The 144179-nt window shown below is 39.2% G+C and overlaps 1 protein-coding gene across 1 annotated transcript; it reads left to right on the forward strand.

The window, feature by feature from the left end:
• Nucleotides 1-622: 622 nt before the first annotated feature.
• On the forward strand, nucleotides 623-103395 carry VCAN (versican; the record flags this gene model as incomplete). The annotated part of the gene is made up of 12 exons (XM_082013490.1): nucleotides 623-692; nucleotides 9426-9797; nucleotides 20663-20837; nucleotides 20952-21079; nucleotides 31710-32003; nucleotides 73598-73711; nucleotides 75995-76108; nucleotides 83033-83191; nucleotides 83963-84045; nucleotides 100156-100300; nucleotides 101437-101619; nucleotides 102089-103395. The coding sequence occupies 12 exons, from the start codon at nucleotides 623-625 to the stop codon at nucleotides 102217-102219; spliced, it is 1968 nt and encodes a 655-aa protein (XP_081869616.1). The 3' UTR covers nucleotides 102220-103395.
• Between the last annotated feature and the right edge of the window lie 40784 nt (nucleotides 103396-144179).

Below are 144179 nucleotides of genomic sequence, written 5' to 3' on the forward strand. Positions count from 1 at the left end.
AGAAGACGGAGCCTGTAGAGGAAGCGAGAAGCAAACCCAAAGGCAACTGATGTATCTGAGTACCACTCTGGACTTAATAACCTCAAACTCATGAATCTGTGTTTCATAGGCGCACATTGTCATTATAGCAATTTTCCACCATAACATATTATATGGAGAAATCTTGAAAGCAGGAATTCATCTGGCACCCTACTTGCAGATGGGAAGGATCATAGTGTGGACGCTGACTTGCCATCAAAGTTCTTGAGAAGTTTGTCATGGGAGCCCCTTCTGATATGAACTGAGTTGTTAGCTGTTGCTAAATGATAGCGTAGTTTGTGTAACAGACACAAAACTACTCAGAGGTTGGACCTGAACTAGCAACACCACACCAGGTGGTGTTAAAAGTCATCAGATTATACTCATATACTGCTACCACTGTATGGGAATAAATTTAAAACAGTGAATAAAATGGCAGAAGATAAATATATTAAGAATTATTCTCTGTCCTGCTGAACATCTTTTTTAAGTAGATGACTACTTCTAATGTCACTGACATATTGAAGTACTGAGCTACAACACTTGATAAAAGCATAATGCAATACTAACCACTTACTCCTTTGTTCTTTATTTGTAGGTCAAGATGTGGTTAAGTATAAAAAGTATCTTATGGATGTACTCTACGTTAGTTATAACATACATGCTACCTAAAGGTAAGTCTGTTATACACAGAACCATTTATTAAAGTTCATTTTAGTGGTCCAATTGGTACGGTATTTCCCAGGACTGGGGAAACAACCCAGACTCAGAAGATTCAGTTTCTGGTCTTGCCTTTGCTGCCCTTTTTGCTGCACTGTTTAACTAACTTTGTTTCTGTGTTCTCCTCATTGCCTTACTGGTTTATATAGAAAACTCTTAGTGGATGGGCATGTTTTTGACAAGGTTTTTACATGCCTGTCTGATGTCTCCTGAGGTTTGTATGTGCCATTACTATAATTCAAGTAATAATAAAGAAAGTGCCATAAGATTACATTGTGTAAAGCAAAATAGATTGCTTTCTCAAAATATTAAAGGATGTGTTTTAATCTTGTAACCTGTGCTTCTGAAATGTTGGACTTCTTGGCCAGGTGTGTCTTGCACCTTCGTTTTCCATGATCTACTAAGGACCTCCTTGCAGTAGATGAGGTGAGGTCTGACAGGGGCAGCTAATTTTGGTGGAGGGCAGACACGTTCCATGGGAGCTTCAACCTGGTGCCATGGAGGGAGGAGCAAGCAGTGGCATGGGAGCAGGAGCAGGTTCCTGGGACAGACCTGGCCAGGCTGCAGAAGTGGTGAATGAAATGGAGTAGTTTTTGGGCTACAGGAATACTGGTCTGGCATAGCTCCCAGTCAGATCCCAATGCATGTGCTCGTGTATGTCGTGCCACAGCAACCTTTTGCGTCCATAGGTCACAGCTCGCACCCTCTCTGTATTCAGGGTGAAAGATGCCACGAGCAAGTGGGTACAGGGGGAACCAGTAGCCCCAGATTCTGCTTTGCTCTGTGATCTGTCAAGGGGAAGCTGGGGACAGGCCTCTGGAGTGGACAGTCTGGCTGCCAGCCCCCTATTGTGGGAGGCCTGCCAAGAGCTAATCTGGTGGCAGGTAGGTCCCTTGCCTGGAGCAAGGATGTGTTAGGGAAGCTGCAGGTCTTCAGTTTGGGTGGAAAGGAAGAGCCCCTACTACTTCTCTTGGTGATTACATGCTAACACTAAAGTATGTGTTCATGTGTGGTTGCCATGGTTGTTTGGAAGTTTGAGTCACGGTTTTAGTAAGGAAAAGGTCCCTACAGCCGCTGCAGACTCACAAAATTGGGATAATAGCTTTCCCAAGCCTCAAAGCAAGATTTTTCATCCCTCTCTCTCTTTTTTTTTTTTTTTTTTTAATTTTCATTTCTTTCCAGGAATTCTTCAAACTGATTTTAGCCTTTGGGAAAATCAAAAGTGCTATTTTTTTTTCCTCCAGCTTGAACACTGTTGCTAGCAAAGTTTTTAAGTAGTCCTAGAAGATGAAGGAAAATACTGTTGTGCTTAGTGGAGCCAACTAAAAAAAAGTGTTTTTTTTTCCTCAGGCAGGTTGGGACACCTTCTTTTACTGTTTCCTACCATAACTTCCCCCTTAAAGTTAGTTTTGTTTTTCCATTCTTCATTAAGCATATGACAGCCCAGGACAATCAAACTTGTCCTCAGGGAAAAGAGACCCAAAGCTTCAGGCAGAGGGCAAGCCACTAAAACTCAGCTTCCATTTTCTTATTTGTGGAGGGCTTAGACTGATTTCATTATTAAATCTCAAGCTTTGTTTTTGATCCCCCCAGTTTTTTACTTGGTAAGATGTCTGTAAGTGTAGACTGATGTATGAATCTTGGATGCACAGCTGACATTTAATAATTTGTTCACATGAAGCATTTTGAGAGATAAAGTAAGCAATTGTCAGTAGAGGTCATAGACTTGCAGAGTTGGAACTTGGAAGTTTTTATTTGATAAGCTACTTACTTATACTTAAAGGGGTCTTATATGAAAGGTGAAGAGAGACTTTTTACCAGAGCAGAACAAGGGCAACAATTTTAAACTGCAAGACAATAGGTTTAGATTGGACATTAGGAAGAAATTTTTTACAGTAAGGGTGGTGAGACACTGAAACAGGTTGTCCAGAGAAGTTGTGGATGCCCCATCCCTGGAAGTGTTCAAAGTCAGGTTGGATGAGGCTTCCAGCAACTTGAGGTAGCAGAACATGTCCCTGCCCATGGCAGGGGGCTTAAACTAGATGATCTTTGAAGGTCCCTTCCAAACCACTCTGTGATTCTATGTTATAGCTTTCTTTAAGGCAGAAATGTCTGTTTTAAGATACAGGAAAAGGAAGAGCTGCTAGCAATAATTAGCTTCAAAATGGAGTAAATGGTAGTACATCACTCACACGAGTAGAGGTCTAAAGATAAGATTTTACCTGAAAATCAACCTTGGTATGGAGAACATGCAAGGAGATAGAATAAGTAAGGCAAAGGAATCTAACAAGAAATCTAAACTTGATGTTTCTGGTATGACCTATTGAAAGTCTCTTCATGTTTACTTAGGGCATAGTTCCATGGTCAGTCTAATTGCACATACATTTTAGCACTAGATAGGATAGTCCTGCCCCTTTTCCATCGCCTGGTGCTATTTTTTGCGCTTTCCTTTGTGATGACACTGGTATTTATGTGGGTATATGGCCCGCTGAATCAGGTAAATGACTTGTTTGAAAGAGCATATGGCATTTCTTGCAGATTATTTTTCCACTGGATCAGACCTTTGATCTGACTCACTGCCTTGTGCAAATTCTAGTGCTGGCAGAATTCAGGGATTGGGAGTACATCATTGTAAGTGGGGAGGAGTGGGATGGATCCTTAGAGTGGTAGAACATGGAATGGCACCTTTAGATATCCCTGACTTACTCCACCTTTTATCACCTCTTAAATGGCTCATGTTGTCTCGAGAGTAGAATTTTTAGTACTTAAACAAGTTCCCTATGAATGTCTCAGTAAGGGCTTCTCAGGAATGTAGACCAAGTCCTGACTGGTCCTTATTTGCCTGAATCTTTTGGAAGGAATTCAGAAAGACCCTTAAGTTCCTAGAATACACTGTGAACTTTGTGTGTTTTATTTTTGAAGTTGGGGACCATACTTTTTCCATAGAGAGTTGTAAACCTGTTCAAAGAATGACCATGGTGAAGAAGGCAAAGATGAAAAACTTTTTCCTTCTCATGAATTGATCCAACATAGTCTGTGGGATCAACCTATATTCTTCTGTTTTGTAGAAATGTCAGTCAATTTCTGTAATAACATTTTTGAGGATGAGTGTTACAAGATTACAGACAAACTTTACAAGTACAGCTGTTTCTTTTGTTTAAAAAACACTCTAAAAATAAAATGTATCTCTGCCTTTTGAAGAGTTAGATGACTTAAGTTTTGAGGAGTTAGACATCTTAAGTTTCAACTTTCTTCTTTTTAAATCCTGAATTTGAATATAAAATTGAAGCCTTGAAATCTTTCATGACACACAAATTCCCGTGCTTTCAATTCCACAATGGATTGGATCACTCCATATGATTTAATTAAATTTAATTAAATAGTCACTTCAGTATGATGCATTGCAATATTTCCTTTAAAAACTTTCAGGCAAGATGTTCTGAAAGTTTAAAATTTTTCTTTTGAGATTTACATGGGAAGTTTGTCAAACTCAGCAGTTATTTTTAAAGTCTAAATCCTGGAATCCGTGAGACTTACTATTAAGTCATAGTAAAACTGAAGCTTAATTTAGAACACAGCAAGCTATAAGCAAGCAAGGTTTTATGCTTTCACCACTAATCATTAGTCCTGTCTTTGTTTTCTCTTCTACTCTCATCTTTGTGAATAGTCACATTCATAAGTACTTAGCATGTTTGCGTGGTGTGCTCGTTGACTTTTTATGGAGCAACAGAACTATTTTTCCTTTGAGGGAAAATTGAGAATGGTCTTGCATGGTTTCTTTAAGACTTTAAATTCTCAGATGGGTGTCAGGAGGCCAGCAGGAAATATGGTGTAATCTTCTGGGGTCACAGGAGTGCACCTCTGCGAGACCTTTGCTGTTTGCTCTGGTGCATGTGAAGGATTAATGGCAGAAGTTCATGAACAAGTTTTACACCTACTGCTAGTGTGGCATTTACTCTGAGCTAGCTGGTGTTAGGATATTGTAGTTTACAAACTGGACCTTTTGATTATGATCAGTGTTGGAGTTTATCTTACCCATTTTTAAGCAACTATTTCTCATCCCATGAGTGAGTATGCTTTTGTGAAAGCCCTGTAATCCAGAAGACAGTAGAAATCCCCTAGACTGCAGTGTGTGATATGTTCTTTCAAAGGTGTATAAATAATATATCAGTTTAAACAGCAGTTTATCTGATCATGTTTATGTTCTGTATGTTCTATAAAATACCTGTGTGCATGCCTATGGTGTCTGCATATATTATGTTGACTTCTGCCGCTACATTTGCCTGGCTTCCAGTGAATTTCTTGCAGAATATGAAAGTAGTTGTTTCTTTATGGCTCTATGCCTCCTCCTCTTATTCTGGTTGCTTATATCTCAAATCGCTTGGTAAAGGACTCAGTGAGAGTTTTTGTTGGGTCTCAGTCTGTTACCTCTGCTGTCAGTTTCATACAAGTTTGTGTAAGGGGTACATTCATTTTAATTTATCGTTATCTTCATTATAAGATTTATGGTTAACGAAAACACTTTTCCTAGGCTCAGTGGTAGTAGCCAGATAACAGAACACGTAATTTTATTGATCCTTGCTATTGCTGCTGCTAGGCAGGGCAGTATAACATATGTCTAGGCAGGTTGTTGATGAACTACATAATGAGATTCAATTTTCTTTTGTCTCATAAATTTGGCTTAAAAGAAATAGAACCTTTTATTCTTTAAGCATGTGGTTTTTGTCTGCATAGTCAACAGCAATATTCTGTTCAGTTAAGCTTAATTACATAGCAAAATTGCTCCTTTAAGCAGGCATTCTTTTCTTCAGACTTGTCCATTACAGACCTACTGGTCTGTTCATTATAGTTAATGTAATACAACAGGGCAGAATTCTCTCTTTATATCTCTGTTTTAGTTTTGTAAGATTTGCAACAGTAAAAGTGTACAAGTTCTAGGGAAAGAGACTTTGTTCTCAAGGAAAAAGTTCTTCTGTAGTTAGTCTCCCACTTCAAAAGAAATATATCAAGCAATATGTCATTGGTAGGATAAGCTGACTTTGCAGCTGAAATGGTAGACTGGGAGGACCTAAGGCAGTTTTGCTAGGGATGAAAGCATGAAAAGGCAAGCTGGAATTTTTATTTTTTGAAAGAAAGGGTGCACTGCATGCCATCATCCCCATGATAAACTGATACAAATTCATAGCCATAGCTTTAGGTTTGGTGAAAATAAGACAGTAACAAGTTGTGGCAAAATCCTACCCAGTAAGTTAGACCTGACTGGACTGTTGTCTGTCAGGGCGTTGCATGGGAGAAGTTTTCATTCTGCATTCTGTTCTTGCTACTTATTCTGGTTCTGGAGATACTTAATATTTAAACAGGGGAAGACAACAAAAATACCCAACTGCTAAGGCATGCAATCTACTGAATCTGCCCATGATCTGATTGCATTGCGCTGCTTGCAGCCCAGCTATGTAGTCCTGTCATATTGCACAAATCTCCCATTGACTTTGCTGGGAGTTCTGCTGAGATATGTGTTTGTGGCTGGGTAATTTGGACTTAGCTATTTTGTTTCTTTATTATCTTATGTATTTTCCCTAATAAATTAATTATGCATGTGATACATATTAGTTAGCAACAGAAACAAAAATGCTGTATTAATCGCCAACCGTCTTAGTAATTTCAAAACTATCCTCTTGCTTAAGAGTACATGATATTACAGGTGTTCTAGGTCCTAAATGGCGAGGTGGAAGTATGATATGAAACAATGTTGGCAAATACCTTCTTTTCTCAGCTTGTGTTCCAATTTACAAACAGTTACAAAATGTTTTGTTCATATTTTTGTCCACTGTGTCCCTTCTGAGGAATAGTCTATCACATACTGTTGATAGTGGCTGAAGAGGAGACATAACATGGAGTATAAGCATAGGGAAAATGCTAAAGGAACAAAAAGGGCTATATGGATTAATAGAAGATATTGATGCTTTCTGCATTGACTAATTAATTTGGACTCCTGCAAGTAATCAAGCTTTTTGGAACTGTGCAGGAACATCACTTAATCTTACGTTTCAGTACCAAATATTTTTTTTTTTCCCGGTAGGGAAAATCTTTCCCCCTTGTTAAAAAAAAAGAATGCATTACATTGTGTTTTATAATGCTTTCTACAGTTGGATGGGCATGTTTGTAGCTACATGGTCTCCTATTCTGGGATGTAGCCCAATTTAGGATAGATCTAGTTTGCATAGCACAGTCATATGTATTGTTTGCCAAGGGTTTCAGTCTGCTGATGTGAAGACACTAATTTTAAAGAGAGGAAATTTCCTCAGGGTTCAGTGCTGGTATTCCAGATCCCTCATAACCAGAACGAATGTTCTCAAAAGCTTATTAAAATTCTGTCAGTCAGAATAATTATAACTAGTCCATTTTTCATTTAAGAAGTTCCTGTAATGTATATAGATGACAGGAGATCATAATAAATACGAAATATTTTGAGACTGATTTTAATCTCCCACCTGTGCAATTTGGCAGTAATTCCATCACAACTGATGGGACTGAGTATTCATTCTGTTTCTTTATCTCCTACCCCACTGTAATTCAGTGAAGTTTCAAGAAATTAAAGGTGATATAAAAGGCAGTGGTGTTTCCATATTGTACATCTTTCGGATAAAATCCGTCCTTTCTAGTTTTTAGCAATCAATTGACTCTAGGTGAGTTGAGTTTTTATTTCCTTATGGAAATAAACCCCCCCCCTCAATTAAATTTTTTTTCCTAAAGAAATGTGTAAGCAATCAAAGCTTTTGAGCTGGTCTTTAGTCTTCAGTAACTTCTACAAGCTTGTCTTCAATCATTGTGAATCCTTCAGTCTTCAGTTTTACATTGGACCTGTTCTTGTCTTTCACTGTTTTACAAATATAATCTTGTTAGGTCTGGGCCCGAAGTGTATGAAGTGATTAACTTGTTTGACTATTACATGTGAGTTGTACTATCACTGGTCTCTGTTTACAAATTCATGGAAGAATGAAAATTTCACCGCATGCCTGAATCACAGAGCGAGCATCTTGCTGGTAAATGTGCTCAGACAGTGCTATTCTATATGAACATTTCAGCTGAGCTTTGGATGCAGTGCATCTTTTTTGGCACAGCACTGCCCCATTGTTGTATACTATCTCTGGTCTAATCGGTTTGATACAGTCATCTTGAGTGTGTCTGCATTGTGTGACCAATAGTTTCTAGTTAGGTAGGCATGGATGGAAAGGACCTGAGGACTTCCATTCAAACTTCTGGGTCTTGCCTGTTCAGTCTTTTTGTTTGTTTGATTGGTTTTTGTTTTTTCTGGTTAGCACCTTATTATTAAAATGCTTGGCCATCAAGCTGGTGATTCTTGTATTGAACCTTTTTAGATAATACTATTAATACTTTATCCTGTATAAAGTAATCTGTTAAAAATAATCAACTTAATGAGCAATTTTACCATTTTTTTCCCCTTCCCTTTTTTCTCCCAAAAATCTTCTACTCTTTATGGAGAGATGATATTTTTTCATGGTAGATAAATAACTAGATAATTTTCATGTGCTGGTGTCTCCTGTTTCATGTATCGTTCTGTTGGTGGCTAGTATTTGAAGTTATTGTATTTCCAAATTTTATGAATCCTAGCTCACTTCAAATTAATGATCAACCTGTTCCACCTTTCAGAAAATGGTAGAGTGCAGGACAGTGAAAAACGTAAGATAGACACTGTTATGCATCAGCTTTTAATCTTCATTAAGTCATTATGTATGGTGAAATAACATCACATAAAAAAGTAAATCCAATAAAAATCCTCTCTTCAGACAGTTGTTGTGTGCAGGTTGGATGAACAGTAGTCAATTTTCCCCTCAGGATATTGTCAGATGGAAGTATTTCACTGTAAAGTGTTTGCAGCTGGAGATGTCATAAAAACTGGTAAAGGTCCTATCATGTCAAGTCTGAGCCAAGTAGGGGCTTTCTGTGTGCTTTACTTCCTTCTTTGCTTTAACATTCAGAAATACCAGAAATACTTCATTTCTGCAATGTGTTAAAGTGCCTGAGACTACAAAGAAATAATTTTAAAAGAATGACCATTTGGGACAATCTCACTGGAAAGACTTTTGTTTCAGCATGCATGCAATAAAAAGAGTTAACCCTTGAAAGAATAATGGAATAAGGGATGTCATGTATTCAAAGTCATGGGCTATGATTTACTCCTAGGACAGGAGCAAATGAACAAGCTACTGTGAGGTAAGGCAAGGTGTAAATGTCAGTACCTTCCCTGTGTGCATGCTTTTGGTCAGCAATAGATGTCAGATAACTCATCATCTTTCACGCAGAGTGGTCTTCCTCCGATGAAGTAAAAAAACATAGCCCTTACAGTTCATCCATCACCTAAAATTTCAACACAGTTTCTGAAGAAGGTCAGTAGCTTGGTGACTGTAACAAATGGAGAAAATAAGTCAGAAAGCAGTGAGTTAAATTTGCCCAAATAGAGAAGGGTTCTATCAGCAGCCTAGGATATTGGTGCAAACTCTTTTTTTAGCTTATACTAATCATCCTGTTACAGATCTGCTAAGGTTTGGATTTCAGGTCTTGCACGTCTGTGAATCGTTAAATAACAATGAAATGTATCTTTTTCCAATTTTGCTGTTCCACTGATGTGATTTCTCCTTTCTCTCCCCTCTCTCCCCTTTTTCTAGTCAAAGCAGAAAAAAAAACCCTGGTAAAGGGATCCCTCTCTGGAACTTCAGTCCTGCCATGCTTCTTTTCAACCACACCCACCATAGCCTCCAGCTATGCAGCTGAGTATCTTCGAATCAAATGGTCAAAGATTGAACTGGATAAAAGTGGGAAAGATGCAAAAGAAACCACGGTCCTGGTGGCCCAAAATGGCAACATCAAAATAGGTCAAAGCTACAAAGACAGAGTGTCTGTTCCGACCCATTCAGAGGAGACCGGTGATGCTTCGCTGACTTTCTCTAAGCTGCGTGCAAGTGACGCAGGGGTGTATCGCTGTGATGTTATGTACGGAGTTGAAGACACACAAGGCATTGTATCATTGGCTGTTGAGGGTAAGAATTTATCTATTTCATTTGTAGTCAACAGTGATCCCAGTTAAAACAGTAAAAGTTAGTAATTAACGTCTAACTAGAGAGCATTTAAAGGAAGGTCTTTACCAACTAACCCTTCCTTAATGGTTCACTGTTCCCATTCTCTTTCTGTCTTTTATTTATTCTTATTAATCTTTTCCAATCTATATCTCTTTTATTTCTCACTTACACCTTTGGAGAGGAACAAATTTCCTGGAACAAATGCTGTTACATTATTCCCAAACTAGTTTGGTACTTTGGGTTTCTATCATTTGCAAGACAAGCTCCTTCTTTTACTTTTTTTTTTTTTTTTTAGAAGATACTTCTGAAGTTTTCTCAAACCAGGCCTTGTGAAACATGATACATGTTGTACTAATACATCTGTCTGAAAATGTCAGTGTCCTTACAAGAAGACATATGTGGCAGGCAGAAGCAGTTTCTTTTTAATTGTTTGTGTAGGATGAAAACAAGCAACTGGCTTGCTACTGGAGCTGTGGTTGGCCTGTCTTGCCACTTGATGTACAAAACCATAATGCCAACAAAACTGGGAGCCACACTTTCTGTGATAGGAACATCAAGCACAAAGAAAGTTTCTTTTGTCCCAGCGTTAAAGTTTGGATGGAAAGGTAGGAAGAAACCCATCTGGAAGAAGTTGCAGCAAAGCAAGTAGGGAGGTGGCTGCTAATGTTCTTCCATGTGGAGGACCCAGGGCTAAGAGTTTGCTTGCCACCACTATAAGGAAATAGCCTTCAAAACTTTGAGGGGGAGAAGTGTGCATATAAAGAGATAGAAGAGGCAGGCCTTTCAAAAGCATGTACGTTGCAAAAGGAACATCTGATCTATAGGTGTTTTTCTCCTAAGACCATGCCTATACAGCATAAGTACAGTGCAGAGACCGTTTCATAGCCTGGTGCTGTATAGTCCTGTCAGTTTGGCGCTGAGCCTGAGCTAACAAACTGTGCTGAAAGCAGGACGTATTAGCCCAGGCTCTGTGCCATGTAAATGCAAATTCTGGATCCAAATTACTGTGCGTGCTTATAACAACACTGTGCTGTGTGGATGAACCAGCTCACGTGAGCCTTAATTTTGGGCTTTGCCTTGCACTTCTTTGCACTTAGGTGTTTTTTGAAAGTTCAGTATTTACTCAAATGACTGAATCCCAAAACAAACATTAATATCTGCTGCTGGAAATTATGGCTTTGGCTAAAATTATTTTTGTGAGCTTACTACTACATTGTTCTTCCAATATGCTTAACCTAATTTGAACAGCCTTCTGATGTTGATTCAGTGAAAGGTTTTGAAGGTGTGGTCTTAACTTGGAAATGCAATAAAACAATGTAACCATTAATGTCTGTATAACTTCATATACTGTTTAGTCCTAATGCCAAAAGCAAAAGAAATCCTGGTTTGAACATTACTTTTCAGAAATGAGTGTACCTGGCATTCCTTATTCCTTTTCAAGTACTCCCTTGACTACATATCTATATCCAGGAGCAGCAGACGTGTACTACAAAAAAAACCCCTGATGATTTATAGCAATACTTTAGCTTCTGTTGTTAGTGCTCCTGTAAAAGACTGCAATGAGATAAACTGATCAGATTTTTTTTTTAATTGAAAGAAAATTTCACACACTCCATTTTCTTTCTGCAACTGTTATTTTCCTTGATCGCTTTAATGTCAAAATTTCAGGAGAGGATAAAGCCAGATCTTGACCCACATGGAAAATAGCATTTTTAGATTATAATTTGTGTATTCCATTCTTCATTTTCTACTTTAGGTAAACAAATGTCATTTATCAAGCTCAAAAGGATTTTATGTAAATATTGTTGCCCAAATTTTCTGCCCTCATTTCAGTAAGGCTTTGTGAGGGTTTTTTTTGTGATTTCAGCTTTTATTTTAAAAACCCCACAAAACAGAAATATTAGCCCCAAATGTAATTTATTTCCAGTATGCTGTCTTTTCGAATCTGCACCCCAAGTGATAACAATTGGAGAGACATGGTCTTCTGAACACTGTCTTTGTACACTCTTCACTGCCTGTTTGCACTGTCGTTAGCGTGGTGTGGGGAGATTTTTGCACATTAATTGCAGTAACTTTGGAGCTGACGGCTAGCATGGTTCAGCACTGTGCTCTGGTCAGCTCTCCTGGGTGGAGCTGGTGCTGGTGCCTGCAGGGCGACCCATGAAGTAATGGTAAAATTATCACCCGTTCTGCTATTCTGCACATTTTACGCTCATCACAAGTGAAACATAAAACGCATTTGTGTAGCACTCTTTTTCTGAGGACTGAGCAGGCATGTGTTGCTTTAGCTTTTCAATGGATTAGAACTATGCAGTAACCCTCGCTCAGGTAGCACTTTCTTGATCCTATATTTTAACCCTAATGTGAAGCAGAATTATTTTATTAAAGTTATTATGCTTCTGCAAAATTCCCTGTGTGGGGCAACTTAGGTGTGGGAAGATACGTTACTAATGCTTCATCTATTTCTTTAAGTGCCAACCCTATTATGTGTATTAAGTCCAATTTAATAAATTTCTCAGAAATGGCCAAATGAAGTAGAGCAAAGCTTATCTGCATCATTCTGCTGAAGTAGGTGAAATTGCTCTTTTGTTATTTTGATAGCTTTGTGGGGTTTGTATGTTTTTTCTGTTTGGATATTTTTAAACCCATGCAGGACTTGAGTTCTAGATATTTTCCAGTTTTCCATTTGTTTTATGGACATTCCCTCATTCAAAACTTTCAAACAAAAAGCACATTACAGCATCATTGAAACAGGTAGATAAGCTCAGACAACTGTACTGTTTGTTTTTCAAATGGACCTTTGCAAGTAAGATAATATATAACTGGGAGAGCTAACTTTTATTCTGTTCACCAGGAGCTCAGAGAAATCACCAAGACACTGTGCCTTAAGATGGTATCTGGTATCTGCTGAGCAGTGCTTACCTGTATGTGTATCATTAGCTTGTGATAGAGGTGAAATAACTTGATTTGAACCCTGTTTAAACCGCTCAGCTTAAAGTCAAGTCTCAGCTGCTTTATTTTTACTAGGGGTATAAGAGTGGTTGTGTTCCTGTTACTAACTGGGTTGACTTGGCTGTGTGTACAGTCCTGGGGATCTGATCTGGGAAAGACATAGCAATGCAGGACTAGAAGGACATGCTGGGTCACTTAATCTAGTTCTTTTGGTATTGAAAGTAACCATGTTACATGCTGCATGCCTTTGCTAATTCCAAAATCAAATGAGAGCATCCATTCACATTTGTTATCAGGTGCTTTGCATATTTCACCTCTAAGATCAGTGGGGTTAGATTGAACTGTGCCCTATATGTTACTATTTTCATTTTACAGCTGGTGAAAGTGTAAGAGAGAGGAGTGAGACACTTAATTTTAGCCCACGCAGGAAGTTTCGGGGCAGCCAGGTGCCTGCCCTGCTCGTTAATCTCAACCGCAGAGCTGTCCTTGAAGCAGTGCCAATGTGGACAGTGCCGACAGGTCTGCAGGCTCGCGCAGAGGGGCAGTTTCATCACCCTAGATACCTCCTTTCCTGTTACTAATTGTGGGAAGTGCTTTCCTTACACCCTGGTTGCTGCTATAATTACATTGACCTCTCAGACAAGGATATTTCATGTTCAAAATGGATCTAACAGTATTACAGTGTTACATGCTTCAGCTTCTTACAAGAAGAGAAATATGCAGAACAAGTAATTTATATTCATCTTTCCTTCCACATGTTGTCTCTGTCTTCTCTGCATGTGTCTCTGCAATTTTCCTTTTTTCTCAGGAGCAATTCTTCCTTTGTCAGCTCTTGTAATTTCATCTTTTTACAGTGTTTTGAGCTTTTCTTCTGACCATTCTTGATGTTATTGAACCCACAAATCAAACTGTCTCACATTAAGAGTCCTTGCTCTCATAGCTTTTGTTGTTGTTCTTAGTCATTTCCTTGCCACTGTTGTCTGAAAATGTCAGGTCTCAGGAGCCTTCAGATACTTTGGAGACATGGTTTCTCTTCTCAGTAGCTAACACTGAGCTGCCACTTCCTTCCCACTTTAAGCTTCTTTTGGAAACTGGTGGGTTTTCACTGTATCCCACTAGAGACATACTGAAACAAAGTGGAGGTTGATGAGCAGCAGGAAATGCCTTCTGAAGATCATCCTCAAGTGTTCACTTACCTGCTAATAGTTTACCAAACACAATTTCACCACCTTGACTTGGATGCCAAGTCTAAAATTAGGAAACCTGAAGTCAGGGTGGGACTTCTTTCACCTTCAACAATTTAAGGTCGCGTGCCTAGTCTAAGCTAAGCATGCAGGCTCATGCTACTTCCAGCTCCTCTCTGAAGAGAGTCTTGGGTGAGATGAGTTCTGTGGCAGTCCATATCCTTGGTCACCAATTAAAGATATTTAGATGACTAGTCTAGTCTAGACTTCTAACCTTTAGGCAAAGCAAACTTTGGTAAGTTGAATCCTGGAAATGGTTTTATAGAAGTATTGTTGTACCTCTCTGCCAACATTTATTCCCTCTCTCTAGTTATAACTAAGTCCATTTGTATAAAATAGTTTTGAGATACCTTGTAAAAAGCTGACCTAGAAGTGCAATGTAACAGTACTCTTCATTCGGGAACATAATTGAATATTTAAAGAAATTCTTGTTTTGTTTGGTGAGATGATATTGGGCAATAAAAAATAATATGTATAACCAAGTGTAATCAAAAAGAAGAAATCTGAACAACCCACTCATTTGAGATGATTTTTTGTTATCCTCCTTGGAGATGATTGGATTTAAAGAGATCAAATTGGCAAATGGTATCCTTCCAGTTTTATTGCTCTTTTTTCATATTTTGTTGGTGAATATTTTTTACCAATAATGAGAGCACTTTATCCTTTTCTTACTAATGTATTGGGAGACCACTTTTTTCATGGGCTTCATTTTGCTAGTTTCTGTTTGATTCTGCTGCAAGCCTGAGAGACTTCTTTAGTCTTTTTAGTTTTGTGTGGTTTTTTTTTTAAAAAAAAGCAAAGAAAATCCTAGGCTTAAAATACTGACCTTGTTAATGGAAAGAAGCAGCAATTAGGGAAGCAGAGTAGATGGTAATTCACATTTTAATTTTTATGCAAACTCTTCTTTCTTGCAGGCATTATTATGATAATAAATGGGAATTGTTTCCAATGTGGGAATGCTGCCACTCAATTGTGCTGTTAGCCCTCAGAGATTGTGTGTTGACAACCTAATAGATTTATTCTCTCTGCAGCCAGAACTCTCCTTCATTATCTCTTAAGTATGGCATTTGAAGAGACGCTTTTATTTAATCTTTTAGACTTATCTGTCTTGAAACCTTACCACCTCTTGATGTTGAACTTCCATGCTTCCTTGCTAACTAAATTAACATGGGCTGATGCATTTTTAAGCTTGTGTTTTTCTCTCCTGCATCATGGATCCCAAGGAATCTCTGACTTCTGTAGCTGTCAAGGAAAGAGCACAATGGGTAGCAGGCATCAAAGAGTGGGAGAAGGCAATTTATTTCTGGGTGAGAAAGACCCAGGATCTACGTGTAAGGCATGTCAGGAACAGGAAAGCAAGTGTTTTGATCAAGCTGCCGTGTCCCTCAGGTAGGGACTGGGCACACGGCAGCCAATGGGCAGGCTGGTGGGGTTTCTGCTTCAGGTTCAATGGAGGATCTTTGGTGGGAGACCTCTGAGCCCAGGCAGTGCATGGCATGCCTTCACAGGCAGGATGGTAAAGCAGAGGCCAGTACTAATGGCTAAACTGGTTTTATGATGTTGGTCATCCCCCAGTATGAGGGGCTGTATTTTTTTTTTTTTTTTAAGTAATTGTAACTTAAGTAGCAGTGCCTTGGCCTCACTGAACACTTGTGTGACCTAGTACGTTGCTGTGCAGGGATAACGCTTGGGCAGGTGATGCCACTGTGTATTTAGAGATTAATACAGATGTAGAAAAGAAGTCCTCCCCCTGAGAAAAATACAGGTGAAGTTTAACACCAATCACTTTCCTCATCTGGACCAACTTGGTCAGAAGAGCTCACATACACCTGCACACAATTGCATTGCTCTGTGAGGACAGACACAAAGATTTTGCATGGAGGAGCAGCTTGAGAGTTAGTGCAAGAAGTCTCTGTCCCTGGAGAGCAGGAGGTGCTGGGGCTGCAGAGCGGAGGGGTTGGTATGCACTTCCTCTCCCCATGAGGAGAAGTTCCTTCAGGCGTTTGGCAAGGGGATGATGCAAGGCAAGCCTGTTCTTCTCAGATTGCCAAAGCCTAAGGCAGGGGTCAGAAGATGGGTGCCAAGCCTCCAATGATGAACACAAATGAAACAGCTGAAAATGCTGCCCTATTCCTTTCCTTTCATACAGTGCTCAGTCCTGTAACCTCTATTTTGGTGTGTATTTGTAATGTGAATTTTCTTCTGCATTAAAGGTGAGGAGGATAACCAAACTGTGTAGTAGCTTTGGCAGTGGGTTGGGGGTTATTTCAGGGGTCTGCACCACAGTGGCTAAGGTTTGAACATAAAAATTAACAGAATAACAACCACTACCATCATAATCTTTTATCTTTGGATATTCTTTGCTGTGTGAAACAACTTCTGAAATTCAGGCTTTATGTGACTCCAAGAGCGCTTGTTGCAGCGGTGTGAGCTCACTAGTGAAAGTGAACTGTAATTTATTATCCGTACCAGGAGCCCTTCCCCTGCAGATTTTGCCCTTCTGCAGAGGTTTTGCTGCACGATACCCTGGCAAGTAATAAAGCAAAGCTGTAACTCAAAGGTGTGAAACCACAGAGCCAGGCTTTTAACCGTGGAAGCCCCATTTTGTTAAAAGTGAAGTATTTTACGTTTTCTGATCTAAGACAAGGATAAATGATTAAAAGACGTTCTCTCTTGCTCAGGAAGAATTGAATTTTGGATGCTACAAATTGTTTTCCTGTGAGTGCTCTTTCTTGCAGATGTTGCTACTGCTTCCTGTAATTACACTGACTTTGTTTGCCAAATGTTCAGCGACAACATTATACTGCTGTAGTCTGTTTTCCAGTTGCTTTATTTGTTCTTAGGACACATCCTTTCTTGCTTTTTCTTTCAGAGAGGAAAAAAAGGAAAAAAAAATCCTTTACAAATGTTTTAAAGTGCAAAAACTTGGACAATGGATTTTGCCCCTCTCTGTCTAACTGAAACAATGAAAGTCCTGCACTTTAATCTTCTTAGCCCCAGGGGGTCTTCTAATTATTGCAGCTGTTGCACAGGCTTATACATACTGACGTCCTCCTTCCCATTCATCTTGGAGGCTCTTTTATGTCCATTAGCTCCTCACTGGAAATGGAAGAGCCTTCAGCTCTAAGAATAGGTGAAGTTTACCTTTTGGATCAGGGTGAGGAGAACAAAGCATTCTCCAAGTTCCTTTCCAGGATTTACAAATGACTAAAGGCTCTTCTCAGCACTGCAAAAGCTACTTTAAATTAGCAGCAAGATTAACTCTTTAGTCCTGCCTTATTCAGGTATCCCAAATATATGCCAGCTAGGAAGGGCAGTGGTTGCTTCCAACACGGAATAAATGAGAGGCAAGATAGCTGGTTCTGGAGAATGCAGTCATATATGTAAGTAGTAGGATGCTTTGAAAAAATACAAGTTTGGAGGAATATATTGCCATCTCCTGCTAAGTTAATGAACCTTTTCGTGGTTGCACTGAGCAGCAGTGCTCTTGTGCCCTTTTGAAGTCATATGGCATCAGTTAAGCAGTCTTACAAAAAACCAACAAAAGAAGAGGCAATTAATCTAAATTCATGTAAAATACATTTTAACTAAGATTAAAAGAGAACAACAATTTGAATGAACAAATTGTTTCACATGCTTGCGCATTTCTGTTTTGACCCTGAGTTATAGAGTTAGTGTCAAATATTGTATACTGCAGAAACACCAATGCTACCAAAAGAAAGGTTTAAAATGTTTGTATATATTCAAGAATAACATTCAGTAAATACTAGATCCCCAGATTGTGACTATTATTATGGGTTTGTACTTATGATTCAGGGTAAATGTTTTACCTGCTGCTGTTGTGAGCTTTGTAAAGCTTGTCCATTTCTTTTTTCTAGTCCCAGAACAACAAGCAAGTCCCCTGAACTCATATTTTTGTTTACCACCATGCTACTTAACATAGTAATACTCATTTATAGTAGCAGGTAACTTGCTCACAGTGTCAACCAATGTTACTGAATTCTGAATATGTTAAAATAAATATTTTAATGCATACCACAGCATAAAATATTTCTCCAATTCATATTTTTGTTATTTTAAGCTTTTAAATTCCAAACATGATTAGTTGCTGTTGCCTAACTCTTTTTATGTTGTTAGTGCTCTGTTTTGAAACATGTGGTAAAGGACAGTGTTGTTTAGTGTACACAAAGCCAAAATATGCACATACACATATATAAATATATACATATTTGTATAAATAAAGTTTTGCAGATCTTAAGACGATGTAAATGGTATGTAAATTTGCCGCAACTAGGCAATGAAGGATGCCCTATAACAGAGAAAATGCAGGGATACAGGAGCTGGTAAAGCTCTCTCTCTGACATTCCTTTACGATCTCTCCTGGTACAGGTAGTTCACATAAATATGAAAATGTGCTTAAGGCTGTACTCTATCACCAAGGCTGTCTGGAGTGGTGTGGCCCCCATCCATGCTGTTCTGCTCCTTTGGCTTCCAGCACAGGATGAAGATGTGCACTAGAAGTTATCGGTCTTTTCTAGCTCCTGAAGTCTGCCCAGAAATTGTTTGGAAGGGTGTTATGGGTCCTGGGCCAAATAATGCAGTGAACTAATCTAACAATTTAACAGCCTTGATGACTGAATTGCAGACACCTGGAATATCTAATTTAGTAATGTAAACATAGCCAATATCTTTCAGGGTGTATTCTTCATCTGTCACTGTTGCCAAACAATGCTTGGGTCCATTAGAAGCTGAAAATACATCATTGCTTGGAAGAAGCACTGTTCATGATGGGTTCTGTCAGTGGTTTCTGAAAAGGCATTTTATGGGGACGCTAATGGTCTGTAAAATTCCAGTTAGTGGCTGCAGCTGGAATGTGACTCCATATTAAATGATGGAATTTTGGGATTCCCAGTGTTTCCTCTTCTATTTCCTCTTTCTCTGCCAGTAGCTTTGATAAAATTGGTCTCTGATTGAGGTTTAACCTATCTGTGAGTAGTTACAAGATAATGTATTTTATTTTAATTTCAGAAACTGTCTTAGTGAATCACAACAAGCAGAAAAATGTTTATTTTATATTTATTGGCCATATCTAGACCTTTGATGAGTGGCAAAATTTTACTGAATTTTTCTGCATGAGAAAAAGTATTTCTAAATATATTGGAACCTCTTGAATCAACATTTTACTAAGTTACACATATTTCTATTTTTTCGTAAATTAGCAGACTTCTATCTTTCAACAATGGTCTAATAGCAAAGCTTTGTTGTTAAATTCATTATTGCTACAGTGCCACCATTTTCGCAAACTGTATTACAGTATGTTATTTCTTCATCATGAAGTACTCCAATAAAATCATCAGAGAAAAGGAACATTTTATGGTTTATTTTTCTTGCTTTGTAGCCATTCTGTGTAGTGGGTACTTTATGGTGTTGCAATGCTCTGAAGATTTTAGAGTGCAATAAGTGAGATTAAATGTTATTTTTCAGAGATCATTGGGGGACATATTTTTGACGCTAACCTGTAAAAGACACTGGCAATTTGGGGGAAGTGATTTTGCAAGGTGGAATATCTGTTTTCTGCCATTTCAGAGTTGGTGTCCTTTATAGTTTGTTTTAGGTGTGCATATGCAGCTGTTGCCGAATTCAGTGGGAATTTTATATATTTATATATATCTCTCTCTCTCAAACAGAATGTGGCTTCTAGACAGATCCTGTCTTAACCAAAACCATCTTAACTTTAGGCCTCCCTCTCCAAATGTCTGATATGCTCAAGTAACTTTTGAAATTGTTGAGATTCTTTCCAGAACCAGAAAGGCCCCAAATAAAAGCAAGCTTTGTTTTGTCTGTATCATTAGTAGTGTGTGCAGGAAAACATGGATATGAAAAATTGACCAACAGCCATATATTTATAAATGTTATATTTGGACTAAGTTTTGATGCATAGGAACAGACATCAGGGCCATCACCAATTAACAAATCTCCATCAAAAGTACAATTTATTTGATGCCCCCATTGGTCATGACTCACTGCAGCTAGCAGACCTCAAGCACTCAAGGGATCCCCATTCACTATTGGCACTTCTGCATGCAGTTACGGCAGCTGTCTGCTTCAGAAAGTCTATTTTTAAGCACACTCTTTCTGAGGACTAGATGTGCTTAGTCTTTTCTGGTCACGCAGTTTGACTTGCAGTTGGGTGTAGTCCAATAAACCAACACGTCGGGTAATGCTGTTAGCGCAAGCAGCTTTGCCTGCAGTCCGATTAGCTGACCAGCACTTGCAGCTGGAAGAGTTTGGATATATCATTGACATATTTTAGCATCCATTCTCCCTTTTGATCAATATTTTCTGTAAAACATCAGTAAAAATGCATTTATGGTTTAATTACTTTTTTTCCTGTGTGTACAGTGAATATAATTTCACCAACTATTAATAACCTAAGGTGTTATATAATTACTAGCAGCCACTAGAGGGGGGGACATCGTTTATATGATAGGATATCTTTTAGCCTTTTACTGTTTATGTTGGACCCATCTGTTTTCAGCATTGTAAAATTACCTAGGTAAAGTTATAGTATGATGATGATTGCAGAAACAATACAAAATATGTCACTAATGTAAGATTTTGTCTTTTCAGGTGTTGTATTTCACTATCGTGCAGCAACCAGCAGGTATACTCTGAATTTTACACAAGCTCAGAAAACTTGTCTGGACAATGGTGCTGTCATAGCAAGCCCAGAACAACTGAAAGCAGCCTATGAAGATGGATTTGAGCAGTGTGATGCTGGCTGGTTGTCTGACCAGACTGTTAGGTGAGACAATTAAAAGGCCCTTTGACACAGTTTCCCAAAATTAATATGCCTAACCTGTACAGACTAAAAACGCTGATTTATTGTAATAATCAATATGAGCATGCTGCATTTCAGGTATCCAATTAGACATCCAAGAATTGGATGCTTTGGAGATAAAATGGGAAAGAAAGGAGTCAGAACATATGGGCGCCGTTTTCCTAATGAAACATATGATGTGTATTGCTATGTGGAACGCATGGAAGGTAAGATAGATCCATATTTACTCTGCACTGCAAAATTTAAAAATCACTGGAGATTCTAATGTAGAAAGGCAAAGAAATAAGAATTTCTGTGTAAAATAAGTTTTAGCTGTTTGAATCTGAAGAGAATTGCTGAATGAAGTAAACCTATAGTTTGTGGTCTGGCAGGCCTTAATTAAAAGTGAATGTGAAGCCTACAAAGAGACAGTCAGGTTTACAGCTGCTATAGTTAGTGCAGTAGATCTTAGAAAAGTTGCTGTTGAAGCATCTTATTTTTTGAATGTTATAAAAGGATTTTCAAGGAAATGCATTTAATGTTTGAGAAACTATATATACTATGTATATAAAAAGATGGATATAGTACATGTGCTAACTGTATTATAGTTCATAAAGTATGTAATTAAGGTTTTTATGTCCCCATGGCATAAAATTAGATAGATATTTAATTGCAATCCAAGTTTAATAATATCCTTTTGAAAAAGGGGCATCTCAGCATCAAAAAGAAACAAACAAGCAAGAACTTTCCAATGAGGAATATGGATCTTCTTTAGTAAAATTCTTTGCAAGTCCAGAGTGCAACTGTAGTCTTTTCAGAAGTTGCTAATTAAATGGCTCTAATGCAGCAACGTGATTATGACTCTGCCACGTAGTGACCATGGATCCTGTTGTGAACCCCGTGGTATATTGTTGATCCATGGGTAGTCTCTATGATCAGTCTTTATTCAACAAAGAGTTTGATTTTTCTGTGATTTTTCTGTAAATTTTTCTGTGATTGGGTAGTGCCAGCATGCAGAAATCTCCATATTACAGGTGTGATGTTGTAATAATTTCTTATAATCTCTCTTCTGGAAATGAATTTAACTATATTCTTTCAGTGGGCATATAGGTATGTTCCAGACACCAGATATCCTTAGACATGACTGTGACTAGTTAAATATATATACTTAAAATATAAATGCAGAAATAGCCTTTCCTGTCCTGTAGCCTATTTTTTTTGGCTTTATGCTGGTTATGCACATGGGAACTTCATTCTGGTACAGAAATACTCTTCAACACGGACCAAAGTACATTTTCCATTTACCACAGTGGTCTGAGTGTGTCACACTGCTGCTTTTCACAAAAAGAAATTTTGACTAATCTGTATCATTCCTGGATATCTGTAATCATTCCGTGTTCTTCACAATGCCTAGTTCCATTCCCTCTTAGGAACAGAGAAATGTAACTTACTATGGAGAAGCTTATCCTGGATGCATGTGAGCCAGCAGTTTTCCAGGGTCAAATATTCTCACTGAGCTTTTAAAAATAAAAATTAAAAAAAGTCAAAACTGAAGCCTATTTCATTGACACTAATGTTCTCTGCTCAGAACAACCTTGAATCAGGCCCTGAGGTTCAAAGAGGTTGCAGCAACTGTGCAGTCTTCTTTGATGAAAATGCACATGCATAGGTTTTCAGTTTCACATGGACATTAATTGATTCTTCTTTGTTACTAAGTTTCATTTACCAAGATTTATGGGCTGGCATTCCTCTCTGGATAGTTGTACATTTCTGTCTTATTGTTGTCGGTGAGAATCTGTTTAAATATATGCATATCTTTGTGGCCTATCATCTGGACTGCAGTAATGTGATCTGCTTGGATATGAAGGCTTCAGCATCTAAGAAATATAAGCTAGCACAGCATATTGAGGAGATTTGGTCTATCAACCAGGTAACAATAAGGACGTTCTTTTTACCATCCTCCTTGCACAGTAGCTTCCTGTGGAAAACTTATTAAAGCAAATGCACAGTTTCAGCTTTTATCTTAAAGTCTCCATAGCCTGGGATAAGGGTTAAAGACCTACAAGGACAAGACCTGATTGACCACTTCACCTCTGGGATTCATTTAAACTCTCCAAGACTGTTACAAAGCCTGTTGTATGGTAACAGAATGCTCATAGGGATGGGTACAGGTTCAGAATGAAACTTGGCAGGAAGCAAAGATGGTATAAATGTATTATACTGACATGCAGAGTATCTATCTGGATGAAGAGAAACAGGTGTGTGTTAGGAAGACACAATACCACATCATGGTATAGTGCGGGATAAATTATTCCTCAGTGCCTTCACAGAAACCTGAGCCTCTGAGCCAGACTTCCTTTTTAAGATGGAACTAAGGAGACAAGATGGCTTTGTCTATATAACAGAATCAGTTTCTAAAAGAACAAAGGTTAATTTCAAATGCAGAGCTTGTTTGAAATTACATAGCACCAATGAGATTACACTATGGAATCACTCATCCACAAAAAACCAGAAAATTAGATAAAATGTCATCGGAAGTTATTGGAAAGTGAACATGGCAGTAAACTAGACCTGTGTTTTGTTTGCTGTATTGTAACACATTCATACATTGGTAAAAGACTTAGAGTCCGAGATTTAAGGTTAAGCCAAATGTCTGATTTCTCTGTCCACCAAAGGCTGATTCGGCCAGGTATGACCTTTCTCTTGTAATGAGTGCTCTCAACTCCTCATTAATACAAAGGGCATACATGGTACTTAGCATACTGTAGAACTGTGCTTAAATATGATTTTTTCCATGTAAATTTGAAAGTCCAAATCTGCATAGCCTGTCCTGATTCAATGCTAAATCTTTTAGACTTAACTTGCACTAAATAGGTCCTTATTTGGAGAGCCTGTATCAGTGGGATGACTATTCATGGAATAACATGGTGCTTGATTAATGATATCAAAATCTGGGCCATAATGAGAATGTCATCATGGAAGTCATTGAACAGTTATTGGTCTGTTGGCCGCTATTAGTGTGTTGCCCCAGAAGGCCATAAATGGTGGTAGGAATTCTTGCAATACATTTAAAAATAAATGTGTGTTGAATTTACAGTGCTAATTTGGGTACTTGCACTGAGGATTTGTAGGAACCCCATCATTTCAGTTTTCTTCCTTTCTGGCATAAAATCACAAAGTTAGCCAGAGACATGGATTTCTCCTTGAAACACAAAATATTAACTTAAATTAAAACCAGTTGTCTAGGCTAACTCTTACCATTTCCTTGTTCTGAAGAAAGCCAGAGAGAGTAAAGACTGCACAACTATAAACTAAATATTTCGAGTTTTGCTAGAATACACAGAAGAATAATTATGGGAAAGATTTAAAATTTCTGAGCTCTTAGTGATAAAAATAAGAATCTGGAGTCAAAATACATTAAATAGGTACTGGACATGGTCTGTTAAAAATTGATTTACATTTCTCATATTTTGTTACATATTTCAGTGTACCAAACATTGACAAAAACATTTAAGATACCTTTAACTGTAGGAGATTATTTACTAATAAAGTGTTTAATCTAAAGTGATTGAACTGCAAAGGTTTGGATATAGCTCTGAGGTTCTTCAAACACCTCCAGCTGAAGCGGTGTCTGCACCAGTGTCTTCTCTGGAATAATTCCTTGAATGGAAATGGGCAATGCGGAAGGAGGAGTTTCCATTCTGTCTTTAGATAAGCGTGTATGTGATTGATTTGACATTGCTGTGGTGTCAGAAACGAAGAAAAAGTGAGATCTGCTCGCCAAAGCCCACTAGTGATGTGAGGGACTGTGAGTGTGTGGTGTGGAGCCAAAGCACAAACTGCTCCATGAGGCATTGTCTTCTGGCCAAAGCCAGTTAGAAACCATATATGTCTAAGAAGTGTATGTAATATGCAGACGAGGACTCATGCTAAGAAAGTTATTTTGGGGTGGCTGTGGGGAAGATTATGCAGTCTCCCTTCCATGCACCATTCCCCCCGCAGTGAGTGCAGGGAAGAAAAAGAAAAAACAAAACCAGATGTCCTTTGAATACTTTCCACCTAGTCTCATACAGTTTTGCTATTGTCATGGAAATTTCTGTGAGAATAATAAGAATTAAAGAAGTCATAGTCTAAAACATGGCTTCAGGTAAAAAGTTTCTTCTGTGTTTTGGGCAGTTAAAGATCTTCTCTGTAGTCCGTTCTGATTCTGGAGCAACAATTAGTTTAAGTTTTAAAACAGGGACACAGAGAAAAAGGTCTTTTTTTCTTAGTTCAGGGCCTGTGGTAGAGTCACAGCCTTTGCATTGGCTTATACTGGACACTTCTCCAGCCTTGCATTGTGTGACCTGATTGTGTGGCCTATGGATCCAAGCATTCTCAAGAGGGGTACAGAGCCCAAACAGAGTAAACTAAAAAGGAAATAATGTCATGGTGGTTTTATGCATGACATTGTATTTGAGCTCATAATGTGATAAAGCTCATGTCTGGGGAGATCCAAAAATCCTAATGTCTAAATGATTTTTGTAACAATAAGGCACAAAAAAAGAATCATATAGAATGCAAAGTTCATTTTCCCCCTCTGTATAAGTAAAAGCCAGTGACACTCTGCAGCTACAGCAGAGCTCTCTAAGGGTATAGCGGTTGCCATGCTACTCTTCATGCTTGAGGGCAAGTCTGTAGAAAAAGCATACTCTTCCAGTCTTGTGAAATGTAGTGGATTCCTGTTCAGCCTATGGTTTTGCATAGAATAGACCTTAGACATTCAGGAGAGTTTAATTAAATCATTATTGATGTGTATCAAAAGGAATCAACTAACTTGTTTTAACATGTAAGAGAAAAAGACTTCTCCAGCTTTGTCTAGCCTTCTGCTTTAAAGTTGAACCTAGCTACTTAGTAGGTCTTTGTGGTTTTCCAGTCCTAGAGAGTGTTTCACAGTAATTCGTTAAGGATACCTTTTTATTAGTCCGGTGTGTCAGAGAACTAGCCCTTAACAGAAGCAGGATGGAAGAAGGCAAGTGCCACTGAGACAAGGCATTTTTTCTGTGCAGTTTGGGAAAGAGGGAGAAGACTGGAGCATGTGCTGGATTAGTAAACGGTAGTTTACTAATTAGTAAATGGTGAAGACAGATTAAACTTTTCAGGTCTGTCTTGGCCCAAATGTATCCGTGTGTTTTTTCCAAAGTATTCAAGTGGTTTCCATTGTCTTCACACATGTGTGGAGAGGAGGGATAGATGTGGGCAGTATCTCTTCCCTCCTTGGTGTACAAGCACTCTAGCAGTCCTGTTGATGGCTGCTGCTGCCTTTTTGTGTGGGCCTTTTGGCCAAAGAGAGAAAGAGAGGAGGAGGAAATGGAAATCCTTGGGGCACATGGTCCTCAAGGTGCAAGAGTAAATGCTTTAGTCCCTAAAGCGCCCATGGTATTCCTGCTTCTTTGCATGCTTTATTCCGTTCTAGAAATGAAGGTTTGGACAGATTCCATGTTTCTGAGGAAAAGAAAGTCATGATGGCAGTGTCCCATCACTGCCTGAGCTTTGAACTGCCAGCCATGTGGCTGTGACCAAATATTTGAGGAACAGCAACATCAGATTATAGCTGCAGGTGGGGAAATGTCCTTAGAATGTTCCATATAACATCAGAAAAGATGAAACTTTGTGACTTTTAGCCATCTTTCATACCTGACTCAGGGAACCTTGATCTGCAACTGTAGTCACACAACCCTGGAGTTCTAACATCTCCTGGATATCTCTTGGATATTATTATATCTTCCTTTAGTTGACACTGAATGTTGTGGAGATTGTAGAATCTTAGCACCAAACCTCAAGGTAAAGAGTAAAGATTGTGAGCACCAAATTCCAGATAGGACAATAATAATGAACGCTTCCATTGCTCTGGGAGAGCAAAATGGGGGGAAAGACTAAAAATATTAGAGCAAAATAAATACAAATATCTCCTCAGTATTTGTCATTCCCTCACATGGACTGGATAATAGCAAGGACATTTCATATGTGGTTGATCCATAGCAGCTGGTACGTTGCCAGATTTGTCAAAAGATTTCAGCAGGAGACTCATAGGTTACCTCTTAAGTTTCTCTGCAATTTGAGAGAATTCCAATTGCAGAGAATTTCAGACATCTGTAAAACTTTTGTCATGGACTTGCACGTGATGCATTCGTCTGCCAGGTGCAAGTGACTTGTAGCTCATTTTGTTGTGCCTGGCACGGTGGGTGATGGCATGTGAAGTTGAGGAGATGATGCTCTGCTCTGGGAGGAGAATGCCACATAGTCAGGCTCAAAGATCTCCTCTAGGAAGCAGCAGCCCACCAATCCATTAATTGTGGTTTCATCTATGGAAAAAGAAATTACTGTGAGATCTGTGCTGGAGGGCTTACACCTAGATTCATTACTTCTGCCCTAGTCAATACATGTTGTGCATAGACCCCCGGCTATGATTCTAGCCTGTCCTTATTTCTGTGCTTGCTTTTAAGATGTGTGATTCATGAAATTCACATCTACAAACATGCCCAGCTTAGTGAGACGTCTCCTTATGAGGGAGAATAAGTGGATTAATCTTCAAAAGAATGAAGCTTGCTATAAAACCAGCTGATAAGTCTGTAGATCTTAAGCTTTTTCCTTGGGGGTTGTAGTGAATCAGCTTTTGCCTTCAAGAGAAAAACCTGGCGGCTTCATCTTGTTTGATATATTTGAAGGAGAGGGAAAAAGAATGACTTTCATCAGGTGTCTTGTTTTAACCAAGCAAAGCACACACATGTATCGGGAAAATCATGGTGACTCTTCAAGTGCTCTGATCGCTGAGGCTGGACAATCAGCCTGAATCTTGATTTGAAACAGGAGCCAGCAATAATATACATTACATTATTGTTTGCGGTCTAAACATTGTCATCGTCTCCATTTCACCCCCTGATACTGTAGAACTAGTTTCTCATCATCTGCTGGCCTAAGCCCTGGGTTTTGCCTGCATAATAGTGCTAAGTTACCCGGAGTGTACTCCATCTATAAAAACATTGCACATGGTTTTTAACATACACAAAATTGGGTCTGCCCTGTTTTGGTGTTGGTGGCATTGTCATTCGTTTACTGACCAGACAGGTTTTCTCTTTTAATTTCCTTGTTTCCAGTGTTTTGGCTGCTAAATTGGGTTGCTTTCAGGCTTCATAATAAAGACACTGTAAGAGTGTGACAGGATGAATCCTTCTGATAAATATGGAATCTGTTGTGCTTCCTAAAATAGCAGTTAATTTTAGAGACTGCATGGATTAAATTTTATTAGCTTCACCTTTTTTTTTTTTTTTTTTTTGGCTTTTTAGAGGAAATTTCTGTGCAAGGGTCAAATCCTTTTGTCTTTGGTACTTTGAAGGAGTCAGGATATTTCAGCTACACTGAATGACATGCTGGAAGTCAGGATTGGAGCACAAGTCCTTTTTCCATGGCCTCTTGAAAGCATCTGTCAATTTTGAGGTTGAGTCCATGTAAGAGCTTAGCAGAACTGAGCTCCATTGTACAATTTTTCCCCAAGGGGTTTAGTGGTGCCAGAGGAAGTTCCTACACCTTCTTACTGTTTTTCCTTCAATGATCAGCACCTTTCTTCACATGCCTTCTTCTGTCTTTCCTCTTCTGTTGCCCAGCTTTTATGTAGGCTGACTGGGGAACAACATGGTTTCCAACCCAGGTTGTCACTGGGAGAGAAAAAGCCACGTTGACAGTGAAGTAGGACCAGCGCTCTTTTCACATACGATAAACTAAATTTCCACATTGCTGTAAGGATAAAGAAATGGGGGATTGTTAAGTAGCTCTTTCAGAACAAGTACCCAAATTATCAATAGTTTGGTAGATGTAGAAATGCTATGTCTGCTGTGCGTGAGGATTACATACCCACAGTCGGCTCCAGGTGAGAAGTACAGTAAAGATTGTGCGAACTTTCTCATCATATAATTTAGAGCTGCTGTAAATCAAACTTCCATCATTCAGCTGAAGAAGTGTTTTGAACACTACTTTATTCTCAAGCACTCAACAGAAAACATAAACATTTCTCTGTCTTTTTTTTTTTAAAGTTGTTTTGGAAGATTGCAGGACAACTTTTAAGTGTTTCTGGATTTATATAGCAAGCAAGGCCTTTATTAAATTTTTGCTTTGTTTTTCATATTTAATTTCAATAATTATTATGCACATTAAATGCACACTCAATCATACAGAATTTTAATTTCTTTTCAAACTGGACAGACAAATTGAGGAGTCTTATCTCCTAGAGTAAATGTCTGCCATTTGGAATCTGATATTTGTACTTTACTGGATTTTTTAGAAGTAAGAATTATGGAATCATAGAAAAACACTCTTTAACTAGAGCAATTACAAGTTGCTATGTTTTAACATCTCTGTACCCTTTATCTTATCACTAACATTCCTGAAATAAATGAGTATTTACTTGGTATATGATGGAATGACAATAAGGACATTTTGCTGATGGCTCTGGCACCTTTTTGCCTTCTTTGTGAATTTATCATTGTAAATTCTTTAATATACCAAACAGATGGCAAAGAATGTGACTTTGGATTTCACTTATTGAACTCTTCTGGTTAGGCTGTATTTTTCCTTAAATACATGGGGTTTTTTTATCATTTAGTTTTCTGGTAAAACATCCTTTAATAAAGATGGTGTTTGTATGACAGCAGTTGACTTAAGTGATGAACCAAATAAATAGATGTGGGATCAGTGGGATAGAATCAATACAAAGAAAGATATGCCACCCATCTTTTAAATGTGCAATATCAATATTGCATATATGGGCATACTCCAGGGCAAATTTAAGGCAGATTTTCATACAGAAATGCTCTTGTGCAACTCGGATAAGTAAGTTCTCTGCAAAGTGACCTCTCTTACACAAGTACTGATTAAGCCTTGCATTCTGAAGTAAGACATAACCTTTCACTAGGTTTCTTTGCTTTAACAGAGTGCAGATGACAGCTCAGAGAATAAATACCCCTAACTTTAATGATGTTATGCACAAGCTCCATTTGAAGGCAGTGATCCAGATCAGTTGATGGACAAACTGCTTTGCTATTAATCATAGAATTGTTTGGGTTGGAAAAGACCTTTAAGATCACCGAGTCCAACTGAATAATTCTGCATGTTAACCCATTTTTCTGTGTATTCAAGAAGTTTCTCCCAGGAGGAATGTTATGGGATTGTTTGATTATTTATATTTTTATGCATCATATTTGTTTCTAGAAACCTCTAGAATGCATTGCTTTTCTTGTTTGCCTTATTGTCTTGTCTAACTAGACTGATATCTGCTATTTAATTGCAATCATTTTACCTACTAATTTTCATATACATCATGGCTGCTGTGTGAGAGGATAAGTAAATAGTCACCAGAACAGAGCAGGGTGGTCTGGAGACATCTTTCTTTCCTCCATTGTTTCATGATACTGCTGTTGGGACAGTATGGTGGGATAACAGAATCCATCATTTCTGTATTGAATGAAGCAGTCTGGTACTTCTGAGGATGAATGATTCCTTGCTTTCCTTATCTGTCCCTCTCCAGTAGACATGTGCTGTCCCTTTACCTCTAAGTTAGAAACTCCCTACAACATGTATAAAGAAACTTACATTATGAAATTGATATTACAGCTGTAATAACAAATCAGAGTTTCTACCTAGGAGGAAAAAGAAAATTGGCACATTGCCTCCTTTCACACTTGCATTCTTTTCAAGCTTGAAGCAACTGTAATATTGATGCGAATGAAACTGCTTGGGGTGATGTAGTTTCTGTCTGCCTTGAGACAACTGCAGAGGTAAGACAGATTGCACGTCCGATATGAATAAGCAGTGCTTTCCTGCAACAGTGATTGTTGTGCTCTGGTCTACTGTAGTTGAGGAAGAGAATTACTGTCTTGTAGCAAGTATTCTGAAATTGCACTGTGTTCTACAGCTGAACATGTTGATTTTAGGTATTTCAGTTCCATCTGAAGTCTGAGCAAAAACGAGAAAGGAGTCAGTTTCCTGTTTCATTTCAGGACATGAACATTAGAGCCTTGATTTTATTTATAGTGTTTGGGTGAATGAGGCAACCAAGCCAACTGCATAATGGTGATTTAGCTTGGAAGTAAAATATTAAATGTGCTATTTGTTTTATTTCTGTTTCCAACTGGATGGTTATTATTTACAAATTGTTATTCTGTGGAAGCTAAACTATACTACCAGCTTTCTAGACTTAATTCAGCTTTTTCACACAAAAAGGGCTTTGTGCATGCAACATGTCTAGTGCATTCCACCACCTTTGTTTCCCATGGGGCAAGATGAAGTCTGATGGAAATAAGACATTAGAAGCTGCTGTGGAGCAGCCAGTGAAGAACATTTTATTTTTTTGTGTGTCTCATGTGAGATTCTAGTGATGACTGAAAAGATCAAGTAAGATCAACATCAAGCTTGCAGATGTTAAAGATTTGTTTTATTGAGAAAGTAAATTCTGTTGGACTGGATTTAATCAATGCTGTTGAGTTGCAAAATCTACTCTAATAGAGGTAGGTCACAGAGGAGCTTTAAGGCTGCTCTTACCTCTGCCTAGAGACTGAGGGAGGGACTCAGTCTCCAAACACAGTGTACTTCATGGCATAAAGTTTGCATACAAATGCTCATGCTTTGTGGTAGGTTCATTTTCATAGTAAAATCTGGGACCTTTGATTTTCCAATTATATTGTTTTTTTAAAGAAAAAGACTATTAAAACACATTGTGGAAAAAAAGCCCAGTCTTGCAGGACACTGACTGGAAGAAGGGAACTAAGGTGATTTGATGGTGGAATGTGATACTCAGTCTTTGTTATCTTTGTTTTCTTACTCTAGATGAAGTGGTTCATGTCTCAGTCCCCGAGAAGCTCACCTTTGAGGAAGCTAAAGAGCTGTGTCGGAAAAGAGATGGTGTTCTTGCCTCTGTTGGGAACCTGTATGTCGCCTGGAGGAATGGCTTTGACCAGTGTGACTATGGCTGGCTGGCGGATGGCAGCGTTCGTTACCCAGCCTCAGTGGCAAGGCCTCAGTGTGGTGGAGGTTTACTTGGGGTGAGAACCCTGTATCGCTATGAGAACCAAACAGGCTTTCCTTACCCAGATAGCAAGTTTGATGCCTACTGCTATGAACGTAAGCTTTTTTACAGTTATAATTTTCAGTATGATCACCATGCTAACCCTGAAAATTGTTTTCTTTAATACATGTTTTGTTTCAGTTCTTGTGACGCGTGTGAGTTTTTAAAAAATTGTTTTATCACTGTGGCTTTGCAAAAAAGAGACAAAAGCCGAACTAAAACAAATGTCTTAAAGATTGGCAAAGTTTTAAGGTAAGATTTCAGCCTGAGTAGTGTTTTTACAGAGTGACACACTGTACCCACAGTCACCCTGAGTCTGCAGATGCTACATCTTTTGGTGCCTGAGTGCATCCTGGAATCTTTGAGTCATGTCAATGAACATAAAATCAGAAGAAATGTCCTACTTGACCAAGTGAATGACTGTCATCTAACTTGATATTCTGTCTCCATTTATGGCAGGAAGAGAGGCTGTTTACAGACTGCATACAAGCCTGGCAATTTTAAGGTCTCTGAAATGCTGGCAATTTGGAGGCTATCTCTGGATTCCAGGCATTTTGTTCCATCATGTTTTTTAGGCTTCTGAAACAGTTGTAAGTTCTCCTCTCACTTGGTGTTTCATCTGCCAGTCAGCTGGTACTGTGGGTGATATAAATTGCCTTTCTTACTGCTGCTTATTTCCCTCTGGTATTTTCAGAGGTGCATCAAGCATTTGCCACATTCACCTGGTAGATTGCATCAATCTAAACCAGATCTCCCCCACACCTGTCAGCTTTCCTTTGGCTTTGGGGTTAAATATTCCTCTGTAACCTCTTCCACCTTCAGTGCCAGCATCTTGGCTCTGTTATTATTATGGTGCAGCTTATGCTTCCATAAGTTCCTTTTGTTCCAAAAGGTTCACCAGTTTCTAGTGTACCTGAGTTTCTCTTCCCTATATCATCTCATCTGTGCCTCAGTTCCAGATTCCTGCCTGTCTCCTAGGCCTTCCTGGAATTGGCAGACCACCACGATGGAGGTCCTGGTATCATCTGCCTGGCCTCCTCCAGAACATCCCTCCTACATTTGTCTCTGTCATTAGTGATAGGTACTTACTCTTTCCCTACACCTCCAGAAACCCATCCATGCATCTCATGATGTGCAACATGTAAGTTTCTGTCTAGACCTTTCAAATACCACAGACCAGCTATCTGTGTCTCTTAAGAGAGGACCCCATCACCTTACTTCTATCCTTAAGATCCCCTCCATCACAGAGTGTTCTTTGTGCAAGAGAACACTAATACTGTTAAAGGCACATCACATCTAAGAGATCAGAGTGCTCTTCCCATCTGAATAACCTGCTTCCCTGAGGCTTGCAGCCTCTTCAGTGACATAGGGAGGTTGGACTGCTCAACAGGTTCTGTACAGGCCTCTCTGTTCAAGGAAGTTACTGTGGTTAGAAATAGTACAACTGACATTAAAGTGTAAAGGCTACTTGTTGAGTTAAAAGTTCAGAACCTGGTCTTTAACTATGAATACCTAGGTTTTTGGACTCAGTCCTGTGACTGTAAGTCAGAACTTCTTGAAATGTCCCCGTTTCTGTGGATGATGAAACTACTGCAGCTGCAGATCTTTCCAACTCAGGCATTGAAGGCTCATTTATGAACAAACTTTACTGTTTGAGAACAAATCCCAACATCTGGTGTAACGTTACGGTCTGGCAGGTCTCAGACACTCTTCGATGAACTATTTTAAAGTAGGATTGTGTTTTTTTCTCTTTATTGCTTGTGGTTAAGGTGTTCCTAAACTTTGCATGTAGAAGTAGTCCTAGTGGACTTCAAGGGAACTGCATACGGGAATAAATTCAGGAGTGTGTGCTCTAATCTGCAGAGCAGAGTTTTGTCATATCACCCATTATGGTCCTCCTCCAAATTGTTTATGATCAGTTTCAAGTGTCATGGGTCAAATTGACTTTAATGGGGATGAAATTAATCAGTCTGTCTAAAAGACTGAAGTAGGGACTGGTCATTTTGCCTGTAATCTAGGGTTTAGTTAGGACAAATTAAAACTTTCTATTTGTTTGTGTGAATTTCACCCCTTTCAAACAACATGTGCCTTTTTAAGTGCTCTTTCCAGAAGTTTTAGTTAAATTCTACTGACATACCATTTGTTCTAAAAACATCCTTGATAAGTATTGGGTTGTTGCCTTTTGTATAACTGTTTTTTCTGCAAACTCTTGCCCTTGATACACAGAAAATAAATGTTTCATCACTTTGAAACCCAGGAAGTAGACAGTCTATGACTACCAACACTTTTACAAGAAAAAAAAAAAAGACTAAACAGAACCAAGACAACTTGTAGACAGTGGGCTGCTCTCTAGCAATTTTAATTGCAGTCAACATTACATCAGAATTAATTAAATGCTGCTAGCTACATGACTCAGGTTTTGCCAGGTATATCTGGTTTTGTGTAGGGAAATGCAGGAGGTGTAATGCTGAACCGTGTACCCTCCTTCAGGGTGCCTGTCCGCCACATATTTCAGAAGTTCCTGAAAGCTCTCTCCCCCTCTCAGAAGGTGCTTGGGATCTCACAGGAACCAGCTGTAACTCTTCATTGCTTCTGCAAAAAGATTTATGCGAGTGGTGAGTAATGAAACTCACTGCCTAGCTCTTGGTCTTTTACGTCTCAAGCAGCTGCCTGAAGAAGTGGCTGTAGAGTGAGTCACTCTCTCCAGTTGGAACCTTGGAGCCAGTCCCTTTTTGGGGGCAGAAAAAGGAAGAGAAATAAAAAAATGGCTCTACAGTATAGCAGGAGGCTTGAATTTAAGTACTTGTTTCAGATCATCTTTTGTCTGGAAGTTTCTTCCAGAACTTCCCATTATCTCTATTTCAAAGTTTCAGTTCAGTAGTCCATCACATACAATCCGCTATCCCCAAGCTCTGACTGCTTTTATCTCAATATGAAACTTTTATGCAGTGATTCCCACCATGCCAGAGAACAAAACTGTCCTCCCCAAGACCTTGATGCTTTCCACATAACTCTAATCCACTGTTTATAACTCTTACCGTGCTTATTATCTCACATTACATTGTTATGTTTCCCTCCTTGCCTGAATACCCAGTCACACCAGCAAAAAAATTCTGTGGCTCAAAATGAAGAAAAAAGGACATCAGTACGTGCGTTTATGAGATCTTGGTCAGCTAAAGGGAAAAACACAGTGTGGCTCTGTAACAGGGCAGGATCAAGCCAGCGATACAGGTAGCACCAGTGCTGAAGGTCTGCAGCACAGATGTTCGTGTGGTGATCTCAGTTTTTTTACAGCATCCCTGTAAAGTTTCCTCTGCCTCCTGTGTGAAAGCTAGCAAAATTCCCATTGAGTCAGCTCCGAGGGTAATGGCCACTTGTTGCACATTCAGTCTGAAGTTAAATGGCAATGATGAAAGACCCATGTCTGCCACTTTTACTCATGCTGAGTAATACTATACTCCCTGAGTAAGACCACCAAAACCAATGCCTCCCAACTACAGAAAGGATGAGTCCAATGCTTGAATTTATGCATACTCTGAAGTAACAGATTTGTGACAAAGCAGGCATCTGTTTTAGTCATTACAAAGACAAATAGTGTATTTAAGAAAGGGGATATCTCTTTCTTTAGCCTCACTTAGACTCTTCACTCCTATACTGTGATTAAAAGTCTCTTTGGTGGAAAAGTTTCAAAATATTAATTTTAAATTGCAGTTAAAAGAAACCTCAGTCCGTATTTTGAACATTTTTTTTACTTTTAAAAAGGAATTATATTTATTAAAATACATGAAAACCAGTAACCTCAGCAGTAAATTCAACTCAAAAATTATATGCACTAGTTTCAATAAAACAGCCAACCTGGATAACATTTAACAGTACAGTTAAGTTCAGGATTTTAATTTCAACAGTGTTCTGGTTACAAAATTACATTGTACAAAGTGTCTTGACTTTATGAAAATAAAAGTGGTCCAGACTAATAATACATGATTTAAAATCTAAAAATCTTGTTAAAAAAAAATCCTTCTTCACTTTGATCACAAGTGTTTTTCACTCTACAGAAACCACATGGCTCTGAGTTTCTGAAACATTATCCACATGTTTCATCTCATCCCTCCAAAACTTTAGCCAGACATTTTAGTTCTTTTTTTTCTGAGAGGTACCTAATCATGTATCTGATGGGGCTTGAAAAAGTTTCAGGTTAGACACATGATTAAGTGCTTGAAGCTCCTTGGAGGCCATCATCAGAGGAAAAGTTTTTCAAGTGTTAACATTAACTTATAACATGTTAACATTAACTTATAACACATTAACATATTTAGAATTAAAAAATAAAGGTAGAACAACTGTTGCTGAAAACTCAAATTTACTTGTAAGAGAACAGAACATTTTTTCAGCAAAAACAATATCTATTTTTAATGGGTAGCTATTTAACAGTTAGTTCTTGCATAGAGCTAGAAGGTATTTATTTATTTCCATCCCTCAGCCCCCCAGCCTCCCCAGATCAAATTCATTGAAGTTTATGGGGATCTTGCCACAGACTTCAACTGACTTTGGACAGGGCATTTTATTGTACAGCATCTGTAGAATAAATTGCACTCCAGAAATGCACTAATCAAAATGTGTACAATTTTTGTCTTACATACCTGCAACAAAACTGAATTTGATGAACTTCATACAGAGGTGATTGAAGTTTTAAAACATAAATATGCATTTTGCTGAGAAACACTGATTTATTAAAGCTGAATTCTTTCATAGACCTGTATTGATTTTGGCGAATCTTTCAGCAAAACATTTTTTGCTTGACTCAAAACACATGTTGACCATTTTGCTCTGGATTTGACCACTTTGCTTCAGATTTGCTCTTTTATTTGGACTCTGTTTCATGCACCTTTATAGTTTTTCTTTGGTTATGCCACTTTGGTTTGGCATTATGATTTCATTTTAGCTGGAGATCGGAAAATTCCAGTTCTGAGACAGCATTGTTGTATGTGTTCATCATGAATGGAGTCCACATTGTTTTGATTGTTTCAATACAGCCCCGTTAAGAGTGTATCCAAGTTAACTGCTGTTTATGACTGAGGGCCTCTTTCTTTGATGCTTCGTCCATCTAAAGCTCAAAATCGGAGTGCACTTTTATAGAAGAAATATAGGAAGTAGCAACCTTCATAGTATGTAGCAGGACAGACCTTTGTAAGATGAAACTGGAGAATAATTGTCTCTCTGCAAACCTCTCCCCTGCTCACCCCAAAACTTCTCCACCCAAACACTCTGTTTCTTGTCAGTTCAAGTAGGAGTGTTTTGCTGGGCTGGGATGTTTGGTAATGCAAGGCAACTTGCAAACTGTTCTTCTATGGAGGACTTCAGAACAGAGAAAGAGGGAAAAAAACCTCTTCTTTGGGAGCTCCTACAGCATGAGCCACCATGATTGCAGGCTAAGGCTCAGAAAACATCAACTATACTCCACTTGTCCGGCAGCAGAAAGGATAAGATTTTTAGGCATAGCTCAAAAGCTGGCAGAAGAAATGTTATCTTCCCTTTTGCTGCATGTGACTTAGTTTGGAAAACTTTGAATAACTAGGCAGTTCTGTCCTTCCCCACAGCAACCGTCAGCAGATACTTGTCCCAGCTATTTCCTGGATGAGGGAATTATTTCCAGCCTGCTGTCAGGGACTGTATTATGGGAGATCTGTGGATTTTTGATCAGTTTGGGAATGACCACAGAATACTGAAGACATAGAGCATGGTGACAGCTGGGGAACAAAATAGTCAATGTGAAGAAAAAGAACAAAAAAAAATTAATCTTAGATGAAAGACAATAGAGTGCTGGACATAATAAAGCCAGTATCCTCCACCATTTCACAGTCCAGTATCAAGATGAGTAAAATGCCTTTGAGCAGGCAAGCAACTCAAGGTCATGGCACTGACCGCAGTGTATACAAGGCTGTTGGCTCTGCTCGTGCTTTTTTTCTCCTCTGTGAATGTTAATCTATGCAAAAGGCTTAAGCTGCCTTACTGAGGCAGCTATCACCAGATAAAAATTCTCTAGCTTTTATTATTTTGCTAACAAGGTAGATCTCTCTGCTTCTCTCAGATAGGCAGTTTAGCAAGACCTACATAGCTGCAGAGATCTCTAGTAATATCTTGGGCCAGGTGTAGGAAGAATAAATTCCTGAAGCTCTCTGCTGAGTTTATAGCAACAGGGAAACATCACAGAGGTTGTGCACGCTAACAGCTTGCAGTGTGTTTCTTACCCTACTCTTCAGTTGCATGGCAAAGGAATTTTGAGAAGTCAGTCAGATCATGCTGAAAACTGCAAGATCTCAATCCACTTCAAACAGTCCTGTGCCATAGACCTCACTAGTACCTCACCCTGAGAAGGAGGAGGAGGTTGTGGTTGGGTGCAGCTTGACTTTTTAAATGCTGTGTAAAGTATGAACAGAGAGAACCTGATTTATCAATCTAACTGACTTATGTGGAGGAACTGTTTGGAGCCTCAGGAGGTGGAGCTTCAGAGGAGATACTGCTTTTGCCAGAGCAAGTGAACTTGCATTTATCTGAGTGATTCAAAACGGGGTGTCTTAAAAACAGTTCCCAAGTGCAAACATTGTGGACAGAGGGAAAAGGAAATAAAAGAAGACACAGATGAAGGCATTTTCCTTTCATTCCCTCAGATCACTGAATAGGTAGGATAACAAGGATGAGATTGGGAGCATCAAGGTGAAGAAATAAGAGATCTATGCCTTTAGATTTCAAGTACAGGAAAGATAAATTGGTTTTGCTCTTTATTACCTTTGCTCACTGCTGTAGGAACTGGGTACCACTCACGGGACATGTGGGTAATTTATCTCCTTTCACACTAGGTGGGAAGAGCAAGGCAGCAAGAATTTTGCTGTTGGTTCCTGACTTGAGTGACAATCTTGTCTCTCTTCGTTCTTCAATTGTTTTTGGTGGTCAGGAAGAAAAGATTGTTTTTTTGATTTGGTGCTGGGATACAGATTTCATTAGGAAGAGCTGACTTAAGAGGCTTGCTGCTTTTTTGTCCTCTTTGGCAGTTTCATTATAAGTAATGTGGAAAGAGAAATACTTTTTGCTATTGTTCTTTTGTGGATAGGTTGACATGTTATAATTTGTTCACAGAACTACATGGGGAGAACTTCCTATGGGGAAACCAGGAGATAACATATCCTTGCCCCTTCTGACTTCAGAAGTTATGAAATAGCAAGTGGGTTTACTTAAGATTGTTTGCATTCACAGAGCTAATAGAGCTGCTGCCTCTGCTGTTTTATTAGCTGGAAGAAAAGAACCTTGGGCAAGGGTGTGAAGAGGATGCGTGTCCTTTCGTTATGTTTTTAAAGTTTTCTTTACAAAGAAAATAGACTAATAGTTTTTAGATTTTTTTTTTTTTTTTTTAAGAATCACATTCATTTTCTCTGGTATTGCACATATTTTTTTAAGTGGGAATGAATACTGCATTTAGATATTTTTATTATTCTCATTACATGTCTCTTATTTTGGTATCAAAACACAGTATAAGTGGGAGTATACACTTGGAGTTATAGAGAAACTCTTATAGCTGCAGTATCAGATTTTGAATCCTCCTTATGCTACTACATGTGTCATAAGTAATGAAAAAAAGTCCACATCCACTGTCCACCTTTCTGTTTCCTGAAATGAGTAAACAAGCGGGTACTGAGTCAGTGTAATAATGAGAGGTTTCTGGCTCAGTCTGTAACCTGGAGCAACATATTTTTTTTTTTTTTCCCCATCTGTTCTTCCTCTTATACTTGTCCAGTTTGGAAGGTTCTGCCAATACTTTAAACTCCAGCTGGCATAAGTCTTTGACTCAGGGGAACATTCAAGGCTGTACTCTCTGCCAGGGTTGGTAGAAGGGATGGGGCAGACACACAGACAAAACCTACCAAAGCAGCAAACAAATTAGCATACAAAAATATGTAAAAATTAAGCAAAGCAACCTCTCTGTGTAGAGATCATTCTCTAAATGGGCTGGAAGATGTCAAGCCATTAAATTTGACTATCTCAACATTGCCAATATTTTGGAATAGTTTATTTTGGCTGTTATTCACAGAAAGAGTTCACTGTTTCCCTTTTTTTTTTCCGACTTAAAACATTTTTTGTTGTTTTGGCTGTTGGCAATGACTCAAAACAATTTCTTTTTCTATCTGTAGGGTTTATGTTCTTCCAGGTTCTTAAGTAAATACCTAAAATTTCTGAGTGCAGAGAAACTGCTCAAGTGGTTCAAATTAGACACATGGTTAATAATTTTGTGGAACTGGTTATGTTGAAAATGCATATACATATAATCTTTAAAATAAGCATTTTCTCCATGAGAAAGTACACCACGATACCCTGAAATTGTTATTAAACAACACAGAACATACTAAAATCCTTATTTGGTAATCACAAAGTTAAACTATGTCTAAAGTTGTGTAGTGTAATTTCCTTGGAAAAATATTAAGTTTTAATATTGCTCCATTATTTTGAATCCTTATTTAAAAAATGGTGGGAGAGAAGAGACAGAAAATGCTGTACAGTGAAAACATAAAATAAATAAACAGAGAGTGAAAAAATATAGTATCTCTGCAAAGTCATATACTCCATCCAAAACCAACTGCATGCAGGTTGTTCAATATAAAAAGAATCGGTTAAAAACCAACAAGATAGTCTTTGATGTGAACAGCTGTTGGTGAGATAATTTGCTTTCTTGCTGCTAATATGTTCATGAATTTTATTAGGAAAATCTGCCTCATGTCTTGAATCAGAAGAAGGACAAAGGAGATAGCATATGGGCCTGCATGATGCAAGCAGTAGAGTAATGCAAAACATCTGGGTGAAGTGGATGACTCTTCAAACTGATGTTCAGGCTATTAAAAAAGCAACTTTCTCTTTGTTTTTTTCTTTCCTTGCAGAAAAAGAAATAACTTTGATATATTTCTCCTTGAAGAAGCACCTTTGTTTGATCCACTCCAATAAGTTCGCAAGCCTGAATGATCTGTATGAAAAACCTTATACGCAAAATTTATGACAAAGCAGTTTTAGAGGCCCTCTAGTTGATTTTAACCAGAACTGCTCTTTGCACACTGGCAACCCCATGTCAGCTTCACAGGAGAAAACTTATCTGTTTATTGATAAACTCTTTAAAAATATGTGCTTTTCTTATACCAGTATATGAATTTAATATTTATTGATTCACTTATTAACATAAGCAAATCAAATACACTTAGTGGTTTTTCAGGTTTACTTCATAAATGTGTACCTATTTTATCAAGTTATTAGCAGATAATGAGTCATGAAAAACAAATAACTGCATCTCAGGCATAAATATGTGAACTTTTGGGGTTTCTTGGAAACTAGGAAGCTACATAAATGGTTCTAAGTATACACAATTTCCCAGCAGTGATGAAATAAAGTTACCTTTCTTTTCCACAGATTTTAAATTCTATTCTCATGCCCTCATTTTTGTCTAGTTTTGTTAGAGTGCATTATGTTTTCATATTCTTTCAAATAGTGATCTTGATAGTCATTTATAATATGGTCTGAATGATTACTAGATGTTGGCAAAACAAATTCAACCTGCATTAAGGAAACTCACCTATGATCATTCTACGGTTAGAAGGGAGAATATGCTGTCTCTCCTCCACAAAAAAGAGCTGTTAAGGCAAATTCGTGGATTCTTGGGTAGAAATTTAACAATTACCAACTACCATTCAGGAGAGCAGTGCTAACTTACTTGTGTGCACTCTTCACTCCTTAGCTGTGAACTAAAACTAAAACCATCCTCATGCAAGCAGAAAGGGAAAAAAATTGTAAGAATTTGTTGATTCTTTATTGTGTGAACACCACATCGCACTTAAATCTCATAGGTATTGAAAAGAGCAATAAACATCCACTTTGGATTGTAGAACCTCAAAATACAAAAATAATTTGTGTTAAGGCTGTGCTTTGCTTAGTGGGATTTCAAAAACTCTCAACTGAATGTTTTAATCTACAAAAAGGAGTATACAAGTAGCTAAGTCTTCTTTGTAAAACCACAAAAACTTTTAACATACGTTTGGGAAAAGAAGCCATTCCTTTTTCTGCTGGCAAAGAACATCACCACTTCTAAACATAGTGACGCCATTTTTTCTTACCCTTACAATTTCCTTTTCACTTTCACTTCTCATTCAAGAAAGCTGAAATATCAGCTCTTTTTCATCATTTTCCTACTCTGTAAATCTACCCGTTCTTCTAGAAATCCTAAGCAGCCATCATCTGGCAAGCCTGTCTACTTCACAGTAAATCAAATAGGTCTCTTACAAAGGTGACATTTTCAAAGTTTGGTGTGTGAAACTAAACAAATATTTGTGTGACCCTAACTTACACGTGTGGAATTTATGTCTACAAATATCAAAGGGGTAACTAATTAGACATGGGTGTGTGAAAAGAATTGATTTGTGCATACATATTTTGTGTGCTTGAGTATAAACTGTCATTGCACAAGTATGTGACTACATTGAGTTTTTTTAAATTTTTCACTTATTTTCTTCTCCTTTGCTCATAATATTAGCTCTTGCAAGTCCTGACTCAGTCAAAGGCTGCACCATCATCTAGAACTTCTTCATCCCCATATGCCAGGCAGTAAATATCCAATCTCAGGACTCACTTTTTTTCCCTGATAATTGGTATTCAGCTCTTATATTGAGTAAAGTTTCCTGACTTTATTCCTCTTTCATTAACTCAAAGCTATAATGATGAGCCTTTGGATTCAATATTTTCTTGTAAAATACTGTAACTGTTTTGATTTCTGCCTGTTAGGGGAATAGGCTTCTTGCTCTGCTAGAAGTTGAGCAATATTTTCTTTTACAAGAAGCTATATGTGTAGTTGTGTCTGTCTGATAAGCAGTTAGACCTCATATACACAGCGTGTTCAATGCATTCTTCATGTGCTTATTGTGATTAAAAGGACCATATTTTGCTCTTTACTTGCATCCATATAAGGCTTTTGACTCTCAGTCGCTTAGCAATTAACAGCACTGATTTAAGAAATTCACATCTTCCACCTGTCTTGCTCCCATTTGCCTTCTGAAGATTACTGACCTGGAAGAACTGGCAGAAGGAAAGATATTTCCACTCTGGGCTTTTCCTGAGTAAATCCTGTTTTCTGAGCACAAACTCACCTTTTTCAGGAGTTTCAAATCCAATACCAGACTTTGTAGTGTCATGGTTGTCGTCACGTATTTCCTCCTCAGATAAGACGTAAGTGTGGGGCAGAAGGAGTGGACAAGGCATAAGTCAGCAGGATTCTTTAAAACATCACAATTTGGTTCGCTGGAAAGACCTTTCTTTGTGTCTTTTGTGAATCTAGGATAGTTACCCTCTTATCCTTCTCATCATTCAGAGAATTCCACACTCTGCCTTTTCATGTTCAACACTCCCATAGAAACACTTCTGTGTGTGAAGGAGTTTCAGATGTATATCTTTGAAGTGTTTTCCAAAGATCAACATCATTATAGTATTAAGTTTATGATCTTATGGTTTACTGTTCTCACCTTTCCCCACAATAAATTTCTCTCAGTATAATTTAAATGCAGGGCAGCAGATCTTGCGGCATTGTAAAACAGCGCTTTCTGACGGCATGTTTATTCCTGTTGCTTAAGCATGCTCATCCAGTGAGGGTTCCTTTTTGCAATTTGTAATTATGTGCTGAAAATAAACTGAAGTGGTATTTCACTCCCTATATACATTTTAGTTGCATGCTACAGTAAGCTTTGAAGAAAACCCACAGGTTTGCACTATCATTCATTCATGACATCATGAAATAAACTTTTCTATTCCCTGACCAGTACTTAGGTGTCTGATGGGTACTCATATTATATGATGACTTCTAGGGGTAATTACATAAATAATGAATGTGAAGAATACTGCTTTTCTTCTGATTTCAGTGGACTTTGTTAGATGTTCTGCAGCTTTATAATGTGTTATTTTATGTCATTCAAAGCTCTGTTGTGTGCTAAACAACCTATCTAAAACCTTTGACCTTTATACTTGTTTCACAGTGTAGTATTTCGTTATTGTTGAGAACATTCAAACTGAATTAAAGTAACATCTGTTTGTGTTCTGACTGATTCCTTAACATTTTTTTTTTCTTTTTTAAGGTAAAAAAATCATATCAGAGCCTACAACTGTTAAGCTGATTACGTCTCTGAAAACTGACAGTGTGAAATCGTCATCTGCTAAAGTTACTCTTAAACCTTCTGTTTTTGAGACTTCGATTACTGAAGTGGCTGTCACTAAAACCGAGGTCCCTGCTTTGGAGGAAACAACCCAGGAGACTGAAGAAGATACAGAAATGACTACTGACGTGGCTGAGGAAAAAAGGGAAATGGAGGTGCTTATGGAGAACATTAAGTTAACCACCCTTCTACCTCAGACTGTCACAGATGGCGAAATAAGCACTTACGATACACTGGGAAGGACTGAATATGATGTTTCACCTAGGTTAACAGAGAGCACATCTGCAGCTTTGGAGCTGGAGCACACTTACTCTGAAGCAGAATTGCCCGAGGAACAAGGTAGGTCTGAAAGCATTGAGGACGCTTTCTTGACCTCTATAATTTTTCAGGATAGCACAGCTGTAGCTAAGAGTTCCGCTGGTTCATGGGAAGATACTGAAACAGGAGATACACAAAAACATGATGCTGATAATCAGACCGAACAAATAGAAGTGGGTCCTATGATGACAGCTACAGATAGCTTGTTACCAACTTCTCGGAGAGAGTTTCCCAGGACAGGGACTTCAGTTTCACTAACAAAAGAGAATATGTATCTTGGTGCCCACTCAACAAAAGAACCCACAAAAAAGTCAATGGAGGCAAAATCTGACAAGAAATTTACAACTGTTGTAATCCCTAAAGCTTTGTTCACTGATCAGTATGATCTTACTACAGAGGGGGAGGGCAGAGAGAGCATGTACACCGTTATGCCTGATAGAGTTTCTGTCATGGCTACTGGTAGCGTCCCAGGATCAGATGTGCCTGCTGCATCAGAGACACTCATAGACGAGCATGCGGTAACCACTGGACAATTTTCTACAGCAGATGAGTCAACTCCATTTGTTAAATTTAGTTCTGCAACAGTGTTTGATAATGAGGCCTCAGCTGAAGGAAGCAGAGAGGACCTGAGAGAAGTGCAGCCTACTGTGTCATCTGGAATATCTGTATCCTTTTCCATATCAGCTGTTACTCAAACAGGATCTGAGGCCATCACTTTCTCAGGAAGTACTGTTTCCCCAGAAAACTTTGGAGAAGGCACCACATCTATTATCCAGTCTTCTCAGCAAACGGAAGGATCAGCTGTTTTAAAGGAGCAGGAAAAAACAAAGGAGCCAGAAATGAGAACGATGGATGTTAAGATCCCTTATGCTACAACCGTCATTCCTACTTGTATTACAGCAGAGGGATGTTCTGCAAGTGAGAAGTTCACACGAGCTCCTCCAGCTTTTGGCATGTGGCTGCCAACAGATAAAGATCAGGGGTATATGACAGAGGAGTCATCTCATACTAAGAGAATACATGAGTTAGATACAGAAGATGGTATCTCTGGAATGGAGCCTACATCATCTCCAGGGCAAGTTACAGAATATACAAAGCATCCAGGAGCTCCAATTTCAGCATTTACAGATGAAACTGAGACAAGCATGGAGCCAGCAGAAACGAAAAGTGATGAAGAAGATGTATCAGCTGATTTTAATCCAAGTAAAGATACTACAGGTGTCTCTCACACAAGCAGCTCTTTACATTTGGAAATGACCACAGTATCCAAAATGTCAGTGGATGAAAGTAGTGCAACAATAAAGTCTTTTAGCTCCGCAAATGTTCCTGTATTACCGACTGCTATGCTGACAGTCATAGAGGTATCTGAACATGAAGGACATGAAGCATCAGAGTATGTTTTGAAAACAACCATTCCTACCCCAGAAGCTGAACAAAGAGAGACTACTGAGACATTGGTAGCAATACCTGCTGAAGAAGTCTCTACTGAAATGGAAGTCTCAAAATACCCAGTGACAGAGGAAGGCCAAACAAGCATTACAACATCAACTGAGGAGTCAGAGGCAACACTTCAAGAAGAAGGAACACCATCAGCTGGCTTTGGAGCAACAAAGGAATCTATTATATTTACAGATGTAACAAAGGTAGATACTACAGTTCCACAGAGAAAACATGATACTTCCCTAATTCCAGTTACTGTAGAGAGTGAGGTCACTAGAGATAAGCCAGATACTGATCAGACTCCTTTTGATGGTATCTTTCATACAGAAGCAACAGAAATAAGTGCAAAAGATAGTGAGGTGTTCCCAGAGGAACTCTCCATGAAAGATCAAGATAAGGAACCAGATACTGCCACAGAGTCTACCTTATCTGTGACATCTGTCCAAATACCTGAACAAAAGACGACATCAGCATCTGAATCATCTCAAACAGCTATTCAGGAAAAACAGGATGAGACAGGTTCAGCTTATGATGAGACATATCCAGCAACAGAAGTATCAGTGCCTGCAGTGAAGCTCACAGATTATGGAAGAGTTCTGGGACCTGATGAATCTAGCACCAGGACCTTGCACCTTACAGTGAGTCCGAAAGCTGAAACTGCTACTGATCAAGAAGAGAAGGTCACTGAAGTGGTGCCTATAACACTGGGTACCCAAGAAAAAACATACGAAAGCAGAGGAACCCCTGCCAGGGAAGAAGACAGTGATGTAGTTAGCTGGGAATCTGTGTTGCTCCCCCATACGATGCCAACAAGTCACTCTACTGTGGAAAGCATTACTCATCTGACTTTGAGACCTTCTCCAAGCCAGACTCTGGAAGGTTCAGGAATATCAGAAGAACCTGAAGAAATCAAACCAGCTATATTTTCAGCTAATGTGACAGATAAGGCAACAATTCTCAGCCATGTAACAACACCTTCCATTAGTGCTGTAGATAAAATTCAGCCTACATCAGCATCCAAACCTTTTGTCACTCAGAAGTCACCACGTATCATTCCTGAGGAAGAAGAGGAGGTAACAAGCAATGACATAATCATAATTGATGAATCTATTTCTCCCAGTAAAGCCACTGTTGATGACGATCTAACAGGAAAGATACTAGAACCAGAAATCGATAAAGAATATTTCACAGCATCAACTGCTACCGCAGTTGCACGACCTACTGCACCACCCAAAGTGAAAGAGGCCACAGAGGCTTTACAACCTCAAGAAGTGTCTCCTCCTACTTCACACCCTGATAGTGGAAATGACATAAGATTGTATGTTATTCAAATCACAGGCAATGATACAGGTAAGATTTTGCCATTTAGACCTGCAGTCCATCAGAATGGACAGTTTATCATAACAAACTGGTGTACTTTAGAAAATACTGGAGATGTTTCTTGGATCACTGAAGGATACAAAGTACAAGTTTTATCTAGAGAGCAACTTACTAAACATTGGTAGGTCTATTTTTCTATCTGTTAAAAAACCCTCAGAAATGTGTTAATATATGGTTTGGGGTAAGATTAATTTCTATGTAAGCATGATTATGAAACTGTTTTGTATCCTCTTAAATGTCATGAGTAGTCCAGTTTTCTTATATAATGTTGTCAAATCACTGATTTAACTTCAGCTATCTGTGAAACAAGCATTTTAATTTCATAGCTTCCATTCCATGCATTACTAGTCCTAAACGAAGCACTAGATTACTTTAACATTCCATTAGTCTGTAGCCATTAACATTGGCATGTACAGTGTAGTCAGCTAAAAAAGGTTAAGGCACTCTACTGCCTCCACAAGTGGACTTCCTGTGATTTGGGGGAAGGGGTTTTGCATGTTTTCATAGGATATCATAATAATTTTGTAATCTATCTTAAAGATTCTGTGATGCAAATTGATATAACTTTTAGTTTCATTACATTTTTTACCTGATGGCACTGTACATCTGTATGTAGCTTCAATTTCATGGGTATCCAGAACAGAAACTCCTGAAGTAGCAATGAATTGTTGAGTTTTATGACGAATATATCTCAATAATGCAACAGATGAAGGCTATACAATTTTACATTAAACAAGCCTGTCAGCTGATTATTGTTTAAGATGTCTTGGTAAAATCTTGTTTTTTAAAATGAAATGTAAAAGAACAGACAAAAACGATAAAGCTCAAAATATCTATTAGGTTCAACGTTGCATTCTGTTTAATTATCTTGTAGTTATTTTATAATTATTTTATTTTTTGAAGGAACACAGTAAAAATTCATTTTATGTCTTATATACCTTAGCAATGCTTTTGAATGGTTATGTAAGAAACTGTTTTCTCATTGATTCTCAGCCATAACATTCATATATTTGAAGAACTTATCCAAGAGAATTCATAATTTATGGAAACCTTTTGGTTGGTTTTGTCAGGTTTGTGCTTGGTAGAGTTTCATTCAAAAGTCAAAAAGCAGAAGTAGTTTCCTTGAGATGTACTGTATCATTATGGGACTTTTCATACAGTGGATTTTGTGTCTTTATTCACTTTATGCTTATTATCCTACTTTACATTGACAAGATGTAAAACTGCACAAGTCATATCAGTAGTAGCTTAACCTTCTATTTCAGAAAACAATAGTTCTGTTGTTTTAACATTTAAACAGTACATTTGTTTCTGTGGTATATTATCATTATTTTGTCTGAAGCTTTAGATGTTGCCATTGTCTTGGAAGTCTCAATTAAATGAGATAAGTTTGGTAAGTCAGAACAGAAGGGTAATGTCTAAAGATTAGAGTTAAGCCACATATTTTTGTACCTGTGGAAATTTGGTTAATTAATAATTAGTAGTTGAGCTGTGTAGTAGTGAGCTAGTTTTCCCTGTTACGTTGTTGAGTTATACTACAGATTATTGCATATGGGGGAGTGGGTTGTGCTGGGCAGCTGTATGTTCCAGGTGGGTGGAAAGAATTAGGATGGTTTGAGAAGGTATTTTTTTCAGATAATGCACAAAGTATATGATTCAGGATTTCTCTACATATACATCAGGGAGAGTCTTATTTTATACTTTTTTTCAGAATGGTGTGGGTACTGTGATTCAATATATTAGGAATTAGCTCAAACTGGATTATCTAAAGGACAGTGGATCAATGTACAGCAACTCTTCATAGCTACTCATGATTTCTCTTGGGTGATCAGGTCCTTAGGACAGTCTTTCTTCAGGATTTGCCTTCGGCATCTTCACAAACCTTCTCAAGATGTGCATGCATTTTCCAGGTATATATGTGCATATGTGTGTGGGTTTGTATAAGGAGAGTTAAAGCCATACATCTTTAAAATTCTGCCTTTAAGAATGATTTAGTCAGTCAGCATAGAAAATTTTTTTTTCTTGAAATATTATTAAATTTTCTATACAGCAGTATCTGTATTCTCTTTAAACATAAAAGGTTTTATCGTGTATCTAGTGAAGGGTCAAAAAGGAGTTTTCTTTATTTTTCTGTTTTCAGAATCTGACAGTGGAAATTCCTCCATTTAGCTATCCACAGAGAAAAGGCATCCTACACCCACTTACCACAAGTTAAGTTAGAGCTGCCAAAGATTTATTCTGTCTGAGGATTTGGATTAATGTTTTCTTTTCTTTCTCCAGAAATGAAAGACTGAATCTGAAAAATCCCATCAAGCCCAGTTTCATTTCATTGTTCCTCAGTCCATAAACTTTTCTTTGTGTTGAAGAAAATGTACATAGGAGGTGCTGAAGAGTGGAATGAATTTGGCAAATATTACTAACATATGCCTTTTACTAGGACAGAGTTCAACTTCTTATTCTATCATTCTTTGAAAATTGATCAGCAGTCATACAGGAGCTACATAAACTGTACCTTTGTGTTTTTGTTCTCAGCTAAATGGGAACAAGAAATACAGTTTTCATCATTACATCCCTCTGATAAAACAAAGGTTCTTCCTCCTTTGCCTTGTCATGTTTTCAGGGTAATATAGCTTAAGATTCTTAAATAAAATAATCAGTGAGGGTTATAAGCAAAGACCTTCATGATTTTCAAGTTAAGAGTCCAAAAGTACCTCCTAAGAAATGACAACTTGTTTATCAAAGCCCTTCAAATAACAGCTCTTTCAAATAGGAATAGTAATGAGAGGACTGTTGTATAAATGGTATTGTATGTAAGGGAATATAATATTTTCCTTTTTGTGTATGCACAAGTGTTGGAAATACATATGAGATTAATTTCTTTTCCATCTTTCTTCACCTCCTTGTTATTCAGCTTTTGCCAGAAGCAACAGCTTAATAGTGAAGCAGAGCTCAGCGGAAATATAGCACTATGTTTTGTTTCCTATCAGCCCTATCACTTAATTACAGTAAAAACTTTCTATTATACTAACACAGCTGAATATTACTCTCTGCAGCTCCATTTACCATCTGTAGCATAAGCGTAATAATATTTAAGTGCTCCATGGAGGTGCTATTAGTCTTTGTTAGTTATGAGCAATATTTTTTATTCCATGTGGAAGAGAAGGGTCATGCCAAGCAAATAGAGTTTTGAGAGATGCAGATATTTTTAGTAGTTCCCAGCAAGCAGGACAGAGAGTATTCCTTGCAGCACAGGATGCCCTTTGCAATTGATGGGTGTCCTACCTCCCAGCAAAGTGTGGCAAGAGCAGCCCACTGCTGCTCTGGGTCTGGTGAGTTCACCTGTAGCCATGCACTGGTAGAGAGAGAAGCAGGAAGGATTGCTTGTGCCTTTCTTCTCAGTCTCAAACCCTCACTAAACTGGCACCAACTTCACTGAAGCGCTTTGAAGTCTTTGACTGGAATGTGCTGTCGATGTATGGAATGTGTTATGGATGTATGGAATGTGGAGGATATTATTCTTCATTATTATCGTAGACTCAAACTGCACTTGAAAGATGTTGAATGTTGTCTCGGTTAAATTAAATTAAATATAGTCGCAAGGGTCTTAGGCTGCCTTAGACACCTCCCCTGCCCTTAATATGAAGTAGTACGATACATAACTGAAAGTTAATATCAAATATTTTGGATTTTTTAATACAATAAGCCCTTAAATTTATTAGACCTGCAAAAGTTGCTCCTAGGGGACCTATTTTCTTATGCCATCCAAGAGATAAATAGTTATACTCCTAGCTTTTAAAACACATGCATGCAATCAATTAAAACTTTCATAAAGGAAGTTTCAGTTACTTTTAGATAAAAAAATTTACCCATGGAATCAGAAGTAATTTGGGGGCATAGCGGAAGGTCAAGCTCATTAGGTTAGTTCTGGAAAATGTACTCTAGTGCTGATAAGAAAGAACAAACTGCTGAATGGATTAAGCTGCTTATTTGTATAAGAATACAGCAGTTTTAACTGAGAAAATGTATTGTACAAACAATTCATATACTTCCATGTGAGCAAGTGTGAGGCAGGTGCATGAACTAATGAGGGATATAGGCATGTTTTTTCTGACAGCCTATGGCACATGAGTAGATCTAGGGCAGGTGTTCCAATTAATGAGGAAAATATATTTGTGCATGGGGAAACATGCCTTTTTATGTTACAAAAAGGACCATGCACATGTTTCATAATGGAAGGAGCTTGGGACTTCATTTGCTTGAGTGGAACAACAGGCTATTGCCTTGGGATCGTGACCATGTTGTGAAAGTTAGAAAGGAAAATAGCCTTGCACTATGATGTGTTGTCACATTAGCAGCCTTCCATTGCATCACATAGGACAGAGGAGTTTGTCTTTCACTGCAAAGATACAAAACTTGCCACCTTGTGCCCTTTTATGTTCTTATAGCTCCTATGTATTGTAGTGCTGAGGGCTGATGGTGTTGCTGGAAGGTAATGGATTAGCAGCTGAAAAAAAATACCAAACCTGAAGGAACTTTTCAGCTCATAAAGCTTTTATGAGCTGAAAAATGCTTGTGGGGGTGTTGTTTAACAGTGGTTGAGGGGATGCTGGAAACATAACTCCTGTCTGTATCAGGAGTAATTTGCACACCTGCATTTTTTGGAGGCATTTAAAAGTCTTTACTTAGTGAGTATGTTTCAAAGTGCTTATTGGACCCTGGGACTCACACTAGCTCTGTCTGGTTTCTTGTCCCCTCAAGCTTTGAACAGAATGAAATTGTAGGAACTTGTGCTTTGTAGATGTGGAATTTTATGGAAAGAGGTTACAAACCTTTGTGTTTCAACATGTAATTCTCTGACATGCATATTTCTGTCTTAGCAGTGTAAGAGGGCATGTGAAATTAAAATGAAATGCAGAATGATAATGAGTCATAGTCATAAACCTTAACAAAGAAGGCTGAATAGAGTCTTTTCAGGTCCATCTTAGGCCTTGTCTTAAAATTCATGTAATCCTGTTGTCTTCACAGCTCCTTCTGGAGGGCTGTCCCAGATCGCCATGGCTTTCTTTAAGTCTGATTCTAATATCTAGCCTGAATTTTCTTGGACAGTTTATACCCATGTTTATTCTTGCCAGCATTGTCTTTAGCTTGAATAGGTCTTTTTTCTTCCTGACACTTATCCCTTGATACTTTTATTTCTCTGTTCAGTTATAGAGAATAACCATGTCCCATTTCAGCCTTCATTTTGCTAACTTCTGAGGGGAATGAGTGGGAGGGAGAGTGGAAATGTGCTGGGAGCATGCTGGGAGGAAAGACGCAGGCTCTGTTCTGGAGGCTGTGGGTGTCAGGATGGTGCTATGACCAGAGCAGATGATGATGTGGAGGGACAGGAGCAGCATGCCTCACAACACCATTTCCAGGCAGCACCGCACTGGCAACAGAGCCAGCTTAAAAGCATGCGGAATATAGGCTTATATCTGTCTGCACCTGTACCCACATTGTTCTCCCTTAAGTTGTTTTATTTATGCCCACTGGCAAATATCTTTCTGGACACTGTTCTTTGTAGTTTACACACATGTGCTATGTGCAATTTTTGGTGTATCTTTCAAAAACTAAGTGCATTAGTTATTGTGTTAGAGAGTCTTCTGCAGAAGTTGAGGAGACTTTGTCTTTTCTGGGATGAAATCACCATTTGTTCTTCGTCGAATGAAAAGTATATACTACTGAAACCTGTTGTTTATTCATAAGACCTATTTCAAATCAAAGTTTAATGTAAAGGAAAGGTGCTGTCTTGCGTTCACTGCATTCTGCTGCTCTATGCAGTGACTGATAACACGCCCAAGTGGGTGTGTATGAATAGGACTTCCCTGCCTGTGCAAGCTGTTCAGTTTTCTTAACAAATGCTTAATTCCTGATATCACTGTCATGCATTTAAGAGAAGAAGGGTTCCAAATTTACCTAAATGTTGCAGCGAGCAAAGTAACATTTAATTTGCAAGTACGTTTCAACTTGTATGCATTTGGACATGGCCACAGTTTGTTGTTATTGTGCAGCTAGACTGACTTGATTTCATTCCTGGTGGGATGTTGAAGCAATAGTAAAAGTGACCTCACGTCCGCTGAACCAACTTCCCATCTTAATAAATGCAAAATCTCCTATTTATTTAATGGAGGAATGGGCTTGTCTCCTTACTAACTGTAATGTTCCAGCTGACACTAAGCCTAAGGCTGCTGCTCCTTATCAGCCCTGGAGAAAGACCACATTCCCTGCTGCCCTGAGTGCCCTGCAGTCAATGGACATGGTCTCACTTCAGTGCTTGAATTAGTAATGCGGTCCTTCCTGGCAGTGTTTCATTTTGAGCCCTGGGCTTGTGCATTCATTTAAGAAACAGCAACTAGTGGTTTTAAAGCACATTTCCAAATTAAACAGGTTTGTCAATGTTCAATAGCTACTTAGGTCATTTTAATGCCCTGAATGACCAAACTCTGTGTTATTCATAAAACCTGGCATGGAGACAGGCAAGTTCTTGTTTTGTCTAGAGTAACTGAAGTGTTAAATGCTAAGTAACTTGTCCAGATTTTGATATCATCTTCCCCAGTCTAATTATACCGTAGTAATTCCAATGAGATGATCGAGAGCAGAATTGATACAGGGACATGGGCATGGTAGTTATGAGAATGTCTTCAGAACATTTACAGCTTCATTCTATAATTAGGTGATTTTTTTCTTCAGAACAAATTTGTGTTACATATTTAACCCAAACTGATAGACCTGTTGCTTAATTAAATGAGTTGGAATAGGCTGGACACCATCACATATATATCTGATTTAAAATGGAACAGCAATGATACCCTGTATGAAAGCAAAACCTAATAAACAAGTAATTGTAATAAATTCAAGCTTTTTGTACACTGCTCCTTTTTCCAAAACAAAGGAAAAGAAAAAAACAACCCCATATCCAACAGAGCTGAAACTTGATACTTAGAAAGTTTCACAAGAAGCTAAGACTGTGAATTAATAAGTAGTCTTTAGGACACTATTGCTGGCTCTTCCTGAAGACTTATTATAGAACAATAATTTCTTTTTTCACATTCCTTTATAGACTTCCATAGATACAAGGAACAGTGCCCTCACATCAAATACTCTTCAGAGGATGCCTACACATTCCCTGCTGTTTTTGCATTGTTTCCATGGAAACGTCTCAGATCTAGACATAGGGATTACACATTTCTATCTTTCTTATAGCTCTTTGTTTATTCATGAGATAAATGAAGGAATTTTATTCATAGGTACAATGTAGTTTTTCATTATGAAGTAGAGGAATCCTTTTAGAAGTTTTGTTTACACATGGAGAAAGTCTTAAGAAATCCTATTGCAGAAAAGATGAGCTGTCTCTTACATGGAAACACAGTATGAATTAATTTTTTTGAGGAAAGTGGTTTTCTGTACCAAAGTTTTCTAAATGTATCCAGATTGTAACAAATCTTAGTACTTATGATGCAGATATAAACTTTTTTTGCCTCTTTCAGAAAATATTAGCTATACCAATTTTCTTTGCATTAAGTGATTCATTGGATACAGTAAAATTCTGAGTGAATACAGGATGTGATCCTGGAAATGTAAATAAAGATATTTTTATAAGTGGCTCAAAGGCTAAAGATCTTAATAGAAAGTCATTCCCTTAAGATGGGTCACTGATAATTAGTCTGATTATAGCACTTTCAAAACATTTCTTGGCTAGTCTTTCTTTTTGAGTCTGTAGTTTTCTGTGGATTTTTTTTTTTTGCAGTTGTTCTTTACACATTTAATGACTGAATTAATCCTTTCTAAACCAGCTTTTTCTATCTCCTTTCTGGAAGTGTTTAAATGATAAATTTGATGAATAATATACATAATACTGGCTGTTGTCTTTCAAGACACGTGTGAATTATTTCCTGGCACAAGCCAGGTTGTGTTCAGAGTGTCTGCTGCGTATTTTGTGTTGGCTTTTTCTATGGAGTATTTCACATATTTTTAAAAACTGCTCAGTGAATTGTATTAGGACTTGTCTGACCAGTCCCATATTACTATATTTTCTTAAATGAGAACTCAGTATGAAAAATGGTATAGAAATGTCTCTTCATTAATGATTAGAGCTGCAGTCTCTGAGGAGGTGAAATGCAGTGGGAATTTTGTTCCTGATCAGGAGCAATCTTATCTTCCAGTGGTCCGTCCTTGCTTTCGTATTAGCTGTGTGGCACTTCATTACTGTTTTGTTACCCGGCATTAACTTAAAGAGTGCATAAGAAACATTAATTTTTAATTTTTTAACCATAATCTTGGATTTTTCATGTAGTACCTCATCAAGTGAGAGTTCCATACGTTCAGTGGGAGTTTTTTGGCATTAGAAAAAGAATTTCCATATATTTGATGTAATTTTTTTGCCAAAATAGCAGAAAAGAATATGCCTATATGTACAAAGAGTAGCACTGGGATTTTTTATAAAATTTTATTGTGGGATTTTGACTAAACTGTTTTTTTCCTTTCTTAGAAGTGGTGAGTGAAATGATTCTTGCGTTACTCATGTATTTACTACTCAGGCTTGTAGTGAGTTTCCAGTGATATATTTAGGTAAATATTAAAAATTACAGGCAAAATTCTTGAGTTCTCTGGAAATGCCATGTACATGTGGTCCAACTGAGAGGCAGGGATAAAGACCACAGGATACATCCTCTGGTGAAAGCAGATAGTGATAATGGTGTTGTAATGGTGAGCGAACCTGGAAAAAGCTTTTCAGAGGTCACAGTGTCTTTTGACTTAGTGTAGATACTCCTTTTCATGCTTGAAGAAACAAAAATTAGTGTAAGTTCCCACAGAATTTCTTGGACTACTCATCTGAATAACAACTAAATCTGGTTGATTTCGACTCCCTCCCAATCTCCATCAAGGAGAAGGGCACTAATGCCAAACTCATCACAGTTTGGAAACTACTGAATTGCAATAGGTAACAAAGACACTGATGTTTGGTTTTGCTGTTTGAGGGTGTTGGATGTAGGATTCCAGCATTGTCAAGTGAGAAACACTGCTAAGCATTGTGGTGCATGTAGTGGCTAGCAATTTAGCATGGTATTGAGTTACCAGCATTACCAGATAACCTAAGAGAGCATAAGCATAAGTTGGATATTTTACCTTACATGAAGCAGAAACACTATGAAAATCAATGAAACCGAAGTATTTCTGTGTCTCTAAAATATTACTCAAGCATTTATTTGTTCTTACCTTAAAGAATTCAGTTACCTTGAATTATTTGGCTTCTTGGGCTATATGCTTTTTGTCAATTTATCCTGCCCACATTCAGAGACTGCCAGGTATGAACTAATTCTGAGTCAGTAGCCATATAACCATGCTAGTATAGAATGGAGTTTGTGCCAATAGGTTTATAGTCAGAAGCCCGTCCCCCTCTGCTGTTTTTTTACTGCTGCACCAAGCTTACCACAGCTAGGCATCTATCTTTAGCTATAGTTTTTTGAAAGCTTTTGTTCTCAAGTATTGTCCAACAAAAATGTCTTTTTCAAAAAACAGGCATTTCTAAAAACAAAATTTATATTTTTGCAAAACAAATGTTCCATTTTTGCCAAGGAAAAAAAACCAACTAGATGGAAAAGTTCTGGCTTTAAAAGGAAAAGGAAAACATTTCTCATTTTTTACATGCATGCATATGCATTTTATACATATATGGTTAAAAAAGAAGCTTATGCTCTGTATGCATTACATATTCTTTCCCCAGCTCTGAGCAACCCAATGGTTAAATGTTTACAGGTGTACTGTAGCTTGCTCTCAGATAAGTCTTCTCCAGTTATAAGCTTATTCTAGAGTACATGCTGCATCAGGCTTCCTTTTCTGTTCTGCTCTTCTATTTTATCTGCCGTTCACATTTCCCTGGAGAGTTCAGGAAAGTGTGAGGATCAAAGGCACTCCAAAAGTTGATTCATGGAGGAATTACGTGTCAAAACAGTGCTTAGTACTTAATTTTTGAAAGGCTTTCAACCACATGGTGCTGCACTCCTTTTCCTACAATTGTGTCTGAAAGAGAGAGTCACACTTGTGTCATTCTGTCTGCAGCCCTGGGGTTTTTACAGCTTATGTTGGTTTAACTGAGAATCTGGTTTATCCCTTGACTGCTTTGGATGCTTAATACCCAAAGCAATCATGTTTATTAAGACCTATAGCTAAATTTAAATTTTTTCCATCCTTTTTTTCCACAAGTCAAGGGATGATGTTAAGAATACTCCATTAAAATTGCAATTACAGAATCCACTCTGTGTCTTCTGAATAATATTTCCCACGTTAGTAGCACCAGAACTGGTTCCTTCGTGTTCCATCTGTGTAATGGCAGAATCATTTGAGGTTGCTCCGGTCTAACATGGTGTAACCAAGGGATGGCAGTGAAGTGGTCTAGGAAAGGGCAAGACACATTGATATCTTGCTGTTTCTGCCTCAATCATGGGATATCACACATGAGATCAAGGCTGAAGTTGTTTTGGTGGGCAGTTGCTTTCCTTCCCATCCAGCTCTTCTGCTTACCACCTGACTTGGTGAGTTGTCAATGTGGAGCTGGACTTTGATAGATAGATAGATGGATAGATAGACAGATGGATAGATAGATAGATTGATAGATAGATAGATACCAGACAGAGCAGCTAATCCCGGTACCATGTGACTGCATAACCTGCCTTTTTGTTTTGCTTAGAATTTCAGCTGGAGAAAATGATTTATTATTTGCCAGTTGTTTGCTTTTGGGTTGTTTAGTCCTGCAGAGTTTTAGAATTGTCTTCTCTGTAGGCAGTAAGTAAAATGTTGAAATTGGAAAGTTGCTTGTGTCAGGCACCGCTCAGGAGGAGACACCGCTGGCTGGAGTGTCGTTCTGTTAATGACTTATTGAAGTGGAAAGGAAGTGGGAATAGTTGTCCTTAGAACGTTGTATGACAAATATTCAGTCATTATCCAGGGAACTGTATCCTAAGTTTCTGAGGCTTAGACTTGACACTGCAAGGCTGCCGTTTTTAACAACTTGACATTTTACTCAATCTTTTTTTTCTTAACAAGTTTACCGCTGGGTCGGGAGGTAACACAGGAAGCAATGAGGATGAAGGAAACACCAGAGATTGCCAGCAGGCTTCATGATATGCTTTTATAATATAAATGGTTCTTTTATTTCTGCCATGGTTTTTGCATCATCATGTCTATTACTTTAAAATTTGGCAGAGGTATTTAAGCAGAACCACGCGGGCCCGAGCCCTGTGCGAAACAGATGTCCACATAAGCGACATCCACTTTCACAGGTGTTTCTGGTCATAGCCAACAACGCTGTCAAGACGGAGCTTGGGGGAATGGTATAGCTGTAAAAAGGCTGCAGTTTAGGAACATGCCAGCCATTGATACTCAGGTTTTCAACAGGGCTGTATCCTGCATGGAACCAGAGACACTCAATATGGTAAAGCAGACTGGATCAGTGAACTTGAGTAGGCAAAGACTGACCACCCACCTTGAATTACTTCAACTCCTACCCAGCCAGCTGTGCAAGAGTTATTATTTTCAAGTATTTTCTTCCAGAAGTTTACTTGGGTAGTTGAGATTTTTATGCAAGGTCAGTTTATACAGGATTTTTTTTTTTTTTTTTTACTGCTGATGAGATTTAAAAAATGCAAGCTTCTCTTTTGACTGTCAGAGGGAGAACAAAACATAATTTTGATAAAATTTAGAAGGTAAAAAAAATAAACTTATTGAAACGTGCCCTACATCCTTAAGCATGTCTAAAGGGAGCCAAAGTTAACAAAACTTTTAGAAATATATATCCAGCTGGGGAACATTTTTAAGTGAACTTAAATAAAACCTTTTGTTTATTTAGACTAAATGGTAATCAAGAACTGGATTTTACTAGACCTCATCATACATACTAATCATGTTAATGTGGGGTAGAAGGATTAAAATAACCAAAAATTTAATTATTTCTGGACCTTTCCTTGTTGTCTTTTACTTAGGTGTGTATAATAGTAGCCATGTTTCTTTAACACCTTAGACCAGCTCCTTGGCAGTATTCCCACCTTTTCCTGACAGGGGAGATGGGGTATGCCTGAAGCACTCTTGCACTTTGACCGTGCTTAGGTAGGTTAATGATATTACAAGATGGCACAAGTTAGAGGAATTGCATGTACCAAAGGCTGACACTTGGAATTTTCCTTCAGCCGGAAATGTCTGTGTTTCAAAATCTTATTTCTTTTGAAATGAGATGAAAAGAACAATTAAAAAAAATCCCTTTTCTATAAAACAAAATGGCCCAAAAGATGCTATCGGTTTTATTTCTGTAAAATTGAAGTTTTCTTTTTTTTTCCAATTTAAATGTAATATTTTAAGGGGAAGGAACCTAAATACAAAGGTTTTGAAACAAAAAACCTGAATGTCAAATCACTTCTTTACTTCTTCAGTGTGCTTTTAAAACAAAATATATTCAGCAAGAATGAAACATTCCTGAAAAATTGGTTGAGTTTTGTTTTGCTGGAAGAGCTTCAGCAAGCCATAGTCATAAAACTGCTTGAGTCCACCCAGACTGCAAATCTGGTACCTGGAAGAGTTGAGGTTTAGGGGAGTCACTATATGACATAAAGCTGTTTAAGTCTTTCCTCATGCTAGATCGTCTCCCAGGCCCAGATAGAAGGCTTCACTGGACTTTCAGAGGGTTTAAATAAACCATTTTGCATGTCTACTTTGAGGACTCCTAAATGTTTTCCAGATGGAGACACCTGTTTGGCTGAATTTAAGCTTGCTGACTGTAGGCTTGCTCTTGGTAGGTCACCATCACAAACCCGTCAGGAGCATGCCACAAACATGCAGGAATTTTGAGATAACACATTAAAGCCATTTGTTTAGGTTATTCAGAGATTCTTAATCAAACACAGTGTGCATGTTTACTGAATTATTCTGTAGATTAACTGTTTGGATCCGTTTTTCACAGCAGCTTCAATCTGCAGCAAATTCTATGAATGTACAAAAATGATGAAAAGAACAATTCATGTGTCTGCCTTCAGTCCTCATTGCCATCGGTATGCTTGTCTTAGCTTATTTTTACAGTCTGTTCCTGCAATGGCTTTCTCAGAATAACGGGTTTTGAGTGAGTTAAGGTCTGATCGGTATCTGGTATGAATCTTGAGATATCTGACTTGAGCTGTCATTTAACAGCCTACCTAAGCGGATGGTCTGTTCTTCCATGACGAGCTGAACCATTGTGCTAAATGCTAGATACTAGGTATTTTGCTTGTCCCCTGGTCCTAGTCCCAGACGCCTCTGACGCTGATCTCAGAGCATCTGATCAGTTGGAGGTGATGTTTAAGGCTGTTGCGAGGGAAAGCAAGTTCATCACCACATGTGTGTTCTGCAGGAGGTGATGACTGTGGTACTGTGCAGACCAACTGTAGTAAAGAAGAGGAGGCATATAAAAACAAAGGTAGAGTATATATCTGTGGGGAGGAAACAAGGTGACTTAACACGGAACAGAGTTGTTAAAAAGTATGCACATAGGGAGTAAAAACCCAGATTTTCTAATTTTTTTCCTTAAATGAAATTGTCCGTTGCTTTTCTCTCTGAGCCAAACATTTTTTATTTTTGTTGCAAGTTACTGTATTTCCTTTTCCACAGTCACCGAATGTTACATTTGCAGAAATTTAATACAAAAACACATATATACATTATTTTAATGACATTTTAGTCATACTATTGTTTAAATTTAACCTGATATAATTCTGTTGAAGCCCAAGCCAAAATTTTCTGGTTATCAAGTGCAGGAAGAAATTTGACTAATGCAAACTATTTTGTTTTTTCATGCTAACCTGCCTTGTGGTTATGGGTTCTTGGTAATGAACATTATGGAGTCTGTGGTAGTGTCACACTGTGCAATGAAACGCATGCTTTCGAAACAAAAAGTCCAAAATGTTTTTTGTCTTCTTTTTAATTTTTTTTCTTTTTAGCTCTATTCTAATCCAAATATAGGACCTGCTTCAAAGTGCACAGAACATTTTATGAATCTTTCTCTAAATTTCCTGGGATTATCACACCTTTAGGGCTTTTACAAAAGACTGAACTCTATTATTTCTCACAAAAACCTCAGCATGTTCCTCTGAAGCAATAAATGGACAAATTGCAGGAATTTATAGGTGAAATTCTGTTGGCTGCAGGATGCCAGATTAGATGCTAATAGTCCAGTTTTGAAAGAGACTTCACAAAACTGTACTAAAACCATAAGTCTTCTGAATGAAATATTTTGGTTTTTGAAATTTGGAAAACATCAGAATCTGTTTTCTATTTAATTTTCTATTAATTTTTCTTCAACTGCTTATCTGAAGGTTTTTGAAAGAGAAAATGCTTTTTACTGCCTGTCCACTCAAAAATGATCTTGGAAAAGCACTTTAGGGTTCTTTGTAGAATATCAAAAACCTTCTCAAGAAAACATGTTGCTATGTTAAACATTTTTTGGAGGTGCAGAACTTAGCTTGTCCATCAGGAACAGAGGCAACTTCTGTATTTGATGCAGTGAAAAATTAATGTGGGTTTAAAACCAATTGCCATTGGAAGGGTTGTAATGGAGATGAATGCCATCTCAGTCAGTCAACGTGTGGTTATACATAGCAGCAGTCAAGTCCACTTGCAGCTAAAAAGCACCCTGTAGCCAGAGGGATTTCTATTTCTGATGCATAGCTTACAGTTACTGAGATAGATGCCAATTCCACACAGGTAATTTAAAACATCTAGACATAGTAAATGGATTAAGAAACACTCTAGGCTGCATATAGACTCATCTACATATCTCATCTCTATTTCAGTGCATACCTCATCACTTTCCTCAATAAGAGGCTTTACTGATAAATCTCCTTTAGGACTTGTTTGGATTGGCAGTCTGAACTGACAGCCCTTGGTTTTACTACTTTTTAGCTACTTGTTTTTACTTTTTTTTTCTTGGAGTTATAGTAACAAAGCACCTCTTTGAACAAGTGCTCCTTTTCTCTTGTTTGCCATGACAATGTGTGAACTATTGATAAACATATTTAGGAGCCAAACTCCTTTCCTTTAAAGTCCTCATTTCATCTCTTATTAATAGTCTCAGGTCTGTATGTCTTTACCTGCAGCTGGAATGGACATGAACATAAATAAGGGCAATATATGTCAGCTGTATCTAGCCAGTTTAAAACTATTGCAAGTGTTTGTGTGTCTGCCCTAAGGGTCTAACAAACCAGTTCAACAGATAAGACTTTTCCCACCTGTATGCATATTTTATGGTAGCATTTAGGTTTTCATCCTAGTGTCTTGCTTGTTCTTAGAAGACAATGTTATATGTTATGGGATATATATTTTTTTGTAGATTATTGGCCGTCTCTGTGGTTTAAGACAATCTTCCGTGGCTGTTAACCCTGATCATTGGCAACTTGATTGCCAACACATAGTAATCAAAGCTTTAGAAAAGAAAAGAAATTCTAATTAAAAAAAATAATTCAATTGGATTTTTACTATTTTCTTAAAAGCTGGTAATTTTTTTCTTGGGAAAAAACCCCAACCCAAACCACTTAGTATTTAATGAAGGAGCCTCCTGAAAGTTTATTATTGGAGTATCATACCTTCAACTAAGGTTCTTTTATGTGGATCTTTGTGGCATGTGAGATCTTGAAAAAGCTAACAAAGTAAAAGTAAGGTCTGATACAGATCTTTGCATGTGTAAGAATTTCTAGATGTCTTCTAGGTGAATTTGGAACAGATGTTGTTCATTAAATTTATTACCTACCATAAATGATTTACCGTGAGCTAGTAATTTGAGGGACTCCCAGGTGTGCACTGCTACAAAAATAATGCACTGGTCAGAACTTGTTAGTCATGATACCCTCCTACAAATTACAGCTATCCAGGCCCATCCAGGTTTTATTATTTTTTAAAATGTATAGTTCTGTGCAAAAGCATGCTACATGCTTTGTGCACACAATCCTAACAGCTGTGTATGAATTAATAGTTAATCCTTATGCCACATTAGTCTATATGCCAGGTTATTTATACATATTCCTTCTTGAGCTGTGCACACAGTACAAGCCATCTTTCTTCCTCATGCTGATTTCATGTGCAGGTCTTTGCTTCTGTATGTTGGTGCAGTTATTTTACAGGGAATTTACAGAGAATCAGAAACTCTCAAAGCTCCCTAACAGCTTTGACTTGCCCTTTCCCTTTCAGTTATTAAATTCCCATCTATTTTTGCATTCACAGCTTTGAAAAGAAGGTGTACAATTCTGTGTTGACTACAGCTTCTACTTTTATAAAAATATGATTCCTCAGTATGACTAGCATTGATGTTTGCTAAAATTAATGGATTCTGAAAGTGATGTTATTAGACATGCTTCTCCACATCATACTGCAAATCTTGGACAAATAACTGAATTCTGGCTTTTCTGCTTGAGCAAAATTTGAAAGGAGATCTGGGAAGACTCAAATAAATGGCTGCAAAAGCTATATTTTCCTGTGGCATCAGGCAGCCTCTGTAAATATTTCTAACCTACTGGAGGAAAGAACAGGGAGAAATTCTATCTTTATGAACATTGCATAAACCAACTCCCAACAAGCACACATGAAGGAGAGAGGAGTTTCAATTCTGTAGTAACCTAATAGAGCTATCATAGCACAAAGGAAACACCGGGCTTCATTGGGGCAATATAGAATAACCAGGAAGAAATGAGGTTAAAAATAACCTTTTTTTTTTCATTTGTTGCACTGGGAAAGCTGGGCTTAGAGCTGTGCAAACTGAATATTTTAGTGGTGATACACAGTGCTGAAGGTGATTTATTCTCTACAAGGCTGGCATGGATCTTAAATTTTCCCAAACTGTTTAACAGTTAGATCAAAGTCTCAGATTCAGGGCACCTTAATACGTGTTCTTTGTAAAACAGACCTGAAGTTCCTATTTACTCTTCAGCTGGATATTTAGCAAAATGAAGATTCGGTAATACTTCAAGTTTAGCTGCAAACACAGGGTGAGATAAAACATGAATTCTCAACAGAATTGCAATGACCTTTTCAAGACCCATGTTGCAGTCAATTTGCACACAAAACCCACCCCAAGCCAAATAATCACAATCCTTTCGCAGTGCTCTGCATCAGTTTAATGTGATTTAAGACATTCTTTTCCAGCATGATCACCTGATTACTCTATCTCTGAGGGCTCAGTAGTCATAGAGGTTAAATGATGTTCATGCGTAAGGGAATTACTTCAAACTAATGAAATACTTTACCTGTCAGGTTCTCATTTTTTTACATCTTGTAAACAGTTTTAAAAAGAAAGATTTACTTAAAATTTGTGCTCTGTCATATACTGAGTATGCAAATATCTGCAAATATTCTTTGGGGAGCAATCATTGCTGGCAGTGCTGTAAAGCAGGAGTCCTGGATGTTGGTTCAGATTCTCTACTGGCAGATGCAGACAAAGCTCCATTGGCTATACCAGTTTATACCAGCAAACAATAATTTTGCTTTGGACAAGACGGTTATAAACACACTCACAAGAAAGACACATTCATGGAATAAGATTTTAACACAAAATTTCCAGCTTCAAGACAGTTGGACAAGCCTGAAATCTGGCTTTTTTCTCTGTCTGTTGTATCTTCTCCTGTTTGTAGCATCTGTTGTCTAGAACAGAAAGTTTGAAGTAATGTTTGTGTTGAGAGGGCACATTTAAAAATTGTGTGTGGAATTTGGGATCATAAATCTTAGAGGAACTGATGAGGGCTTCTGCAGCTGAAACCATGTCTACTTAGAACTTCCTCATCTTTATCTGCTTGGCCACTTAGAAAAAATGTGAGAGGTTTGTGATCTGTGGGAGTGTGTAAATAATTCAAAGTAAGCGGCAGGCAGAAGGAAATAGCTGGACTTTACTCATGTTACTGTCTGAATGGTGATTATTTTGAATCTGGGATGTTTTTTCTTATTTGCTTCATAATGATTTATAATGCTAAATAGCAACAACTTTGTAAAGTGATACTTCATTTACTGACCTAGGGTCCAAGCGTAAAGAATAGAGCAATTGATGTAGTTTTTATGGTGTTCCTCGTGGTTTGAATTACTCTATACTGAGAATAAATGGAGTTGCAGAAGCATATTCTGTATGTCTTATTTTATTTTCGACTTTACCTAGCTTAGCTTTGTCTAAGTTCAATTTCTGGTAAAGGTTAGCTAGTGTCTCAAATCCATGGAAGCAGTTGCTGCAGGTTGGGACCAGAGTCTTTTGGTCTAAAAACGATTTTCATTTTGTCTATTTCTTATCTCTGCTGAACAGTGTAGGGTAAGTTAACTCAAGTGTGGGTTTGGGACTAAACATGCATGGCAATTGACGGTATCACATAATCAATATGTTCAATATACACAAAGACTTCAGCTAGAAAGTCAAACACTGTGGCAGCATTTAACTTTGTGTCAATAGATTAACACACTGAATTTACTATGTTTAATTTGTTTTTTTTTTTTCCAATGGGTTGCTTGTACTTCATATGTCTGCTATAATGCACAACCGTCATTGTCACTTAGGGATTATGAAAAGCTCTCTTTTTTTTGCAGATCATCCTGTGAATGAATTTTTGGATCTGTTCAGTCGCCACATGCTTCCTCATGCAATAGATGAACCCCACATTGATGCAGAATCAGCTCAGACTGAACCCTGTACTTCAGACTCTGTGCAGGATTCATCTGAATATATAATATTGGATCCTTTCTTTCCAGACTTTATAGAGTTTGAAGAAGAGGAAGACTGTGAAAATACTACTGATGTTACAACTCCTCCAGCTTTGCAGTTCATCAATGGAAAGCAACAAGTTACTAGTGCACCTAAGAGCACAAAAGCTGAAGAAGCAAGAAGTGACCAAATTGAAAGTGTTGCACATTCAAAAAATGTAACCTTTTCTCAAATCAATGAAACAAACACATTTATAATACCTGAAACTGAAGCTTCTGGTACTATGCAACCAAGTAAAGCTGGAGAAGTAACAGGGGCATTTGAAGTTACACAACCGACAGCAGATGTTGCAATGTTAGAACCTGTTTATAGTGGTGAATCAGAAGTTGCCACAACAGATAAATCAATAGCCATTACTTCTTCTTATGAGCAGTCTCTGCAAAAAAATAAAGAGACCATAACATGGCATGGAACTGAGGAGACCTCTACCAAAGATATAAAAAACTTGCTTTTGATTGCTAGTGAATCTTCTGGAGATGGCTCCACTGAATCTGATTTATCCACTTCTGTCTTCTCAGAAATTGTATCAATTTCAAGAAAGGAAGATGATGAAAAAAATTCTGGTATAACTTCTGCTCCTGATGCATTTACTGTGGAAAGTTCTGCTGTAACTGCTTCTGTAGTTTTTAATGCTGCTACAGTAGGCATAGGTGTAAAAGACCTTATTCCAGAAGAGGCAACACTTGCTCCAAGAGATCATTATAAATCAACTGTTAAACTTAATGCAAATTCCCCTGTTGAAAATCTTCTGGAAACAAGTAGTCATACAGCAAAGCCTGAGTTGAGTACTTCTTCGTTTATAGTTCTAGAAGGCTCTGGAGATGTAGAAGAGGACATGACTATAACTTCAGCCATGACAATGGAAACAGCAGTAACACAAAGGCTTCCAATGCAAGATATTTCTTTGGGCTCTGGCACAGTACTGCCAACAGAAATTTCTGTAACCATTTCAGGAATTGCCTCTGCTTTGCCCAGAGGAATAAGCACTTCTTATTCTGCTTTTGATCAAAGTTCTGAAATAAGTGTTGCCACCAGCTCTGTGTCTGAGTTTGTTACAGAAAAAGCAGTTGCCAGTTCTCTTGTAAATGAAAAGAATATTGAAAATGAAAAAGAAATACAGACCACTGTTTATTCAAGTCAGGAAAATTCAACTACTGCTGCAGAGGGAGATTTAGAGCTGAATGAACTTGGGAGCACTACTAGTGAAGTCAGAACTGTAAGTCAAGAGACCACCCTGCTCAGAAAAACAGTACCAGTATCAGGTACCATAAGTTCTGAAATAAAAAAGGTCACCACCGTTCCTCTCTTGAGGGAGAAGAAGCTTTTTATAAATGAAGGATCAGCAGAAGAACCAGCAGACATATTTTCAGGGGGTCCCACAAGAAAAGTGGTAAGTACTGACTCCCTGTTTATTGATCCAGGTTCTGGAGACATAGATGTTATCTTTGAGTCTGCCAGTGTGACTTCAGTTCCATTAAGACCTGTCACTGAAATACAAACAGAAAAACATGAAGGAAAATTTTACAGCATAGATGATGCTTCACTGAAGAATGCAACAACAGAATATGAAGAACACACACGAACAGATGAATCACTAATATCAATTTCAAGTACTGGGTCAGATGGCTTGACAAAGGAGTCTGGATTAGCAAGTCAGACATCCCAGGATTTGTTTAGTACAGGAAACCCAGGACAACAAACCCAGGAAACAGAACTGACTTATACAGTTCCTTCTGAAGTAAAATCAAGTCCTGGTTCTAGAAAACAGAAAATATCTCATGTTGCACCAGGAGTTAAAACTGAAGATTTAGAAACAGGTGAGGTCACATCATCTCCAGAATCAGCAGTTAGTAACAGTCCACATGACATCATGGTGACACATGGTACTGGCAGTATGAAAGCAGTAGCTGAACCTACAGCAAGCAAAAATGCAAAAGTTAATTCTTCAACTGTCTCATTAGGCAAGATTCTCCTGATTGAGCATGGCTCTGGAGAAGTATTCAAAGGTGACAGCAGCACGACAAAACTAATGTCTAATGGACCTATTGAAGAAATACGTGGAAGTAATTTCCCATTTATTGATCAGGGATCTGGAGAAGCAGACATCATTGAATCATTTGCAAAAACATCAGTTTCACCCACTGAGAGACCAGAAACAGAAGAGAAGTATGACAAAAAATTTGTCAGCACACCATCTATGGATCATGCCTTCACTACCAAACCTCATGAGATTGTCACAAGTACTGAACATGAAGTAACCACAATGGGAACTGTAACTGACATAAGAATGGAAGAGAAAACAATTGATGAACTGATAGTGAGAACTTTTACTATGAAGATTCCTTTGGTGGACGATATACATTCTGGGGAAGACAGGCTGAGGGAGACTTCAGCAAAACCTATAGAATCTTCTGAAGAAACAACAACAGACCCATTCTTTAAAAGTACACAGGCTAACCATGAACATTTGGGATTTTTAAATGTTCCGACTGTCGGCCCGTATTCAGAAGAAAAGGCATTAGAAACTGAATCTGTTAAAAAAATACTTTTGCCATTCAATGATGACAGAGTAACTGAGCCTGTAAAGATTGAGAAGAAATATATAAGCTCTCCAGTTACAGATATAGAGCAAGAGGAGGCATTGGTACAAAATATTTTCCCTACAAAAGATATTCCCAGATCACTCGTGATACCTAAAGAAGAAAAGCTGACAAATAATGAGCTTCTTGGTGATCCATTATTTTCAGGACAAGGATCGGGAGATGACCTTGCTGTTATACCTCCTGTAGTGCCATTGGCTGTCAAAGAAATCATAAGTACTTCAAGTCCTCAAACTTCTCACCCTGCAAATATGGAGCCCAAACTTTCAACTGACAATACACAAGACTTTGAAAGAGGAAGCACTGAATCAAATGCTGAACTTAATGAAGAAGTTACAAGTGCTGTAACTGAGCTGCTGTCAGAAACAGACCAGTTCCTGAGCAAAGTGATCACCAGCTCCCCAGCTTTAGCAGAAGAGAGTTCCAAGAGCTTCAGCTCTAAAGAAGTTAAAGAGATGACGCATTATTTTCCTGCGACTGAAGAACCTCACAATCAGGAAACTAACTATAGGAGAGGAGAAAATGAAACTGATAGGACAACAGCTACATCTAAAGCTGTTTCTCAAGAGGAAGCTTCACATTTGCTCATTAAAGATGGTGTAACTCCTGTTTCTGTAATACTGAGCAGAACCCCTAATCTTGAAACAGAAGAATTGCTTGTAACATCAACAACAAAAATGCCAGCCAGACTATCACCTGAAAGCTCTGGAGAAGGATCTGGCTGGGTTGGTGTTTTGGATTCATCTTCTCCTGATATGTTTACTCATTTGTCAATACCCCCAGTGTCAAAAGTAGAACTAAATGCTTCATCTAGTGTTCCTGGGGAAGTTTATTCTGAAGTTATGACAACAGAGGCACCGACAGATGAATCACAGACTATGATCACAGGACTAGCATCCCTTTTTACAGAAGAAAAAGAGATCATGGCAAATCCATCTGATGTTCAACCAAAGACAGCTACATCAGAAGAACTAACAAGTGATACTGGGATAGATGAGAAAATTATTCCCATGATTGATGATAAAAGAAGTGTTATATTGAACGTTTCTGTTTATGGTGATATTACACTAATTGAAGAACGACTTCAAATCCCATCAGAAGAAACAACTATTATAGACATGGATCACTCAAAATCAATGCCTGAAGATATAATAAGTGTGCAGACGATGCCAAATCCCGTCATACAATCAACATATGGTGGTGATGATAGCATGACAGCTGAAGGTGAGAAATATGATTCAACACCTAAATTTTCCATAACCAAAGAGAAAGCACTTGGATCTGGTGATAGTCTGTCTTTGACTACTTCCAGTCAGCCAGGCAGTGAATCAGTAACAGCTGGGCACAGACCAAAATCAGATGACAAGGATTTAGGTTCAGGGAATGCCATGAAGTTTGCAACAGAAACTCTTATTCCTACCAAATTCTCTGAACTGGGCATTTTCCTTCCTACAGTACCATCACTGGCAAGCCCTCATGTGCCTCATGAGTCTAAACATGTTGTAACAAGCACGACAGAAGACACCTATGAGCTGAATACTTCAGCAAACCACCAAGTAATAGCAGATCAAAGTGAAACAATCTCTGTCTCTGGCTTTTCTGGAATGGGCCAAGAAGAAGTGGATGATAAGCAGCTTATGATTCCTTCTGTTACACCAGTTTTAACTACTGAGAGAGAAAAGGCTTTGACGACTGACATGTTTGATGTAAGTATTGTCACCACACAGCGTACATCCCAACTGACAACTGTATCATCTAGCAAGAATGAAGAAAAACATCCTACAGTATACACAAACACAAAATCGGCATCAGCAAAGTATGAAGAAACAGATTCAGTGAACTTTTATTCTGTACCTGAAACTCCTAAATCCTCCGTAACTGTTCAGTTAGTTAATGGAGTATCTGAGTATCCTGAGGTAATCATTCCAAGTACATCATCATCAAAGGATTCAGATCAGCCCAATCATTCATCAGAAGGAACCTTCAAAGAGGTTAGTTCTGATATTGCGGCAACGTATAAACCACCCACTACAGATCTTCTAGACAGAACAGAGTCTTTTCTGCTGGAGTTTTCTCCCAAGCCTGTTTCAGAAAGCACAACTACTGAAAGTACTCCTCACTTTAATAGACTTGTAACAGACAGGACAGAAGAGACAGAAACCTCTGTAACTGATTTGGTTGTTGAGGAAGAAGCTACTGTTTCTGGAGATTCTCCATCAATACACGTCTTACCTACTGCTTTTTTGAATTTTGGAGAAAGAGAGAGCACAGATGTTCCGAAAATTAGCACAATAAAAGTTGATGCTTCCTCAGGGAGAGTGAATAACCCCCATCAAGAAGATGACAGGAGTACTGAGAGGGAGATCCCATGGCTTTTTTCCACGCCTGTTTCAGATTCACTCAATAGTATTGAAAGTGAAGTATTTAAACCTGACCAGGAAGCAGTTACAGTGCTAGCTTCATCTTCACAACCTTTGGATAGAAGCATGGAAACACAATCAGCTTTGTTTGACCGAGAGGAGATCACGACAATTTCTTCTAACATTGCAACAAACAGCACTGCCCCTGGAAATAGTCCATATCAAAATGAGCAGTCAACGATAAGCTCTGAGGAGCCAAATACTATTGAACTTGTAACTTCATCATTTTCCCTTCCGGAAGTCACTAATGGATCAGATTTCCTGATTGGCACCAGTGTGGGTTCAGTCGAAGGCACAGCAGTGCAAATTCCAGGTAACTTACAAATACGATCGCTGTTGTATATGTTTGTTGTGATACTTGTAAATGTGTGTCTTAACTATGGTAAGAGGTATGACAATCAGAGCACTGTGTGAAATAACAACGAAACTCATGAGCCTCAAGCTCTGAAACCAGCATGATTTGTAATCTCTACAAACGGAAGGAGGATGGGGGTACCAAAACTCAAGCTCAGTGACCTTTCCTGAGTGTTTGCATCGTGGAGCTCTGGATCAGACTTGAGGTAACAAGCCAGTTCTACAAGGCAGGAAGGTAACATTGATTGTGGTAGAGAATTTAGCTGTAATATTTAATTTTCCAATTTCCAACAGATAATTTCGTCTGACAGGTTTTCTGTGTTGGCATGATGATGGTACTTATAAAATTGGTTTATAGGTAGGGTTGTTGTATAACGTCCTGCAAGTTGACTTAGAAAGCAGGTCTAGTGTGCATTTTAGGATCAGAATTTTCTATTAAAATTAGCTTCTCTCAACCTACAAGATAACTTTCCAGACAAAAGAAAACCAAGACTTCACTTCTCAGCCTGTCTGTAGCTTTAACTGGTTGATACAGTGTCTGTCTCTTGAAAATTACAGATATTTTTGTTAGCTGTCATTTGCCACAGTATTTTGTTTTATATAACGGTTACTAGGCACCATTTCACCAAATACACAGATGATGCAGGAGGGGTCAGTATGAGAAGCATCACTTCAACTAATATTTTATCTAGATACAGCTGAGGAAAGAGCTGAACTGGCTTAATTTTATAGGTTTTTCTGTTATTTTTCCTCAAATAATCCAGATAGCTGTCAATTTGAAAATATTTACTGGGAAACTATCCAGTCTGTAGGACAACAAACAGACATTAAACACATAGTAAACATTGTTAGGTGCTTAACATAGCCCTACGCTTGGGACTTTTGGTGAAGCAGTCCTGAAACAAGCACTCTGTTTTATGGATATGATCAGACTCCTTTCAAAACCTCCAAAGCAAGATCCTGCCCAGTTAGTTACAATCCCAAATTTCTGTACATGGGATTTTCTTTTGGAGGCTTTCAACTGAACCTTCTGTTTTCCAGTGACTAGATAAGCAACTTGGTGCTTTAAGAAGACTTTGAATGTCTAACCTGCAAGGGTAAAATAGATGTTACTTACCTTTTATTTCATAAACCAAAGTCCGATTGTCTTGGAAAAATGTGACCAAAAATCTAAACATTTTTCATGTCTCTGAATTAACTTAGGTTACAGAACTCTCTTACCCATTTTGCAAGTTTTCAAAGCCAGGGCTTTCTTCTTGTATCCCAGAAGGACTGTCATAATGATTTTCCTCTAACTCTGAGACGATAATACTTAGAAATGGTTATCTAGTGTGTACTTGTTTGTGTGAGTGAATGCTCCCAGTCATTAAATCAAATGCAAATACCTAGGTAACTAAACTCACTTGAAATAAACATCACTAGAAGGCATAAAGGTCTGCAAGGAAAAGCTATTTAAGTGATAACTCCAGTAACAGCTGAGGATTTAACAGCAGGTAAGCTTTTATCTTAATGTTTAGTTCAGTTATGAATGTATTCAGTACCTTTATTGGTATTTTTGAAATGTGTTTTTAAGAAAAACAAGTGGGAAATATGCATGTGTGAAAACTTCCTTTCAAAGACATAGGTATTTGTGGACATTGATTAATTAAATATAACAAAATGAAACAACAGCAGCCAGCCAGTATGTTCTGTGTACCCAATCATTTTACATAAACTAACCCTGTTAAAAAAAAAAAGCACTTTCCATTCATTTTGCCTATGTTTAACTGTTTTCAGCTATAATTAATTGCCATGTCATGCAAACTAAATCCTCAATAGAATATCATGACTGCCAAATATATTACAAATTGCTATGAAAAAATGTAATTCTGAAAATTATTTATACTGGTTCATAGTAAATGCCATGTTGTTGTTAAAGTTGAAAATAGTGATGCCTGAAAATACGCTTTACTATTTTACAAAACGATCTAGTCTCAGTAGTCTACTATGTTAATGGTTTGTGTAACTACAGTAAAGCCTGCAACATCAATGCAGAAATGAAGAAACATTTCTTCTTCCAAAAAATTCAAAAAGACACCAGTTCCTTGAAACTAGAGAGTCAATTTTCTTTTTCTCCTTGTTTAACAGGCCAAGATCCATGCAAAAGCAATCCCTGCCTTAATGGTGGTACCTGCTATCCGCGTGGTTCATTTTACATCTGTACATGTTTGCCAGGTTTCAACGGCGAGCAGTGTGAATTAGGTAAGCTGATGCCATCTAGATTATATTGATTGAGTGTAAAGTTTACGTATATGAGACCTGCATAAGTGGTATATTTTAAAGTTGAAGAATACATAGACATTTGAAAAATTTGACAGTGAGGCCTTACTTGGGAAGAGAACAATAAAATGAAGGAGGTCCACTTACCCCTTTTCTCTCTCCCCATAAAGCGCACAGATGTGTATGCAGAGAAACGTAAGAGAATTGTAAATGAACCGCATGACCTAGAATTCATAACATTAAATTTATAAATACATCAAATAAAACCAAATAAACATTAATATTTGGGATAGTTCTTAAGAGCTTTGTGTAATTATTTGAAAGGGTAGTAAAATAAACTAATCCCAAATGTAACTGGGACGCTGAGCATTGAATGCTAGCTGGATATTTTTTCAAGGAAATTGTAAATATGATCATAATCATAGACATCTTTGGTATAAATTAGTATTTTGGTAACTTTTCTAGCTGAGGACCTCTTCAAGCTGCCTGCGACATCTGTGTTTACCTGCTATGACTGTGGATTTCAAAAGACTCACCAGTACTGTTCAGAATAACCAGCTTTTCCTTCCAACCAGCAAGCCCAAAGTATGATGAAAGTGGTAGTTTGGTTGTTTAGTGTAGATCTGGTTTAAGCTTTTGAAAAGTTGTAAGTTTAATTCCCTGATGAATACCATGGATTTGCCTGTTACACAGTTGCCTGCCAAATTTGAAAGAAAAAAACCTCATGCAATGTTGCTAAAATAAATTCAACCCAGCATATCTAGCTTGGGAGAGAAAAAAAAAAAAACCAACCCCACCCAAAGGTTGATATCAGTGTAGCATAATTGTCAAGATTACTATGGTTTTATCTGTGTCTGCAAGACCGTATGAGATATAAAGAGACAGTAGATACAAAGTCTCAGATGTTGCATCTTAAATCTTCTTTGTCAAGGAATATGGCATTCCCTGCTGGCAAACTGGAGGTCAGAGATTTTTTTTTTTTTTCAGATTATAAAAGAATAATCTCGCTAATTCTTGTTCCCTAGAACTCTTAGTGGCTTATTATCATGGAGTGGGACACTCCATGGCCAGTCACCATATTCAGATACTTTCTGTGGTGCTTAAGAAAGTAAACCTCAACATTTTTAGGCCGGGATTCAGGGATATTCAGGATATAAGGCATGAAACATTGACCTGAGAGCTTTCCAAATGACTAGAACAAATAAGACCTATCATGAAATTTGAACAGAAGTTGTTTTTTTAAATAAAAATACTTTTAAAAAAGTCTTTCACATGATGCAGCAATTATTCCTAGGATTGCACAACTGTGTGTTGGTTTGTAGATGTTTCACTTCTTATATTTTAATAATCAGTCACTACCAGCAGTTCACTTCAAACTAAGATGTTTGCAAAATTTGTATTGAAGTTTAAGCTGTGATTGTTTCAGAGGAACAACACTCATTAGAAAACACCATAAGATCTTTATAAAGAGACATCCTAGCTTATAACCTGTGCAAATATATGTACAAAGTAATTATATTAAATGAACTAGTACTCCAATTTAAAAGGCAAAGACAAGGTATTTTAGCAGCCAGAGGAGTAGGGGAGAGAAATATTATTTGTTTACTCTAGAGTCATAGGCACAGCAGTAAACCTGTGCATGATTATGGATGTTACTATCTGACTGGTCATTTAGTGAGATGGTCTTTATGGTGCTTTGTCTTTATCTTGATAAGATTATACAAGGAAGAAATGAGAAATGCAAACCAATAAGATGCCAGGGCATGCTGCTTTGCAGACTGAAATTAGCAGTCTGTTTGATGGTATATGATAAGATATCCAATATTTGAGATTAATGAATATATACGAGGTCTCTAGTACTTGATGAGAATTTTTTGTGCCATAGTCACACACTCAAGTAAAATTTTCCACCAGTACAGGAAAATACTACACACTGAACAGTATACGTTTCACAGTTATACAATGAGGATTTGAAGGTCTAGATTTTAGAAATTAACTCAGCAGTCAGAATGCAGAATATAAAATTGTGGGTCAGTAATGTCACATTTCCTGAGGAAATGGCTTCTTGTTTTGTGAATGAAGAGAAAGGAAGGTTGTGCATAGTGAAATCAGTTATCAAGCAAATAAACTGGTCACTTGGGTCTTTTACAGTACTTCATTCTTCTGGATTGAACTGGGCCTAGTAATAATCATGAGAAAGGCTGAAGAACATTTCCCTTCTAGTTGTGGGTGGAGTATAAAAACACTTTTATCTCTATGTTGTAGATATTGATGAATGCCAGTCTAACCCATGCCGGAACGGAGCCACGTGTATAGATGGCCTCAATACCTTTACTTGCTTGTGTCTGCCAAGCTATATAGGTGCTCTCTGTGAACAAGGTAAGGTGTAATCTATGATGGTCAAAGTCAACTGTTTCCATTCCAGCTTCCAATTCCAATCACCCTTCTGCAGTAACTCGACAAAGCATCCTAAAAATGAGAGGATGAAAGAAACTGTCAAAATCTGTGGGAAGTCACCAATGATGAGGACAGATTATAATTTTTGAGTATGCTAGACTCCCATGATTTGTGGCTCAGGACTTTTTGTTTAAAGTCCTTTTGCAGATGGATGAGAACGAACTTTACCCACATGTTAACCTGACTGGAAGTCACATTATTGCTCTACTGAATATAAACTGATATATTGGGCAGTTTCTGTGTCACGATAACAACAACCATACAGTTTTCAGGTGCATCCAAAGCAAGCACAGCCTGCTCATATTGCTTGCAAACTACTGAGAAGACACATAATGCGGTTCTCTCATTACTATGGTGATGCTTATGGGATAAGGAGTGGGAGCAGAGTTACTCTTTGACTAAGCTTCTGTCTTAAAAAATTATATACAGTGTGAAAGAGGTATCAGAACCCATCACTTTCAACAAGCATCACTGGAAAGCACAAATAGTCTACTCAATATGCCAGTTTATATATCCATCCACTGGGGATCACAACCTTGATAACTTCATCCCAGAATTTTCAAATTGATTTGTTCTGTGATTATTTCAAAAAAAGTAGGTGCAGGATCACAATTACAAGGAAGTTGTAAAAGGCTTTCTAAACTGGACAACTTAAATCAGATTAAACATCCAAGTCTTTGTAATTGTTAGAACATTGCCTGCAAGAAATCCCACTGTATTTAGAAGAAATATTTACAGTGCAAGATGCTTACTCAATATGTGCATGTAGAACGAGGAATAGGGTAGCAAAATCTGTTCTGTCAGTAGAATTAATGAAGGCATTTCCGTAGGAAAAATAAATGGTGTTTTAAAGTGTACTTTCTAAAGCTTGTGAAAATACTTTTCTCTTTTTCTTGAGCTGAATGATTCTGGTCCCAGGTGAATGAACTAGACTTTGGGATTTGTTTAATTAATATTGTGTATTTTCATGTTTGTTTCTCATCTTCCATGAATGGCAGTTTGCAAACTCTTCCGGCCCAACTTACAGAGACTTATTTGTTAGAGCCGAAAACTCTCAAAGCTGACCAATCCAGCACTTTTCAATGTTTAACCTTTTCAGTCATCTGGCTAACCTTGTAATCTGAAAAGACTTTCTGAATCTATTCTCCAAAATGGTAATTTGACAGTGTTTTCACAACAAAAGAAATAAATGTTCTCACTCCCTTCCTCCCCTCCTTCATTACAGCAAATCCGTAGCAGTGAGTAGCTCTCAGTACTGTGGTAGCTTTAAGCTGCTTTTTATGACCAACCTGAGAGCGCATTTTAGGTGGTTAATGGGAACATTTCCTCATTTGTCAATCAGAACCAGAGCCCTGCTCACTCAGCTTTGGAATTTAAATTTCCTCCACTTAAAGTCCTGCAGTGGTTTGGGAGTTGGGAAAAGCATTTAGTGCCAAATTTCCACTCCACCAGACAAAATAAAACTGTGTTGGCGATTCAGACATGGTTGTCTGGCAAGCAGGCTTTATTTCAAGGCACCAGTCCTGACCTCACTAGATTTAAAGACCAGCCAGAACGACAGAATGCGTACCTCGGTGCCACAGGAAAGGTGGAGTTGAGCACACCGAGATTATATTTCATTACTCTCTTATTTTCTCTTACATATACTATTCATTTTAAAATACTTCAGAAGAAGTCAGGCTGAAGGGCTTTCTCAGGCACAGTGCTGAGTATTCAAAATGCCATGGAAGGGAATGGAAGCAGTGAGCGTGCATTGCCTCTGGAAATGAAGCTCAAAGTAGGAGACAACTTCACTGCATCCTGCTCCCATGACACTGGCATAGAAAAAACATAGAGCTCAGAATTTCACCCAAATGCCTGCTTGAGACTTTTCTAGACTAAGGGGTCTTCTGCTGATATATTACACCTGAGTCGGTGTTAGGAGGGGATTTGACCAGAGGACAGTGCAGCTGCACATCAGGGATCTCCAGCAGGTGGTAGAAGTTAGAGGAGCCTTCAGGGTGATCTAACCTAGGGTGAGGGAAGTCAAACCTGAGACTCAGTGAGCTGTAATTGGCTCCCTGACAGCTGTTTTTCTTGCCAGGTGGAAACAGTTCAGCAGACAATCTGAGCCCAGGAACTTCTTCCTGAAGAGAGCTAAAGTTTTCTGATGTTAGAAATAGAGCAGCTGAAGGTGTTTCCTTTTTAAACTAGATTGGTAGCTCAGTAAGGCAGTATCACTTCTATTTCAGACTAGATTAAGAGTGACTGGAGTCCATCTGTTAGCTAATACCTTCATTTGCTCACCACATGTATCTTTTCAAAGTACAGATGCATATTCTGCCTGACACTTGGTGGCATTTGAACATCACTTCTTAAATGCAGAAATATCCCCAAAATACTTTTTCAAAGGGTGACTGCAGGCTACAGTAGATTTTGATGCAAGTCTTACCCTGCGGGAGTCATAAGTTTTGCATTGTCATCCCTCTGTGAAAAGCCCTTATGAGACCTCTCCATGTTCAGATAAATGAGACCAGACCTCAGATTCTCCCAATTTTGCTGCCTGAAGTGTGGCTTTGCAAGCTCCATGTTTGGGGAAAGAGGAGGGGAGGGTTGTTTGATACGCTGTTTGACATGGGGCTGGTGGAACCAGCTGTAGACGATAGTCCCCAGGGACCAGTGGGGTGTATGGAAGTCCGTGGCTGTTGTTGCATTATCTGGCCATCTTATTTGTGGTGAGGAGTACCTTATGTCATGATTAGTTACATGGGAAACAACAAAATGATAGAGATTTGCAATTTGAACCTCAATTTCAAGAAGTTCAAGTGTTTCAAGTGTTCTTTATGAAAACTGGATGAGCACCTGTTTAGATTTTCCTCTTCCTTCCTTGGCTGGCTAGAGTTTCCTTTTTCTCCTTTTGCTAGTCTACCTGGTGTCTACCTCCTTTCAAGGAATAGTGCTTTTGTTTTAAACTTAAGGTTTGGCTTTGTCAACTACAGGATCTCTGCAGGCACACCTAGACTAGCCTGTTTACCCAATGCAGCTGCATGCATGGACCTGTGTGCCAAAATGGCATATATGTGTTTGTTACAGGACATGCCTCTTTGGGATAATACAACCAGCTGTTCTCTTCCAGGTTCTGAAAACAAACCAGCTTTTTTTTAAAAAAAAATCATCCTATCAAGAACAATGTTTTTTTATAACCCAAGTTCATTGTTCAAATGTCTGTGATTAGTCTGGTCTTAATTGATTCACAGTGTTCCCAGGGCTCGGTAGCTTGGGATGGAAGTATTTGAGAAGGTCTCAGTGCAATGATACTTTCTGAAAACAGATGGTCTCTAACTGATGTCTTTCAGCTGAGGACGGATTATTTTGAATATTTACCAGAGAAATGGTTTCTCCTCAAGATGTGTGGGCTAATGGGCCTCAGGCTTTTGTTCATTAGCTGAAGGCAGACAGTCACAGATAAAATGCACAGCTGAGTAAGACTCTTACTATGTTCCAGTACCTGTGTTTCAGTCTTTATTTTCTTTAAGCCTCTTATAGAATTTCTTTAAAGACAAGAGACCTATTGTCAGCAGCTTATTGCAGCTGTTGAAAAAGCGGTACCTATCTGTGTATTAAACCTACAGAGAACTTTTTTTTAATGCAGTGTTTAAAGATGTTGTTATACATATACAACTGCAGTTACAGAGAACAGAAGCTGTGTAAGTAACTCCTTGCACACACCACTGAAAAAGCCTGTAAATTGTCATAAATCTTAAGACTAGTCAGACAACTTTTAAAACACCATAAATATGGCAAGCAGTGTTTCAGTCTTTCCATCATGTTCTGGAAAAAGGTTACGGAAAGCTGTGATTACTTCCCTGGGTAAGTATACAATGAACATGGAGTATTGTGTTTAGTAAGTGCTTGCACCTACTCTGCTCCCAGGTGATCGGGTCAGAAAATTTACAGCCACCTCCAATTAGACTTTACTGGTTCAGTAACTTAAACTTAAACCCATATGGAGCCCATACCTTCGTGTCACACTTTCAGCTTTGTTAATGTAGTAAGATACACACACTCAGGACAAAGCATCGCAGAGATGAAACAGTCCCCACATTTTTACTTGCCTGGTTTGCATTTTTCATCCTTTAGCTTCCTGACTCTTCCTTTCTCCATTCCTTTCTCCTCTCTTCTTATCAATCTGTCCTCTCAAAAAAAAAAAAAAAAAAAAAAAAAAAAAAAAAAAAAAAAATCCTGCCCCTTCTAAAAATCCTTTGTATTTTATAGCCATCAGCCCTGTCTTTTCCTGTCTTTGTAGATTTGGGTTACAAACAGGTGCAGAAGAAGTTACTCAACTTTTCAGTTTTGGAAAACAACATGTCATTTTGGAAAGGAGGGATATGTACATTGCTGTGCATACATTTCAACTATGAGTACCTATGTCACTGTTTGGCATCTGTTATCTTAAGAAGAGAAATTTTTTTATTTATGGATCATGCTCAGGCCATTATATCTCATTCTTTAAACTCAAGCCTTTGAGTAAAACTTTGTGTTTTCAAGCCTCTTTGCCTCCCCCATGCGCCTTTCAGCAGATCTTCTTGTGAATTGTGCACTCTTACCTAGCAGAGGCCAGGGAAGGCTTGATTAGAATAGCCTGAAAATGCTCTCTGGCCATGATTTTCTCAGCATGCAATGCTGCTTGTTATCTGACTTCTTTCCTGTGGGAAAAGGGAGTCCCTGAACAAGATGAATAATAAAACCTTAAGTGCCTTCACAAAGGAAATAGCACTGTTAATCAGGATGGTGTGGTTAAAAAAATGTTCTAGAAAGCCAAAGGCAGACTAAACTTTAAAATGTCCTAGATGCCAGGGATTAAAGCTGTATCTGCAGCCTGCCCCTCATACAGAATACAAAGATAAAAAACTAACAAGTTGGTAGTATAGATTACATTCCTTTTTCATAGCTGGGATTACTCAAGGCACAAGCAGTTTCCTACAGCTTAATTTGCTGAAAATAGAAGAGAGATCATCAGTGTGAGCGCTATTATGCTTTTGTATTTGGTACATTTATGTCTGTACTGATGACTTTTAGAAAACAATTTTGATACCAGCCTCCTAAAACAATGACTGCTATGTTATTAGTGTTGCCAGGAATTTTTAGAGAAATTATGATAAGTCCCTGAAGTGATATGTTTGCACTTTTAAATCCATTTACGTACATGTAAAGTCTAGTTTTTATCTTGGGAGATTTAAAAACTTAAAAAAATATAGACACTTTGATGCTTCAGAATATCAATAGCTTCTTCCTGTTTTGAATTAAGAACCACCTTTGTGCTGTGAAAAATATTATTCCACAATTGTCTTTCAGGTGGTAGCTGCTCAAACCCAAGAAATATCATGGTTAAAGGATATGTCGTTGGCATATTCTGCAATATGTGGCTTTTTCTGTACTAATAAGAATAGAGCCCCTTTGGACAAAGTATGTTACTGAATATTAACTATATTGACTTATTGAAAATAAGAAATCTAATTTCATACCCGGAATGTATCTATACCTTTGGAAAGGCCAGACAGTTGCTTTCAGGCACATTTTTCTTTGGGGATTGATAAAACTTGGTGGGAAGTGGCAAATTTCTGTTTGGTGGGTGGGGTGGAGAAGGTCAAGCTTTGTGTTTCTGTTCTTCGACATCCTGCAACTGAGGCCCTTCAGGGTGAATCATCATGTACTTTGATAGCTGGAACTGGCTGTAGTTGGAACAAGCTGTAACCTTGTGCTGAAGTGTCCTTTATGATGCCATTTCATCTGCCATAACTCAAAACAGTCTGAGTTTTCTCTGTGATTTTTCCCATTCCTCCCTAAAACTCTCACTTCTCAGTGGCAAGTTCTTCTCATCTTCAAGAACAGCCCAGACACATTCAGGCACTGTATTTGTTATGCCCATCTTTAATACTGATTTTTGTCTGTGATTCATTCCTGCAGTGTTGGTGCAGAAGCAAACTTGGAAGCAGAACTCTGTTGTTTCTTGCCATCTATTCTGTTTACAGCTGCGTAAATTTGACAAAATAATTAATGTTAAATTCACGGGCTGTTACTGTTCCAAGGCTCATGTTTATGTCTCTTTAGATGAAAGGATATACTGACTGATGTGAACTTCTGTCTATTATGCATTCCTATCAGTATCATCCCTCATACAAGCACAGACGATGTGCATTTCATTACTTTGTATTTCAGCTTTACAGCCTTCCTTAGAAACTGATGGCTACAGTTTATTAAGTTAGACTTTGTCAAGGAAGACGGGTTTTGGAGGAGGATTTGGAGGGGTAAGTTAAGAAAGGTAGTGCTGCAGCTTTGCATCTGTGGGCTGAACAATCACAAGCACTTTTTTTCATATTATTTTCAGTTATCAGTTTCTTCCAAAGCAAGGTAATTCAGTACAGTCACTTGCAGAACTATTTGCCCTTGCAAGTAAAAATTCCCATCCCCATATATAGACTCAGAAAACTCAGATGAAATGTAGACTAACTGCAGTCCAAAATCCAGGCATTTCTTTCATCCAGTCATGGACTGAAGATGTCCTCCTGAGATTGTCTAGATACAGCAGGATTTGATTAGAGTGTGAGTTAGAATAGAAGCTCACAAAATTGTCAGCTGCAATTATACTCCTTGCATAAATAATGTACTTGCAGCATGTACCGAAACTGGGTAAACAGAACTACCTGAAACTGTAATGGGGTCTCAAGGATGAGTGTTTGTTGTTTGCATTTGTACTGCTTAATGGGTGGGTATCTTGAACTTTTGCCCTGCAGAAAATACATCTGCTCGCATGAGACATGCCTGTGTTTCATGCCCGTTGACAGAGATGTGCTTTGTTTGTCATAGACACGGAGACCTGTGATTATGGCTGGCACAAGTTCCAAGGACAATGCTACAAATACTTTGCCCATCGGCGTACATGGGACACAGCTGAAAGGGAATGCCGTCTTCAGGGAGCACATTTGACAAGCATCTTGTCTCATGAGGAGCAGATCTTTGTGAACCGTATGTACTGTTAGGATTCCTCTAAACGAGAGTGGGCGTTGAGGGTTCAGAACTAGTGAAATACCCTCCTGATCACTGAACTTTTATATCTCCATCTTAAAATATACTTTCAGAATGTTTACAAGGCACATTTTGTGTTCTTCATGTTTATTTTTGCAGTCAGTGCAAGTTCCTTATCACTATTAAGGTATTATTTGTTACATAGAAAATACTTTGGTTTTGAGGAAGAGAACAGGAACTATTGTTTTGGCATTGGAAACCGATGAAACATTTTTTTCTGGAGGCTTTAGGTTTCTTGTGCACCTGACATCAATGACCACGCCAGCATATATTGTATTAGCTAGGCATAAATAAATAGCTTCTGTATGTTGAGTTGCACAATCTAGAAAATATTGGTCACAGCCTAACCAAAACTTGAAAAATGTAGATTAAAATACGTGCTTTTATTATGTCAATCTTTTTTGCTTTTTTTTTTTCTCCCCCTCATATGCACTCAAGTAGGAAAATAATCTGTTTTCTTTGGGAGACACCATCAGAAGAGAAGTAAGAGGATTGTTTAAAACTGTTAGATGAGAATCTTCATTTTCATAGACATCCCAAATTAAAATTGAAAACCTGAAAAAAAGCCTGTAAATAGTTGTTTGCATAATGAGTAGAAGAATCTTAGGAACAGGATGTCTGATTCATTCTGTGCAAATTCTTTTTATTTTCTTTGTTGAAATCTCTTCCATTTAAGGGAAGGTTAATAAAAATATCTTTCTGGTTCCTTAGGTATTGGGCATGACTACCAGTGGATTGGCCTCAATGACAAAATGTTTGAGCGTGATTTCCGCTGGACTGATGGTAGCCCACTGGTAAGATGCCTTTGAAATGAAATCATTCATTCATTTCTTTTTGTAGTGGCTTATCAAATTCCCACCAGCAATGAGGAAAGCTGCATGAAAAAATGCAGTCAGTAAATATGTACCCAAGCAAACAGCCAGCAAACTTATGTGGGACCTCTCAAAGTTCCCAAACAGAAAAACTCAGAAAGTCTGAGACTGTAATTTAAGGGTCTCTGCTGGAGGTGGTTTGTACTCTTCTGGTCTTATACAAGGACACATGTGGCAATTCTCCTCTCCCTTCTGTATATGGAGCAGAATGCATTTTTCAGATGAGAATATGGCATTCAAGCTCTTGCATTCGCTGGGTCTCTAAGAGTGCACAAAGGAGCTTCTCAAATATTGCTGGAGATAGTTCCAGTTTGTATGGCAGCTCTGCAACTAAGGTGGAGAAGCAGCCATCCTTCGGTGGTTCAGGAGGCCTGTAACCAATAATCTGTCCATAAAATTTTAAGATGCTGTTGATACCTCTTATTGCCTTAAAACAAGAAGAAAAGTCAGCAGAAGGAGAGGGAGAACACTCTCTACCCACCTTTAACCAACCTAAATCAAAGAGCTGATGGATACAGGAAATGACTGAGCTCTTTCCAATTTAAAACAGTTTCTTTTGTAGAAGGGACGGATGATTTATTACTGTTTAATACCCATTGAAGAACATTACATTAAAAAAACCCCCAAACTGGTTATGCTTATTGTTTTCCTTTCCAGTTGTAAATTCTTCTTAAAGCAGAAAGCATCTGGACACACATATGCACATGCTCACACATGCACGCAATGATCATTGCTGCATACCATGTGGCTACAACTTATGTGGAAAGACACCTGGGGCAAAGCAGTCTTCATTTATTACCATTTCATGTAAATAACCAGAAGCTTAAGGTCCTCTAAAATGCTTTGTAAATAAGCCATTTCTTGGGGAGACTACCATGTGTGGCAGGTGACAGCACAGGGGGGAAGAAAAAGATGATGAAAATTCTTGTTGCCTGACTGATTGCTCAGTGCATCTGTAGTGGTACCAATGTACCCATTTGTGCCTGGAGCCACAAAGTCTTGCAGGATGTAAGAAGAAGAGTTTCATTTCATCACTTTCTCTTGCCTACCCTCATGTATTTTTGGGAGCACAAGCTGGGTCATGGCCTTGAACTCTACTCATTCTGGATGAGTTCATTCTCTGTCTCCTGATCTGGTTTTTTACACTTCACTGACAGTAACAAGTACCATCTGAGAGTGGTTTAGATTTGGTTGGATCTCAGGGTTGGTCTGGGCTGTCTGCAGTGGTTGGTCAAGGAGCCTACACTTCACAAAGGAATCTAAAGTTAACTGAAAAACATCTGGGCATAATTGTAGTGCCTGAAGGGGCAGCCCATCTTATACTGGGAAATGTAAAACAAGATACATGCTCATATATTCCAAAGATAAATGTGGTATGTCACTGTATGATGAATTCAAGAAAATTAAAATTGGGGCTGAGATTCTATTTTTTAATTCAGGGTATTGGGCGAATGTGGTATTACATTTTTACTTTAATTTTCAATGTTAAGAAATGAAGATATTCTAGGAACAGAATAAGACCATCTGTCCAACAGATTTCTCTTTTGATTGATCTTTCTTCCACTTTATTTTTCTTTTCTTTTTAACAACTTCCCTCTGTCTCTTCCTTCGGAAACAATTTAGGTGTCTCTTGAAATCATTTATGTTTATTGCTTCAATAGCTTTCCTTCATAACTTATTCCATATGGTTTCTGGATACCATGGTTCTAAGTAGCTTTCTCATTTGCTTCTTTTCCCTAGTTTTTAACTTATTTTTCATACTTGCTAACCACTCTTCTGGTTACAGTGATTTATTACTTCTCTAGTAATTAATAGGAACAATAACATAATTAAATGTGTGCATCAAATATATTTCCCTGATGATGTCTTAAAATTCCAATGAATTTGAATACTGTGTAGGTAAAAAAATTACATAATTTATGTATTTGCAGGTAAACAGTATTCATGATTACATGAAATGCATTAATGTAATTTGTGATCATAAAAACCAACATTATTTCATCAACACTCAGGTTCTAACTTGAATTTCTGAGATTAGAGGTAGATCTTGTATGTAGCTAAAATCTAAATAGCCTTCTTGTGTTTTACTTATCAGGGTGCATCTATAATTCAGCTGTTTCTAACTTTGTTGCTGAGCTCCATGCTTTCTCCAAGATAATATTATCTATCTACAATTCTATTCAACATTTCTGGCATAGAGGAAGATTTGTCAAGTCTTCTGCAGATTCCCCTGATATAAGAGATTTTTTGGAGATACTATCAGAGGTGTTATAGATGAACTGTGCATCTACAAGTGATGTACATTCCTCTTTATCTTGATACTTCGAATTTTCTGCCAATAACAGCTTGGTTTAATACGAAAATCATGCTTAAGTGATTCTGTTAGGTTTTTGGTTTTAAAAAAAATAGTTCTAATGCTTGGTAGACTTAAAAGAAAAGCAAATGAACAGCAACAGCAAGACATGTTGTGGATAGAATTGTTGGCCCAGTGCTGCAGTTGACCCAGTACTGCCCAGGTGAAATAGCTGTGATACATTTTAGTGATTTCTCTTTCACATGAGTTTTCTTTTTGAACAAAAAAAAACCACCCTAGAAATGGGAATCAATGAATTGCAGGCTCTACCATTGGAGATTATGGAACAAGATTTGGATTACTTTGGTTCTCATTTTCCATGGACATAAGGAAAACCACGACTTCATTATTCAGTATGTTGAAAGGAACTCTTTTGCCAGGTGTTGGCATGTATTTTATTAGCAATTTCTGGAAAAGGGATCAAATACCTTTTTTTTTTTTTACTTCGCACCTAAAAGGTATTTCAACCAATGAGTTCAGTGGAAGGAAATCAGTCATTTTTTGACATTTTCAGCTCATGCTAAGTTGTGTTTTTCCAGATTTCTTAAACTGAAGCTAAGTGCTAGCCACCATTAAATATGATATTTGGACAAAACTTAGGGAAAACCAACAAACGTACTTCCAAGTGCACTGCACATTGTTTCTAACTACAGTGAGCTATTGAATATATGTGCCCACCTTAGCTATTTTTTGTGGACTTCATAGTCATATGCAGCACTGGCTTATAAATCTTGTGCTGTCTCACCTCCATTGGCTCCCAAAATACAGGGGGGGAGGCTTTTTTGAGCACACTTCTTGTCAGTTCATGGGAGATGAGGGTGACAAACTCACCTTTGTCACTGGCCTAGTAATGTGAGAAAGCTTAAATTCTCAGATGAGGTAGCAGAAATTTCCCTTACCTTATCAATCAGTGGGTGATCGTTTTGCCAATCAAATAAGCAAGGGCCGTTCAGTTTTCTCTGCAGTGTCCAGATGAGTTAGGTTCATGACCCTTCAGTGGGACAGGAGGTTTTCTTGGTTTTTAAGATGTGTGGGACAATGTGACCAAGATTTTTAAAAAGTGATTTAAGCTTCTTAGTGGGAAACCTACACTGAAGCCAGAGTATCCTTAACAGTCTCAACCCTATTGAAAACAGGGTCAATTACTTAGGTGCCTAATAGTGGACTAACTATAGTGGACTAACTATAGTCATCCACTTCTGATATATTGATATTCTTTTCTTCTCCCCTTTAGACAATACTGGCTGTTAGCAATTCATCAAATCCAACAGTAGCCCAAAAAAACCCTCTATCCCTGTGCATATTTTTCATGTATCAACTGGAATTTATGTTTAACTTGCAAAAGTAATGCCAGTAAGCAAGTTGTGGAATAAATGAAGAGTGGTCTTGTAAATACATGCTCGTATGCTCAGAGTTCCTCAAGGAAAATGTTGGTGTCTTGAATAATGAAGCAAGTACAATCAGATTCAGTGAGAAAGCAAGTAACAGTAGCTAAAGCATTTTGGTCCATGGGACATTTGCCCATGCCTGTAGTGATTCTAACTCTTTTCTGTAACAAGAACTTTTAATACAAGGAAAATTATCCTAACAAGATAGAAATGGGCACAGTCCTAAATCATAGTATCGTAGTTTCTCTTCTTGCAAAGAGAACTTGAGGAGGGTTTTTCTGGTTTGATCTACCTCACTGAAGTGTTTGATGCATAAAAATCTGTGTGCTTTTAGGGGGTTTTGGCAAGTTTAGTTCTTAATTGTAGAGTAGTTTTTAATTTAAAACTGCTCAGCAGTTTCCTGCCTTTCAGGCAGAACGGCATAATCTTATGCAATGGATTGTATTGTGTAGATAAAGTCTCACCATGCCCTGGTAAAAGATGCCTTTTCAGCATGTTGTGCCTACTACATCCCAAACACAGGCAGGGCTTGAAAAGTGCAAAATAACATGAATGAAGTAGTTGCATCATACGTCTCATACCCTAAACTTTAATTGTCAGTCCAGGTGCTACTTTCCTATTAACAAATTACTTTCCAGGTAACTGATATTTCATTATATTGGATTTTATTGGCCAGGCCAATTTGCTTATATTTGTCTTTTTTTTTGTGTTTTCTTTAAAACACAAATTGGGAGCTTCTTGGCTAAGGTCAGAGCATGCCTTCAAAGGAGCTCCTTGGCTAAGCTTAGGCTACCTTGTCCAATATGCAGAACAAAATAAGCTACAATTACACTGAACTGTGGAATCCATTGCTGGCCACCCGTATGAATCTAATTTGTCCTGATTTGCTGTACTGTATCCGTATGGCAGGAAGCTATCTTTTCCCAAATGTGTTCTTTCTCTCTCTTTTTTTTCTTTTCTTTTTTCTGTTTTTGAAAGAAATAATTTTTCAGTGTTTCCGGTGGTTGGGAGAGGTGGATTCATGTTCAGAAGCTGATGGGCCACATGAAAAACACTTTGGCAGCAGTAACCATTCCCTTTTTATATCAAGGGAAAAGACTTGATTGCAGCTGTGTTAGTACAACGTAGAAAGTCAATGCTCTTTCAGGAAACCTAGATCCTTACTTGTGGTGCAGCTTCAGCTCCCACCACAGTAAGAGTTGGAGATTAGGGTCCACTGCCACAAATGGAATATCAGCAACATTGGACATGGCATGGAGCAGTAGGAAGGGAATTTGTAGGCTGCAAACTTTGGCATATCTGCCTAGTCCCTAAATTCAGGTAATTTGTCTCAAAGGTGAAGGTAGTGAGAGCAGTCACTGAAGTGTGTTCAGAGAACTCACAGCACTCCCAACATTTTTAGAGCTTCATTATTCATTATTCCTGAAAATCAAACCACTCTCTGCTGAAGACATTTCAGGTATGATTGCACTGACAGATGCAAGAAGCAGGAGAAAATAATATAGTATTTTAAAGAACATATTTTGTTAGCTCTGCTTTTCTACTATTGCAGTGTAGTTATAGGGCTGTTCTGTTGGCATTTGGTGTGGGAAACCATTAGTTTTTCTCTGATTTACACTCTACACAAGAATGAAAATGACTATATGTAAGATTTTGTTTACATTTAAAAAATGACATAATCAAAATTATTCTCGCAGTTTTCCGTAGGTTTTTCTCCCAGCATTTCTGTGACAGCGAACAACGCTTTAAGAATGAAACATCGACAATCTTATCTCACAATTATCACAAATAGCTCTAAGCAATAGAAAAAAATACTTTTGGGAAAATCACAGTGATACAGGAGAGGAAATCAAGGCCTAAATATTCACACAACTATGTGAAAAGAGGAATTTGTCCATGCCTACTTGGATCTTTTTATATTTTAAATTTGATGTAATGCCAACTACAAAATAACAAAACTTACACTATCAGTGGAGACATTTAATAATGGGCTTGATCAAAGGGAGAGTGAACACAACGTGACATTTGAAAATATCTTAGGGAAATTGAATTTTAAAAATTCACTTAGTTCTGTGAATAGTAACTTTTACAGCTGTAAAGCACACCCATCCAAATAGAAAAAATCTGGTGTTGCTTTTGGCAGCTTCTCCATTGTATTTGGATTGCTGGTGTTTCACTGTTAAGGACCCTTGTGAGCAGGCACAGCAGTAAAGGAGTCCTTTGGAGCTATTCATGTTATGGATTAAGCGCGTATAGCTACTTGGGGTTGTGCCTTGGGCCTCTGTCTCACAAGGGGAGTTATTCATATCCTTTGGAAAATGCTGTTGATAATTAGTGCTTTGTAGGGCGGTGAGCTCACTCCCATTACATAAGATTAGTGCTGTAATAAGGAGCTGGCTAGTGTCAGTGGCCAGATTGTCTGTCACTTGGAGAATGCTGCCAGCTAGGAAAGTAATGGGGTATATTGCCATTTTTAAAACTGTCCAGAGACTCTACATTAGTTTTTCTTCCCTTCGGCATAGGGGCATTTATGCTTTGTGTTTTGCAGTGCTGGACCTCAGGTTGTCAGTGTTAGGTAGCTACATTAAAAAAAAAAAAAAAAGCAAAACAAAACAGGGGTTTAATTCTGGCAAAAAGAAAGCCCTCTCTTTTCCTTCCTTTATTTGTCAGTGAATCAGAATGCTTTAACTTGAGCAGATCTGTAACTGCACTCCTCTCAGAAATAGTAACTTTATTGAACACAAAAACCTTCGAAAGGCATACAGTATTGTAGGGAAAGAGCCTGCCTGTGAGGGTTAAATAAAGCAAACAAACTAAAAAGTACTGTAGTCAGCTGCAAACAAAAAGTTCATTGTGCCCATATCCCACAGGATTCTTGGAGAAGGAGATTTTAAATCTACCAAATGTTTTGGTTTTGTGCTGCAGTCAGTCATTACAGCCTCTTTTTAAGATTTTTGATTTGACCTGCATTTAAATGGAGGAGAACTATATAATGTTATTAATGACAGGTATATTTTTAGTTCAGTATGCTGTAGGCAGTGAGGAAGGCCTCTTGGACAAAGTGGTTTTTTGTCTCATTTTTACCAGGGAGGTCAACAGTTCCTTCAGAACCTCATTATGGTTGGCTCTGGGCTAGAACTATTGGACAGCTTCAAATGTGCAGTAGTTGTTGACATAAATGACAAAGTGGAGGATTTTCCTTTTTTCAGTGTCTCTCCTGGTATTTGTGCACCCAAAGAATAAGTCACACCCCATGCAATTTACATCATGTTGATAGTATATAATTAGGTTAGTGTGACTCCCAAAGAACATGTGTTATACCAACCAACATCTAACATCCTACCATATTTTTTTTCCACAGTAAAACACCTGCCCATTAGCAAGAGAATTTCACCAACTCTGCCACTCATTTGTCAGTCTCTGTGCTGAGATGACTTCTGAAAGTCCAGCATGCACTGTATGCCCACAAAATTGAACTATACAGTGAGTGAACCATAGAACCATAGAATAGTTTGTGTTGAAAAGGCACCTCTAAAAAATTGTCTAGTCCAACCCCCCTGCAGTGAGCAGGGACATCCCCAACAAGAGCAGGTTGCTCAGAGCCCCGTCCAACCTGGCCTGGAATGTTCCCAGAGGTGGGGCATCTACCACCTCTCTGGGCAACCTGGGCCAGGGTTTCACCACCCTCATGGTGAAAAATGTCTTCCTTAGATCTATTCTAAATCTACCCTCTTTTAGTTTAAACCCCCTTGTTCCTACTGTCTGTCTGAATCTTTCTTATAAGCACCTTTTAAGTACTGAAAAGCTAACCATGATGAAAGTTATTACTCTGAGAAGAGTCTGTACAACGCAGATAAAAGCCAATGGAGTTGTGTACACTGGCTTCAATTAGCTTTTAAAGAGTTAATAAAAGAGAGATCTTTTCTGAATGTTGTTGCAGAACTACTCAAGGTTCGGATCGGGACTCAGTAGTGAGTAGACATTGCCATCTAGTGGGAGCTTCTTGTCATACGCTGTGGTTTCTGCTGCTCGCGGAAAAGCGTTGTCATACTATAGTATTGTTTAAAAAAAAAAGTCAGAGAGTTATTCATCTGCTTCACCACATGATCAGCTACCTCCAAAAGAGAGTATTGATAGTGCTTTTATGTTTCAGCTACATCAGCTAGCCTCTTTTACTTGTTTCATTTGTATTCCTTAAATTTCTTTCCCAAATTATTTTTGCATAGATCTTACTGCTTATTCAATCTGGAATCAGTGCTTCTGGAAATACACGAGTGTATGTTATTCAGAGTCCATTTTGCAAGCTGTTGCATGGGAAATCAAAGAGTTTTTCAATACGTTCCACCTCCGTGTTGCCAAAAAACCCTTTCAAGTGAAATCTTTTGCAAATGTCCTTAGCAAAGCTCCTTCTGGGAAGTTGTCTTGCTCACTGTGTGACTCTGTTAATGGGGAGTGTTGGGTGCCTGCCTGATCCAAATCCTGCCAGTTTCCAAAATCCCACCCCAATCAAGCCAAGACTAAGGGCCTGAGGGAAGCCATTCAACTATGATCTAAAAAATATCAGGATCATGATATGTGTTTTTTGTGTGTACTTGCAGGTAAGTTTAAATATAGCAGTTGTCTTCAAATTGACTATAATTTAAACCAAAGCTTTACCATCACACTTATCTTGGTCCCTCCCTCAGCAAGTTATTTTAGCATGTGTCTGAATTGTGTATGTGATCTACCCTATAGAGTTTAAGGCACCACCTGTGTCTTTAAAACAAGGTATATACTTAAGTATTCACTGAATGGAGTTTTTAATCTCATGAATTAGATTAAGTTAGAATTGGTGAGTTCGGTGAGACTGCTCCCGTTTATAAAATTAAACAGAAAAATCCTTTGCAGGACTGGGATGAAATTAAGTGAAACAGAGCCTATGGTATAAGGTAGTTTCTTGTCTTCCCAATGCATAAATGTATTTAAATACTAAGTGAATTTAATAGAAGTATTTCAAACATTGCCAAATCTTTACAGTAATCTGTTTGATTTTTTTTCTATGGAAAGGAAATGCAATCCCTTTCAAACTTCCCATGAGTGTCTCATGTAACAGAATCAGTGCTGTATAACAGCATGAGCCACAAAAGAGGGTTTTCTGAAGTGATCCAAATACCAACTGTAACCTTGCGCTGATCTTGTTGTAGTTCAGCCAACCTATAAAACTGGGTAATTGCCAGGACTTACTGAAAATGAGATGTAATTTTTAGTTAAGGTATCCAATTATAACAGACCCTCCACAGTGAAGGAGTTGTTCAGGGGTTTTCCTGATAAAGATTTCTAAGAATTTGTCTGCTATTATGAAAAAAGTATATTCCTGTTCTTAACAGAGTTATTGGGAAGGGGTGAAAGCACAATAGCCAGTAAACTTTGCAGTCATTGTTTCAGCTTCTTTAGTGATAAATACCAGGCAGGAAATGTTGCTTCACTTTAAGATGAAATGGCACAGAGAGTATCCAGTCAGCCAGTCCCTACATCTTTCCTTGTTTTTTTGATTTGCCTCATTAGTCTTGCATTAAGAAGCAATCAGATAGGGAAGCAGCCAGAATGAAAGAAAATAAAAATCACATTGGAAATTACAAGTGCCAAAACAGATTTGTACTTTAAACTTATTTAAACATGCTGAAAACATGCTTCCTTTTCCCAGAAAGAAAAGCATTAACCCTGTAAATCTAAATGGATGTATTTCAAGTAAGTTATTTCCTAGCTTTAGTTACATACAAAAGATTATTGGTCTTTACACAATAAGGAGGTCAAGCAGTAAAGTTTTGTTTGCATCGGTAGTTTATTTTGTTGTGCTTCATTAAACACAGTGCTTGTTGACTATTTTGGAATGTAAAATCCAAGCTATTGATCTCAGCCACTTGGTGTGCCTTTTGGAGATAAAGGAATGGCTGAAATTTCCAGGTGAGTGTCACAAAGCTGAGATACTGCTTACTCTCATCTTGGCAGTGCAAACATCTGAAAGAGCTGAGTGGATCACCCATGAATAAGGAAATGAGTTCCTCAAAAACGGCTGATTACCTGAAAATTTAAATAACAAATCTCTTACAAAGTAGGATCTTGTTCATGATGGAAAGGCTGTGCTCATTGAATTTAATTAGCAGACATCTGAATGAGAAAAAGTAGTGACTAGCTAATAAAGTTCACTGCTTTACAGCTCTTGCTATAATCCTGGCTTTCTTAGATTTAGTTTATGTGAAAAGTTAGCCTGTTACCCAACTGGCAAATTATGGCTGTGAGTTAATTCAATGCCATATAAGGAAATCCTCCCCAAAAATGTACTTAATAAAATGTCTTCATGGGTTCTTGTAACCATCATAGCCAAGCTCCTCCTGAGAGGCAAGAAAATACATTGTCACTGTTTTACATACTGGGAATCAGCCAGCCGAGTGCATTGTTTAATGCCACACAGGAAGCCTGAAGGACTAAACCCCATCTCAGCTGCATATCTAACCCATGGACCATCCACCCTCTTTCTGCAGGAAAATTTTCACTGCTCTTTAGCAGAGAAAACTAGAACAAGTAAATCCAATGTAACAACATTTACAAGAAGTAAATCCTCGGTGCAGGCTTTGGTTTCAATAAAAAAAAACTGCACAGGAAAGATTACTTACTTCATTCTTACAGTATAATTAAAGGCATGAAGAGCACATAACAAGAGCTCCAGTTTTCAGCCTGAAATGATAGCAAGACTGAGTGGTATGGTTCCCAAATGACCAAATGAATGTACAGGGACCAAAATCCTGTCCCCAAGGCTAGGTCCTGTGGTTACCAGATTACACAAAAACCTAATTTTTTTTGATAAAAAACCCAAGTGTCTTGCCATCATGGATGTTGAGAGCTTTGCAGAGGGCCGAGTACAGTGGCACGATCGCTTCCCTACTCCTGCTGGCCACACTATTGCTGATACAGGCCAGGACGCTGTTGGCCTTCTTGGCCACCTGGGCACACTGCCGGCTCATGTTCAGCCGGCTGTCAACCAGCACCCCCAGGTCTCTTTCTGCTGGCCAGCTCTCCAGCCACTCCTGCCCAAGCCTGTAGCGCTGCATGTGGTTGTTGTGACCCAGTAGCAAGACCCAGAACTTAGTCTTGTTGAACCTCATACAGTTGACCTCTGCCCATCGATCCAGCCTGTCCAGATCCCTCTGCAGAGTCTTCCTGCCTTCCAGCAGATCAACACTCCCACCCAACTTGATGTCATCTGCAAACTCACTGAGGGAGCACTCGATGCCCTCATCCAGAGCATTGATAAAGACATTAAACAGAACTGGCCCCAATACCGAGCCCCAGGGAATCCCACTGGTGACCGGCTGCCAACTGGATTTAACTCCATTCACCACAATTCCTTGGGCTCAGCTATCCAGCCAGTTTTTTACCCAGCAGAGACCACACCAGTCCAAGTCATGAGCAGCCAGTTTCTCCAGGAGAATGCTGTGGGAAACAGTGTCAAAGGCTTTGCTAAAGTCCAGGTAGACAACATCCACAACCTTTCCCTCATCCAGGTGGGTCACCTGGTCATACAAGGAGATCAGATTGGTCAAGCAGGATCTGGTTTCATAAAGCCATGTTGGGCCTGATCACCTGGTTGTCCTGTATGTGCTGTGTGTTGGCACTCAATATGATCTGTTCCATAATGTTCCCTGGCACCAAGGTCAGGCTGACAGACCTGTAGTTCCCCAGATCCTCCTTCTGGCCCTTCTTGTAGACGACTGTCACATTTGTTAAATTCCAGTCAACTGGGACTTCCCCAGTTAGCCAGAACTGCTGACAAATGATGGAAAGTGGCCTGGTGAGCACTTCTGCCCGCTCTCTCAGTACCCTTGGGTGGATCTCACCCAGCCCTGTAGACTTGTGTGCATCTAAGTGGTGTAGCAGGTCACTAACCAGTTCCCCTTGGATTATGGAGGTTATATGTCCTAAAATGTACAGTCTGGAAGTGCTTTGCATTTTAATCCAGGGGAAACTTCACATGTGTTATGGTAACGTTGCTTAAAAAACAGTGTAGTGATAATTTTTAGGTCCCTCTGCGTGATCACCCAGTGTATTTCTGCTGAGGACTAAAAGGGTCGTAGTGGCTTTTCTTCCATGTGTTAGCTTAGCATTTGAATCTATTTAAGTTTTTAGAAACATAACTCGTATCTTATGAATAATACGGCTGAGAGTATTGCTAAAGGTGTTGATTGAAGCTTGGCTGTTGGTAAAAGAATGTCTTGAGCTTTATCAATTCAAACACAGTGCTCCTTAGTGCGGTTTCATTGGTCTGCTGAGACAGTAACACTTTACATGAAGATATAACCTAGCAGCAGGGTGGCTGGAACGATGCCAGCAGTTTTTGGCTTATCTGTGAATATGGCTGATCTTTTTTGGATGTGATCTTAAAAACGAAACAAACGTGAATGGTACATGCTGCCAAGGAATGAAGGTGGTTTTTTTGGTGGTTTTGTTTGTTTGTTTGTTTGTTTGTTTTTGTTGTTGTTGTTTTTGGTTTTGTTTCTTTTTTTTTTAATTTTTGTACTATGTATTTTGCTAAAAGACAGTAATGCATTGAGATACAAGGATCTTAAATGACATAGCCACTTCAAAAAGGGCATCTTGTTCAGGATATTACAAGCAGTGTTTCCCAACAGGATAATTATGACCTGGGTATCTTAGATGTTTATTGCACTTATTGCAAGTGTAGGAGAGTCTTTACCTTTAGGACACGTGGTATGAGAGATTGTAAGGGACATCTTTCAAAACAAGCAGTACAAATCACTATGTGACTTATGGGATTTGGTTCTTTCCCATTAATTCTTTGCTGCTGTAGGTTTACTGGAGATATTGCAGTCACCCCTGATTTACACTAGTGTAAGTGAAAACCAGAATCATGATCATGATCATGCAAAAATGTAATCTGTAAAACAAAACATTAGTTTATTTGTCTAGCAACATATTCCACTCAAACTGTGAGAATCTTTTTGTATCATTATCCCATTATCAGTGACTAAATAAGGAATTGAAAAACTACAGAAGAGCTGGGTGGAGACCTAAGAAAGCAATTCAGCAGTCTGGAACTTCCTCTGCTAAGCAGTTCTGGCGCTAAACCCAAGCAAAATCAGAGGTATTTAGCCAAAATAAATCTGTGCAATGATGATATCAGATGTGAGGTAACAACAAGTCACGCTGGAGGATATCAGACATTCTTGAATAAACCACAGGGCCCAGATATAATCCTTTGCCATTACGCTGCAGCCCTGCCAGCAAAGCAAACACAAATTTTGGAGTCATTATGGCAAGGCAAGTAAAAGCATGTGGAGTCTATGTGCTTAGGGTGGGAGCTGGCAAGCTGCTGAGCACCTTCAGCTCACACGCCCCCAATAGCCATTAAATATCCTTCATTCCCACATTCTGATCCCTATGGAAGCAAACAGCTCTCTATTATTATTTCCACAAGAAACAGCTGCGAGGCTTGTTGAAGTCTTTTCTTTGCTGTCAGGATGTTACTGATCAAACTTTTCTACCACTAACCTGGCTGTTTTCTTTAATTTTTCAATGTGTCCATATGTCTGGGCACATTCTTGAAAGCGATTGGATTGCCTCAGCTGAAGAAGTTGCTGCCCATCGTCTGAGCAGTGTAACCAGCCATGCGTACACTCCTGACTTACATTAGCAAACCTTACTTTTTAGTTGGGTTGGCTAGTAAGACATTCAGGGGTGACGGGGAGAAGCGATCGCTTCTTTCTGCCTACGCCACCTCCGCAACGCTCAGACTTCCCTGCAGTGTGAGTGAAACCTACACCAATTTTCCTTCAATGCCTTATACTTTGTGGTGTTCCTGAAGGTGCATCAGAGCCCCCCATGTAGAGGAGATGGCACAGGTATCTGGGGCAGTACCAGTACCAACACCAGATACCAGTACCAGGTACCACAAACCAGATATCAGCAAACCTAAGCCTTCAGCGTGTGCATGCTCTCAGCTATCCCTGGTTTATGAGGCCATAGCCTTCTATGTTGTGATAGCCTGACCTTTTCTGATCAAATTCCCGCATCCTTAACCATCTCTGCTGTAAAAAGGTGCTACACCTTTGGCTCAGTGGCCATTCCAAAATATGCTTTTGGAAAAGGGGTCTTGGAGAACTCTGAAGTTACATTAATAGACACGATGCATGGGCATATTCCCACCTTCCCGTTTTCCTTCTCGCTGGCTCAGCAGATATGCACAGAGCTTGCTTTTGTTTTTTGCACTAGGTGTTGCAGGAAGTCCCCCACACCGCAGATCCCGTTTGACTCATACATATGGTATTTGGCTACTGTGCTTGCAAAACTCATACTCTGATTTATAAGCTAATGTGAAATGCTGAATTCTGGACTTGAGTAAATGAGTTAGTGTGTATTGTAGTTTAGGACTATTAAACACTGAAACGTAGAGGTGGAATTAAGTTAGTTCCACATAAAAAGGAGGATATTTTATTAAAGGTAATAAATTCAGTGCAGAACAAATTTATTTAAACCATGATTGTTAAATTGTTTGGATAATTAAAACCTGTGATGGGTAAGATGACACATGGTAGGAAAAGGTTAAGTATTTAACTCATTTTTGTCACAGTTTGATTCATTGTAAGGTAAATACTACTTGTGTGGGGTATGTTAACTTTATTTCTAAAATGTGTTTGCCCAGGTAGTGAATAGTGGTTATTTCATAAAGTTAAGAAAATAGAAAGCTAAGCTTTTATGACATTTATATGGGCCAGCTCTAGACAGAAAGATGTAAGCACTGAGGAAAATATAAGCACTGTAGAAACTGTGTCATTTTGACCATACAAGGGGCTAGCTGCCTGGTTAATGTCTGGCATTTATGTGAGTTCCAGTTCTTTCAGACACCTATTTTTATGCTTCATTAAATTCTTCTTGGAGTGACACAACAGAAATCTCCCAAAAATTTGCTAAAAATAGTTTCCCAAATCTTCTCTTGGTTTTCTTTACACAATGTTATGCAAATCTCAAATTATTGTGCTTCATTTGGGATCAAGATGAAACAAGAAGTGGATAAGGATTATCCCACCTCTGCTGACTGCAAGGACAGTAGGCTATCCATCCTCTATGAAGGACTACTGCATAGATTTTCAATTGGTGTAACACTCTCTTTGTTTCTATTTTTTCTGCTTATTGATTGAAAAAACAGACTGAATCCTCCCTAATTTTCATCCCAAAATGTCATCGTGCAATGGTGAGCTTAGTCATGCTTGAAAGAGTGCATTCTGTTGTGGAATAAAGACGTGTTTAGCCCATGCATGGAGCTGTGCACAGCCTGACAGCAGCCAGCATCCGCAGTTCTTGGTAGGGACATACCTTTAGGTAGATGTAGAGCTGAAAACTGCAGAGCTGTGTAGCTAAATAAATGCAGACCTGCATGTAGCCAGCTTGGATCCCAAAGAACAGAGCCTGCCCAGATGAATATGCCAGGTGGGTGTCCCAGGTGCAGGGCTAAGAAACTTTTTTTTTTTTTGCTAAAGATGTTTTTCAGCCATTTGAAGGTTCTTTTTTTTTTTTTTTTGTCACATACCAACAATGAGATTTCTACTTATAAAACTAGTGTGCCAGTTTCTGGTTGTATTCATATATATTCATAGGTGTCTGTAGTTAGTTTTTCTACAGAGGGCAGAATTTAGATCATCATTTCTAAAGGTGAAAAGCTGCTGTATATGCTCAGTCTGCCACCTAGGCCTTCTTAATGGAAATATCAATCTGCAATGGTTTGCGGGCACATTCTGACACCTTTACTTATTTTACACCTAATTCTGCACGTCACCCCATTGAATGACTTCATTAAATGAGGTCAGAGAATAAATAATTTGAGTCTGAGAAGCTAGCCTGTAATTTGCCATTTAGTAGACTTGGACTAACGAGGGTTATGGGCTATTTACTGCATTTCCTGGCATTCCACTTCATGTCTGTCTGTGTAGGAAAGAGTGTGTTTCAATGCACTTAGGATCAAATTTTTCTTGTGCTGAATTGTGTCACTTTGTTTTGTTCACCTGATATCAGTTTACGGTGAGTGAGAAGTTAGATCAGAATATTTTTTCCCATTGAGATAATCTGTTAATAGAGTGTGAGGATACTATAAATCTAACTTTGTTTAGTTTGTGCTTAACAGCCCAAATCAAACAATTGAGATTGCTCTTAAGCGAAGGTAATATTGTGTGTTCTTCTGTAAAATGTAATGTAAATATACTCCAGCACTGGCAGTAATGGTTTTGTTCCTCTTTTCTGCAGCAATATGAGAATTGGCGACCAAACCAGCCAGACAGCTTCTTTTCTGCTGGAGAAGACTGTGTCGTTATAATATGGCATGAGAATGGGCAATGGAATGATGTACCATGCAATTATCACCTTACTTATACCTGCAAGAAAGGAACAGGTACAAACTTTCCAGTAACAACAGTATAATTCTCTAAATTCTACTTTTAGAAAGTTAAAATGACAAATTCCAGCTGTTTTCTGGTGACCAGTACAATAAACCCTCAGCTGAGTTAGCCTCACAAAGTCATCTTTCATCTGTATCTACACATTACATCTCTACCTAACCTGTTCTTGAGTCAGGCACAAAAGTGTACACGGTTAAAAATCTTGGTTAAAAACAGGCAAATTTCTTCTTAGGTACAGATGTCAGCAAGAGGAATTCATGTACCTGGTAGGCCAGCTTTACTTGCATACCGGGAAAATATTACCAACTCTTCTTTCCTGGGATGGCATCACTGTGAAGTATGTGGGCAGCACAGTATTGGTAGGCAGCCAGAGCAGGCAGCTGACCACTGGTATGTGGTTGGCTTTTCAGCCTCAGTTGAGCATATTTTTCACCTGTCAAGTAATGCTGACTTTTGTCTTCCTCTTTTCCAAAACTATCTAGTTTAATGGCACTGCTGGAGTCTGAAAAGCACGTTTAGTTTATTCACTGTTAGAGCTGACACTTACAGGAAACCTGACTGTTACCAGGAGCTGTACAGCAATACTTTAGGAATTGCCTCTGCCTCTTCAGACCGGGGAAGTAAAGAAGCAGCCAAAATCTTATGTGTGCTCCATTGTTCCCAATTACCATTTACAACTTTTTGTTAACATGTTCTCTGGGTCTTGACAGATCCATCAGTTTTAAGTACTTTTAAATAGTCTATTGTTGAAGACATGAGAAGTATTGAAAATGAGACTTTTTTTCTTAAATGCCAGTGATAACTTCACTGATTTTCAGGTTTTGCAACTTTCCAGTGAAAATCACTTCTTTGTGTGAGTATGCCAACCTTTTTAGCTCAAATTTACGTCAGAAATTTAAGCCAAAAAGGCAATACTAACCATAGTATCTGCTGTTTTCCAATTTTCATTATTACTGTATTTGGGCTACAAAATTAGAGAACTACAGAAAAGACTGATCTCCCTGTCCTTATTTGGATGTGTCTCTTGGGAGTCTAACTGAGGGCCCTTAACACCTTCCCTTCGCCAGTACCATATTCAGAAGTGCATTTACAAACTGATGTTTTGGGTTGTGGTCTCTCTTCCTTTCAGTTGCTTGCGGTCAGCCTCCTGTTGTGGAAAACGCAAAGACCTTTGGCAAGATGAAACCTCGTTATGAGATCAACTCCCTTATTAGATATCACTGCAAAGATGGTTTCATCCAGCGTCATATTCCAACCATCCGGTGTCAAGGGAATGGAAGATGGGATATGCCTAAAATTACTTGCATGAATCGTGAGTTCTTTGAAAGCAAACCAGTGCTGGATCAGAAACAATAGACTAATTTAAGATTAATAAGTAATGAACATATTTTAAAAGAAGTGCAAATCTAGTATGACAGATTATGACAGCAATACTGCTCACTCCATGTGTAGGAAAAAAACATCAGGCCTCCAAAATTGATGAAAATGTTCCCCTTCTGTTTTTACAGAAACCATTAAGATTCTTTTAAAGTAAACATGACTCTTACAAAGCCCCTGAAATCAACAGGTTCCTAAAAACACTAACAATTCTTTCTTCAACTGTGGTCTAACTGTGTGTAAGAGATGCTTCTCCTGTCTGTAACACGGTCATAGCACCAGTTAATCTTTTGTTAACCCTCTAGTTAATCAAGAATAAATGGAACTTTAATGTGAAGTGTAGCCAGCCCGTTTATAGTTAAGTAATTTTAATTTAATTTCCCTTTTTTTCCTCCTCATTGCAGCATCCACATACCAAAGGACTTACTCTAAGAAATACTACTATAAACATTCTTCATCAGGAAAGGGAACATCATTAAATTCATCAAAACACTATCATCGCTGGATCAGGACGTGGCAGGACTCAAGGCGCTGAGAGCTAAATGGTGAATGGGGATTTCCACCATTTCAGCCAAAGTCATAACTTTCTGTGCCTTTTCTATCACTTATAGGAGTATTATCAAATTGTTTTGAAACTATGGACTGCGGTATTCACAATGCATTTTGCAAAAATATGGTGTTTATCAGAAAATTGAAAAAAAAAAAAAAGGAGAAGTGTTTATGGGGATAAAAGGAAACCATTTCCAGCCTATAAAGATTATTAGTTTTCTATATGCCATCGGTGTGGACCATTTTATGATATATACCAGCCTTCTGCAATATTTAAACAGCTCAATTTTAGCACCAATGAAAATGTAAATAAGATGATTTTAATGTTGTTTAATTGTGTGTTGTTTTTAAAATCCTGTATATAAAATGAAAAGTCACACTAATTTCAGGCATATTTATGGTTAGAATGGCCTCAGAGGTCTTCAGTCATTTATGACATTTCTATGTTGTTTACCTAGGCTGGAAATGGTTGAAATAACTTCACTGACTGAAATTTGCTATTATCAGGTGAAGATAAACACACAAGTTACATGACTTTTTTTTTTTTTTTGATGGGAACTGTGCCAATTCTCATCTGAGGTACAGTTTGTGTCCATGTGATGCTAAGTTTAGACAGAGGACATAGAAGTGGCATGAAGCATGAACTAGGGACTGCAATGTGGAACTTTTTTTCTGCTCTCCATTCCAGCTTCACCATTCACGAGCAAGGACTGCATGGAGGAGTTGTGTATGACAAGGAGGGCCTGTAAAAATCCAAGTGCTAATACATTAACTTTATCAACCAGGGCCACTTTTTTGGAAAGAAAAAAAAAGAAAAAACAGAAAAAACAATTCCTTTCATGACATTAACCACAAGGTCTATATTACAGGTCTCTACATTCTAAAATGGAGATAGACCTGGTATTTGGGGGATTTTTTTTTGTAAAAAACAAACAAAAATCAAAAAAGTAAATAATTTTGTATATATAACCATTTTTTAATCTTTTTATAAAATAATGAATGTTTGTGTATGAATGCTGCAGCTGTGAAGCGTACATAAATAAATGAAGTAAGCCATACTGATTTAATTTATTGGATGTTATTTTACCCATGCAAAGAAGATTAAAAGAGCTCGCCAGTGCAGTATTAGCCCCTGAGCTCCACTTCTGGAAACATCTTTCAGTTCAACTGCTATTTCCCTGGAGAACAAAATTCCTGCTATACAGGATCATTTGTTTGTGGTTAGATGGGTGAGAACTGTGTGACTTACAGAAGAATCAGAATCTTGGCTTTCTAGAAAGAAGTGTGTGCACAAAGAGATTATAGGTTGTAGTTGGTGCAGTGTGTACGTAGGAGTTTTCTAATATGATTTCTTACCCTGGTCAGCTCGATGACTGACCTGGATGTGTACAGTAAATGTAGAAGGTAACATTTGAAATGACCTCTCCACAGAAAGGACTGTTATTTCTGCAAAGTGCCTTGCACACCTCTGGGCACAGGACAAAAAAGAAAAAAAAAAAAGAAGGTGAAAAATAAGAACAATAAGTTCCGTATGATATACCATTAAAAATAACATTACAAGTACAAACACAGACGGGAGGTTTACGCCTTTGTGTTAGTGTGGGGATACGATGCAAAAAGTTGAAAGGGAAAGGAAAAGAATTGAAACCCAGCCAACATGTAAGAATTTGTACTAGGCAGAGCTGCCCATGGAGTGACTTTGCCATAGCTCATTGGGAACAGTGATTACAGTTCCAGACGACATCTCTTAAGAAACTGCAGTGACTGCTCCATCAAGTGTACCCAACCTTCGTGCGTTCAGCGTGGCAGTGTGTCACTATGTTGGCCGGTTTATTCCCCACGCCTCGCCCCCAAACAATGCACATAATACTTTTCTCTATTTATATTATTATCTTGTATAGTGTATAATGTGAATGTCTGTTTTTTTGTGAATGAAAGTCTAAAATCTTTGTAACTTTTATATCTGCTTCTGTTTCACCAAAGAAACAAGGTTTTGCTATACTGTGACTTGTCTTGTTATTGCATGTCTTCCTGTTTAAATCTATGCAATGTGATTTTTTCATATGAATACAATTAGACTGTCAAGTACTTCACAATTATCATGGGCTTAGTCAAGTGCCCACTGGAGTCAAAGAGAGTCAGCTGGCTGAACTTTAGTAGGTGCTGGACTTGACTTTATATGAGCAGCTCTAGGGGATATTTTAAGATATACATTGTATGTTTTGAAGTCGATTATTGCTTGTATAAGTCAAGGCTCTGTTCATAAATATACAGTATTCTACACATCACTTCCTTGTACCAGAAACATACGGAACAGAAAATATATTTTAACACTTTGCAAACTTTCTCACCATATGTATAAAAAACCCTGCATAGATTTGTTGTTTTCTTGTCTAATTGTTGGATTTAAACAATGTTGTAAGGCATTCAAATAACATTGTGATTGTAGTTTTAAATAGGTTAGATACAGTACTTATATTGATTTTTTCACCTCCTTCTATTACTCATAATAAAATAGGACTGACAACATTCCTTATTAAAAACAAAAAAACAAAAAAACAAAAAAAAACTGTTACCCATGCTTGTTTATTCAGATAGGGAATGAAAATTTATTCAGCTCTGGAGACTTTTTCTAATACTTATCTAACCCCCAAATATTCCGATACCAGCCCTCTGCAAAATGCTCCCACTCGTATCACAAAGTTAGGTCTGCTGTGAAACCAGGGTGTTACCATGAGTGCCGTGATTCCTTCACGTGGACCATCTCTCAACCCCAGCATGTGGAAGCATGTTGGGATTGGAGTAGAGGGGTAGAAGACAAAACTAGAGATTTAAAGACAGATTTTCTGAGTAAGTATTCCTTAACTCTGGTTTTTTGCCTTTCAAGTTAAACCGAAATTCTTTTTAACTCATGTTTCAAGGTTGCACTGTATTTGCTGCAGAGATAGAATAGTACACCTTACACTGTGTTTTACAAGTACGGGCAAGATAAATATCGGAGTGGTAGTCCTGTAGTAATCTTTCCCTGTTGCATAAATATTATTTTTTTTGTCTCTACTAACACACTGTCTGCCATTCAAAAGGGTACAGAAACAGCTGTAGACTAAGAGGTGGAAAGGTTAGGAGAGGATGGGACATTGATGATTAAAGTCATTAGCTTAAAGAACTTCAGATGAGCACTGCACAACTTGGGTTGCCAGCAGCACAAAGAGTATCTGGATCAACCAAGGCTCAGTCTGCAGGTTTGTGCACAGAGATGCCACGTGAAAGCAATTGCATTTTGTGTGCCCAGGAAAATATCTGCAGAGTAGCTACTATTATTCTGAACATCTCCCTGTCCCTTCAGATAGCGACAGTATTTGATTTCCTGGCATGAACGTCAGAGCGTGGGGTTCACCTCCTGCAGAGGTTAACACCACACAGGATAGAAATAAGCCAGGCCAACTATTTTGATGGAACTTTTCAAATAACAGGAGAAGGTGCTGGTTGGTGGATACATTCCTGTATTCCAGCTATGCCCTGAGAGAGGCACAACTTCTTGAAGTTAGGGAGGAAGAGACAGCTCCCTGATGGCAGATCTCCTTGAGGCACATTTGTTTCTATGGGACCTCTTGCCTGAGATGTTGCTGCAAGTAGTGACTCATCAGAGGCTGGGGATGGATGAACCGTGTAGGAGAAAACACAAGTCTTTGGAAGTGCAACAGGTGGGCCCACAAGGTATAAATGGGCTGGCAAGGTGTTGCCAATGGAAAGGATAGCCTGCAAAGAGGCCTTTGTAGTCAGAAATTGCTTTGCCAGGGCAGTGGCTGGAGGAACGTTGTCAGAGGTTCAACCTATAGGTATGGCTAAAGTCTGTGTCTGCAATACTTTCTAAAAAGAGAAGTCTTCATTTCCGTAGGCAGCATCTTTGCTCTGAGCATAGAAGCATTGCTTGGAAATGGGAGGCTGAAACTGCAACAGCTTGTGCAATTTTGAGCTGTAAAAACTCAGCGGCACAGCAGCCTGGGGTGATTGAGGAGAAAGGGACGCAAGAGGAGGAGCAGCAGCTTCCAATGTGAATGCTCTTATGTACCTTATGAAAACCTGGATCCTGCTAAGAGCATGACTTGTGGATATAATTAAATCCTCAGTGAAGCTCTGCACCTCTAGTTAGTTTGACTTTGTGTTTTTTCTTTTTCCATTGTAAATGCTGACTTTTTGCATTTAGAAGAGCTATACTGTTGTCTGCTAAGAAGCCTTGCTGCTGTTGTGTCTCCAAAAAACTCCAACCCAGATGGTTCCTCCTCAGCATGAGTAGGGCTGCAAAGACACCTCCTAGGGCTTCTAGGAAGATCTGTGAACATCAATGGCATTGGTAGGCAGAGGGGTATGAATCGTTCCCAGTGTGAACTGGAGTTCTTAGTCCAGATAGTAGGGAAAAAGGGTCATCTTGTTCTTTGCTCAATTAAAAGGTTTGCAACATGCTGTCCTGCCCCCCCGAGGTAGAAGATATCACAAGCTGTCTGTAGGCTTCAGCTCTCCAGGTGGAAAATGGCTACTTCACCAGGAAATGTTTAAGGTGTCACATACCAAAAATGATTGAAAAAATCTCTGGATTCAGTGTACCTGTGTTAATGCACAAAGGCAAATGTGGTTTTTTTCAGAGAAAAGATACAGCTTGTATTATTGATTGTAAGCAGTAATGTGCCTAGGACTCTATGACCACACTCTTTCCTGACGAAGGATGAAAGGGATGTGAACGATGTTTGGACAAAACATGGACAAAAGCTTACAGGCCATGCAAAATTGTTAGCAGGGTGAAGCCAAGAAGTATAGTCATTGAAAGGACAGAAATATCATCCAGAAAAAGGTGCAACTTTTGAACACTGCAGCAGTAGGCCTGGAAGGAAACTTAAGAACCTGTAAAGTGCAATTTAATGGCAAATTTTGGTTTTCACAGGAAAGAAATGTTTTCAAGTGGGGAAGACATGCTACAGAGGCTAAGTTATTGTATAAATGCAGATAAAAAAGAGAAATGGTACCTTGAGGTGTATTAGTGAGGAATTTATTGCAAGGCTGGGAATGGATTCATGATAATACCAAAATGCCTCCAGATTTCCAGCTGCCAATAGCCAAGAGAAATGAATTCAAGCTGGAAATAGTCCAGCAGCCTGCTTCTGGGATGGTTGGAAGAATGGAGAAGCTAAAAGAAAGGCAAACACTGGTGGTGGTCCCGCACAGATGCAGCAGTCTTAAGGAGCAATTACGTGGCTTCTGGTTTTAAGCTCTAGAAGTTTCATCATGTAGCGGTGAGAAGTCCTGTGACAGTAAAAGTCTTTATTACTTTAAGACAGGAAGTAATCAGTTTAGGAAAGGGAATAAATGGTGTGGTTGTCTTCAGTAGCAGGAGAATGGCAGGAATTTTAGTGCTGTGTTTCTTACACTACAGTGTTCGGGGTAACAATTACACATAATGTTCCTATGTGGTAGAGGAAAAAGTAATGCAGAGGCTTGGCAGAGGTCAAACACGAAGATCTACAGCAGACCCAGGCAATGAATCTGTGTTTGCTAGAAGCCCTGTTCCTTCACAGTTTTAAAAAGAAAAGGAGAGGAAAAAAAGTGACTTTCTAAGCAGATGATGGAAGCTTTGATTCCAAACGCAGTAGGATCCCAGGCAGTTCTCTTCAGGGTTAAAACGAATCTTGATCTCACCACGTACTGCATCTTTGCTAATATTTTTTCTTTAATAAGCTTAGAAAAGGGGGAAAAAGCAACAGATGTTGCTGATGGTGCTATTTACCTGATGAATGAAGGATCCCTTTGACTGCGAAAGCCATACCTCTTCTTCCACTGCAGCTTGCTCATCTTAAACCGTGGCAGCACTAGATACGCTTGAACCCTGACTGAGGACGGTATACGGCAGGGTAAAGGAGGCCGGTGACTGGTCCCAGTACACTTTCCATGCCGATACCTTGGTGAGAGAGGAGGCAGCCCCCAGCCTCAGCTGGCTGCAGAGATGGTGCATCACCCGCAGCGTGAGGCTGCTGAGAGGTGCAAGTGCCAGGCTGGAGATGATGCCCCGTGTCTCCCCAAAGGGCGTTTCAATGCGAACATGTGCTCTGTTAACAAAACCCAGGGACTTTGGTGTATTTTGAACCACACTGTGGCCAGGCTGGTATTTGCAGCTTGGAAACGGCTGATGGCACAGGGCTGAAATGTCAGCTTTTCCCCTTTGCTTTTGGGGAAAATAAAGATGTTTTCCCCTCAGGAGGCTGAACAGGTAGTACTGATTTTTCTCACTATTTCAGGCTGTAAAGAGAATCCTAGATCCAGATTAAAGTCATTGAACATGGTACCAAATCAATTACACCCCACTGAGTCTTGCAGAAACCATTTCTGTTAGGTGTCTCTGTAAGAGGATCTGCAGCGTGTTGGAGCAAAGGTCTGTCTGCTTGCACTGTGCCAGCACTGACAGAGACCAGTGGAAGATGCTCTAAGGAAAAAGACATGATTGGAAAAAGTCATGTTTTGATCCCTTCTCCCCCATGTCCTTCCCATGGCAGCAGCCTGGCTTCCTCCCTGTGGGTGTACTTTCCAGACTGACATTTTCAAAGGCGGAGTAAGAAAGACAAAAATAATTCCCTTTCATAACAACATTATTTTCGGATTATGATGTCAGAGATAAAATTGCAAGAAGAATGATGGGAGGAAAAGTACATGTGTATTGATTTGAAAATGGAAAATCAATCCATGTTAACTTTGTATTAGGGAGGAATCTGAATTTATACCAACCAGACAGTGATATCCCCAGTAACCGCACATCAGTGTAACAGTTACATATAATATAAAACATATGCTATTGTAGTTTTTGATAAACTGGCCTAAGTGTGTGTGCTCTTTGTTTGGTAGTTTTTGTTTGCGCTCTATGGTTACAGGTATTTTTTTTAAAAAAGCTACTTGAATCCTTCAGGACTTTGTTTAAGGCAGACTTTTTAGTTTGTGTTTGCGCAAGTGGGCTACACTTCCAGTCACTCCCCGGTCCCTGAAAATTGTTAGGAACAGATGTTTGTACTTGTAAAGCCAAATATTTGAGTTTAAAATGACAGGCAACGTGGATACAGAGATTTTTCAAGTCGCCTGAAGTGACATTAACGTACTGCTAAAGTGACTTCTAAAGACAAGAGAAGAGCTTAGGACATCCAGCATCACTTGCTGTCGCTCTTGAGTGGATGATTGTTCCTGAAGAAGAGATTCTAAATGTAAAAGTTAAGGAAAAGCTTGGGGTTTAGACTGCAAAAGTCTTTTGCACGTTACAGTAACTAGCTTAACTGCTGGATACTAGCTAACACTTAATTACACAGAGAAATGAGTTTACGTTTTAGGACATAGTTTCATAGTTGTGTATAGTAAATCTTAATTTTTCAGAGGTAAAAAAATGATATGTGTGTTTTGATTGACTCAATATAGTGAGTCCAAGGCATCATTAACAGCATAAGGGGTAACCTTAAAGGAAAAATATATTTGCCAAAGGAGAGATGAATAAAGTTACAAAAATTCAACCCTTTTTCTCTTGCCCTGCCCCAGATGACTCCAAGCACAGCTTTGCTCTTAAAAAGGCCAGGGGGGTTGCTCCAGGCTGCTGAGGGTGGCTCTGGGGCTGCTGTGCCTGCAGCTTGTTGAGTAGCTGATATGTGCTCCAAGCCCCTGGAGCAGCCGAGGGCAGTACCAGCATGGAGAGCAGGGGAGGCCATAAGAGGGAGAAGGCAGGATAACGGAGGCTGGTGTCACTGAGCCAGGGCAGGAGCAAATCCCCTGCCTGGATGAGACCCATCCCATGGAAAAACATCTGGGGAGCTCATGAGAGATGTCAGCTTGTGCTGGCAGGCATCAGACCTCAAGCCTTCCCTGATGTGATGTGACCCTTGGTTTTGGCTCTATGAAGGAGCTGGGACATTCCTATTAGGCTAACTCAATTCTAAAATGGCCAGGGTAGTGCAATTGTAACCGCTGTTAAATTGGCGGCAAATGATAATACACATAGTCCAACAAATCGCCATGCTACTAGGACAGTTTCGGTTCACTTCTTGGGGAACAAGTCTCCTTCCTCTTAAATCACTGTGGCTTTTCCAATATTGTTGTCCAATATTTGTTCTCAGATACTCTAAATCATCTGTGATGTGAAGCTCAAGGATCACTCAAAGGCACAGAGATGTGCTGAAGGACTGATGCAAAATCATTTTTGGAAGTATCATAGAAAGCAGGACAGAGGAGGAGTCCTTTGCTGTGATTTATTGTAATCTGGTTTTGCGGAGGTAAATAAGCCCATTTGAAACTTGGGCCAGAATGTATATGAATAAACTGTGATTTAATGGTACAGCTGAGGGGAAAAAAGGATCTTCCCAAATCAAGGGACTGATACCCACTTGAACTGGATTTGAAATATCCAGTTTCATAATGACTCTTAGCTGTTTTGTGGCAAGTACAGTTCGAGTCTGATGTACCCACACAGCTTGCTGGGTAGGTACTTTTAGTTAGCGAAAGGGTGGGGGTCACCTTTGGGAGCTATTCCTACGCTTATTAGCCTTGGAGCACAACATAACCACGGTCTAACTGAAACCTCTACATCTCTTTTTTTCCCCCAACCCAGTATTGACATTTTTGTGGTGAGAGCAAGTAGAGGTGGCAGGAGGCTTATTACCCTTATTATGCCATCTGGGATCACTCACTTGCAGTCAGGAGGCTATGGGGAAAAATGAACGCTCATTCAAGCCCCCCCCAGGTAAATTAAGTAAGGATTGATTGTACAAGCTAACATGGTACGAAATGTAAGCTCAAGGAAACATTTCATTCAGCCTTAGCAATAGGAGAAAGCATCAATTTTGGCAAAAACATTACAAATATATATTTATGTCTGTATAGCATGACTGGATAAGGAAAAAGAGCAAGAGACTAGAGAAATAATACGAAAAAAATCATTGTCTGGGGGTAAGTGTTGGTGGATGCTAGTAAGTCTCCTTCCAGGATCAGCCTTTCCACATCCAAGAATGAGATAAGCTCCAAGAAGTATTGGACTATATGAATTCTATTAAAGTTTATGACTTCTTCAACTTCACACATGTACAAAAATTAAACCCATATAGTTATGCCCCAGGGCAAAACATTTCTGGATGAACTAGCCAGTAGGATGACAATAGCAGAATGGAAATCTTTGCATCTTAAGGCACTATATCTCTCTTTTATAACATTCCTGCAGCAGACACGTAGCTGCCTAACTTCTGAGATACAGTTAGTCAGGGAGTTAGAGGTGAAAGAACTTTATTTCCTTCCCTGTATTATTTATTTAAAAGCAAAGTTGTTTACTTAAGGTTTAAAAGTGGAGGGAAAAAGGCTTGAAAAGTCAAGGAAAAGGAAAAGTGAAAAAGAATTGGATATTTTTTCCCAAAATCTCAGAAAGAGAAAAATGGCCTGGACAGAGGAGGTATTTGATACTTTTAAAAATTAAAAATTTTTCATGTTAATGATGGATTTGTTGGTGTCCCAGAGACTTTTCTTTTTTACTGGGAACTAATCAAGTAGACTTCAAATCTTAAGATGCCTCATAAATCTACAGCATACATAGTTGGTCAATGAGAATTAATACCGCTGTTCAGATATTCAAAGGATTGCTTTGGGTAACTACAATGTCAGTTTTATATCATCATCAGATCTATATAATCTGTTCTGACATGGACCAGAGTCAGTAAGAAAAAGATAAGATTGCTTAAAAAATCAGCGTACTAATTGCTAATCATATCTACAGTGTATGAGCAATGCCAGCAAGCCATATTTCTTACAGCAGCATACTCCTTCAAGACACTGCATGGACATGGCTGCATCCAAGGATCATGAAGAAATTCACAAGCATGAAAAACTTGGTCTTACAAGATTTTAGCACTTCCTCATACTCGTTCTCCAAATAGATTTGGGCTTGTGCAAACAAATTTTCAATACTAAATGGTTCAGTACACCTGGGATTTGAGGCTTTGCTCCAATATTTATTAATGTAATAAGTATCTTATTGTGTAGTATGATTAACATTATGCCCAGAGGCAATTTTTCCCAATATAAAGCCAAAGACAACTAGATAAACAAATGACGAAATGTTCATATTTTGCTTCATTGTGCATTCAGGAGCAAGTTCAAAATGGCTGGGTTAAAGGGGAGAGCTGTAAAACATGACTACCTGCACTAACAAACATTCAGGCAGAAAATGTCTAATAAGGAAACTCTGTTTACCATAAGCACAGTCCAGTTTCAGTTTTTAGGGCTTGTATTTTGTGTGAGCTACAAATACTCCCCTGGAAGCAGAAGTGTAAGCTTAGCCAAGCCAGGTACTGTCTCAAATGTTACAGAAGGATGTAAAATCTGTAAATTTTGTATTTTTGTATAAAATGTAAAATTAGTAGATGCCTGCCTTCCCAAAGTGCCTCTGGGGGGCTGTGGGATGCTGACGTCTGTGTTTGCATGGAGGGACGATGCATCCTCTGACTCTACAGGCTGTTTGCACTTGGCTATAGTTTGGTATGTTATAAGCTGTCCATAGCAATCTCCCTTTTGTCTACATGGCTCTCTATCTATTCACTTTGGCACCTGGCTTACTTCAGATTTGTAGAAGTGGCCCTGGAGGCTCCCGGTACCCATCCTTGTCTTTCAGCCACCACCAGCGCCAGGTGCATCTGGAAATCCCTTCCTCCACTGGTCGCTGCAGGTCAGTCTTTCTCCAATTCTCTTCCCATATTGCTAATCAGCCCTTTAATCTGTAACACAAGAGACCCCCCCCAGCTCCCGGCTCCCACCTTATGGAGGGCTTTGGGAAAGGGAGAGAGATCCTGCACCTCCTCTACATCTGCAAATTCTTTCTGAATCTCCAGCGCTTAGGTCTCCCAAGCCACCCTCGTGGCCAAAATGCCAGTGTAGACTTTAATTTTCTACCTGCTATGACAATATCCTTCTCCTGGGCCTCGCATTGCATCACGCATTGCTGATGTGTTCATTGGACACTGATGTTAAGTTTTCCTCAGCCTTGTGCTTTAACCTTATCATGTTTTCTAAAACCCTTTTCTTGCTCTGTTGATACTCTTACCCTCATCAGAGGCAAGTGACCTGACTCCCAAAGGTCTCTGACCTCGCATGACCTGACTTCCCCCACAGCACTAAGAGGTTGGTCCCTACCACCACACACCCCACTGTGCCACAGGTTACACACTGCCCACATGCTACGTCTGCAAGAGACGTTTATCCCAGCCTTGAGAAAAAGACAAAACTTGTCTTGCAAGTCCAATATATACCGCTTTTCCTTTTTTTATTTGGTAATACCTACAAGAGCATAGCTGTTTTGAGTTGCAGTCATTAATATAATCTATCAGGCTGAGCAATAGGAATATATGTTTTCTTACATTCATATTGAGATTTTTAGAGTCACAGGTAGATGCATTGCATACATCAGTCTCTCAGCTTCTACTTGAATTGCAAGGTGTTGTAGTTCAGCTCCTTTTTCTTTTATGCCAGACTCTTTTCTCCTATATTAACGCAAATAATGATAATGTTGCCAGTGTTCCTGTGTCCACCAGTACAAAGTTGTGCGGTAAGACAGCTTTATTTTTTTCTTCTTGAAGTGTAGTACTTTTAGCAAAGAAAGGCCTTGCTAATACCAAACAAACACTCAAGAAAGTCTTCAGGCATTGTAAGATTTCTTAAGAAAATAAATTTCTAACTTTGGAAATGCTGGAATGTTATTGATTCATTTTTTTTAGATTTTGTTTGGAAACTACTAGGCTGAACACTTCTATTTTTTAATGAAGTCTGCATGGTTACATGATTGGGGACTTCAAGAAAAGCCCTGAATATTGCCCGGCCTGTGCTATAAGAGTTGAATCCGATGCTTGCATGGGAAACTGAAAAAAGAGCTTCTCAGGTTATAGACAGGCACCAACACATTCCAAAGTCCCCTTTGAGCCATAAAGGTTTGCACTGATAACTACTACGTCCATTTTAGTGATAAAGTTACGGTGAACTGACTTGGGAAATTCCAGTGCCTATTAATAGGCCCCTATTAATTAATTAGTTTTATTATCGCTCCTGTTAAAGTTGCTTGAAAGGGAAAAAATATATGACATCCCTCCACCGTTTCAGCCTTCATGGTGGCAGCATGTATCTTTTAGAAAAGCAGAAAACACTCACAGGAGTGTAAAAATGTGTGTTTTCAGTGAAAATACTGCTTTGGTTTTTTTCCCCCTCAGAGTGTCGGCTACTTCAAGAGAAATCTGTCGTTTGTTACCATATTAGGATCAATTTTCAGACGTAACCTTGAAGTGTGCAATGTTTGCCGCCTCTTCACCGAGAAGACTAACAGCAACGAACGCTATGCAGCAAATGGAGCTCTCGGCTATCAGTCTGTGCTCGTGCAACAGCAATCCTGGAACATCAGGTTATTTTTCTCTCTTGCCTGTGCGTTTCACTGAAGTAGCACGAGGTCCATTTCAGGACCGCTTAGTCGAACTTATAATAATAATAATAAAAGTATACGGAGAGCACACGCGAAGCCTTTCCCCTTGAGGCATAACAAGGCAGCTTGTGGTTACGGATTTCTGCAGGTGAGTTAGGGGAAAAGGAGGAAGAAAAGGTTTCTGTAATGTGTCAACTGAGAAGGATTTATAGGAGCACTGACCTGTTGCCCTTGAAGCTGCTGGGTGTTTCAGCTGGGAGCAAAGCTCAGGTGAGCTGTGCATTTCTGAAAATCCTGGTTGTTTTATGCAAGAAATGCAGGTGGCTATACAAGGGAGACCAATCTGGGGTGCAGGGCTTGCAGCTTCTGGGGCAACGGGTTAAAAACCTGGCAAGAATAGCAAAGGGTTTAGGAACACTGCAAAAGGAGAGCATGCTCAAGGCCAAAGGATAAACCACTGGTGTGCTGTGTTGGAGGGGGCTCGGCCGATTGACTCGTGACAATATTATCCCTTAAAATATATATCTGCATATTTATAGAGAAACCAAGGAAAAGGAGGGCTTTATTGTTCTTCCAGTATATTGGTTGCACTCAGATTATGCTTTCTTCAGGTGTGCTGAGGCATGGCACATTCTTCTAATTTATTTCACTCTTCAAGAAGCAATAAAGCTAAGGTAAATAAATAAAAATAAATAAAGCTTTCAGAAGCTTGTGGCAAGTTACTGTTTATTTGCTTGTCAAAGCTACCTGATGCAAGTCAGAGATGTAACTTTTCTACGTAACATATATGATGGTCTTTGTAATTTAACAGATCCTACCTAAGGATTAGTGTCCACTGACTTTGTGGTTATTATGCTATCTTTTTTTAATCATATATAATCAACAAAGGTAAATACCAGAAAAACTAAAAATAGCTGCCCTTTTGCTAACATAAACAAATAGCAAAATCTAGGGCAGAGAAAAATCAATGACATCAACCACAACTAATTTTTTGGTTCCCAACACTTGTAGTTTTCTAAATTCACTTTTCAGAAACTGTGATCAGACAATGTTCTTCTGGTGGGGATTCTTTCTTTTTTTTTTTTTTTTTCTTTGCCACTGTTCAGGTGAGAACATATTATTTATGTTAGCTCCAAAGTGCTGCTGGGATCATCCTGATTAGTTTCTGGGTGACTGACTTTGAGAGGTGATTATGGTATACAACCTCAGCCTGGATGGGGTTCAAGGCCACAGCTGTTGTTGGTTGGGATGTAACCTTCTCCCTTCACCACAGTCGGGAGAAGCATCTGAAGCCGTTGTCCAGGATTTCTTCTTTCCTGCCTTGTATGTATTCCATAACTACTTTGGACTTAACTGTCTTTGGCTGAAAGAGCCTGCAAGCTGTCGGCGCTAAAGCTTCTGTCCTTCTGCCCTCAAGACTCTAAACCGATGGCCTCAACGATCCATTGTGATGGGTGTTTTGAGTTAAAATATCAGCGCTTTATAAGCCAAGACTTTCTAAATTATTTTCTTGGACATTTGATTCTCTGCTACTTCATTAGCAGTTTTATTTCCTGTTAGTAGCTCAGTATGGGCAGTGTTATTTTTATTAGCTTTGTGATTCATTACTGTCCTTTGCAATATGAGGTGTCTTTCTCACAATCTGATTTGTTTTCTAGCAGTGCCAGGCCAAATCAGTCTCAAATACTCCATCTGTTGATGTTTCCAGTTCACAGGAAAAAGTGACCTCATGTGACCTGTGAATTGGTGGTCTTTTCTGCTTTCTTACAAGGAAAACGTACCATATGCTTTCTCCAGGGATATTCTTGGATGGAGCAGGAATATCCTTGGTTTCTTCAGCAATCTGTAGCCATGGTGGAGTACATGATAGATTTTTGAGTATCTTAGAATCACAGAATCACAGAATGGTAGGGGTTGGAAGGGACCCCTGAAGATCGTCTGGTCCAACCTCCCTGCCAAGGCAGGGTCACCCAGGGCATGTTGCACAGGAACGTGTCCAGTCGGGTTTTGAAGCTCTCCAGAGAAGGAGACTCCACAACCTCTCTGGGCAGCCTGTGCCAGTGCTCCGTCACCCTCACAGTAAAGACGTTTTTCCTCATGTGGAGGTGGAACTTCCTGTGCTGCAGTTTGTGCCCATGGCCCTTTGGCAATGGACTGCAAAAACTTAGCAATACGCAGATTCAAGTCAGACCTCTCTGGTTTGATCTAAATATTGTCTGCACTGGAGGGGAAAAGCACCGCGCACCCAGGAGCTCTTTTTAAGCATTGCTCTTGGAACAAAGGATTGAAAGGGTTTCATTTCTCCCTTCTCTATAAAAATATCTTTTTCTAAATGTTATCATTTAAAGGAATGAAAAATCCTCTATCTTCCTATAACCTTTGCCTTTCATTGTATCTCTAGATGACCTTGGCTAAAACAGTAAATTTAATCTTAATCCAGAAATACTGTTTCAAATGGAAACTGCAAAACATATATTTAGAAGCATATTCCTTTTTCCTATCAGCCGGTCAACAAGAAAGACTCTTGCAGATTTTTCTTTTTCCCCTGACTATAATTGATAAAGGTTGGATACCAAGGAAGGTGAAAAGCTGAGGGTAGGTTTAGAATAATATCAGCAGGATTGAAGGACAAAAGTACTCTTTGCTTTCTGCACTTTTTTTTCCTTATGATTCTTTCAGGAGCCTCTGTAAATCTCTTCTCTGTGCTTTATTTATTTGGTATGTCCACTGACAAGGATTGAAATTATAAATGTCAATAACTCTGTATAGCAGTGGCCATTACATTCGTATCCAATTAAGGATCTAAAATACAACTCTAGCATTCCTTGTAATTTGCATGGAAATTAGAGCACTAAAACTCACTCAGTGAAGTTTATTTCCTTAACTGGTTTTGGTTATGAACTGATCTTCTGTACTATGCAGAGAATGCCCATGAAACACTATTTTATTCAGCCTTCAGATGAAATAAACTTGGTTAATTTATTTTGGGTCCAGTACTAGTAACAGCCCTGATAGAACAGGTAAAGCAATTTCATACCTGTTATCACATAATTGTATCATAATGATGTACTTTTTTTCCCCTCTCTGGCATGACGAAGTGGTTGGGACAGCTTGGATGACCTTTGTAAGCTCCAGGCTCTTTCTGCTTCTTTACTGTGTGTGGCAGGACAGTTCCCTCCAGCACCAAGAGGGAGGTGACCCAGAAATCACAGTGATGGGGGAGAGCAGTGCCATCACCTCCTGAGCCCGGGCCCCCCAGCTGTCCCCCGTCCCCCTTCACGGAGGAGAGGTTCAGGCAGGGGGTTGGATTTGTCGCAGCTTAGGCCAAAATGGTCAGTTTTGGGTTAGGTGTCGAGGTCCAAGAAGCCTTAGGTTTTCTCCACTGTTTTGGTGACACAGGTGTATTGCTGCAGCCCCGGCAGGTCCCGTGGGCTCCGGCTGGCGGTGGGCTGCACGGTGTTGTCCCTGCTATGGTCATTCCTTGGTAAGCCCCATCAGAGGGGACTCTGCCACCAAAGGGTAGCCTGTTCCAATCAAAAAAGCAACCGGGCGAGCAAACCTTGCCGAAGCGAGGGTGCCGAGGCTGACTTTGCAAGCAGTGTAAGCCAGAGCTGGGGGAGCAGACCCGCCTGCTGGGGCTGGGGGGTGAGGCTGGGGGGCTCCGGCACCCCTTCTGCAAAGCTGCAAGGCTGCAAGCGTGGGGCTTGCGTGGGCTTGTCCTTCAGGCAAGCCGACGCTAGATGTCACACGGAGGAGGGTTATTGCATGGGGTCCTCCATTCCCTGCTCTGGAGGGGCTCTCGGCGCCAGATGCGGCGAGGGCTGAGGGAGCGATTTTTCTTCTGGTTTATTTTATTTTTATGTCTTTCAGCTGCAGCTACGTGTTAACTCATAACAGATCACCAGCTACTATAGCAAATAATGCTCTTGCCTACGTTATCTGAAGAGGAATATAATCTCCTATTCCTGTCACAGGACCAATGGCTGAGATCTGGGTTCTGTGTTCCCAGATCTCATCTAGACTTCAGCATGCCTCCGTTTTAAGTACTGCTTGCTTAGGGTCGTTTGAAGTGTGTAGACTGCCATTTGGAGGTGAAGATCACTTAAAATTGTGTTTTCAGACGTTTGGGATTGTTGGTGGAAGTTGCTATAGAAATGCAGGCTCTTGCTGCAATTACTGACAATGCGGAAAATTCAAATGAACACAAAGCTGCACTAGATGATTCAGATAAATCACATACATTTTCTGTGATTTGGTCTGTCTGACCAAAGTCAGACACAGAGAGCTGTCTGACTCCATTTTAACTGTTTGTCTTCCCTTTTCATTAATGTCCTCGCTTTTCATGCCACTTTAGGTACTGAATAAAATAGTGAAAACTTTGGGTTTGTACATCACATCTCTTCATAACTCTTTTTCCTGGCTGTAAATATCAGTAGCTTTATTAGTTAAAGTATGAGCCTTAAATTTTCCACAACTTACTTAGAATTCTACAAATCATACTTGTAATCCTTTTATTACTTCTTCTTCAGAGAATCTTTGTGGGCAGTGTGTTCCTTATTTCTACTAAAAGCACTACAGTTGCCCAGTGGTGTTGTGTGAGTTGTCCTGAAGCTCATTTACAGAGTTTGAGTACTTTTACTACTGAGTAATAATTTTAAAAAGTTGATTGATGCCTGGGACCCAAACCCCAAAACTTTGCAATCATGTACTTTGTTACTCTAATCATCAACAGAGAGAAATAGATACTGTTTTGATAGTGGCCATTGTCTGTTAAATCTTCAAGTTTTTCAGAAAGGAATTTATCTGTGATATGGAAGAATCTGATCCAACAACATAGATTTGTTCATAAAAGGGTGCTAACTTGAAAGTGTAAGAAAAAATACCCTGTGTCGTAGGCTCAGCCAGTCCTCTCCATTTGCAGGCTTCTAAGATCCTTCAAGTGGCTTCCTCCAGCGAGCTAAAGCCTCCTCATTTTATTTTTCAAGCCTCTGCAGTAGCACATGTACATCTTTCCCTGCCACCCTCCCCACCCCAGGTCTGTGAATCATCACATGAAAAACACAAGTTTATAGTATTTGTCGAAACAGTGGAGTCACCCCAGCAAGGAAAAAAAAAGAAAAAATAAAAAGACAGGTATTCTAGATTGGTCTCTGTTAGGGGCGTCTGCCAATGTGACGTGCTAGCACAGATACACCATCTGAGATGCTGCGGTACAGACACGCTTGTTGTGGGTATCATACCTGTGAAGCTCAGGGAAGACACATAGGCAGACCATGGTTTTCCTGCTCCACGGATTTGTAAACAGAGCTGCACAGGGTAGAAGCAGGAAAGTGGGTGCTTGCTCCTGCACCTGCTGCTGAACACAGGTCTAGAGTTAACTCAATGGTTTAGTGAAAATTGTGTGCCCAAACATAGTGACGATTGCTTGAGGCTGGGAAAAGGGCCGCGGGAGGACACGGACGAGCTCTGTATCGCTGTGGGAAGGAATGGCTAACAACCAACGCTGGAGACAGAGGAAGAATAAACCGAACACATTTTTCATCGTCTATACAATTACCACTGAAGCGAACGGGAGCTTGTGAATTTTCTGTGGCTTGGTATTATCAAGATAAAGCTGGATGCATGCCTGGAAGTATTGAGCAGCAGTATGTGGTACCTGGTGAAGCTTGAATGTCCCATGGTAGCAGGTGGTCAACTTCCACCAGGGCTGGCTTCACACTCATCTCCCAAGCCTGAGTATGGCGTGTGGCAATAGCAGGGCTTGCAGGACATCAGCTATCCCTTCTTCTTTGAAAATCTCTTTCAATGCACCAAAGTCAGCACCCGGTCAGCTGGACTTTGGTGTTACACCTGGTATTGAGTCCTGCCAGAGAATTTTTTTAAAGGTTTTCAGTTTTGGTCTCAGAATACTTCTGACCCTCCATCCCAGTTAAACACTGGTGCAGTTTCTGGGAAGGCAGCCTGCTGGGTCAGATAACCTCATGTGGTCATAAATGATGTAGAAAACAGTGACTGGAATAGTTAAAACCCTAAGTTATCTTGACCTTTTACAATTAGCTCGTCGCCTGAGGGAAGTGGGAGATGTTGCCTTGTAAATAGTATACTTTAACTACTAAAACAGAAATAGAGAATGAAAGAAAGGATAACAGAGGGGCTGGTATTCAAATCTCTGGTTGTGGATATCGTTTTGAGTTGTGGTTTGATGTAGAAATGAGACTAGAGACTATGTACAGAGAATGCAATCCAGCATTTCAGAACTGCAGCTGAACTGTCTGATCTCACAAGATTTCTATTACATTTGTTCTAACATAACTTCATTAATAAGATCTCAGAATGGGAGGGACCTGCTTCTCAGTTTGGATAGACCTGAAAACTTGTATTAATCACTGTAATCTTAGGGTGTTCAGAACTGGTAGCTAAGGGTGGTGTGCTAAAAAGCAAGCAGGATACACTCTTCAGTCCCTGGGAAAGGGACTAACTAGGACTGTAATGCCAATGTGCACGATGCTCTCGGAGCCCTTCCCTGGAGCATTTTATTGTCTGCATGGTGGGTGAGGCACTGGTGAGGCAACAGAAATCTCCGACTGCTGCTGAGAAATGTGGTCAACATCAAAAAGAAATTTCAAAACCAAAATATTTCCACTGACTAGAACTTGGGTTTCTAAATTTTATGTGACATTAGTGCAATATCTTATTCAAAATGTGACACTGTCATACCTTCATTTACTCGGAATCACAGAACAGCTGAGGTTGGGTTTGGAAGGCACCTCTGGAGATCACCTAGTGCAAACCTCCCTGCTTGAAGATGGGTCAACCTGGCTAGCCAGGGATTTTGAGTATGTCCATGTATGGAGACTCTATAGCCTCTCTGGACATCCTGTCCAGTGTTTGACCACACTTAATAAAAAAAGTGTTTTCTTATGTTCACATGGGTTTGTGCCCATTGCTTCTTGTCCAGTCACAGGACATCATTGAGAGGGGCCTTGTTCTGTTTTCTTTACTTCTTCCCATCAGGTATTTAAACTGCCCTTTAAGCTCCCCCTGCAGTTCCTCCTCTTGAGGCTGATCAGTCACAGCTCTTTCAACCCCTGCTTGTATGACACATGCTCCAGTCCTTTAATCATCTGTGTGGGCTGTTGCTGGACTCATTTCCTCATTTCCTCACTGGTATTTCCTTGTCTATAGTAATATATAGATACATTTATATGTATTTATGCATATACAAAGTTTTTCTGTGTGTGTATATCATTAAACAGAAATGTTCATTATAAGTCATATCCTGCAGCTGATATCCTCAAGACACTTGCCGGAATAATCAGTTTCTTTCTTCTTTACATATATTCTTCACAGAGCCATCAGAGAGTCAATGTTGTACGTACGACACATACCTAACATAGAGTAGATACTCGCTGTAAGAAGAGTGTACCCAGACTTTAAATTTGTTCTGGTACAACTGCAAAGGTCAGATGCAGATTAAGTAGGACGGGGAAGAATATTTGCTCCTACGCAATTACTCCTAGGTCAGAGAGAAGGCGATTTAAAAATGTTTAATATGGGCATGTGATTTCAAATGGATTTACAGTGTCTTGGCAAGTGACAAGTGCAAGAACCACAGTATGAAAGAACAACCTGCTGAGCTGTACCTCTGGCAGCACTACCTAAGTGCAGCATTATGTGACCAGACATTAAAAAGGTTATTCGTAAATTATGATGTCATGTGAAAGAGCCAGGCGGTAATGTCTTTTGCCTGAGTGCCCTGCAAAAGTGTTTATCTGTCAAGTAATGTCAACCTTTTGATCAAATATATAATTCACAGCTAGTGTTTCATGATACTAGCGCCTGGGACACTGTATGGAGTGAAATAAGGCTGTAAGCATGACAGGGCAGTTAAAGTCCAGGATGGATCAATGGAAGTAGAAATACATTTTCATTTGGTTTATAACTAAAAGATATTTTTTGGAAGCTCTGATTTTGTAAAGCTATACTTCAGTGATTGTTTTCTTCTATGATCAGTCAAGATTTGGGTTGTTTTAAATAAGCTGCAAATTATCCTTTTTTTAGTTAATTCAGCAACATTTTAAATGGGGTTGATTCAAGTGGTCACAAAGCAATGAAACAACCCATATAAAACCAGTAGTCAAAGGTTATTTTAACTTGACCTTGGACTAGACAGTCTAGCTAGCTGCTAATGACTCTCTGCAGGATTTAGCATTTACTCCTCACCTAGATACTGGTTTTAGACCTCAGCCCAGAACAGGTAGTCCCCAGGAGCAGGACTGAGTGCCAACAATGTTCCTCCTGTGGGAGGTGGGGGTGAGCATCTTCCCTTCTGTGCAACACTTTCTGCAAGGCATTGGCAATGAAACAATGATGTGGTGGCCCTGGGCTCGTGTACCGAAGACAAGTGCCAACCAGATGGGGATTATTTTCTCTTGTGCTCACAACAAGACTCCGGCCTTAAACCAAGTACAGTCACGGTGCGACAAACCATTGCTGAATTAGGACAGAAACAGTCTTTTCATAAGTTGTTGACAGCTGGCCAGTGCTCTGACTTGCTTTGCATGTTTATGTTTGTGCCCAGTCGTCTGCATTCATATGGGATCACTTGAGGATCAGGTTATAATTCTATCATGTGGCAAATGTAACTCACAATGTGAATAATGGCTTGGTTGTGCTTTGGTTTTTCCATCTGCTGAAGAAATAAAAGGCATCTGGGCTTTTTTTTTTCCTTTTAGATCTAGAATTTTAAGAAAATCCTAAAAGTTCTTGTTGGTTTGTTTAGCTGTCTGGTCACATGGTTGCAACCTTATTTGAGCTAGGGTGCAATCCACTATTGAGTGGTATTAAAAAATTGCCCAATATTGGAAACAAAATAATTATTTTCTCTTCCCTCTTCTTCAGAGTTATGCTTAATTTTTTCTTGACTTTGGTTTATTAATAATTTTTCTAAGAAGTTTTGTTGTTTAGAATGCACATTTTTTATTTCCTGTTCTCTTCATGCCTTCTTTTTGCATGCTCCTGGCCTTGCCCAAGACTTTTCTTACAACTTCAATACTGACATTTTTGTTAGTATGGAAGTAAACTGAGCAAGTTGGAAACAAACCCTAAATTTAGAAATAGTGCAATATTTAATCCAAATAAAGTGATATGCAGGCAGCTTGGAGTAAAAATTATCTACAATGGCATCTGCACAGTTTCTTCTGTCAATGATAGAGACCTCTGCAACTTTCACATGGGTTTTTATTTCTTCTAAAAACATATGTCTCCAGAGTCGCTCTGCAAAACGAAAGTAGTGCTTGTATATAACTTAAAGTATTTCCGTGGAAGGTGATGTTTTAGTTTAATTTTTGTTGTTTTTCAGCAGGAAACTAAACAGTGGACATCCCTTAGAGACCTGCCTGAAGACCCAAGCATGCTTAAAACTGAGAGCTGTGGTATCTCACACACGGGGAGGAGCAGCAGAGCTAAATGTAGGTCTGGTTATACCACGTTTGAGATCATTTATAAGGACTACAGCAGTTCTAGCAAGTAACATTAAGCATACAGAAAGCACACTGAGCAATTTTTTTCAATGCTTATTTTAGGCCAGTGTCGTGGTTTAGCCCCAGCCAGCAACTACGCACCACGCAGCCGCTTGCTCACTCCCCCACGGTGGGACGGGGGAGAGAATTGGAAGAGTGAAAGTGAGGGAACGCATGGTTTGAGATAAAGACAGTTTAATAAGTAAAGCAAAAGCCGCGCACGCAAGCAAAGCAAAACAAGGAATTCATTCACCACTCCCCATGGGCAGGCAGGTGTTCAGCCATCTCCAGGGAAGCAGGGGTCCGTCACGCGTAATGGTTTCTTGGGAAGACAGACGCCATAACTCCGAACGTCCCTCCACCCCTTCCTTCTTCTTCATCCCAGCTTTATATACTGAGCATGACGTTATATGGTATGGAATATCTCTTTGGCCAGCCTGGGTCAGCTGTCCCAGCTGTGTCCGCTCCCAGCTTCCTGTGCACCCCCAGCCTGCTCGCTGCAGGCCAGCACGAGAAGCTGGACTGTCCTTGACTACTTAGCAACAACTCAAAACATCAGCACCTTATCAACATTTTCTCATCCCAAATCCAAAACATAGCCTCACGCTAGCTTCTGTGAAGAAAATTAACTCTACCCTGGCTGAAACCAGGACAGCCAGTTCACCATGTCTTCCCCTAAACACTCTTTAAGGTCCATGGAAGTTTTCCAAGCGTGCAGTACAGGGATACTTTGTGAGCCAGTATAGTCCAATACTGAGTGACACAAGACAATTGGGCCTTGCTGTGTATGGTTAGGGCCAGTCTGGAAAGTGGAATCAGAGGAAAGTTTGCTGAATAAGTATTCTTCCCTTAAAACTGGGGCTGCTCTGAGAATTGGCTTTTTGTTGGTTTAACTTGCAAGACCAATAAAGTCATGAGTCTGTGCTGCATTTCCAGAGTGCAGCAACCTTGGTATCCTTACTAAAAACTCATCAAATGGTGTCAAACTCTGGGAATTTTGTAGCTATTTTCACAGATTCTGCAAAGGGAATGTGTTTAATACAATGTAAGTCAGCTTTCCATCTCCCTTTCATTGACTGAATTACGCAAAGGGCTGGAGTAGTGTTAAGGGTCAAACCCAACATATGGATGTGCCAAATGTACCAGACTTCCAGAGAGAAAGGTTACTTTTGCTAGCTAAAATTTCCTCCAGAGTGAAATTTGATTATCTAAACTTTGTTTACTGTGAAAAGTCTGGGAGCTAATTTTATTAGAATTTTTCTTTTTTTTTGTAATTTGATCAATACAAGCTCAGTTTCTTTTTCAGTAATGGAGTTAGTGGGTGAAACAGGCAAACTTCTGTAGGGTTCATATAGTAAAGAAGTTCATTTACTTTATATCTATTTAAAACTGGACATTAAATAAAATGTACTAATTATTGTACAAATACATATAAAAGAAAACCCAAGTAATGAGGAGTATCAAAAGTTTCTTACGAAGAAGTGGAGGTGGGTTGGGGTGGGAAGGAAGGGTCCTGGCTGTGCTCTGGTATGCTCCTCTCCTGACCAGAGTCCTGAGCCTCCATGACCTGGCATTTGGTCTCTGTGTTGAAAATTGCAGTTTTCACCATCGATTAATACAGATCTGCACAGACTTCCAGTGCTTTCATTTCCAAGACCTCTTCAGGGTTGCCCTGGAAAGCTCCAACTGTCCTGTAAGGAAAAAAGTGTGACCCCCTTGACATAAATTTGACCTCCCCCGGGACATCTCAATAAGGGTATCTTTCTTCTTAGTCTCTGCTGATGTCTTTGCAGGGCAGCTGCTCACTTGTGTACTGATGCTTGGAGGCCGTGGTCTCATGGGCATTTGCCTCAGTGGCAAAAATAGGGCCCGGAGTCTAGAGTTAGACCATGCGACCATCACTTAAAGATACTAGTGCCTTACTCTTTGAGCAGCCCAGGCCAAAAGGAGCCCCTCAGTTGCAGTGGAAGTACATGCTCCTTCAGTGTTTTATCACTTGCTTTCTTCAGACCCTGGCAAGCAGGGAAGATTTCAGTATCGTGGGATGACCAGAGCAAAGGTGCTACGGACCGCAGCTATTTCAAATCCCATTTAACAGTGAAAGAAGCACAATTTGAACTGCACTGGCCATTCAAAGGGATGAATGAGCAGACCAGCCAATAAAAGGTAATCTGCATTACTGCACTGTAATACTGTATTGCAATGGAGGTGTAACTGCAGCGGTGCGTGACGGAAGCTTGGCAGCAAAGGAGACTTGCAAGCATTGTACATAGTGCTAAATTGTGAGACAAGAATTTGGATAAGACACTTTCATGACTTCTGTGACCACAGCTGTGAACTCCAGCTGAGGCGCAGACAAAACTTGCTGATTTCTTGGCAAGAAGCAGCAAGCCACAGAGCCACCTCTTCAGAAGATGTCTGGCAGTTTATCTTGAGATGTCCAGTTGATGCGACTAAGTCAACATTTAAGATGAAGGGGTAGTGATCTCTCTTCTCCCTCCTCTGTGGGCCTGAAGTCCCCTTCTGTCTGATTTATGAGATCCTGCTGTTTTCCTAATGGCCCCTGATCCTCCCTCTGATATCTGAGACCTGAAGGACCCTCCTGAATTTTCTTTTTTGCACTTAAGGGGAAAAAAATCACTTTCCAAGTTTTCTGATGGATGCTTTGTGCCTATCAGTCTTCTAACCCCACATATTTTTGCAGAGGAGAGTGGCTACGGATTATTACATATCAGCTATCTCCTCTAGTAGGCATCATCTCGGATAACAAAAACCATTTGTGTTTTTCTTCAGTCAGATAATTGGGTTTACACTTTATCTGTTGTGGGTACTTTGTGACTCCTCCAACTGTAGTGTCTCTGTGCCTCTTAACAGTCCAGAGGAGGCAGGAGAAAATTATTTTCATTTTACATGAGACACACAGAAATAAGTTATATAACAGAGGGGTTTTGTGCTGAATAAAATGCAACAATCCAACCTGTACAGAAAATGAAGCATCTTACCTGCTTACACTAACCTCTTTTCCTCACCTCAGGGGAGACCTCATTGCAAGAGGGAGAAGACTTACTGCCTGAGTGGCAGGCAGTCACAAAAATCAATCCAAAGTGAAGTGTTCATTGGATTGTTTCCAATGAAATGTATTGCTTGACATCTTCCTGACAGGTTTCTTGAGAGTGTTCAAAGCTTGAGAGAAATTAATGGTATTTGAAATTTTGCAGCAGGAAGTATTAGTTGTGTGTGGGTTTTTTCGGTGGTTTTTTTACTAGATTGGTCCTTATTATTTCTTCTATTTTCTCAGCGCTGGTTGAAGTACACTGTTGTGACCTAACATGGAAATCTTTGGCTGTTGTGACATAGCTGAGGAATGGTGCTTGATGCTTTTGGCAGGGAGGGGCGCGGACGCAGTGGCAGTACGAGAGCATGCACTGTGTTTAAGACATCCCTCAACTTCCCAATGAGGTCCTTTTGCTGAGTTTTGAAAGCAGTGCTTCCTGTCCCAGAATTGGGCAGGACAAAGAAAATATCCTTTCAGTAAAAGCTATGTGATGCTGAAGAACCCAATGACAAGCTTTTCTGAATCTATGTGCCTGTCTTTTGGGAGAGGTGAGCTGGCTGGATAGGACAGGACCTAGAGTCACTTAAAATACAGGGCCATAAAACACCACAGGATCTTGGGACAGCATGGCTTTTAGAAAGTGCTTGGTTATGTGCCATTAAATCTTGAGGTTATTTGTAAGGCAGCAACCTTACTTGAGACTCTGAGGCAACTCATGACTCCTAAAGAGTTTAAAAGACTTACTCAAAAACCAGCTTGTTGCTAGCCCAATGAGACAAACTTAAGAGATGTGATGGGAACTTGATAGCTGGTGTCCCTTTTCCTCTGCATTGCACATCAGTAACACTGGCCGGACTAGTTGGACACATCCATTTTGGTGCTTGTGAGTATGCAAAAAAGAGTGGCCAAAACCTGAAAATGTGACTGCAATTAGATTTGTTTAAAACAAATATCACATTCTACTTCAGATGTCTTGAATTTAGTTTTTTTAAGCAAGTTTATACAGTGTCTTTGTGGGCCTTGTCAGCAGTGCTGCTATTACCGCATGAAGCAATAAGATTTAAAAAAGAGATGCCAGTGGTTCCTTATCTCCTAAAGTCTTGAGGCTGTGCTGATCAAGAGGAGAACAATGGTGGTTTTTTTACCTTATTTTGTTGTGCAGTGTATTTGATACACTTGTTTTGACAGTATGAGTAATAGGAATTTGCTGAATTTTCAAGGCTGTAAGTATTTTCTTTCACAAACGAGTGGTCTTTGGTATCTTTTTTAGATAGGTGTCCAATTTCTGAACAGTGGTGCATTTTTGAAGGTGGCATATCTCAGCAGCTGGCACTTCAGAATTAAGAGCTCTGTGGCTTTTAACCAAAAGATGTGAAAAATACTGCGTTCCTCTGCTTTCCCCCTCATTCTCTTTGTTATGATCAAACTCTGGGAAGACTTGCCACTGTCCTTTTTTGTTACGTATTCTACTGAGCCAAAACATTTATTCAGCCAAATGTAGGTGCCAACGAAAACTGAGTCAAATACACAATGCAATGAATCATTTGAGGTTCAGTTGAGACCTTGGTCTTTAGTGCTTACAGCTGACATATATGATTGTCCAGCACTACGACATGTTTTGCCGTGGTTTGTGTTCAAGGGTGCTTACACCCTGCCAGAACAATAATATTTAGAGGACTTGGACTGTTCTGTATAAGGTAAATCCAAACTAACACAGGTTTTGATGCTGTTTTCTTAACCCAAGTCTGCTGCATGTACTCGGAGCCTTCAGGAGTCTACACTGGAAACACAGCTAGGCTGAAATGCAAGCATGTACTGCCTGCGAGGCTTGGCGGAACCAGAAAGGGGATGGTTCAGCTAGCACAGAAGCACTGGACCTAGAGCTTTTAAGGAACTGAGCCTTAAAGGGTCCAGGCCTCAGGTGCATCCCCAAACTACGGCAGAGAACCAAAGGCTGACCAAGACCAGAAACCTGGAAGTACCTGTATTCACTTCTCTGGGAACTAAAATTTTCAGGCTGTAGGCATCTTGGCAAGAAAATCCCGCTTTACCGCGTGGAGTTTGCCTTTAAGGACGTTGTCATTAGGCAAGCTGCTGACAAGTTGTCCCGGACTGCTTAGCTCAGGTTTTGTTTTTGTTTTCTGCACTGTGCCTGGAACTAGGAGCAGCCCCTTGGCTGTCCCGTACGGCAAGATGTTGTGCAAGATGTCGGAGGGAGCACCGCGCGGGGGATGCCGACAGCCCGAGAGGGAGCACGCGGTGAGGGCACGGCTCTTCGCAGCGGCGGTGGCATTTGCTTTATTAGTAGGATGCTCCATGGCAGCCAGTGAGCCCTGCCTTTCTGCAGGACCAGCCCTCTTAGGCACGAGGTTGTGCTGCTTCACAAAGGTATTTCTTCACAAAGGTACGTCCTATTGTGCAGGAAAATACACCTTTGACTACCCCCAGAAAAACTACTTGTCTCTGCGGTTCTTCCTATTCCAGGTAAAACCGATTAAATCCAACTTAAGGACAAGTATGCCAGAAACGGGTGTTGTAAAAGCAGCTGGTACCTCCGCTGCTGGTACCTCCGCTGCACTCACCGTGCTGTGGAACGCGCTCTGCTATCCCCTTTCTCTCTCCCTCTTTTCTTTGGCACGGGCCTGGAGATTGCTCAACCTCCGTGCAGTCTGGAGCACAAGCCTCTGCGTGAGCGCTCTCGGGGCGGTAATGAGAAGAGTTGTCTGCAGCCAGGATGGATAAATCTGTGCACACTCTCTTCTCAATCGCTTCAAGAGCGTGCAAGAATCAGCACAACAAATCCAGAGATGCCGTCAAACAGATGAGTTCGTAGTAAACACACACTTCCTTAATGAACTGGAGAAGTTATGGGAATCCTTTTTCCCCCTTATGACAGATTCCCAAAGTGTGAAGCGGAGGCTAAGACATTTTGAGTTTGAAAATTCCCATTATTCCTGAAAACAGGCATTGCATTTGTTTTTCTTTTTTTCTTTTAAATAAAGCATACTGACATGTGAACTGTCTGCCACATCCCAGCCTGGTCTCTTTTTTCCTTTCAGACTGCGCTAGCTCAGTTTTCCCTGTACTGTGGTACACATGTGCTGCAGGTAGAAAAGCCATTGCAAAGAAATACCGATTCCCAAATTGCCTCTACTAGGTATAGGCACCTGCATTCACCATGGGCGAATTGGGCTTTTATTTTGGTGCTTTTATGACAGTAATGGAGTTACATCGTCTGCTCCACTCAGGCCAGTTTTCCCCGTCTGTAATCTGTTGTAGACCTTACTTTTCATCGAGGACTGTTCTTCTGGCCCAATCCTGGAAGATTTCCACTTCATTTTTCCCCTTGGTCCTTGTAGATTTCTGACTTGGTTGGAAAGCCCCTGTGCTGGTCAGAAAGATACCAGCTGAGAAATGCCTACTGCCTTCATAATTGCCATTAGGGCTATGGGGCTTTTTTCGATTCAGAAGGGACAATTTCCATTATCTTTCATGTAGAATTTGGACTCCACAAAACCATAAAATTCATCTAGTAACTTCCAGTTCTATCCCAATTATTTGTTAAGTGCCATTTGTTAAAAAGTCATCTGGTCTTGATTTAAAGGCTAGGAAATTAATTTAAACTGATGGAGAATTTCCACAAATGACGAATTCCATCAAACTAATCAGTCTTAATCTGATTAGAATAATACTTTAGAACTTGTTTGGCATAATATTTATTCTTTTGGAGAGTAAGGGAAGAATGAATAGATTCTTTTTTTGAAATTTTGCCTTGAAACTGTGGTTTTGTACTGCCAAGTTTTCATTATAATTACTTTTTATATTAGAAGTCTGTCACTAATTCAATATATTCAAAGTGAAGTCCTTAAATACTGATCTAAACTCATTATGATCATGAACTGACACAGAGTTATAGCTGTGTGAGTTCAAAAATAAATTAAGCCAATAAATGAAGTGTGGGAATTAAATGGCACATCCTGACTCGGTTTTCATTCATTCTTTTATTCATTAGTCTCAGTGCATATGTCGCTCCCTCTAAGTGCAGAGCGTATGACAGGTCTGGTAGCACACAGAGATCAGACCAGAGACGGGGACTCTGCTGTCCTTCGGCAAGCTCACAGGATTGGACTTGGTTCTGTCCAAGGGATGGCTGGAGCCTGACAAGACAATTTCTCGTCAAATTTACATTTCGGCAACAGATTCCAAACACCAGTAATTCAAAACCCACCCTGTGCAATGCAACAATCAGGGTAAAAAGGCTAACAGCATACACAGGGCTTCAAAGTTACCCTGGGAGGTGGCAGTAGTCATTTACCTCCGTGGTTTCATCCGGCAGCTGCAAATGTCAGACTTTCCTTCTGAAATTCCCCTTCCCTAAACAACAGAAAGACAACAAAACCGATTTTGAGCCCACTTTGGAGGGTGTCATAGCGCTGAGCTCTGTAGTCACCTTGCTTTGAAGAACTCATATTTATCTAGTCAGGTCTTCTGGGACCTGACCCTTTTTGAGGCTCATCTGGCTGGGTATCAGAGTAAACCCCGGCTGAAAATGATCCAATGTGCTGGTGTAAACTTAAAGTAAAAGAAAAAACAGGTTAGGAGCTAAGTATGGAGACAGAAATGTCAGGATCCCCAAATCCTCAGACCACAAATAAAAAAATTGCAGAACTGGCCTCTGGTTTCTCCTCCCCTTCCATAAACGAAACCTGCTCGTCTCTGTGGCCTCTAATGATGGGCTCTCCCTCCTGTGCTTTTCTGAGAAATCAGAGAGAAACAGGCAATAAGGAATCCCTGCCTGTTGTCGCATGTTACAGAAACAGCCTATTTTATTTGTCCGGTGTGGAAACACCATTAAAAGGCATTTTTCTTGCAATTGACTGGGGCAGTGTTTTGCTCATGTCTAGATCTGATTTCCTGAGCAGAAATTGTACTTTTACTGACAGCTGTACATTTAAACTCAGGAGAAAAAAAAAAAAGGGGGGGGGATCAGGGAAAATATTTTCTCCTTTAGCTTCTAAAAAATATAATATTTTCTGTATTTCTTTTATTTTGGCAGAGGCTGAAATGGATGTTGGCCAGCAAGTAAGTAAAATACAGTCAAAGACTGCCCTTGTCCACATGTTTAAAATGGACTACAAAAAATGCATCATTTTTTCCAACATTTTTGTTGGGTGGAGCGCGGAAGGTGATTCCCCCTTCACACCCTTACGTAAATATTTATACAGAACAGCTTTAGCTTAACCTGAAAGGAAAATTCTGAGAGTGCTTCAGAAAGCCTGTGGTAGGAAATAAAAACTTAAAACAATTTCCATTAAATTGCTGGCTCTGAACATGATGTCGTGGGCTTGGCATACTTCGTGGGTTTGAGTCAAACAAACGGCCCTACAGAAAACCCTGAAGTTTTAGACTACATCTTCACAAACTGTCTCTGTTACTCATGAACCGCTGGAAAAGGAGAGGAGGAAATGCTTTACTGCCTTGGGAGGGCACATTAAATAAGCCTGCTGTCCTTTTCTACCTCCTCACTGAAAAGCAGAAGAATAGTGAAAGGATACCCTATCTAAGGAAAAAAAATGCATAGCATCACAGACACAAAGGGGATGTATCAAGGCTCGTAGGACAAGCACTTTTAAAAAAAAAAATAAAGAGGTCTTTTGTAAGCGGATTAAAGGTTTGGATTTGCTTGGTTTGTTACAGCTGAACCAGCTCTGGCAGTGCTCTCCCCTCCTAACCCAGCAAAGGGAAAACCTGGAACAGGTCTAAATTCGGTGCTTGGGGAACAGTACTGAGCTGAATTTAGACCTGTCCCTGGATTTTAGAGGCTTCAGTGCCTTGTAAAGACAGAGCTGAGACTGGAAAATTATCTCGGCTGTCCTCCCTGCCCTGAATTTACCTTACGTGTACTTCACGCTTGTGTACCAGCACTGGTGACGTGGTGCTTGGACGACGGCTCCTGTGAGCGGCTTTGGCTTTCTGAGCCAAATGAGCAGCATTTGGCCCCATGCCTCTGGGTTAAGTTGTCCCTCTTTGGGCTGTGATGTGATGGCACAGTTTGTCCCTGTGCGCTGGGAACAGCCCTCCCGCTGCCAGTCACCCTTCAGACTCCCCTTCACCCTCCTTACTGTGGCCCCCACCCTGTCACAAATAACAGAAATTCAAGAAAAGACCGCTTTTTGCAAGGAAATGGAAGGGACCCCTTCTAGCCTTCCAGTCTCATTTATAAAGGATGGCAGCTGATTGCTTGCCTACCTACGTGAAATGATTTTCCAGCTTGAAACAGAGAACACAAAGCTCATGCATTTTAACCTAAAAGTTAACAGAGACATCCTTTTAAAAAACTAATTTTTGTCCTTGTTGTGCCAGGAAAAACAACAACAACAAATTTGTTGTATTTTTTCTGTACTCCCATAATGCTTGAAGTACCTGTGGGGACACTAGAGATGTCCTCACACTGACTTACCACGGGGTCCTGCTCCTGGTTAAGCATCTGAGAAAGTGATGACTAAAGGAGTAAAGGCATCTCTTCCCATCCTGTCATCACCTTTATAACTGAAGTTGCTATTTTGATGGTAGCCATATAACGTGGACACACGTCACAGAAGAGCTTGGCCAAACAGCTTTGCCTAGGCCATCTGCAAATTGGATTTAAATACTGTTTTGTGTATTTAATATAATGCCAAGAATTATAATGCTTTATATAATTAAAGCAAAACTGTAGGGAAAGGCATAACAAAGCTTTATGAGATGTGAGGTGTTTCGGATGAGTGGGGAGGATTGGACAATACCAGTCTCTCTCTCCAAAATCTCTGCTTGTGCTAATCTGTAGGCAAGTACTATTTCACACTTATCTTGTTTACTCTTCCTATTAGCAAACCACAGTTCAGTGTATCTACTACTAGTCAGGCCTAAATTGCTTTGTGTAATTAGACAGTTAGCTGCTGTTAGGGGCCTTAAAGCGTCTCTCCCTACCAGTGCTCTCTGTAAGCTGCTTAAATACTTGGATGCTCATAATGCTCTCCCAAAAGGAGCAACACTTTTTATCTTATTTGACGGTTTCTGTTCAGCTGTTCTTTGCAGCCTGTGAAGCTGCACTGCAGTTATCCCGAGAAACAAAACAAAGTTCCTCATCGTGGTTCCTGGAGAAAGGCTGAAATGTTATACTGGAAGAGTTGTAAGGAGGTTACATTTAGTTTAATATAGCTCATTAATATTACTTTTAGAGGACTTAAACCTTGAACACTTCCTTTTCTGGCTCAAAAATCAATGATCCCGGACCTGGAGGAGGGATTGAGGAGAAAAGAGTAACTCTGGGGCTACTGCTGAACAACTGGGTTGTGCAATGTCAGCCCTGCAGGCTTGGACATCATGTGGCAACCTTCCTTGTCCACGTGGCTTTGCTGGAGGTGCCAACTCCTACAGGAACACAAGCCGTGGCTGTACGCAATGCGTGTTGTCTGCTTGCACCCTTATCTGGAGGAGGTGATGGGCACTGGCTGTGCATCCCCACTGGCCACACAAGCAAGTATTTACACAGAAGGGGATGGAGGGGCTGTGGCTACCTCCCTGTGCAATTAGCTGCTGCCCCATCCCCATGACAGCCATAAAAAATACTGACTTCCTCCAAGCTGGGTGGCCACTTATTCCTATGCATCAGGGCTAAAAGTCTGAGTAATTTCTGCAGGAATACAATTTGGTGGGGCAGAGGTACCTCAGAGTCATTGTCCCTGTGTTACTGAAATGCTGAGTTTGGGGTTTTTTTCCACTCAGTAAGTTAGGTCAGCTTCAGAGAAAGAAACAATGAAATATACATACTGCTTTGCATTTTTAATGCTTATAAATCGGCATTTACCAAATGGGCAGGGAATCTTTAAACAGCAGAAGAAAAGTTATAGCTCTATGACAAACCATTGCAACAAATTCTTACTAAAGTGTTCTGATTAATAAACCGTTACTTTGCATTTGGGAGATGTGGTGGATTTATTAATGTGGACTTTTAATCCCTGCCATGATGGAAATATTCAGCAGTACTGCTCAGATGCTTGATCCCGGAGTTCTCATTCATAAATCTAAATCACATTTCCTGGATATAATTTTTAGTCCCGTTAAATACAGTTTAGCCAAAGACTTATATAAAAGTGTTTATGTTTTTGGATATGACTTAAATGGACTTCTGTTTCAAAGCTGGGCTAAAATGATAGTCTAATTTGTAATGGAAAATAAGTTTAAAAAACTATGCAAGAGTAGATATGACTTAGTAATCTATCATGGCTTCGTCTTTCCACTGACAGGCATAAATTTTGTCAGCAGTGCAGTCACAAAGGAGACTGTTATCACATGCATGGAAATCATTATTTTCCGGGGTGCAGGTTTTCACAATTTCTTCTGAAATACAGCTCTGAGCAGAGGTCTTTTCCACTCATGTGCAGATGGGAGGATGAGGTGTGTGGTGCTTCACACGTAAGAAAGGGGCTGCCCTGCCCACAGCTGCAAATGAGGAAAGTCCTGTATGTATTTTGCACATGGTGGGTGAAATTTGGCAAGTCTAGCTGCATGACCCTGCAATCTCCTTTGTATTTTTGCTTTGCTCTCTGGCTTTTCTTCCATGAATTTTCTAAATGGAATAATCTATAATGTCTTATACAGTTTGTATAAATGGTATTTAATTTTTCTGGTCCTTGTCTGACACAACTTCACTGCTGCAATACTTGGTCTACTTAGAAAATAGTAAAGCTCAACGTTCTTCCCAAGACCTTGTCTTCAACCTTGTGTAACTGAGGTTATTCAGAAAAGTGTGGAGAAGGCTTTACTAAGTCTTTCTAAGACTTACACTGAAATGTGCTTCCAGCTGGGAAAAATAGAGATTGTGCCCATCTCTCCAAAAAAGTCTCAAGGTAGCTCAAAGTCAACCTTGTAACCGTCAGTATCTTCTAACACTAAAAGCAATGGAGAGGAAGAAGGGACTTGTCTAGAATAAACTGAACGTGCTGCTGGGGAAGACCACAACTATCTGATAGTGCAGTGAGTATCTGGGGTTCCACTATAACACGCATCTGTGTCATTGTCAGGGCCGTGAACCTTTAGCAACGATGGAGGTACACAAAACACTTATGAGCCTTCTGTTTCTAGGCATCTAACGTACCAGCTGGTCTATGTTACGAATCAAGGTGCCGTCTGGTGCAGTCGCACGGGAGCTGAGCTTTTGCTCTGCTCTCCCACTTGATAGCATTCTCCTCCCCAACCTCTAAAGTGGCCCTTGCCCTGGGTTGAGGAGGGGACTTCTGCTGCCCTTCAGCATGGCCACGGGAGGGTCAACGAGGGACTTGGACTGTCCTGTGTGCTCAGCTGCTGACATATTTTTGCTGCTGAGCACACGTAAAATGCAATTTTTCTGACGCCTTCATGGGACTCTGAGCCCTGACTTAAGCCAAGACCTTGGGAAAGTTTATAAACCAAGGTTTTTTGTCCAGGTACAACCACTGGGGTGAAAGCCCTAACACTGTCAATACGTGCATGCACACTTGCATGTGTCCACCCATCTCCATCCTTCTGTCTCTGTTTGCTCCCTTTTTCCTGATAAGATATTTTTAGGAAAAACCAGAAAAATTATTACATCTTAGCAACAAATGAGATGATAGAGGAATTTGAATGCAGGCATCTTGCATTGCAGGAATGTTTGGGTGAGTGCCTGGGGTTACTTAATTTACATATTTATTTAATTATTTTTGTCTTTTTATTAAAAAAAAAAAATATCCAGAGGCTTGCAGATGTGATTTACTTTGTTTCCTGCTGTTTGGATTAGGTCTCACTTCTCCCTCTCAGCAGCTCCCAGGTTAGGCAGTTGCCCCTTCAAGGTGCTGCCTCTTGAGGATGATGTTCTTCAGAGATTCCTCTTCCAGGAATTGGGAGTAAGGGGCAGTCTAACCCAGCGCCAAGGAGCTCGACAGGGGACAGCATGCCCCCCAAGGCACATGCCGAAGATCAGCATTGCAATGTCCAGTTTCACTACGAATTTAGCCCCAGTGTGCTCTCACAGGGGCAGGGTGATGATGTGGGCTGCAATGTCATACCAGCATGGCATAAACTGGTGGAAAGAGTTGTCAGAGACCTGTATGCTCAGTTTGCATATTGCAATACATTTTGCACTGTGAGTGTTGACTCTTCCATGGTTTGCTGGTTGTCTTAATGGCCAGTAATACTTATTTTAATGTTTGAGCAACAACAGGTGAGCAGATGACCCCAGGTGGGTGCCATAGTGATCTGTGTTAGTGAGATATTTCATCTGAATTTACGTAGCACACTGATGTCAAGTATTGACCCACCAGGATATGCTGCAAAGCCTTTAGTTATGCTATGTCTTTAGAGAAAAGGCACTGAGAGAGGCCTGTGTTCATGAAGGATTTAATTTAAGCAGCTCTAGTGGAGTAATTTGTGGTAAAACTCACACAAGTGTTGCACATCTACTGCTGCACACGTCTGGAAATATCATTAAGTTGCGCCTGGGCTGAGTGACTTGATGGCTCTCTGTCAGACAAGGCTTTGTGTAATTTAGTTTCCAGTGGTCATCAGGCTTTGAAGAAGTTTAGGGTGGAGAAATAGTGCATCCGTACCACTGCCGCTCCTCTTGCTTTTGTTGTATTTTAAGCAAAAACAGTGATTCAGCTCTCTGTATCCAAAGCAAATGCAAACGCAAACGTTTATGTTGGATATTTTATTTTATTTCTGTGTTGATGAAGCTGTCTAAGAGCTCTTCTCATCAACATTTGATAGCCGATGTGTTTCCTGCTCTGTTGACGCAGTTACTGTAAGGCAAGTCTGGGGGACGGAATTTCCCAGTTAGTGTGTTTTTGGTGTATCTGTTCCGACACTGGGCACTTACCCACCTGGGGCAGCAGAACTCATGTGGAAGTGCCCTGATCCCCATGTAACTCTCCATCCTGGTTTCTCAGCTCTTAGTTTAACGTTATACAGGATAATTTTTTTTTTTTTTTGAGGCCTAACACTACTTTAGAACTAAAGAACTAAAGACCATCCAAATAATACAAATTTGCATTCTTAGTTATATTGATCACCCATGTTTCTGAAATTAGTGCTATTATACACATTACAGAAAAATCTACTAGTCTGTGAGAAATGAAAATTCCCTCTAAAACGCCTGATTGAATTCCATGTACAGTTAACCTTCCACAGCTGAGAAAAACCTTTTTAAAGAATATATCATAGAATTGGCTGAAAATGATGAAGTTCATTTGTATTGTGGATCAGTGGGAAAAATTCAGTATTGAAAAACACATTGGAAAAATGAGCACCTATTTAAGTAATATTAATTATGATTGAGAACTATCATAAAGAAACACAGAGTGATTTGTTTGTAGGGTGTTTATTTTTAGGATGTATGTATAAATTATTTTCTTTTTGCCAGAGCAGATCAAGATTTATATGCTATCTTGAGAAATTTTAAGATATAGATACAAATTTTCTGGAAGTATTCAGCCTTGAAGGTCATGTTTTAAGAATCAGAAAGACAGGCTTTCCTGGTGCAATCCTTGATGCACTCCTTTTATGATAATTATCTTTGAGATAATTTGATGTTTGGAAAATCTGTGGGAATTGAAAACCTTTTCATAGCTCTGTGTTTTCTAGCTGAGGTCATTTTGTGCATTAGGATGTCACCTCTTGGTGTAATAAATGTGAACATGTTACTGTAGATTGAAGAAGCTGAGAAATTAAAAGAAGGGTTAAAAATATCCTGAATGTTAGTGTTGTGTTGAGTACTGTATTTTTCAGAACTAAATATCCCAAGAAACTCCCTTGAGACAAGATGATGCAGTAAAGCTCAGCTATACTTGATTGCAGTCAGTAACAGCATAAAATCTTATTTTAACTGGCTTTCCGGCACAAGCAACACTCGGTGCATGTTAATAATATTGTGCTGCATTGATAACTAAACAAAGAAATTTATTGTTAGTTTTGTATAAGGGATGGACAGAAACCAGACTATCTGCATCTTTTGGAGCTGATTAGGATATAGTGACTTGATGAAAGCAGTATGATTGCAGTTTAGCAGCGTCAGGTTGGGACACAGCCTGGTGAACCTGAAAGCTACCCTTACCCTTTATTTTTGTATTGTCATTTTGACAGGCTGTGCACAAAGAGTTTTAAAACATATTTTTGAAACTGCCTAGCTCTGAGAATGTGTTTGGGAGCCATTTGCTTGAATGCCCATCTTGGGAGAGGTTAGGCAAAGCAGGCTGCAGCCTTCATTCATTTTTATGTACTTTGAGGTACGCTCAGTGTCCCCGATTGACCCCAACACTGCCACCATATTTCAACCCCAATACATTCCCACAAGAGAACTTACCAAAGGGAGAGGGGGCCTTGGATGGCAGTCTTGTGATTGCGCTCCAAACGCCTGCGCTGGGGTAACTGGTTCACCATTTTTTACCGTCTGATACTTAAGCACTGATAGACACTTCTCCCACTCCACCCCTTTTACTGGGCATGAAAGACCCAGAGCAGAGGGAGGATCCAGCATGTGTCTCCAGCCAGGCACACCACTCAAACACAAGAATGTGTATTAAGTTTGTTCTTTTTATGAAATTTAAGAGAGAAAATATTATTAATTTCTGCACACAAAGCACTTGTGGGTATAAAGATAGAGGTCAAGCCAAAACCCTCCATAAGCCTCACTGGGTATGATGGCAGCCGTATTGACTCCACCAGGACTTGGAGGAGATCTGCATTACAGGTGCAAGAGTGCTGGATCCAATACTCCTGGTGGCTGAGAACTAAAACTGTTGGGCTGTGTCCCTGTGGCCACATGCCTGTAAATAGCACTCCAAGTTGTCCGTCTACACTATGTCTGCGTGGGCAAGTGATTCAATGAAACAGGAATGGTTCAGTAGGTTGGAGCAGTTAGTGCTGAGATTCCTGCATCTGCACAGTGTGAGTTATAGGGCTAGATTTTAATCTGGGCCCTGAAACAAACATCCAGCCTATGGCTGGGGTGCATTTTATGTCCACCTGAACTTGAGCTTCCAATTTAGTTTCCTTCAAAGGGAACCTAACTCATGCACACCAAAATTACTCTCTAAAACAAGACAAAGAGCAAGTAGTGGAGATGATCAGAAGATACACTTCAAAACCACTTAGCTTCCTTCAACTAATTGCACTGATTTTTTTAAATGCAGCTGTAGCTGTGACCTTAGCCAATGTGCACAGCATTTAAATTGTCATCTAACTAAAGAAGTCACTGTTATTTTCATTATATTCACAAATTTAGAAACACTTAGCTAGCAGACGTTTAAGTTCAAGGAAGGCTTAAGCAGGGTCAAGTGCGCAGTTTAAGTATTTCTTCCACTAGATACCATTAATAACATAAATATGAAAGTCAACATGAAAGAAATTGCCTGAGAATGTGGACCACCCTGGTGTGCAAGTAAGTGTCCCGGTCTCTGATGTTCTCTCATAAAACGTTAGTAAATAGGTTTATTGGGGCATTACATGGGGGATATTCTGCTAATCTACAAGCAATCAGACTGAATTCAGAGTTCCTGCTACCTGAGTGGACTGCTAGGTGGATGAGGAATTGGTTGAATGGTCAAATCCAGAGGGTAGCGGTCAATGGCTCAATGTCAGTGATGAGTGGTGTTCCTCAGGGGTCCATACTGGGACCAGTACTCTTTAATATCTTCATCAGATATCCCCACAGACAGTGGGATCAAGTGCACCCTCAGCAAGTTTGGAGATGACACCAAGCTGAGTGATGCAGTTGACACACCTGAGGGACGGGATGCCATCCAGGGGGACCTGGACAAGCTCGAGGAATGGGCCCGTGTGGACATCCTGAGGTTCACCAAGGCCAAGGGCAGGGTCCTGGACCTGGGTCAGGGCAACTCCCAGTATCAGCACCGGGGGATGGGGGATGAAGGGATGGAGAGCAGCCCCATGGAGAAGGACTTGGGGGTCCTGGTGGGTGAAAAGCTGGACAGGAGCCATGTGCGCTGGCAGCCCAGAAGCCACCCGTGTCCCAGGCTGCCCCCAAAGCCGCGTGGCCAGCGGGGCGAGGGAGGGGGTTCTGCCAGCTCCAGAGCCCTCGGTACAGGAGAGACACGGAGCTGCTGGAGCGGGGCCAGAGGAGGCCCCAGCAACGCTCCGAGGGTTGGAACAGCTCTGCCGGGAGGACAGGCCGGGAGAGCTGGGGGGGCTCAGCCTGGAGCAGAGAAGGCTCCGGGGAGACCTTCCTGCAGCCTAAGAGTACTTAAAGGGGGCTTATAGCAAAGATGGGGACAGACTTGTTAGCAGGGCCTGTTACATTACCTGTTATTACTATTCCTTTGTTCTTCATACTTGAGTATGATATTACTGTCATCCACCAGTCTTAGTTTGTTCTGTTAGTTTGTTGGCTTCTTCCTGTCATCCTTTTCCCTTGGTTTTTTGTATGTGTTTTTTTGGGGGTGTGGTTTTCTTGTTAATTTTATTGTGATTGTTAGTGAAAAAAAAAATCCTCAATAATGAGTGCTAACAAAGAACTAAAACCTCCATGAAGGTCAAGAAAAAGAATAGTCACTGACAGCTCATGTTTGTTAACACAGAATATTAATTCATTTTATGCTGGGATTTTGAATTTTCCCATTATAAGAAGAAGCTACTGATTCAAAGGCCAGCTCTGTTGAAATGAAAACTTCTTGTCAACCTTGAAATCTGATCTTTTTCTACAAAATATAACCCAGAAACTTAATTTTTTCCTACCTATTAAAGAAATCAGGATGAAATTAAGTAGAAAGCAAATAGCATCATGCATGTAAGTAAAGTGAACAGCAGTGTAGGAAGTAAGGAGCTGAAGTGTCTTACAATATATCTTTTTAGCAAAGCATAAAACCCAAACTGTTCTTATTCAACTCATATTAAGTCATACCATGTGTGTTTTGTTTGCTGGCCTTTAAAAAAATGAATCACTTAAATACCCACTGGACACATTGGAAAATATGCTAATGCATAATTCATTAGCTGAGTCCCATGTTAGGGCTTGCTGTTATTAGTCAAACAATTGCTTGCCTCTGGCACAATATTGAAGAAATAGATGGACTTCACATTTTACCCTGTTGTGGTTTTATGTATTGAGACATTCTCAGACAAAGAGGGGAAAATATTACACTCAAAGGACTTCTAATGAGAATTTCCTATTTCCAGTTTCAGGCTTAACACAGAAAGAGAAGAAAACTCTTCCAAACTCTTGGTCTATTATTAATCTGTTGGGGTTTTTGTGGCTTAATAATTATTGGGCAAAATATAATAAAGGCAAACTCAGTGTGAAAGATCAGGAGCTGAGAAATTGCTTTCTGTTGTGTTTCCTTTTTCTTCTTAATGGATTTTTCAGGTCACACCTGTTTGAAAGGAACCATCCATAACCATGGCATGGGAAGAGGACTAATTATTTTTCACTAGTAATCATTAATTATTTTTCAGTGGTAATTATTTTTCATCAGTTCACCTTGCCTTTCTTTTAAAATTAAGATGATTTGTTAGGTTTGTATTTTTAATTTGAAACCCAGATAAATCTTGTCTCTTTTTTGTAGTAAATTACCTGACTTTGGAATTCTACTGCTCTGCAGCATGTTTGTTCAAATTTTGTAACTGCTTTTGAAAAAAGGAGAAAAAGGGTAACAAATGTGTAAGATTCAGCTTGTTAAAACTTCAAGAAGAACTAGCTGTTGTTGTTGAACTGAAAGCTGCTGGCAGCCCTACTGAGTAAATGAGAGAATGGCTAAATAAAACGGCAGCCTACTACTTCATATACTAAGTCTTCAGGTGAAAATCCAGACATCTCTTGTATTGTGGTAGTTCCATCAAGTCTTAAATCCAGTCACCTCCAAACATGAAGACAGTGTCTATTTTGAATGGTGAGATGTCATTCAGTGGAAGCTGCTACTATTAATCTTAAAATCCTAATTATTGAGGGACTGTTTCTACCAAAGGCAGTTTTAATGTTAAATTATTTTCATAATTGCTTAATGTTATAAGATGAAAATGTTACTAGTTTTAAAATTGTTTAACTAAATTTTTAGAAAATAGATTATGTTTGTCGCTATCATATATTAATGGTAACACAGATTTCCTTTATTCTGAGTGGCAAGTTTTACTAAGATCCTTTTTCTTCTATTTTAAAACATGGCTTATATACTGAAAGCTTCTGGAAGATTAGTATTTCTCAACAAAGTGGTGAAGTGTAGGTAATTTTTAATGTTAACTCCCCGGCAAAGATCAATAAAAGAATGCAGAAATAGTGTGATTACAGAAGCTGAAAAGCTGGCCTAGTGCTTTGAATAACTAATTCTTTGCTTGACACTGGAAATTTTTCTTGTGGCACATTACAAATAGTGATTTTTGTTGGTTTTTAATTTCTAAGGCCATAGGATTATATAAATAATTTAATAATTTTTCCCATACACAAAACACTGTTTTACATCTAATTTCTAGAGATGCATATGCAGTGTAACACCAACCATATTAAAAAAAAAAAAGCCTTCCTTATTTATGCTTTATTTTATTTTAGAAGATGGCAGAGAACACAAAGAAGAAATTGCTACTTGCATTTCTACTTTCTAAATGCTTCAAAGAAGCATAAAACAAAGGCTTTGGAATACATTTTTCTTTATTTTCATTATAAATCATATTCACAGAGTAGTCTCTTCTTATCCCTTAGTCTTGTAATCACTTTGTTTACTATTGCAAAGTAAGTATTTTCATACTTTGATCTATTCCTTTCCTTTTTGTGTTTTCTGGTACAGAAGTAGAAGAATGACCAGTCAATAAGAAGAAATCATCATATTGAAAAGAACAACATGATTTAATTGTTGTCAATTCATGGGCATTAAAATTCAGATACATTGTGAAATACAAGGTAATCA

The sequence above is a fragment of the Phaethon aethereus genome (genome assembly GCF_964289735.1).
Source record: "Phaethon aethereus genome assembly, chromosome: Z".
Lineage (NCBI taxonomy): Eukaryota > Metazoa > Chordata > Aves > Phaethontiformes > Phaethontidae > Phaethon > Phaethon aethereus.